This window comes from Muscardinus avellanarius, assembly GCF_963383645.1.
Source record: "Muscardinus avellanarius genome assembly, chromosome: 6".
Taxonomy (NCBI): domain Eukaryota; kingdom Metazoa; phylum Chordata; class Mammalia; order Rodentia; family Gliridae; genus Muscardinus; species Muscardinus avellanarius.
In genome coordinates, this window is record NC_137791.1 from 129,791,027 (window position 1) to 129,935,205 (window position 144,179).

The following is a 144,179-nucleotide window of genomic DNA, read 5'->3' on the forward strand; positions in this document are numbered from 1 at the left end:
CTGTACTCCTGTTTATTTTAGCACTGTTTCCAATAGTTAAGAAATGGACAGAAGTTAAATATCCATAAATTAATGGATGGATTAAGAAAATGTAGCACATATATACATTAAAATACTATACTGTCATAAAAATAATAAAATCCTATTACTTTCAAATTACATGAATGGAATTGGATATAAATTATGTTAAGTGAAGTAAACCAGGCACAGAAAGACAACTATGACATAAACTCATCTATATTTGGGATATAAAATATTAGTCCCATTTCTATGGAAGTAAAATAGTGTTTACCAGAAGCTTAGGATACTGCAGGAGGGTGAAAAGAAAATGATCACTAGTTAATTTTATTATTTCTCTTAATGTTCAACATACTATGTCATTTTCTTATCCTGACTGAACTCAAACTGACTGAAATCCAAATTGATTCACATATTAAAAATTTTTTTTTTGGTGGTACTGGGGTTCCTGGAAACCCTTGTACCTCAGGCTACACTCCCAGGCCTATTTTATACTTTTTTATTTTTGGAAACAGGGTCTCTTAAGCCAGTGCAGCTGGCTTCGAACCTGCGCAGTCCTCCTGTCTCCGCCTCCCAAGCGCGGGGATTACAAGCGTGTGCCACTACGCCCGGCCTCACATATTCAAAAATTTTTAAAAATCACAACAGAGAGAGTAGATTGAAAAGACTTAGATATCAGTATATACTATACGGTTTCAGTTAAAAGAATATAGTACTTATGCATGTGGAAGATAAAAAATGAGCAAAAATAGAAAGAAGAAAAAATTCAAAACAGATCTCTATATGTGAAAATTTGGTAAATAACAGAAGAGTTATGCTATGCTAATGGGAAATAAAATTAGTGTTGAAGAGGTAGGGTTTGAAAAAAAGTATATTCATAAACATTCCTATTGTAGATGTAAGCAATATATTAAAATCAACTCCAAATTCTTCTTGTGAACATTCACATTTTAAAATTTCTAAAGAATGGTATCAGTGTCTATGATTTAGGGCATGAGGTAAGTAAATATTTCTTAAAGCTACAAAGGCATGAATTATCTTCTTATCTTGCTGTTAAGAACCCTTTGTATTGTAATTTCTCTCTGATAAGATCAGCATGAGATATTGCCATTTATTTATCAACACACCACTTCCCTAACACTACCTGTTTTCAGACTTTCAGTCTAATTTTATTCAATCTCTTGTCTTATCAACTGAATTTTATGTTTATATTATAAATGAAGATTAATATATAACATAACAATGCTCACTGGACAAGACATAAGACAAATATGAGGTCTTTAACTACTTAATATACTCCTCTTATACACTAAGTATGTAGTGATGTAACCACAGGCTAGATCTGTAGATCCATTAAAAACATTAGGAAATGAACTTGAGTCAAACTCCACTTCTGTCTGGCCTTTGGAAGATCCCAATCTGAGAAACACCAGGATACTCACAGAATTTATGATTACCAGTATCATCTAAACTCTGTATTCAATGGTCATAAAATCTGAATAGTACTCCAAACAGTTTTGTTGGCTATTAAAGGGGCTCTTGTGATATTATCAGAAGAGTACATATATTTGTGATGACATTACCTTTCCATCCACTGACTCTCTATTGATTAATTTCAGTCTTGAAACTGGATGGCAGTGTGTAATGTTTAATTGCTTTGATGCATGTTAGCTTTTGTCATTCTTTATTAACTTCCACTAGTCAAAGTTATTCTCACAGAATTGTAATAGTCATGCCAATCCAGGTTGTATGAGCCCTGAGCCATTCCTGTTTTTTTTTTTTTTTTTTGTGTTCCTGGAAGCCCGTCTACTGCCGGGCTACACTCCCAGATGTATTTTATATTTTTATTTGGAAACAGGGTCTCTTAAGCCAGCACGACTGGCTTTGAACCTGCGCGATCCTCCTGTCTCCACCTCCCAAGCGTGGGGATTACAAGCATGTGCCACCATGCCTGGCCTCTGAGCCATTCCTTTGACCTTAGCAGAAATAGGAAAATGTCAGGTCGGAGGATAAAAAGAGTGTTGTACTCTCATGACATAGCTTGCTTTCGGGGTGTACTTACATGAATCATTTTTCATAAGATCTTCAGTAAAGCAAAGTGTCAAATGACTAAAAGCTATGAAAAGAATAAAGAGATATCCACCTTCTAATAAGGTGGATGTGAACTCAGTAATAATTGAGAATCTTATTTATGGTCAAAGTTATGAGAATAATAATGTTTTTTCTCCAACATATGTTTTTGTGTATGTACTATATAAATGCCCATAGGGCATATTGAAAACACAATAATAGATAATGTGGGTGTCAACCCTGTTCCAAGCTATAACAGATATGAGTTTATAATTACCAAGACACTTCCAGATATTGTTGTAGTGAGGAATCACCTTGACAAGAGTAGATATTAACATTCAAGACCATACATAACATGATTTTTTTAGAAAAGTAGCCAGTAGTCTAGTGACAAGTGGCTTACATTGGATTTCTTCCATCCCTGAGGTGGCTGTAATTTGCATTACTAAAAATAGTTACCTATTTGGGATAAGGATTTACTCCCTACAACGTTCTATTTACACTATTATTTTGTGGACTTTACATAACATAAAGTTATGGTCATCAACTTGGTATTTGCCTTTGAACTCCCAGAACAGATTAATAAATTCAGTGGCATATACATAAACACTTATTTCTTACCTATTAACTACTGATAATTGTGCACAGATTAATCATTTTTCTTATAAATGTTCTTCATGTTACTTTTAGTGGAAATTCTGTCTCTTTCTCTCTTATTCTCTTTTTCTCCTAAGGATATGTCCTAAAACCTTAGCATAAGTGAAGAACTTGATGATCTCTATCTCATGAATTAAGTAACTGTTATCAGTGATCATGTCCAATTTTCTGCCAAGAGTTGTACAAGATTTTTTATTTAGGCAGTCATGATCCAAACCAACTCTTAAAGTGATAGAAAACAGTAAAATGAAAAAAAAATTAGTTATGTTGATATGACATTAAACTGTATTTTGTGGATTCATTGAGGCAAGCTGAAATAAGCATATACTTAGAACTTCTGGGAGAAAATAGAGGATGAACAAAATGAAAGAATGGAACAAGGGAAAGGGATTTATCTAAGAGAAGGAAATGTCACAGCCACGATGGTGCTGTCCATGGTCCTGACAAAGTATTACCCTTTAGAAACTAGAATCTTCGACCCACTTTCTCCCAGAATTTTCTCAACAAATAAATGGAGAAATTGTAAAAAAAAAAAAAAAGTCAGTATAGTCCATTGAGAATATGGAAAACACCTATAATTTTGCTTAAATAGACAATTATTTGAGCACCATTACTAAGAAATACAAGGTTGACAAAAAATCTGTGTATAGCATGGCTAAAATATGAAAATAAGTACAGAATAAGAAATATATGAGCTAAAGAAATAAAATTTGTAAGGTGTTAACATGAACCAACTTAACAGTATGATGAGTCTGAAGTTACATTATTAAAGCTTTTCATTTTGAATTTTTCATTCTATTCATTGAAAGGCTGTGTTTTTCTTTCTTGTTGAAGTATAAGTTGAATCATGACTCTTATTTTCAAATATTTGTCACTAATTTTATATTAGTTTGATGGTTTCATCATACTCTTGACTACTATAATTTGTTTTAAATCTGTGGCTTATTATATTTAAAGAGTGTGTAGGAAGCCCTGCCTTTTCTTCCTCTACCCTCTCCCTCGTGGTATGGGAGACTGTTAGCAGTCAACGGTCTCTTCTCCTGTGCTTCCAGAAACTGTTATTATTAATCATCAGCAAGAAAGATAAAATTCATCGTCAACTCATCTTTCTGCTTAAAGTACTTCCTGTTAAATCTTTCCACATACCTTTCTTATTGGATATAGAGTCTATTGTTTATAATGAATAGAAAAACAGTCTCAATTTGAGAAAAATCTATACTTTCATCCTCATTAGTCCTTACTCTGATAAAAAGTAATCTAGTTTATTCATTGTTTCAAAAATACATCATGTCTTGCTGGGCGGTGGCTATGCTTGGAATCCCCGCGCTTGGGAGGTGGAGACAGGAGGATCATGCAGGTTTGAAGCCAGTCGCGCTGGCTTAAGAGACCCTGTTTCCAAATAAAAATATAAAAATTAGGTGTCTAGGAGTGTAGCCCAGAGATAGAAGGGTTTCCAAGAACCCCAGTACCACCATCAAAAAAAAAAATGTCTTTAATGAGTCCAGGTTTCCTGATAGTGTTTTCTGCCTAGAATGTCTTAGTTAAAACTCTGGTCATTTTCAAATACCCAGTCAGAAATATCACAAGACATAGCAGGCACAATCACTCTTTCCTTAATAATGCTACTGCTATACATTTCTGAGATAATCTGGAGAATAAAAGCATATAATTGTACAATGCTGTTAATTAAGAGAAAGCATGAACAATTGGATTGAAATGAGTGAAATTTCATGACAGTATTTTTTACTCAACACATATTTACTAAAATCTTTTTGAGACAAGATACTTTTCTAAGTGCTGGGACAATGAATATAGCTGCCTACATATAGCCAAATATCTAGTTATCAATGGTGGAAAAATAAATAAATATTAGGAGAGAAAAATATACTCTGAATATAATAAAACAGAGGAATAGGCTAGAAAGTTTCCAAGGTTGAGGAATACTTTGATAAGGTGATTGGGAATGCCTTTTAAGAGGAGTATTTTTATTCTCTCTCTCTCTTTCTCTTCAGTGTGTGTGTGTGTGTGTGTGTGTGTGTGTGTGTGTGTGTGTACCTAAGAACCTGAAGAATATAAAGGAGTCAGTGATATAAAGATGATGATAAGAAAAATATAAGAGGAGATTAAGAAAAAGGATTGAGATAACTATTTTATCTAGGATAAAAATGAATATTAATTAAAACCTTAATATCTTCCAGCCACTTGATTAAAATAAAACAGTTTTATGAACTGGGTACTACAATTCTGTGAATGAGGGAGAAAATGCATTTTCAAAGACTGCATTCCAACATGAGTCAAATAGCGCATTAGGGTGGCTTCAAAGGCTACTTTGATCTCAAGATGCCCACAGTGGCCAGAAAAAAAGGGGAAATGTCTCCAGTCTTCTAAATGTTTCACATTAGTAGCTAATATCTTTATAACCAATTACTTACAAGTGATGTTGGCAGAATATATAAGGATTAGGGAAGTATTCAAGTTATAAAAGAAATTATTATACATTATTTATACTTGTATATACATGTACTATCAAAAGTGTTTCTGGGTACATATTATATGAAAAAAGACTTTGATTTCATGTAGATAAAAATGTAATTAAATAGAAAAAAGTCATTAAATAAAAGGTTAGATTAAAGAGTTTATAGTACTAGATACAATAAAATAAAAAATTTAAATCAAACACAAACTTAGAAAGGGTTATTACATATCAAATTATAAAGTCAAGTCAGAAAAGATCAGAACATGTCTGTATATGCCTAGATATTTATATACATGTGAATGTACTTACCAAAAAATTTTCTGTCTTAAACTGTCTGCAAATAATTGGTGCTGGACAAACAACCTTAGCAAAGAACTTAGGAATTCTGCTTCAGTTGGATGATTTATTAAAGTTTTACTTCATTAGAGAATTAAAAAATAAAAAGGATTAGCATACAATGGGATTTTACTTGGCCATAAGGAAGAACAAAATTATGTACTTTTTAGTAAAATGGATGAAACTGGAGGACATTGTAGTAAGTGAGATCAGCCAGACTCAGACAATCTGAGTTTTCAGTCATGTACTAAAGCTAGAGAGAAAATAAAAAAGAAATGGTACTTTCATGAAAATGAGGACATAGAGAGTAGTGATACAGTGACAAAGGATTTGGTAAAAGAAAAGAGAGGAGGCCTGTTAAAGAAAACAAACTGAGTAATATTATGTTTGAATATGAATGTAACAGTTCAATTTCACTAGCATGTGTGTGGAGAATGAAAGGAACAAGATACTTGAGGGAAATACTCCAAGAGATGTGTGTAAATATGAAAGTATTATTTTAATGTCTCTTTAAAAAGTTTGTTTTCTATCTCTTGTTATGAGAAATAACACATATCAGAAAATTTAAAATAGAAAGTTAAACTGATCATACATAAGTTTATTTGATGGATCAAGCAAGAAAAAGCTATAAGAAGGGATATTAGGCCTTAATGTGAAAATAAGTTGCATATTACCAGATCTTACTAAAAAGGAAATGTGCTGCTACTTTAGGTTATTGGGGTCCTGTTGATAGAAGAGTCTATGTTCCCAACTTTCAGACTGAGCAGTATGTAAGAAAATTCATGCACTTTCTCATGTATGGTTAGATTGGATAAGCTCCATGGCACTCTATCTCCTGATGGTCCTGATCCTTCATTTTCTCATCAAGATACATTCCATTATAGCCAAGTAGCATGCCTTTGTTAGAGAATTTCCATTTGGAACAGTAGTCAGCGGATTAAGGTGAACAGGATGGCATAATGTAATCAGTGTATACTAGAGCATGACTCTTCTAACAGTAACCCTTTAGACAACACAGACAAAGCCTATGTCTGATGATGTGAAATGGGAAATAAGATACAGTTAATGATTTCTACACATTATGAAAATTTTTTCTGGTTTAAAAAAATCAGAGTACAATCAATTAGTTTCTTCAGTTCTTTAGGGTAGAGATTATCAATGAAAGTAGAAATTCTGTTAATGCAGACACAGTCTTGTATGGTCTGTAGTGTTCTTGGTTTATTTATTCAGGGTAGCAGCATTTTATTCACTTGTCAGGACAATCTATCTGAATTAGATATCAGCTCTGAAAAAAAAATAAAAACAAGTAGGTCATACACACACGATGCCTCATTGTCACCTTAAATGGAAATGAGATATCCCACATATAGAATAAAATACATACTACCCACTTATTAGTTAATATAAAGTTGTATAAACATGTACAGACATATAAGTATATGCAATAAAACTACCCAGACAGATGCATATATTCTACAGTGTATCTGATACTTCCAATTGTGCTATGCTATTGTGTTGTGACAATAAACCAACATCAGTGAAAACAAGTAGAAAGAACATTTGTGGGTCACCTTCATGATTAATGCATAAAGAAGCCGGGCTTGGTGGCACACACTTGTAATCCCAGTATTGGGAGATTGAGACAGGAGGACTTCAGGTTCCTGCCCAGTCTCAGCTACTTAATCAGGCCCTCCTCAACTTAATAAGACCGTTTTAAAATAAAGAAAAAACAAGAAAAAAATAGGGGTAGGGGTGTACTTTAAACATAGAATGCCCCTGAGTTCAATAACCACACCACACACAAAAAAGAAAGAAAGAAAAGACAAAAGAAACTTCAAGAAGTGTCTGTGACTCATCTGGCTTAATTGACTGAGTTAAAATGTCAATAATAAATAATGTTTGAGTGTGTTAATGAAATTTGTGTCATTTTGTTAGTCAAATTTCCCTTACTGTGATAAAATATTTGAGCTAAACCACTTAAAAGGAGGAAAATTTTAATTTGGCTCATGGTTTTAGTGCCTGGTCACTGGCTCTGTGTTCTGGGGATCTGTAGTGAAGCATGGCAGGAAGGGTGTGGTGGACCAGAGCTGAGCACCTCATGGTGGCCCAAAAGCAGAAAGTGAGAGACAGACTATACCATTTGAGGGCATACCCTTAATTACTTCTTCCAAATAGGCTCTAAATTCTAAAATTTCCACCACCCCAACACATCTCATTAATTTATGAATCCATAAATGGATTAATTCATTCTTGGGATTAAATTCTTCATGGTCCAAACCCTATACCACATAACCTTTGGGAGAGTATTCAAGATACAAACTCTAGGAGTTACTATTAGAAGTACCTAAGCTAATCAACTTTTAAAAAAGTCTATTTGCCTCATAGGTTTGGGAGGTTTCATTCCATCATATGTGACCCTGCTTACTTTGGGGCCCATAGTGAGGGAACATATCATAGAAGTAGACTATAGCAAAGAAATAAAAATAAAAATAAAAACTCTTTTCAATTCTAGCCAATGAAAAGGAGAGAAAAAAAAGAAGAGAATCAGGTTCTTCAATCCTTCTCAAGGGTGTGTTCCCAAAGACCTAAGACCTCCTACTAGGTCCCATCTCTTAAGGGTCCCATCACCTCCCAGTAACAGTAACACCAAACTGAGGACAGAGCTTTTCATACATGGGCCTTTTGGGAACACTTTAGATCCAGTGTATAGAATTAAGAAAAGAAAAGAGAAGCTACTCTTTAGCTGTGAGTATTGCTACTTTAGAGTTCAAAAAGCATTCTTGAAGTGAATGCACTAGAAAGACTGATATTAAAAGGGATTAAGGAAAAGAATACCAACACTTGTATTGAGTGTGTGTGTGTCATTACCACTCTTGTATCAGTCAGGAGACTAAGATGGGTTATAAGAGTCAGAGATTCCAGAATCTCAATGTTTTCTAAATACATGTATATTACTCATGTCCCTTGTTCAATATAAGTCAGCCCTGGAAGGGGTAGAGGCTTTTCTCACTGATCCACTGAGAAACTTGGGCTAATAAAGCAGCTACCTTCTCAAACACTGCCTATCAACATACTAGTTGAATGACAACTGGAAAGTCTCACATTAGTAAATAAATGCTAATCCCTTGTCAACTAACAATCTCTTGACCAGAAATATTCATATAGCCACACCTACCTTCAGAGGCACTGGCAATCTATTCAACCCTCTGCCTCCCCCTCCAAAAAAAGGTTCAGAAATATCTAGAAAACAGAACTAGAGATACCACAATTTCCATGCTTCCCTTTTATAAGCACTCCATTTTCACCTATGAATAAAACTTCCCTTTAATTTGTGTTGCAGCTTTTGCATGGCAAGCACTGTCTCCCCACATGAAAAGAAGTGGCTTTTCTTTGTTAACATGTATATTTAGCAACAGAATAGAAGATGGCTCTTCTAGGACAGTCATCTTTATTTCCTATTCTAGCCAGAGTCCAATCTAATTATCAATGATATTAGCAAAACCCCAGAGCAAAAGACCAAAGCTTTCATAATCGTATCAAGCTAATCCCTTGATTTTCACTCTGCCCCCCATCAATCCTCACAATGCCATGCGTTTAGGAAGAAAAGAGAAATCTAGTCTTTATTCCTAAGAGCTGACACTGCAGTACTCCCTCAGCCCCAGAAATAATCTCCTCTTCTGATGAATGTCTTTCTCTGGGGCTAGCCATTTGATATAGGAGGATAACCCAGGTTTGAGAGTTAAAAGGGTCTGAATCTCATTCCTGTCTGTGTCACTTACTAGCTATGGAATGTTGAGAAAAATGGCTTACATCTCTATGTCTTCATTTCCTCTGTGTAAAAGCAGAATACTAAAAATACTTCTGCAGTACAATTTCATATTGTTCCTTCCCTAACTTTCCTCCAACCCCCACAATCCTGCAACTCTGCTCTCATTACAATTTTAGCTTTATGATAGTAATATGAGGTATATATGTATACATGAGTTCGCATTACCAAAAAATAAGGTCTGCTTACTACTTAGCACTTGGCAATCCTGTATCAGTTGCCTTATCAAATGGCAAATCATTTTACACAGAAAGAAACTGGGACTCCCAAATAGGTTCATAATTCCTGCTCCTTCCTACCTCATAAAGTGGCTGAGCTGATGCTGTTTTGCAATATAAACCATATGCAAAAAGTAATGCAGTGTTTTTGTATAAATAATAACCCTCTTGCAAGTAGAATCTGCTTTGTTTTATCTTTTCACCCTCACTGTATCTAAACCAAGGCCTCGTAATGACAGAAGCTAAAGAAGTGCTAGTTACCAGCCAGGCATGGTGGCACATGCCTGTAATCCAAGCACCTGGGAGGTTGAAACAGAAGGATTGCTGGTTTGAGGACAGCTTTGAAGCATCGGCAACATAGCGAGACTTTCAGCAACCTAGCAAAATGCTAGTTCAATATTTTTTTTAAAAATGGATGGGGATATATCTTGGAGGTAGAATGTTCCTGGGTTCAATCCTCAGTTGCACAAAAATAAATCAATAAACAAAGAGGACTGGGGTTGTAGCTTGGAAGTAGAATGTCCCTGGGTTCAATCCCCAGTAACACACACACAGTGCTTGCTATCACCTATTGTTTTCACACCTTTGGCAAAAAGATTCATGAGATGTGGTGGTGTATGACAATGCTTTAACCATCTGACCATTTTCAGGGATTATAGTGAGCAAACATCACTACTGACAATAGCAGTTTGTACTCACGCACATAACTGTCCTCAAATTCAGGTTTTTGTTTCTAAATGTCAGATTTCTTGAAAAACTTGAGCCCAATTTAAGATTTAGAAGAGTAATTAAAATCATATATATAAGATTTTTTTGTACAGCTTCTGGTACAACTGGATCACAGCAAAGGCAGGGCTCATCTGTTATGTAGTTATTTCATAATTATCTAATATACATAAATGAACTAATATTGACACTAAAACAAGGCATTCGTTCAAAGCATCATAGTCCTATAATGTATTGAAATTGGTGAAGATATCTTTCCTTCCTGACTTAGAATATCTATAGTCTTATATTTTCTATATGAGTTGATAGTCTATATATTCCCATCAGCTCGGTGAAGAAGAAAGAAAGAACATTATAATACATATTAAAGAAGCTACTAACAGAACCACTTAGCTTATATCAACCCCCGAAACCTCAACCAGAAGAGTGAAAGCTTCATTTTGTGGGCATCCACAGAGCACAGGAATTACTTGTGCAAATCTACTCCATAGAAAGCCATTTCATATTAATTTGTCAGGTCCTTCTACAGCCTTTATCACCTATGCTCATCTTTGGAATTTCAACCAGTTCAGTGACTCCTCTTCCTTTTGAAGGAGAGAAATAGAACTGTTATAGATATGTCTGGTCATGTTTCTGCCTGGGAGAAGGCATTACACTGAAATTATCTACTCCAAACACAGATCATAGCATTCCAGGCTGATTACCAGTGATGAGGTTTATTTTCCATTGGCCATTGTTTCTTTGATCATTGCTTTCTTGGGTGTCAACAAAAAAGCACAGATAATGAGTTAAGAATTATACTGGAAAACAATATGTGTTAGGTCATGAGAACCAAAGAGTAAGTGACCTCACCTTTTCAGATCCTAGGAATCTGTGAAAATTTCCAGGGAGCATCCTCTCCATTTGAATCCAGGTGCGAGGACATCGACTACAACCCCACGATTTGAGTAGTATAGTGATTCTATGATCAGTGGGTGCCACTGTCAACCTATTTTTCCCATCACCACTTGAAGAAATCACCTGATCTCTGTTAGTATTAAGGTAGAGCCTTGCTAAGAGCAATGGTTTTTCTGGTTTATTTGTTATGAACTCCTCCCAAACTTTGCCCTGTTCCTGAATTATAATAATGCAAATTAGCTTCTTTGTCATATAATACATTATTAAGTATATAACTTTATCCTTACCCCAGCCATATGAAGCAGTAGAGCAGTAGGTATCTCTTTCTTATTGGAAATAATAGCAGCAAAATATGCTGTGTACGGTGCACATAAAAGAAAAATAATTAAGTGTCATGTGGCACATGAGGAATGGGTGACATGAGCAGATTTTCTGATGAGGATGCTAAACCTGAACATCACTATAATTCAAGTTCTAATTATCTCTACATCAGTCCTCCGCAGGAACTAGTTTCAAAAAGTATGAGGAGTTTCATCCAGGTCCTATAGAATAAGTCATTTACCCTAAATTTCTGCTTTGTGGTCCATTCTCTGCATATTTGAATCTAGAATATCCCCATTTCTCTTGTTTCCAATCAACAACAGTGTAAGTCAGAATTCTTAGCCAAAAATATCATGTTTCATAAAATTATTCCTATTCTTGCTTCATAATTACACCATTTCTGAAAAATCAAAATTCAAAATAATAGTAAAACAGTATATTAATAAAAGTCATATGTAATATGAGTCACTAATAATATACATCTCCTTACTATATAAGCTTTCATCCTGACTGTACCAAGGTCTTATTGATTAAATGTTTAGTGATTGTCAGGTGTTATACCTCTTGCCTTGAGATGCTCGATTTAAGAAATGCAAAATAAAGTAATTGTAAAGGAGCTGAAAATTTTACAAATGATTTTATTAAATTAATGAGAGCATTTGTGGAGGGAAAGGGCCCTATTCCAAAATATAAAACCACTGATGGATATGAAAGTGGTAAAAGTATGCCAGTTAACAATTGAACAAGAGGCAAACTACAGAGATAACCATAAAATATTTCAAGGGAGAATGATTTGACTACCCAAAGATTAAAAAAGTACCTTGAAAAAAATGAAAACACTAATTTTTAAACAGTACTTCTTCAAGGTCATGGTATGAAAGTCACTTGGGATGAAAACGAACTTTTATCTTCATTTCATATGCATATTATATAAACTATTCACCCTATTCTGAATAAACAAAATCTATTTGATCTAGTCAAATAATTCTAATAATTATTCTAGTAATTATTAAAATTCTAATATTTTTCTGGTAATGAGATCATGGTTGCATTTGTAACTTATTTTAAGTAGAAAATAAGATGAACTTATTTACAGAATTCTTAATTTATCTTGCATTTTCTCAAACTTTTATTTCACTCTCCACACTTTGCTTTTGAGTGTGCGAATTTTAAGTGACCTTTTTTTCAGTATGAATCATCATGAAATAATAAGGCCCTCCTCTCCAGCTCCCCTGAAGATGTGTCCAGACCTCTTTTGCATATTTCTACTTCTATAAATATCTGACCTTTACATTATATCCCCTCATGGACTCTGCATTATCACCTTTCTACCCAGGCAAACAATGACCTGACAAATAATCCCAGACTTTTGCTATCAATGCTTCTCTCAGCATCTGAACCCCAACACCAGAGACTAGCCCATCTTTCCTATAGATATAACATATTTACGTATATTGGATGTAAATGTAGATTTATGAACATACAATGTTTCCAAGAGCAAAATATCCAAGTAATTGCTAATTTTACCATTTAAAAATGCATGCCTGTGGATATGTTAAAATGTTGCAGAAAATGCATTCAGTGAATATAATCAAAATGGCCTTAATTTTAATTTTCCTAAATCCTGGGCTCTAACAAAACCAAATGACTGGAGTAACTATAATGTGAAAAGTTTCAAGAATTGGCTTTAAAAAAGCGTGCTGTGGCAGAGAGATCTTGCTCTGCTATGCTCTCTTGCATAACAAACAACCAGAACATTCATCAAATTAAAATCATGTTCAAGTGAAATCCTATTTGCATGACAAACAGCAGAGCATCAGTCAGAACACACACACTTATTAAGGACTTGGTGAAAATTTTGCAAAGAGAAATAGAAGCAGAAGGAAACACGTTCCAAATTTAGGGTAAAAAAAGGGAATGTCAAAGACACAGGACTTCTGAATAAAAAGTGCCTTATCTACAAGTTTCAGCAAAATGTATTTAAAACAGGATGCTTTTGGTTTTGTTGATCTTTGTAAAATGAGAACAAAGTCCAAACTAAAAGTAAGAGAGTAAGAAAAGAGGGAGGGGAAAAGGAAGGGGGGGGGAGTTCTTCAATAAAAGAGAAATGAAAGAAGAAAGAAAGAAAGAAAGAAAGAAAGAAAGAAAGAAAGAAAGAAAGAAAGAAAGAAAGAAAGAGGAGGAATGAAGGAAGGAAGGAAGAAAGGAAGGAAGGAAGAAATTGTTGGGGGATACCATTTCTCCCCAGAAAAACAAATGCAGGTACAGGTCTAAGGAAGATAATCATCCAGCCAGCAGCCAGAAGCTAAAGGGATTGGCAGGCTGTAGGAAGCAGGTGTGCTTGGCTGTAAAACCAGCATAGCAGGCCAGACCCTGGCATCCTCCCAGAAGTGAGGGCACAATGCAGACATATGGGGATGATGATAAAGAGAAGCAAGCTGATGGGGAGATGGTGGCCAGAATCAGCATCCTAAAGGGAGCCCAGTTACCTCACACATCCTGGAGTTGAAAGGAACAAGAAGGGGCTCCATCTCTCTCCTACCAGGAGCTACAAGAAAGGTGCTCTACAGTTGCTTTAGATGGCTCAACTTTAGTTCTAGAGTCTGTTATCATAGAAAAAAATATGTGTTCTGGATTCAAGCAGTTATAGTTCCATTCTTATCATCTCTGTGATCGTTTTGCTTCTTTTTGAGCCTCAATGTCCTCCTCTCAAAGTAGAGACAGGAGTAGAGTTTTATGAGGATACTATATGTGAGTGTGCTGGGTACATAGAATGTGTTGAATAAATTGTGACCCACTCCCCTTATCTTGACTATCAACAAGACCTATCTTTCATTCCCCATCCAGATGGAATCATAGCTGTTAAATTGTGTCCCTTTATTTTATAAAAAAGATCTCTGATGTTTTTTCTCATTCTCTTCAATTATAAAATTGCATGGTAATTGGGAGGCAGTCTGAAGTGAAGAATTATACAGAAAGGGCCTCAAAATGGTAATCAAGAAAGTGAGACATTATCCTCTCTTCTTGCCTGAGTTCTGGCACAACAGGATGATTCTATCTCTGTATTTCAGTAACCTCAACTGTCCTACTAAGAATTATCTAGAAAAGTAGAACCAGTAGGGTATATATGTGTAAGATAAAGAATTGGTTCACTCAATAATGAAAGCTTATTATCTCAAGATCTATAGTTGGCAATGTGGAAACCCATGAGAAAAAGTCTAAGTTTCCATCCTAATATTTGGCAGCCTTGAAACACAGTAAAAGCCAATGCTTCCACTCAAATCCATCAGAAAAAAAGTGGCCCAAGTCACAGCTTATGGCAAACAGACAAGACAAGTTGTCTTACCCTAAGAAAGATCAAGTATTTCCTTTATTCAGGCTTTCAACTGATTGGACAAGTTGGTGCAGCCACATGATGGAGGACTATCTACTTTACACAGTCCACTGATTCACATGTTGATCCCATTTAGAAACCCTCTCATAGATACATGGAGAATAATATTTGAACAAACATCTGGGTGGCCCATGGCTTAAGTAAACTAATAATCATATCAACCAGGACCACACAGAAAGAAAAAAGAGGGTTGGAGTGAGAAGATCTCAGAAACATAGGATGTAATATGAAAATATTTTATTATTTATTGTCTTCTGGAAAGCAAGGCAAAACATCTAGATTCTATAGCATACTTAATAATTACAGAGGAACACAGTGTCCTACCACATTGTGAACAAAACTGAATCTTAGCCTTCTAAGAAGATCGCGATCCTTAATGATGAGCAGAATTATCTATCATTACTATATAAGTGTGTGTGTGAGCCAGTCATTGTCTACTTTTCCTTGTAACTCTAAATGCTGAGCTACATTTTCTGTATTAGGTGAAGAATCAGAGACACAGAGGGGTTAAGTAACAGGCCCTGAGTCAATAGCTATTTAGTGGTGATGCTTAAAATTTTCCTGCCACCAAGGCTTCTGCATCCTGGATGTTCTGGCTTGCTTCCCTGCCACAAGTGCTATGGCCTGCTGCTATGACATTTCCCAGCACATAGCAGGAACTCAGGAAACATTTGTTGAATTAATGTTTGACAGCCATAAAACGTTTATTCTCCTGCTTCTGTTTTCACTAGCACTCTAACCAGAAAACCTGGACAAAGATATCCACCTTTGTTTTGTTTCTGAGTTTATTCCATCCCAGAGAAAGAAGATCCTTTTCTTCAGTCCCATCAGCTGATGAGGGTGGTATATTTCTTCTCCTATATAATTCTGAAAATCCATACAACTCCCAACTTTTAGTGCTTCAAATCTATCGCCCTGTAGAATATTACAAACACCATCCATTCTTCCTCTTCCCTTTCTCTCTCTCTCTCTCTCTTTCTCTCTCTCTCTCTCTCTCTCTCTCTCTCTCTCTCTCTCATTATTCCATTATGTAAAATTCTCATAATGGGCAAATAACACAAGCAACAGATAGTGTTTTTGTAATGGCCTGGGGCTGGAGGGGCATGTGGAGTGAGTGTATGTGAACAAGAAGGCTCTTTGCAGGGAGATGGAATATTCTAAAATTAAATTGCACTGATGGATGCATAACTGAAAACTTACTGAAGACCATTGGATTGGGCTGTTGAAATAGAGGGAAATTCATACCTCAATGTCTTAGCTAGTTCCAGCAGCTAGAACCAATCACCATAGACAAGGTAAATTTATTTATCACAGGTACCTGAGTTCTGGAAGAGACCTCTTTTGGTTGCAGGCTGCTGACTTCCTGCTTGTGTTCATATGGCAGAAAGAGAGCCACAGTTCTTTCTCAGTCTTCTTATTGTTTTCTTTCTTTTTACTTTTAGGTTTCTTTTTCTTTTTGTTTCAAAATTATTTTATGTTAAGATTATTTGTTCATGTGTTTGGGGTACACATAATGGGATTCATTGATATAAATTTTACATGCACATAAGATAATTCAGTCAATTTTATTCTCCAATACCTCCCCATTACCTCTACTCCTCTTGTTATCTGATTCCCTTCCTCTACTGGATTGATTTCTGTTTTCATAAGTTTTTCCACCTTCTTTCCTTTTGCCTTTCTTGCTTCCCCATATAAGAGAAAACATATAGTTATTGACTTTCTGAGTCTGGCTTATTTAGCATAACAATTATATATAAAAATTATGGTATTTTCCAGGAGGGATGGCACACTTGTAACCCCAGCATTCGGGAGGCTGAACCTGGAGAACTGTGTTTGTGAAAAGCCACTGCTACTTATGGAGGCCCTTCCCAAATCAGTAAGACCCTTTTTCAAAAATAAAATAAATAAAAAATTAAAAAAATACACTTGAGAGTGTTGGTCAGAGGTAGAATGTCCCTTGGTTCCATCTCTAGTACAGCAAAAAATTAATAAATGTGGCATACACACACACACACACACACACACACACACACACACACACACTTTTATTCAGCCATAAAAAGAATACAATTATGTCTCTGCTTCTCTTTCACAAAGAGGAATGAATACCACACACTGTGAAGTACTTGCATATATAATAGCCATTATAACAGTTGACATCTAGGCTTGAATTTGCATCTGGTCCTAGTGTGATTTTGTTGTGTTTATGAGTTTGAGCAAAACAATCAAACTTTTCCATTTTTCTTGATCTGTAAATTTTATAGAATTATATCTATGAAGTTTTATATGCAATGTACATTTAGTATATTAATTCATGCAAAGGACTTAGTATAATGTTGGCATATAGAAGGTGAGGATAAAGGATGATGTATTAAATATTATTGTTACCCTATATTAACTTCCACAGTAATTCTACGAGAGATTTTTTTCTTCCCTAGATCAAAATTTCCAGCACTTGCATTATTCTAAATACTATGTGACTTACATACAGTTGTGTCCTCTTTTTGGAATGCTTGGCCGTGCCCAGGATCTCCTTTGCTAGTTGAGTTGGTTATGGTTCCTCTTATACACTAACTCAACCAAACACTCAACCCTGTACTCCCCCCCTCTGCCCTGCACACAATCTGCCAGCCTCAGGAACTGCTCTCTCCATATTTACATAGAGATATGTCACACTTTTTTTTTTTTACAAAGTTCCCTTTCATCTGAATTAACAGCTTAATTGTCCCAGTTTACCACTTTCCATGTGACTTCAATAGGCAGAAGCCAGAACACTTGGAAATCGCCTCCAGGCCTCACTGTGTGAGGCTCCCCTGCAAACTTCAGCCAAGGCAGGTTTTCTTAACAACCTTCAGTTGCTCAGAGAATGCATAATTTGTTTCCCACCTATCTCCACTAATCCTACTTCCCTATAATAAATATTAACTCAACTTATCTGGTAAAATAAGCCCAAATTAAGTTTTTTATCAAATGAACTCAGAGGCAGAATGAAAGGTAGAGAATCTAAACAGGAGAAAATTATCTTTCTTAGGCAATCAGGTCTCTTCCTTTGCCATTAGTTCCATTTAATCCACTTAAAAACAAATAACAATAACCAAAACACTTTCTATATGTAGGGCATAACAATGCTACAGAGAAAAAACAGTGGTTTTGAGCTAGAAGATCTGATAGCAAAAGAACTGGATTCAAAATCCATCTTTCTCTTTCTTTCTTTTTTTAAAATGCAGTACTGGGGTTTAAACACAGGGCCATGCATGTGCTGGGAAAGCGCTCCACCACTGAACTGCACCCCCAGGCTTCCATCTTTACTCTTGACCAACTGTGAACATCAGGAAACTCATTCCAAGGCTCAGCTGAGGTGGGATATTAACATCGTTATCAGAACCCCTCAACATTCATGCCATTCCAACCCTTACCTGACACTTAAAACTTGCATTAAAGGTTCCCTAGGTTTGTCCTCCAGGAATAAGACAATAAGCATCTTTTAAAAAATTAGAGAAATAATTTTTGAAACCTGTATGCCTGCATGGATCGTGGGAATAGCTGGTTAATATCTCTACCTCAATTCAAGGAAGAAGTTATGAGATTTATTGCCTGAGCAAATAGGCCCCATAGATCATGAAGACATCTTTCACAATCCAGTTCCATTTCCCCCACTTCAGTTGTTGTACTAAAGTGCACACTTGCTTGCTGCTAGCCCAGGACATTGGAGGAGTAATCCTAGGAATGTCACTTGTACCTTAAATTAAGAGGTGGGTGTTCCCAAAGGACCATTTCTGTAACCTCATTTTTTGTTTGAAATGTGGAATGCTATAGTTCTTGGAAGTCTCTGTCCTTCTGGATTAGGCCAAATGGATTATCATTGTAGTAGAAATGTTATGTCCAACAACAAAACTTGACCTATGATCAAGCATCAGCAGTTGAGGAGAGAACCAAGCTTGCACACATGACACATGGAAGATAATTCCAGTTTTGTTCTACTAAACCATTACTGCAAAGGCAATTTAAAATAATTTTATGGGACATGGGTGTGAAGAAGTTCCTGTGTTGGATTTTATCTTAATAAATGACACTACATAGATAATGGATCCTCTTGGATAACTCCTAAAAAATGCCAGAGATCATCACCATTATTAAGCCCTGCAATAGGTGCTAAAAGGATACAAATGTGAAAGTCCCATGACCCCTTCCCCACTCTCCGTGAAGGTGAACCCAGAGAGAACTGGTAATAGGCTCTCTAGCAAGAAAAGTTCACTGAGAGTTTTGTAAGAAGAATGATAATAGACGAAAGTCGCAAATATTTAGAAAAATACCTCTGCTATTAAAAGAAAATCAAAACCAAATAGGGATATTATGGGGAAGAAGCTACAAATGCCTTAGAAATCTTCAAGGAAAATCACTTTGTTTTTCTTTACCCTCTGCAGGGACCTAACACTGCACTCTCAGGAAGCATCATTAAACCTGTATGGGCCTAATGAGGTAACTCCACATCATCCAGTTATTAAACAAACAAAGAGGTCTGCTCTGATTTCCCAGAGAGCTTGCCAACCCACACAACTTCTTCCCAAGCTCAAAAGAAAGATTTAAGAATTCCAACTTCTTGCACTAACTTGTATTCCAAGGTTTAATTGACAGAGTTGGGGACAGAAGAGATAGGAAGTGGAGTATACTAACAATTAATTTCTCTCATTAGCATCTACCCACTAATGATACTGTATTTCATAAAGACAGTAGCATCATACTTCATTGTTCTAAACACTTTGAGGATAAAATTGTACAAAATAAAAAAAAGACCAGCAAAAAAAAAACCCACAATACCACATAGGAGGCTATCAGATTGTAAGATTTTTATCCCCCTTTTGTCATTCACTGTTAATTTTTAAATATATTTTAATATCATGATGACATGCTATTTTTAAAATTCACTCCCCCAAATTTCTAGAAGTAAGCAGATAATATGTGTGTGTGGACAATTCAACTTTTAATTGATAATACCAGTATATGCAGAAGGTTTGCTCCCAGCATCTCTCTCTAATGATCCAGAAACAAAAGAAGTCAAGGGCACGTGAAGGTGTTATCCAAGACTGATCTCCTGAAGTTGGGAATTTCTTATAATGCTTTACTTGTGCAATGTAACTTCTGTCAAATTAAGCATGAAAACTTCTAGATACAATGCATGCAGCTATACCTCATGTCTTTCCCCCTCACCTGCTTTGTTTTAAGAAGATAAGAACTATTTCCTCTATGGCCCTCACCAGGACTTCAGGTTTCTAACTGGGCTGGAAGGCTCTCTGCCTGCACACACTGAGACTCTAAGTGCCCTGATCACGTAGAAATCTATTGTGGCTTCTCATTGAAATGCACAAAACCAAAGACTACTGCAAATAATTCAGCAAAAACTCTTCAATTTTAATTCTACATGCATAAGTCATGCATTGAGGCCACTTTTTCCCAATTATTTTTTGGTTCTAGACATCTTTGGTGGAACATACCTATCCTACAAGTATCTGTCCTACAAGTCTCCAGCTGGCTTTCTGCTATTGGACTGGTTCATTCTTGAACATTCTAGGGGATGAGGAATGGAAGACCATAAAGAAAAAAATAACCCTGAGGCAAGCAGGCCATTGAAAAGTCCATACTAGTTGAAGGCTTTAATTTTGTCCAAATGCTTGATCAAGGTGTATGTGGGGAGAAAGGGACATTCCACAAAAAATGGCTCAGAGAAGACTGAGATCACACTGTTATGCTGAAGTCAGCTCACTCCTGCAAGCAGGAGCAAATTGAATGAACTTCTCTCCCATCCCTGCTCAAGGGTTTCTTGATGGTAACTTGAAATTGGCTGTGTGAAATCATTTACACCATGAGAATAAACTATCACTACAAATCAGAGTGTTTTGTATTGTCCCAGAGTGTCTACTATTAAACTTTTATGCCTAAAGGCCTAAGGAAGGTCAGTCATTTAAAGAGCTATCCAGCTGGAAAAGGCCTTAAATGAAAGGCCTCTTGTTTCTTGTTTTTCTCAACAAGCGCCACCAGGACAGGAAGATCCATCTTGTGCCTGCTTTACTTTCAGGGCATTGAAAAACCTCCAACTAATTCAAGCCAGTTACCTCCTGTTTTGCTTTGTGTGGTGCAAGTCTTCAAAGTAGTAAGAGTGCTTTATTTAGTCACATAGCTTCTTAGACCTTTGTTGCATTGTTACCAGGCCTGTATAGTTTTGGAATTATTTTGCAACATCTCAGCCTAAATTTTCTTTTTCTACTTGATTCCTCTCAGCTTCTAACTTACACCCCTTCCAAAAACAACCCCCCAAAGTGTCTTTTGTCCCCTGCCTCCACTTACCCAGCTATCCTCACCCCTTGCTCCCCACAGTGAACTGAAAGTGCTCTAGCTCCAGTCTGTGATGTCTACCTCTGCCCCAGTCCATGCTGTTCTGTCTTCTTTCTCTTCTTAGGAAGTCATGTCCTGAAAATCCCTTCCTGGACCAAGATAGCTAATGTGTCTACTGCTAACATTTCTGATAGATATTTTCTGTCTTTTCAGTTGGATTTTTTTCTATCCTTAGTTCCTAAATATGGGGTTTCTAAAACAAAACAAAACAAAACAAAACAAATAACTGGGCTAGTTATCTGCCACTGGGACTACACAGCCCTTGAAGATTCTTTCATAGCCATTGACACTTTTATTTTGCAAGTATGATATTTCTTATAGTATGATATAGTTGCCTAAAGGGTGAGGAGCGGTTCTTACTGAATTCTGGATTCTTTATAGATCTGTTTCAAGTAAGAGGTCTTATAGGGACAGTGAATCCTACAGCTGATCCCTCTAATGTCCTGAGTCATTTTAGAAGACATGGAGCAGTGATTCTCAAATGGGGGTGACTCAGAAGATATATCACCAAATTTAAGGAGTGTTTTTTATTCTTCTCACTAATATTAATTTATTTAATCATGCTAGTGGCTTCTAGTAGTTAGACTTGTGTTCTGCTAAATATCCCACAATGCTCAGAACAGTCCCTGTAGTAAAGAATGATCTAGCCCAATGCCAACATGATGAAGTTGAGAAATCCAGGCTTCAAATGACTGTCTTAGTTCAGATTCAGATTCCCATAGCAGTTCAGTATGTCATGAGTACTTACAGAGACACTTTCTTCAGAGGCATAAAAACAGAATTGCTTTTTGTCAAACCCTTTAGTCTCATTTGTTTAATCACCCGATAACTTCATGTCATAAAGACTCCTGAACTTGAGGATAGAGAAATTCCCCATAAGATCTTGGTTTTGACTGTCAGTTCTACGTCTACAGCAGAGCCCCTCACTTCATCTTTACACATATTTCTAATATGCAATAAACAAATCATAGCATCAGGACTATCTATGTGTGGCTGTCAGTAATATACATCTTTAGTGCACATCAACTATATCCTGTGATTACTCACACTTGATCATAATTAATTTAGGCACAGTATAAATTAGTTATTAAAACTGAAAGGACTAAGACTCTCAAGATAGGTGTGCTGATGTCTGCTGGAGTGACTTGGGTTCTTTGTTATGTCGCATCCAATTTTCTGATCTGTAAAATGAGAATACTAATAACAAACACCTCATGAAGTTCTGAAAACTAAATGAACCAGGCAGGTAAAATGTTTAGCAAAATGCCCAGCAACTAGTAGTCAGTTGGCAGATCTGAGGTGTGGTTTAGTAAACCAACTTTAGATTCTTTGTAATCAGAAAGAGAATGGAAGCCAGAAAATTCTTTTTATGTTTGGGAATTAGGACATATCAGCATAACTAATAACTCACTTTCTATATGTATTCTATCAATGTTTTATGAATTGAATTAAATAGACTAATTTCATTAGAGTATACATTTGTTCCATCCTTTGTAAAGGAGCAATAATCAAAAAAAAACAATACAGTGCTAGAAAGCAACAACCATGGGTCTATAAAACAGTGAGGAAAAGAGAAAGGAGAATACAGTTCATAAAACCAAGAGGAGGTCTTACTCCAAGGCAAATCCTAGACATCAGCCCTTTCTACATTCGCTGTAGGTGTCCAATCCATCTTCTAATCTGAGGATTCCCCACCACATCCCAGTATCAGCATTCCAGGTTTTTAAAGACTGAGAAAACTGAACTACATAAAATCTGAGTGAAATACTCAAGGTCACATGGAAGTCAAGCCGAAAATAGAACTGATGTCTGCTGGCTTCCGATTCGGCTCTGACCCTTCCCACCTTTTGAGAAGCAGTCTGGTGAGCAGTGGTTAATGGCTTTGATATTCTTGAGCCATTAATTTTTTTTCCCTGAGTAATACATTTGGCAAACTTGCTTATTTTCCAGAGTGAGAGATATTTCTGCAAATAGAATCTCAGGATAATGTTGATTGTCAATCTAAAGAAATAGTCAGTCTTAAAGCAATAGAGGGACTTTTAACCCAGAAATATGGGTTTTCACACTGTAATCAAAGAGGAATGCTTTGTACCAAAATCACGAATCTTGAAAAATAGAAAGATTGAATGAAAAATGTTGAATATCAGGGAGAGTTTTACAAATCTTGAAAAAAAATATGAGTTTAGAATAAGAGAAAGCTGTTAGTAATGAGCTTGAATTTTTGCCAAGAAATGCAATTCACTTTGGCATCATGCCCTGACCTCACAATCCTGGGCATTGGCTTCCATCTCATGCTACAGCCAACTCATTTCCTCCAGCCCAATCGATGGCTTTCTAATAGCTGAGCATCCTGCTCCAAATCACTTGCAAACCACTAAGATACACTTTCACTGTTTATTTTCTGACTTGAAACACAGAAGAGCAAGGTCAGTTGATTCTTTCAATGATTGCTATTAAAATAAAAACTTTCACTGCAGTCTTCTGAACTTTTGAAAACCAATGTCCAATAGTATAGCCACTTCAGCAAATTCAGTTGCTCATTATTTCACAGTTTTCCATAACTTTATCATCTATATCTATGTGCAAATTTATTCATAAGTAATTATTTAATTGGTATATATTTTTACATCTACCAATGATGGTATTTTGTGCTACAAATGCACTTAATGAACACCTAAAAAGAAAATGCATAAAGATAGTAAATTATTTTTGAATTAAGAGCTTACTCCTCATCACAACACACTCATAATCAGAATAACTATGTATTGATCATATAATGGTAAAGAAAAACTTTACTGTCTAGGAGCTGTGGAAGTCAAGATGAAATGAGTTTGCAAGTTAGGCAGAGAAAATAGTCTTGATATAATATGGTAGTGTGCATAAAATAATGAAATGAAGCATAGTTACAATATAGAAATTTTAGTGGGAAATTTTTGTGAGCAATAATCTACTATCCAAATTCTCCTTGACACACCATATTATTCTAAGATGCTAAACCATCACCACCACTATCATCATCACCATCATCATCATCATCATTATCAACATCATCCTGACCATCATTACCTGCGAATGACTTCAAGTCAAAGAAGAGTATCCATCAACCAGTCAGAAAGTGGAAGCACAAATATTATTAACAGTTATTGCTATAAGGAACCAATGCTCTTTTGTGTCTACTTGAGAGAACTTTATATCAGGCCAAATTTGTTTACTTTCTCAAGACTCGAAATTCTGTAAGATATGTGGCAGAGGATTTGAATATTCCACGCTCAGATTGGCTTAGTATCCTGGACCCTGTTTAAAAGCAATGAATCAGCCAACATGGACTAAAGGGTAGATTAAAACTTGCTGACCAACTATTCGAATAAAAGTTGAAAGGTATGGGGCCAGGTGTAGTGGTGTATGCTTGTAATCCCCGCACTTGGGAAGCAGAGACAGGAGGATTGCGCAGGTTTGAAGCCAGAACCCCAGAGAGAGAAGGTTTCTATCCCCAGTACCACCAAAAAAAAAAAAAAAAAAAATTAAAAAGTATGTGTGCTATGACCAGCTTGTCTATCTTCAGTCTATGTTATCATTAACTTAAATGCCCTTTTACATTAAAAGTTCTATTTTCAGATTTGGGGCCCATTTTAAAAATCAATTTTTTTCCCTAAACTTCAAATTCTGTTTCAGCTGTTAATTGCTTATTGCTAAGGAACCATTATAGAATAATTATCATTAAAAACAGCCTCTGAAATTAGATATCTGATGAAAAAGAATTGTTCTTTCTCTCTCTTTTAAAGGCAGATGTTTGAACATTTTCTAGTTAGAAAAGCCTGTTTGTATTCAGGAAACTTTTCCTTTTATCTTTTATTTCTTGGGAAATATAACAACAAACCAATTTTTTTAAATAATGGAGAAAATAGAAGAGAAGGCTCTATGATTGATAAGTTCTTCAAGTCAGATAGTATCCCTAGACTTTTATTTTTTCCTGGGGGGAGATGAAACCCATAGGCATTCTACCTTTCAGCTACACCCCCAGCCTTTTAAGAAAATTTTTATTGTGAAACAGTCTCACAAAGTTGCTAAAAGTCTGGCTAAATTGCTGAGGCTGGCCTCAAACCTGTAATATTCCTGTCTCAGTAATCTCAGTATTGAGATCACAGGCATGAGCCATTGTGCCCACTTTCCTAGACTCTTAAAGGCCATAAAATAGGAAGTTATATTTAAACTTAGAAATATTCTAAAAATTCCTTTGTCTTTTACCTTTTTGAAAATAGAAGTATAATTTAAATATAGACTTTTCTGTGTAGACTTACAAACTTTATCAAATGTATATATTAATGCCACCATCATCCTTGTGCCAAATTATATTATAGAACATTTTCAACATCCCAGGAAAAAGTTCCCTGTTAGTGCCATTTTCTAATCAATTCTTACCACCTAGAGAAAACTCCTTCTCTGATATATGTCACCGTAATTGTTATTCCTTTTCTGGAACTTCATATAAATGCAATCATACAATATATAATCAGTTATTCTGGCTTTTTTTTCACAAACATAAGGTTTTTAATATTCTCCCTAGTTACATTTATCAGTAGTATGTGAATTTTTCCTGCTAAGTAATATTCCACTGAATTCAGAATATATCTGACTTTTGTGTCATTAACCTCTTAGTGAACATTAAATTATTTGTTTTTAGATATTATGAATAAAGCTTTTAAGAATGTTCTTTAACATATCTCTTTGTGGGAATGTGTTTTTACTTCAATTTTAAAATATTAGCCATAAATAGGTGCCAACTTCACTGACTTCCTTTAGAAAATGTTTAAGTGGCTTATGTCCCTATAAACTTTCTATAATTTAAAAATTTTTAAATAAAATCATGCATATAGTGCCTCTTCTCTACCAAACATCATAGCTTAACCTAGCCTATTTAGAAATATGCTTACATCTATATTAGTCAAAGAAGTCAGGCAAAATTATCTGATACAAGACATGTTTGATACTAAGGTGATTGACAGTCCATATAACTCATAAACACAGCATATTGTTTTGTTCTTCCCCTATGATCTGCAGCTTCAAGGAGTGTCCAGGCATTGAGGCTACTGAACAGCATATTCCTAGCCTGGGAAAAGATACAATTCAAAATTCAATGTAAGCCAGGCGTGGTGGCGCACGCTTGTAATCCCCGTGCTTGGGAGGCTGAGACAGGAGGATCACATGGGTTCGAAGCCAGCCTCGGCTACTTAGTGAGGCTTTCAGCAACTTAGTGAGACCCTGTTTCCAAATAAAATATATTTTTAAAAAAGGTCTGGGAGTATAGCCCAGAGGTAGAAAGCCTCTGGGTTCCACCCCCAATACCACCAAAAAAAAAAAAAAAAAAAAATTCAATGTAAGGATTTTAAAGGATGCATATCACATCCACACCAGCCTGAAGTTGAAAATGTTTAAGTCAAAGCACGGGAAGCTGGAGATGTTCTCTAAATAAGGGCAAAACTCTTCTTCCTTCCCATTCCTTTTTTTAAATATTAGGATCATCTTTTAATATTTCAGTACTCTGTAGCAGGTGAGAGCCACAGTAGCAATGTCATTGGCTAAATTAAAAGGTGACTTGAAATTTTCAGATCCCCCAGTTGGTATCCTAGCCAGTGGCTCTGAGATCCATGGATTACCACTTTGCATATGTTTTCCAGTCATAATAAAAAAGAATCCAGTCTGGGCCAGGCATGGTAGCAGATGGCTATAATTTTGGTACTTGGGAGGCTAAGACAGGAGGATTTCAGAATAAAGGCCAGCCGCAGCAAATTAAACTCAATATCAAAATTTTTCTTTCAAAGGCTGAGGGTATATCTTAGAGGTAGATTTCCCCTGGTTTCAAATTCAGTACCCAAAAATAAAAATAATACATATTTCAGCATTCCACCCTTTGAAAGAAATTTGTATGCCTGCCTCCATTTTTTGAGCTATAGGAAGACATTCTTAATATGGCCATATTTAGATTTTCCTCAGTGGTGCTTTGAGATCCTTACTGAGATGTTTGTCATCACATACACCAAGGCCTTTCTAAAGCTTAAGAGACTCTGGGACAGTAGAGAATGTGGTATTAGAGGACTGTGATCTGGGCATAGGAGCACTAGAGCATCTTTCTAAACCCATGGGGCTGTGTGTGTGAAATTCCTGGTGTACCTAGTTATGCCTGATTCTCCTACACATTTCCTTTGCTGCTAGAGGTGCCAGGCCTCTAGATGATTTAGTTCCAAGTGTTGCTGCTTCTCTTTTCCTCTGTTCTTTTTTTTTTTTTTTTTCCCTGAGATGAGCTGATGACCACAGGACACAATTTAGATACCCTTAACTGCTTATCTCCTGGATATGTTTGGTTGTTAATTTTGGCCCCAATTTTAGTCACTTTCTAAGTTTTCTTTGGCAAGTAGGCATGGCATGCTGCTATGGTTTAAGTGCCCACCAAATCAAACCTCATATTGTACTTCAAGCCCCAGCTTGAGGTGTTAAAAGGTGGAGACGAAGCAGGGCGTGGTGGCACATGCTTGTAATCCCAGTGCTTGGGAGGCGGAGACAGGAGGATTGCTCAGGTTTGAAGCCAGCCGAGCTAGTTTAAGAGACCTGTTTCCAAATAAAAATATATAAAATAGGTCTGGGAGTGTAGCCCGGAGGTAGAAGGGCTTCCAGGAACCCCAATACCACCAAAAAAAAAAAAGTGGAGACAATTAAGAAATGATTAAGTCATGAGGCCTCTGCCAATGTGAATAGATTCATCTACTAGTGGGTTGATGTACTATCTGAGGAGTAGGTTTGTATAAAAGGCTCTTTGATTCCATCTCCTGTTTGCATCATTTTTTCTACATGATTTCTGGCACTTCCTCAGGACTCTGCAGAGAAAAAAAAATGTCCCTTGCGAAATGTAGCCTTTCACCTTAATGTTCCTGGGCTCCGGAACTGTGAACTGAGTAAAAACATGTATTCTTTGTCAATTACCCAGCCCCTGGTATTAGGTTACTAATAACAGCAAAAGGACTAAGGCAGATAACTGTGCCCATTTACAGATGGCAAAAATAAAACAAATTATGTGCTTTGTCACATCAAGCTATAAAATATGCAACTTTGAACATTGCTAGCTTTCCCCCAGTCTAGGTAGAAACTACACAGTATCTCTGCTGTGATAGAAATCACTAAATTAGTCCTCAATTTTTAAGCAGAAGACAAATGGGTAGCCTATTAATAACAACAGAAGTACCCCTTTCAAAATGCCTTCAGTGTAGAAAGCTGGTTCCTTAGGTGGGGATTAGTAAATGTGAACAGGGAGGGACCAAGAGATCTCCTGGAAGGAAAAGAATCTACTTATGGCCTCCTTTCTCTATTAGGTGCAAATATCTGAAAGCATATCTAATGAGTTAGAATTCTTGGTTAGTTGGTATAGGCAGAAGAAGGACTAAGGAGAAAAATTGATCTTATCACAAAGTAAAGCAAAGGAACTTCAGCCATGTATCTGAAAAACAAGACAAATATAATTTTGTTTGTTCCAGAAGCACGTTAAGTGGGTCAAATCAGGTATAATTACTTGATTGTAAATCAGTCTTTCCTGTCAATAGAATATAAGCACCTTGAGAAAAAGGATTAGGGCTTACTATTTGTAATAGTCTCCAAAGCTTACATAGAACCTCAGTCATGATAAGAAATTCAATGTCTTCCTATCACTTCAAAGAGGGTGTGGCACAGAACCATATGCATTAAAAATTGCAGAAAGATTGAGTAGAGACACCCAATCTCCATCACTATCTAATTGTTGTTACTTTCTCAAGAAATAGGCATAACTAGTTGGTTCACCCTGATCACATACCAATTAAATCACTGTTCAGATGTAAGTTTTAATATCTTCAGCAGAAGAAAAAAAATGATAGGAATAAAAACATGTCTCATTTGCATAGTATGTTAGATCATACAGACATTCTCATAGGCAGATCCCGTTTAAATGTTCATGTTTTGCAGAATTAGAGAGGTTTAAATGCTTGCTTAAATTAAGCAACTTTGAGGTCATTTAGCTATAAATTAAACCTAGAATGTACAATTTTAAATCAATTCACTTTGAGTGAATCATAGTAGTTTGGATCAGGCTACTCCCAAGAGCAAGACCACATTTTGCTGATAATAAAATGTCCTAGACAAATACACAGTATTCTAATCATGTTGTTTTAGGAGGAGTTCAAATAATCTCTAAAAAGGTGTCTTCGTTATTTGAAATTGTCTTTGATCTATCTTTACATATATTAAATACAGCTATTGACACATTAGAAAACCCAGAGTGGTTCTAAATAATGATTTTCATTTTCCAAGTTGTACCTTGATATTTTGTCTTCCAGAATAAAATAACTCTTTTGAAAGCAAGGGAAAATTGATTTCTTAAATCTGACCCAGAAGTCAGATTGGTGTGCTTTACCGTATGAGTCTAACTGAACGTTTTCTTAGCAAGATCTCCTGTTACCATGAGCAGGTAGATTTTACACAATTTATTCATTAAAGCATTGGAGGAAAACTGGCCAGACCACACAGCTGGCATAGAAAACAATGTAAATGCTTTTGTGTTCAGCAAACAATTGAAAAGAAAAAATATTTCTTACCAGGACAACATAAAATAGGAAAGGACAAACACTTGTGCTTCTCAAATTCAGTCTGAATTACTTATTATCTGCTACAGATTGGAGTATGCTAATAATATGGTAAGCAGCAGCAACATTCTGACACCTCCTTGAGAGATATTTTATAAATATAAATGATATTACATATGGGTCATTATAAGGATTGGGTTGTGAACATGTGTGGCCATCATGATACTATTCTAAGTTATGTGTTGGGGAGAAAATAAATCTTAACTCTTTTCAACAAGCTATTAAGAAAGATTATGGGCTTAAAACCTAAAGATCCAGCTTTACTTTGTAGCTGTATCATCTTGCAAAAATTACGTAAACTCTATTAAGTAGGTTAATATTTTCTTTATAGGGTATGATAAGGATTAAAGAAGCTAATAAAAGCAAAATATCTAGTGCAAGACCTGATCTACAGGACAAAGACTCACAGATTACTGATCCATACTGGGAACATATATTCATAAATGTGACTTTTCTTATTTAAACATGGTTAAAAGCTAGGTCTGTAATGTCTAGTAGCCTGTTATCACAGCTGTTTCAACAATGAACTTGAAATGATTCAATATTAATATACCACTCATTCATTTGTTCATTTAATTTCAGAGTCATTAAAATGTAGTTATGGCCAACTATATTCAAGCCACTGTACTAGACCCTGAAAATATTTTAGTTAACAAGGTAGGTAAAATATCTTTCACAGGTTATAATTGATATATTCTATCAACTACTCTTTGTGGATTAGAAAAGAGATATCGTAAAGTATCTTAGTGTTCTCACTGCTGTTACCCAAAGACTAACCATATAACTTAGTGGAAGCAAGACTTACTTGCTCATGGTTTCCTTGGAGATTTGGGGTTTTGGTACTTGTGAGGCTGGGGACTGTGAGTCTCAGGGCACGGTGGAGGTGGGAGGCAGAGAGAGGGAGAGCATAAACCTTCTCTTTTATATCAAAGAGAGCGGGTAAGGAAGAGGAATCATATGTAATCCCCAAGGCCACAGCTCCAAGGAATTGCCTGCTCCTGCAACCAAGGCCAAAACCCAGATAAATCCAGTACAGTGAATGTATTCATTGCTGAGATTACAGCAAAGCCCCAGCTGTCAACATTGCTACCTTGTTTCCATGAGGGCATGGGGAGGACACCAAATCTAAACCATTAAATACAGAGAGAGCATTGGCTTCTGATTAAAGAATACTGGTTTTATCTTCCATTATGAATAACAATGGACTTTCTGGAAAAGGTTATTAAAGTATCTCCTCCTTTGTCTGGAGCGCCTTCTGTGTCTCAATTTCTTCCTAACTTCCACATTTGCAGGAAAATATACAACCTTCACTTTTTGTGACTGACTAATCCCTCTTAGCTTAAATTATCCTGTTCCATCTAGTTCTCTACAAATGACATACTTTTGTTCTTTTTTATGGCTGAGTAGAATTCCATTGTGTGTATATGTCATAGTTTTGTAATCCAGTTGTTGATGGATATTTTGGTAGGTTCTACAGTTTTTGTTAATTATGACTTATGCAGTTATGAACATAATATGCATGCATTACTATAGTAACTTTGGGGGGTAGCTGCCCTGGAGTCTTATAACTCATTTATTTGGTAGGTGAATTACCATTCTTCTGAGGACCCTCCAAAATGTTTTCCAAAGTGGTCATGCTATTTTGCAATTCGACTGACAATGTATGAGTTCCCACTTCTCCACATTCTTAATGGCAATATTATTGTTTGTGTTTTTACTGATTGTCATTATAATTGGGGTTAGGTGAAATCTCAGGGTAGTTTGGATTTGCATCTCTTTGATTGCTAAAGATTTTGACTATTTGTATTTATTCTGATTTTAGGGGAAATTCTTGAAGTTTATCCCCATTCAATATGATGTTGGCTTTGGGTTTATTGTATGTTGCCTTAATGATGCTAAAATGCATTTCTTCTATTCCAGTTTTCTGCAGTGTTTTTTAAATGAATGGGTGTTAGATTTTGTCGAATGCTTTTTCATCATCTATTGATATGATCACGTGGCTTCTGTTCTCAGTTCTATTTATGTGGTGAATAACGTGTATTGACTTGCATATGTTGAACAAGCCTTGCTTTTCTGGGATGAAACCAACTTGGTCATAGTGTACAATTATCTTGATATGGATTTGAATGCATATAGCTAGTATTTCATTTAGAATTTTGCATTCATGTCCATCAAGGATATTGGTCTGTGATTTTCCTTTCTTGAGCTATCTTTTATATGGTTTTGGTATTAATGTGATACTGGCCTTATAGAAAGAGTTTGGGATAATTTCATCTCTTTTGATTTCCTATAACAAGTTGTAAAATATTGGGATTAGTTCTTCTCTGAACATTTTGTAGAATTTAGCTGGAAACCCATCTGGGCCTGGGCTTTTTTTTTGATGGCATAATTTTTTTTTTTTTGGTGGTACTGGGGTTCCTGGAAGCCCTTCTACCTCTGGGCTACACTCCCAGACCTAGTTTTACATTTTTATTTGGAAACAGAGTCTCCTAAACCAGCGCGCAACTGGCTTCGAACCTGCGCGATCCTCCTGTCTCTGCCTCCCAAGCACGGGGATTACAAGTGTGAGCGACCACGCCCGGCTGATGGCATAATTTTTATTGCTGTTTGTATTTATTTGCTTGCTATTGGTTAACTTAGGCTTTTTTATGTCCTCTTGGTTCAATTTTGGTAGGTTATATGTGCTTAGAAATCTATCAATTTCTGCCATGTTTTCCATTCTATTGGAGTATAAATTTTCAAAATAGCTTCTTTTTTTTTTTTGGTGGTACTGGGGTTCGTGGAAGCCCTTCTACCTCCGGCTACATTCCCAGACCCATTTTTACATTTTTTTAAATTTGGAAACAGGGTCTCCTAAGCCAGCGCGCACGGCTGGCTTCGAACCTGCCCGATCCTCCTGTCTCTGCCTCCCAAGCGTGGGGATTACAAGCGTGCGCCACCATGCCCGGCTTCAAAATAGTTTCTGATAATCTTTTAAATTTTCCACTGTCTGTGGTGATGTCTCCTTTTTAATTTCTGATTTTAATGATTTGAGATCTTTTCTTTCATTTGGTTAGCTTGGCCAGGGGTTGTCAATCTTATTAATCTTTTGAAAGAACCAACATTTTTTTTATTCTTTGAATTTTTTTGTTCTCTAATTTATTTCTGGTTTGATTTTAATTATTTCCTGCCTTCTGCTGGTTTCAGGATTAGACTGTTGTTGTTTTTCTAGGTCCTTGAGATATATTATTAGGTTGTTTACTTGGTGATTCTCTGTTCTTATGTGGGCACTCAATGTTATAAACTTTCCTCTTACACCACTTTCAAAGTGGCCCATAGATTTGAGTATGTTGTGTCTCTATTTTCATTTAATTCCAGCAATTTCTTTATTTCTCCCTCTATTTTTTTATCTTACCCACTCCACATTCAATAGTGTATCATTCAATCTCCATGTATTTAAATAGTTTCTTTTGGTTTTCCTGTTGTTAATTTCTACTTTCATTCCATTGTGGTCTGAAAAGATGCAGAAAATTATATTACATTTTTTGAATTTGCTTGTGCTAGCTTTGTGGCCCAGTATGTGATCTATTTTGAAGAACGTTTTATGGGCTGTTGAGAAAAATGTGTATTCTGCTGTTCCTGGATGAAATATTCTGCATATTTCTATTACATCCATTTGGCTTATAGTTTTATTTAGTTCTGAAAAGTCTTTAATAAATTTTGCCTTGAAGATCAATCTAGTGGCAAGAATGATATGTTGAAGTTTCCCAATATTATTGTATTAGGGTTTTTATGAAATTTGATGTCCTGATGAGTTTAACAAATGTGGGTGCACCTACATTTGGGGAATAAACATTTACTATCATTATATCTTCTTGATAAATTATTCCTTTTAATAAAAGAAAATGCCCTGCTTTGTCTCTTCTGATGTGTTTAGCTTAAAGTCTTTTTGTTTTGTTTGATATCTGCATTGCTACCCTGGCTCATTTTTGGTCTCCATTGGAATGATATAGCTTTTTTATCCTTTCATTTTCAGCATCTGAATGTCTTTGGCTGTAAGGTGAGTTTCTTGCAAGTAGCATATATTTGGATTATTTTTTAAATCCACACTGCCAGTCTGTGTCTTTTAATTGGTGAGTTAAGTACTTTGATGTTTAGGGTTATTATTTAAATATGAATTTTGTTTCCTACCATTTTGTGTTTTATCTTCCATTTGATATAATGTTATTTATTTTTTGCTTAGTTGGCCCACTGATCAAATTCTTCTCTTCTTTGGTTCTGAAATTTACTTTTTTTCTTCTTTATGGTTGATTTCTTTAAGTATTTTCCCTATTGTATGCTTTGTATTCATGAATTTTTTGATATTATGCTTATATCTTGAAACACTTTTGTTTCCCCATCAATTTTGAATAATAACCTTACTGGATACAGCAATTTTGGTTGGAAGCTGCTGTTTTCCAAGGTCTGGATTACATTATACCTGGCATTCATGGTATAAAGTCTGGGATGATTTTTATTGTTTTGCCCCTGTATATCACTTATTCTTTTGTTCTCACTGCTTTTAAGATTCTTTCCTTAGCCTCTATGATGGTCATTTTGATTCATGAATGATGTGGGGAAAGGCTGGGCATGGTGGCGCACACTTGTACTCCCCGCGCTTGGGAGGCTGAGACAGGAGGATTGCACAGGTTCGAAGCCAGCCGCATGCGCTGGCTTAGGAGATCCTGTTTCCAAATAAAAATGTAAAAATGGGTCTGGGAGTGTAGCCCTGAGGTAGAAGGGCTTCCAGGAACCCCAGTACCACCAAAAAAAAAAAAAAAAAGATGTGGAGAGGTCCTTCTTTGTTCTTATCTTAATGGTGTTCTGTATGTCTCCTGTATGTGTATGTCCAAGTCTCTTTCCATATTTGGAAAATTCTCTGAAATTACTTCTCTGAAGATATTATGAATACACTTGGTCTGTACCTCTATCTCTTCTTCAGTGCCTGTTATCTGCAAGTTAGGATATTTCATTTTGACCCATAGTTGTTGGATATTTAGGTTTTGCTGCTCTAATGTCTTCTGTGTGTTGTTGGCTTTGCTTTCAGTTTTGAATGAACTGTATTTTAACAGTGATATTCTGTTTCCATTTCATCTAATCTTCCAGAATTTCTTTCTTTTGTTCTCTTCATTTTATTTATTGACTGTTTCATTTCATTTCAGGCCTCTTTCTGAGTCTTTCTTAATGTCTCCATTTCTTCCTTCATATTCTGTACACTTACTTTGAGGCATTTTATCATATTGAAGATCAGGATTCAGAATTCTCCTTCTTGCATTTCTTGTAGGTCAGTATTTGTTATTTTCCTTATTTTCGCACTATTCTAGTTCTCATATTTTTAGGGTTCTCAGGTTTGTTTTTCTGATGTCTTGACAACTTCTTTTTGTGTGTGATGCTGTGGATAATCAGTCTTATCCAAACTTAGCAGTAAGGATTTAGAGTTTCAGCTGGAATGATCTTTAAAACTTATTTATAAAATTAAGTAGAAAACAAATGTCATTCTTTGCTGAGATTCTTCAAGCTGGAGATACTGGTTATTGCTTGAATGCAGGAACAAAGAATTTCTTAAATAAAAAAATTAGCAGCTTTAAAAACCTAGTTTTCTTTAGAAACTGCTGAGATTATTGCCAATACACAATAAAAATCTGATATAAAAGCATCTTAAAACTAGCTCTTTTAATGTGTGAAGAAAAAAGTTTTATAAAAATTAAAATAGGCAAAGAATTTTATGAATAAATGTATTTATCTTTCAGTCACCATTTATTAATACATGCACTTGACAAAGCCTGAGTAAGCATCTCCTTTTGACTGGCTGAGGGTACTGAGTACCCCAAAATAAGGGAGACCAACAAAGCTTAAATTGCAGTAAATGTTTCAAGAGCCAAAAAAATTTGGGAAATATAGTTGTTTCTCTGATATTGAAGGAGGGCTATGGTGAGTATAGGAAGAGTCTTTACCCAACTTTTCCTCTGACTCAAATGGAAAAGATCTTAATATAGTGTGAATGAAGGTCCAGCCTCAGGCTAATTACTTCTCAGAGTACCTCATCTTTATCAAAACCAGGCAGAAAACTTCTCAACCATACAGGCTTGGACACTATGGTTCAGAGAGCTCAAGTAACTAAATGGAATCAAAAGGAAGTGGAGACAGAAAGATTGAAGGAATAGCAAGTGGTTTCTGGCTTCAGCCCTTCATTCTCATTATCAACTTGAATTAAAATGAATGAATGAATGAATGCCTAGGAAGGGGTGATTCCTGCTTTAAAGAATAATCTCGGTATTTAGCAGGGTCAGAGAGGAGGATCACAGGTTTGAGACCAGCTTCAGCAACTAGCAAGAATCTCAGCAACCTAGTAAGACCTTGTTTCCAAAACAAAAAAGGACTGAAGGTGTAGCTAAGAAGTAGAATACCAGCAGGCTTAATTTATATTACAGAGAGAGAGACATACATACAGACAGACAGACAGACAGACTGTTTGTCCTTTACAGCTGAATAGAGGCTTACACAGAACCACAGAGAATGAGGAATTAGAGAAAAATAACCTTTTCCTCCCATTCTCATGGAGGGTCCAGCAGTGTAGAAGACCTAGGTTACAGTCCCTGTGTAATTTCTCATGACTATCTCTGCGACCTTGGTTGAATCATCAGTATCTTGGATTTTAAAGCCTCATTTGTAAAATACAAATAATATAGTTGTGAGACATAAAACCAGCATATTGAGAGCAATTATCTGGGGAATGATTGGCACTGAGCTAACATTATCTTCCTTCGTACATCTTGACCTAAGTTTGGAGCAGGACCATTAAAAACATTGACTTTGGTTCCTTAGTCTTCTAAGCCAAAACAGCAGGAATGAGTGCAAGTGCGGAGAAGTGGTCCAGGGAATAGGATCCAGGTGGACAGGATTCATGCCATCAATGTTTTTGAACAAAGCCGCTGATGTCATGATTGACTTTTTCTGCCATTCTCTGAAGGTGCCTAAAAGTCAAACTGAACTGAATCGAATAAGGTTTCACCTAGAAGGAGCAGATGTTCTCGATGGCTTTTCAAAACCCCTTCTAACCCTCATGTACGACAATAGAATCAACTTTAAACTAGCCAGCCTTTCATTTTTCACCCCAGTGCTTTCTTTTGTAAAGTCAGAGACTGCAACCAATTGCTTACCTTCCATCCTCTCTTAGTGGGTTTATTTATAGAATAATCACATGACAGCCAGAAATACCTTTAGACCAGGAGGGACCCAGCCATCTGTTCCTCTGATAAAAGGCTTCTAGCGATTTCTCTGGGATTCTGATACTTAACAAAATGTTGCTGCAGCATCTTCCAATCTGTGTATTTATAAGAGGGAGAATGTGTGTACGTTACATATTTGGACTTGTTTCTTTCAGCAGGAGAAATATAGCCTCTGCCATATGTTTGCTATACATATAATTACCTTTCTGATCCATACATTCAATTTTCAGTATTTCACCATCCTGGGGGCATCAGGTCAGAATCTTCCCCTTGAGTCCAGGTATGTGTAAACCCATCAGTCTGGAACGGAACACCTTGGTAGGATGGTCATTAATCAGATAATTACTGACTTTCAAATTGGTTCTTGAAATAAACATCAACAGTCTTGTGCTTTGTCTTGGAGATTGAAAAGAAGGCTACATTTCTCATGTTGGCTCTGAGTCCCTGCTCCCCTTTCCCCAATCCCTCCTGCTCCTCATGAGTAAATAAAGGGGTAATGAGAGTAGAAAACCAGCCTCATTTACTGAGTTTACCTTAAGTGCTGAAGATGTTATGAACATTGTCTTATTTTACTCTTCACAACAAAGCAGATGATGAAATGCTTGTTTTCTCTATTTTACAAATGAGGAACAGAGTCTTTGGAGTTATGACAGAGCTGCCTCTTGAGCTCTTCTCTGTCTTTCCAATTGTTCGACACTTTCATCCTTCATTGATTCAACCTATATTTACTAAAAGCCTCCAACCACCATGCATTGGCTTAGAGTTTGGGTGTATAGCTGTCCACAAAAGAGTTTGAGTCCCTTCTCTCACAATACTATTATTTCTAGTAGAAGGAGATAGGCAGTAAACAAATGAGGTGAAAGCAGGTAATAGTGATGGCTGCACTCCAGGACCATCACTTCAACTTCAGAAAGAGACAAGCTAAGAACAGAATAAGACAAGCATTGGCAACTGACACCTGTGAGAAAAGGCAGTCCAGGAGAGGAGCTGCCCAGTGCTGGGAGGGGGAGCCTCACACCCTTCCAGGCTTGGGTGCAAGACTGATGTGACCACTCAAGATGAGGGAGAAGAGCTCAGTATACAAAGAAGTTCCAGAGGCAGGCAGGATCCGGTTATGAAGGCACTGGTAGACCAGTAGGAAGCCTGAATTTTATTAAAGGGTTTTTTGTGACCACTGGTGGAGATGAAGGATGTTTTATTTTTATTTTTATTTATTTTTATTTTTTATTGGTGCATTATATTCATACATCATATTGGGGTAAAAAACTTCTGTGTACATATGTACACATCACTGATTTAACCCTACCCAATTCCCACCCCATCCCCTCCCCATCCCTCTTTACCTTGCTTGGCTTAGTGGTTGACTGATGTTTTAAAATGGAGATTTTTCTAGTCTGATTGGAATTTTTAAGAATTTTCAATGGATTCCCATGAGAGTAAATGTGAATACCAGCGACAGCAACCACAGGCCAGGAGAGGGAGGACTACTCTTGCATGAGGAAAAACAAAGCACACTTCTTATTTGAGATCTACCTAGAAAGAGGATAAGATTTAATGAGGCAAAGACAAGACAATAAGTACTTCAGCTAGTAAAAACAGTAATTGCAAATGTATAGAAAGCTCTAAGTACAGGACATTTTAGGGAAACAATGAATGTTTATTGTGGTGGTTCTTAAAATGTGGTGAGCAAACCTTAAGACCCTGAGCAGGAACATCTCCCCTTTACACAGTGCCACATGGTGTAACTGAAAAAGATGTGCCCATTCCCCTGGAGACCACGCACCATAATACAGAAAGGAATTATAGAAATTATGATCCATAAATCTTGTTCCTGGTCTCACTCTGAGCCTCGTGGAGGACAGTGTGCAGAAATGTCTGCTCATCCTCACCAGCCCCCACCCTTCCCCATCTCAGAGCCTATCTGGGCTTTTCTTTGGTCCAGTGGGCTCCATGTTAAAAATGTCTAATAAAACCAATACTCAAACGATGATCCAGACCCACTCTTGGTCCCAAGATCCATGCCAAGAATTTCATCCTTGATGGCTCCATTCCAGATGTTCGTCTGGAACTTGCTTCTCAGTGTGGCTCAGGGAACATTAGCAGCTGCCTGACCTGAGGGCATGTTAGAAACACAGAATCTTAGTCCCCATTTTAAAACAATAATATAAGCATTTGCATTTTAATGAGATTACTTGGTATGTTGTATGCACATTTCAGTCTGAGAAAAACTGGTCTAGATAAACCTGTCAATTTTAAGTCATGCATGAGAAAGTAATAATAGGCCCGAGCTGTGGGGACACAGGAAGCGTGATGTCCTGAGAGGCTCAGGTGGACACTGACTATTTCTATTCCCACCTCCAGCTGTGTCTGACAGGAAAATGTGGGCTGATATATTTTCACACAGCCCAGCTTCTCCTTTTCCTGTGTTCATCTGGGAAGAGGGTTCTTTAAATGAATACAAACACAAATTTAAGAGGTTGTACAAATACATAAAAGAATTTTCCTGAAGGAAAATATCTAGGATTGCTTTCTGATTATTAAAAGAAAACAAAAACTTAATGTATACTGAAAGGCCAGCGTAGATTTATAAAGACAAAAACGAAATCACTCTGAGTCCATAAGAAATGTCTAATGAGTTATCTCTTCCTGTGGAATCTCAGTCACTTGTGCACTATTTTTTTTTTCTCAAAACACTACTATCATCTAACACACTCTAAGATTTCCTAATTTTAATATTAGGGTCTGGATGTCATGAGTATGATCTTAGGTTGAGATGGACTCAGTCTGAGGTGTTGAATCAGAGGGAAGAAAATAAAAAAAGACTCAAACATTCAATTACCACTCATTATATGTGAAACGTGTCTTTGAACCTCTTACAAGTTTTTTTTATTATTATTTCAATGCTGGATGGCATGTCACTCTGTCTTAAATCTTTGCAAGAAAAAAATTCAATTAGCATCATAGGGCTGGTAATTCTACACTATATTCTGCAACAAGGGGAATGACAGAGAAAGAGCAATTTAGGCTGATAGCTACATCAACCGCAGTACAGTTGATTAAAAATTTAACAGTTTTTCTGATGAATGTCCTAGCTTAGATTTGGAAAACACTGACGGATTTAATTTTCCACTGACTAAATAATCATTTTATAAGCCATGTATAATTCATGTAATGGCAATGTTATGGGCTTGTTAAAAATGACTGCTACTAAACAGTTAACACTCTCTAGCAAGCAGAGGCTTGTAAAGGATCATTATTGAAATTAGTTGGTACCAGTTGCCTGAGAATGGGGTTTTTTCTTCTGAATCTTTAAAGTGAAATGAGTTCAGCCTTTCAGCAAAGTAACCGCCCAGGACCCAACCCCTGCCAAAAAGAACCCACAGAAATGTGTGCTGAGGGAAGAATAGAAGTCATTTTATTCTAAACCTGCTTATCAGCTGAGTGACATTGAACAAAATGGAAACCATAGTTGAGCAAATAAGGTAACCTAACAGGGGGAGAAGAGAGAAATTCCCTAATGTACTAACATATATTCGCAAACACATCAAAGTCAATCACTAGGCCAAACATGAGAAGAAGGGAGGGGGCGGGAATGAGATGGGAAGTGGGAAGGGCTAAATGAGTGATGTGTGCATGCATGCCTCCACCATCTTATACCCCATTAAGATGTATGACTACAATAAACCAATAAAAAAATTTTAGAAAAGATGTTCATTTGTTTTGAGTTAAGATGCTTTATCTAGAAAGCAGAAACAGAGATGTCCATTAAATAGGGCTGTTGGAGAAGTTAGAAAAGTGATAAAGTGATGCTTCTATGTTCACCTGGTCTGGGTGCACTCACCAATGGGCTGAGGCGTGGTCCACCAGGACCTTCCTTCATTTTCTGTCCCACTGACCCTTTCTCGGTAAAACACATACAGATGAGCACATGTACAGCTGTTGCAAATATACTGTATCAGCATTCTCTTTATTTGACCATTCTGTTTGAGCCTGGGCTATTTTCTTTGTTATACTTACCATCTTTCAACATACTATAGAACTTAATATTACTTATTATGAAGAGTCGTACCTCACATAACAATGCTTCCACATAACAACACTTAAGATTATAGAAGAGTTATCTGGATGTGGTGGCACATGCTTGCAATCTCATTGCTTGGAAGGTTGAGACAGGAGGAACACAAGACCAGCTTCGGCAACTTAGTGAGACTCTCAACAACTTAGTGAGACCCTCTTTCAAAACAGAAAATATAATAGGACTGGGAGTGTAGATAGAAGGTAGAATTATCCTGGGTTCAATCCCCAGTAACACACATACACATACACACACACACACACACATTCACACACACGATCATAATGGAGCTGAAAAATTCCTATCACATAGTGATGTCATAGCTGTCCTAAGGTCATAGTGCTGTGAATTACTCCTGTGTCTGCGGTGATACTGGTGTAAACAAAACCACTGAACTGCCAGTTTTATAAAAATAGAGTACATGCAATAATATACAATTATTCAATACTTGAAACTGATAGTAAATGGCTGATCCTAGCTTTTATATTTACTAACTAGAGTGCATTTCTACTTATAAAAACTAGTTTACTCTATGACACAATGCCGCACTGCACTGGCAGCAGTCTCATGCATCTTGGCTTTACTACCCATCTCTGTCACAGCAGGAGGCCACGTGAAGTGATTGGCCCACACTTTCTGAGGTTGTGTAAGTGCATGCCAGCAAGCTCACACTGTAACAAAATCACCTGTCGGTGCATTTCTCAAAACAACCCCCCACTGTCAAGCAGCGAAGGACTGTAATTGCTGTAGATCATTATTCTTTGTAAGTCATATAATTTTATTGCTCTGTCTTCACCCATAAGAATACAGGTTGCAGGAAGGCAGATATTCCTGCTGCCTTTAGTTCTTGCTGTTCTCCATTCATTACCTAAGTGCTCAAAATATGCTTGTTTGATGAATGTGTGAATGTTTCAAACATTCTAGTAATTTCCTTTCCCTACTCTAAAAGTGGTCATTACATTCACTAGATGGAGCTATAGAAAATGCAATCTCTTGAGATTCATTCCCAGATATTCTAAAGCCTGGGTAGTACCTTAGAATCAGCATTTTATGCACATGGGCAAGATCTACAGTCTTAGAAGCATAACTACTTTGACCATGAGTTGTTGTCTTTCTGCATCCACGGGGCATTTTTAAATATTTTAAATATTTTTAATTATTATTGGTGCATCATGAATTTCATCATAATGAAGTTCAGAGTCATAGAGACATACATGCACACAACACGTGGTGGGCTTCCCTTCAGCTCCACCCCACTCCCTCCCCTTTTTCACACATGTTACTGAGACTGGCATTGAAAAATTTGTATATATACATATTGTCAACTAAAGTGTTTTCTTCATTATGACTCTCTCTCCACACCTGCCTTCCTTCCCTAGACCAACTCCATCACTCCAAAAGGTTTCTCTTCCTTTGTCTGGAGTCCCTTTTGTAACTAATTTTTTTCTTTGCTTTCACATATGATGGAAAACATATAACTCTTCATTTTTGTGATTGACTGACCTCACTTAGCATAATATTTTTAGTTCCACCCATTTTTATCCAAATGGCGTAATTTTGATCTTCATGACTGAGTAAAGTTTCATTGTAAATCTCATAATTTTATCATCTGTTTATCGGTTGATGGACACTTAAGCTGTTTCCACATTTTGATTACTCTGAATTGTGCTGCTATAAATGTAGATAGGCACAGAATATTATAATAATTATTGTAATATTTTGGATTTAATCACTTTGGAAAGATAGCAGTGATAGAACCTTTTATAGTACTTTTTCAACAATACCTGTACTTGGAGGTATGTGTAAATTTGGAGTCTTTTTGACTGACTCTTTTGATCAATATATGGTCAAGCTTTAATTTCTCAATGAAGATTCTACATCATCACTACCCAGAACTTTGAGCAGAGAAAACCATGTCTTCTCTTTCTCTATCAATAAATATGGAAACAGCCTAAAAGGAAAAAAATTAGATTTAGACTCTTTTATCAATAGTACATCTTGAATCCCTTGAAATCTACTCTTTTTTATCTTCTTCATGAGTTTGGTGTCAGAACTTGGTTGTATTTCCTTGGTCAAATTGCACAACTCTCAGAAATTTTGCTTCATCTATAAAAAGTTCCCATTTCTTATTTCCAGTATTGTCAGAATGATCAAAATATTTTAAATGATCTAGTATATATTAAAGAAATAGAAACTGTAATGTAAAAACCAATCATATTAATAGAGAGGTTCCTTCCTACCTGGAGAACAATGGATCATTTCTTCCATGAATACTGTTCATACGTCAGACAGAACATTAGGAAACAGACATAGAGGCCATGCAGGTATCCATCTGTAGAGAGTTCCCAGGGCTCCTGTGCAAAGATTCTCAGCCAGTGGTCTGAAATGATGCCTTTAATCTTCATGTTCACTCATCACCAGCCCTGGCCAATGCTAAAGCCTAGGCTTTAGTACCTAAATTCTCTTTTCTTTGGTGGGGAGGGGGTGGTACTGGAGTTCCTGGAAACACTTCTTCCTCCAGGCTACACTCCCAGACCCATTTTATATTTTTTATTTGGAAACAGGGTCTCTTAAGCCAGAGAGGTTGGCTTCAAACCAGCTCGATCCTCCTGTTTCCGCCTCCCAAACATGGGAATTACAAGCGTGTGCCACCACGCCCAGCCTGTAGTACCTAAATTCTAGTGAAGATTTTATTAAGCCTGGAGTTAATGAGATTTTCCTCTTTTACAGAAGAGGAGCCAAGCACAAAGACAGGGTGACATATGCTACAAGGACATAGCACATTGAGAACAGAATGGCAACAATGTCATGCCACACGGGGGTTTCGTGCAAGGGTAAATTCACCTTTGAGTTTGACTGAAGCTTAAAGCAGTTGGATATTCTTGGAGATAATGTCATGAAAAAGAAAATGGCCTTACAAAATAGGACTCCAAACTAAGGAGAGAAGAATCTCTTGCTTCACAAACAAAGAAATTCAAATGGTCAATAAATTTATGAAAACATGCTCAACATCATTAGCAATCAGAAAGATGTAAACCAAAACACCCTGAGATTTCACCTAACTCCAACTAGAATGGCAATCATTCAAAACACAAACAACAATAAATGCTGGAGAGGATGTGGAGAAGTGGGAACTCTAAAACATTGTTGGGTGGATTGCAAATTAGTGCAACCACTTTGGAAAATAGTATGGAGAATCCTCAGAAGAATGGGAATGAACTTACCATATGATCCAACAATACCACTTCTGGGTATCTACCCCCAAAAATGGAAACCAACTACCAAATTAATGCATGCATATCTATGTTCATAACTGCACCATTCATGATTGCTAAACTATGGAACCAGTCAAGATGTTCATCAACAGATGAATGCATTATAAAACCATGACTTTTATAAAAACCATGACATTATAAAAATGGATTATAACCATTACATTATAAAAACAATGTGCTTTTACTCAACTATAAAGAAGAATAAAATTACATCATTTACAGAAAAATGGGTGGAACTGAAAAAAATTATGCTAAGTAAGATTAGTCAAAAAAAGTAAGAAATTGGATGTTCTCTCTTATATGTGGAAGCAAGGGATAAAAAGGGCCATAGGAGGAACTCTAGACAAAGGAGGAGAAACCATAGATGTGCAAATAAGAAGGCCTAACTGGGGGTGATAGGAGGGTGGGAGAGAAAAATTCTCTAATGTACATGATGTACATTCACAAACATATCAATGTTGATCACTAAGCTAAACATGAGAAGGAGAGGGGGAGGGAAAATGGGTGGGAATTGGTGAAGGGCTAAATGAGTGATGTGTTACATGTATGCCTCTTTCATCTTGTACCCAATGAAGATGTATGACTATAATGCACCAATTGTTTATATATATATAATTAAAAATAAAAAAAATCTGTTTCAGTTTGTAAAAAGTGAGAGGCCTACAGAATCTTGGCTGTGAATAAAGCACTAGATAGCACAAAAGGAAGCATCTGAGGGCACAGTAGCCTATCTACCCTGGTGAACTAAAGGCAAATAACTGGGAACAAGGAAACTATGTGAATCCTGCCTGGGAAATTGTAGGGCTGGTTTTGTGTTAACATTGTTAAATATAGCAATTACTATGCCAGTAAGACTTTTAAAAATTCCATGTTTACCTTAAGTTTAAGACTTCTCTTTCCTACCCAGAAAATGATTTAGGTTCTAATTTAGTTAGACTCATAAAACTGATATGACTTAATGATTTGAGTTTGTGCTAATGACCAGCTGGCTTAGGAAACCCCTACTTTTCTTATACTCTCTAACGAATAAAGGAAAGGTACTCAAACAATCTATGGCATGTCAGATAATAAAGTCCAATTGCCCAATTTGAAGTTTCATCTGTCACGACATCTTAGGAAAACATACTATATGATTTCTCTATTTTGCTTTTGTTTTTCTGTGCTTCCTTTCTCCTTTCTTCTTTACTTCAGTGTGTGTGGATTTTTTTGTGTGTGTGTGTGTGTGTGTGTGTGTGTGTGTGTGTGTGTGTGTTTCCTGGGCACTATGTCAAAGCTTTGGATACAGAGATGAATAAAATATGAGGTTCAAGGAGTTTTCAGTGAAGTGGAGGAAACAGATATTTTCAAAGATTCACAATACAATTAGGGTAAGTCCTGAGATGAAGGAGGAAGTGAGTCCCTCTTCCTTTAGCACTCAAGAAAGGCTTCCCAGAAGAGAGACCTTCCAGACAGGTACTCTAAAATGAACAAAGGATCCACGGGGTGGGGGCGGGGGGGGGATGACATCTTGCACAGTTGCAGTAATATACCCAGGGCAAGAAGCTGCTTCATGTCACGGAGCCGAGTGTGAATACTTGATGGAACTTTTCTCCTTTTTCACATTTAAGGAGCTGTACAAAGTAGCTGGCACTATTCCAGGCACCAAAAGATAAATTCAGTGTTGATCCCTGTCCTGGAGTTCATACTTGAGATAGAGAGACAGACTAACTCAGGGATGCACATACACTGCAGGATAAACAGTGCAATTCTAGGAGGCTAAATAAGTTGCCATGGGAACACAAGGACAGCAAGGGACTATCTAGACCTGGAGAAGAAAGAAAGAGCTTTGCAGAAAATGGCCCATGGGCTATAAGGAGTAGGAAGAGAAGGTGTAAATGTTAACATGTGCTTAAGGTATATGGGGCATCACAGATTGACCAGGACCAGCATTGGCCTCATAAAAGAATGTTCAGAAGACATTAAGAACTTCAAGATAGAGGCAGCAGGGCATCGCGTTATGCAAAAGCCTTTCTAAGTGTGGGGACTTGTGTGACTGCAGAGGCAGTACATCATGAAGTCATCCTGCCCATGGAAAGATGCACATGAAGTTTACTACTTCTGTTTTCATCTGCTTTGTTCAAACCCACATGAAGGTCATCCAAGTGTGGCTATGGGCTTATTATTTTTCTGCATAATAAAATTCTGATGTTGGAAAATCTTCAACCAAACAACTCTTTATTACTACCCAAACCAGCAGCACAGGAAACTTTATTGAAACTCACTGTAACAAACAACAGAAAAGCACAAACGGAAGAGCAATGAGAGAAAGAATATTTCACACACACACACACACACACACACACACACACACACACACACACACTTAAAAAATCAACCTGGCTAATGCCTGTCAAACAGAGCAAAGGAGTCCTAAAATTCCAGAATTGACTGAGAATAATTGAAAAACACTTTAGACTTTTTTTTTAAACCACTACATCCCCTACCCCTCAAAAGAGCTTTAAAGTACAGTGCTTAAAAAACAGAAATACGATGAAAAATTGTCTAGGAATTAGAAACATAAAACCTTTTATGTTTTAGAAATAAAGGCTATAAAAACAAAATATTTATATTTAACTGTTCCAGTGGATGGTAATGAGATATTTTTAGGAGAGAAAAAGCTTATATGGCATATGCACACTGCCTTGTTTAGATCAGGTTCATTTATAATGTAATGACTATCCAACTGCAGGTTTTATGGTTAAACAAAATTTCATATTATTTATGTGCATGTTCTCTTTATTGCTCTGCAGAATGTCTGCTTCATAGCATAAAATATGGACTGAGCTCTTGTCTACCTAAGATTCAGAAAAACCAGTCCAGTTTTTAAGGAATCAAGTATACAAATACAAGTAAATTGGTTAAGCAAAGTATTCATGGGGGTCTCTGAGAGTTTCCAGCATACCTGGAAGGTGTTCAGTAACTAATCACAGGACCTCTGTCCAGGCCCCATTTTCCCCTTGTTCTGTATAGTGCTCTACATTCATGGCCCACATTTTTCTTAAGATGTCTGCAGGTGGAATACACATAGACCTACTCAAACTTCAAGCAATTTTTTGGAAATAAGGAATCAGCCCGTGCCTTCTATTCCATTGTTCTTAGAATACTAAGTAGGATGTGGCAAGGTAATAGTTTTGTTATCATAGGAGTGATTAATAATCATCATTTACCTGTACCTGAAACAGGCTTTTGTGTTTCATATGGCTTACACATTTTGTTGACTGTTTTGAGAGTTAGATCCTAGTATTAGCCTGTTTGCTAAGGTCATTTCAGGAGAATTGTGTAACCAGGATGAAAACTGAGCCTGTTAAAACTATAGAAGGTATATAATTAGCCACTAGGCTAGGACTTCCCAAACCTTAATCAGTTTTGTATCACTACTAAAACTGATAATCATTATTTATTGAATCTTAAAATTACATTTTTATTAAATTAGTTGATGCAAACTATGTAAAAAAAGAATTTAGTTGCCATGACAATAGTTGAAGTTTTTAATATGAAACAGTTAAAAATTTTAAATGTTTAGTGAAAAAGGTTTTATAAAATTTGTGTATGTCAGAACAGAATACTATACCATTTTTATTAAAGGACTTCAACATTAATATTTATATCTTATATTTGAGTGCGTATTTAAACTTGAAGACATAGGGAGGGTACCAAGAGCCATGTGCATGTATTTCATTGTCAAAATGATTTCCATTATGATGTGAGATTATAATTCACCAATAAAAGACACAAAAACTAAAAAAAAACTTGAAAAAATATTTATTCCAGGGATATCTTCACTAAATAATTAAAGTAAATATTAACTTACTAAAGTTCAAATTATCCATTCATGTAATCCTAAGATCATCTTGAACATCATCTAGATTCATTTGACAATTATTGAGTCTTTGCAAATGTGTCAGGCATGGCATATAACAAGGTTATTAGGAAGACAGTAACCTCTGAAGGTCTGAGCGACAAAGAAGAAAAGATTCTGCCAACATCTTATGAGAAGCCTGATGGCTATTGGTTGACCACAGCTGGGTCACAATGCAGACAAATGTATACTGAGAAGGGCCACATCCCAGTCTGTGTTATGGCTGGTTGTGAGCTTTCAAGACAGGGCACCAGACAGAAAAGACAGGACTCAGTCTTACTGTAAATAGCACACTACTGTAAAAAAAAAAAAAAAAAAAAAAAAAAAGTAGAGCATAACCATAGAGCTCTTTGCCAAGCTCAGTGGAAGAGCATAGGGGTCAGGACAAATCCCTCAGGTAACCCTTCTGGTATCTGGATGGGTAGAAGGGAACAGGATGAAGTTCGACCTCAACACCCTCAAAAAAGTCCTAAAGAAACAAATATGGCAATCCTAAGGTCTCAGAAAGAAACAAATAAAATCCATTCTCCATTTTTCTGTCACTCTTGTTGGCTCCTGCCTAGCTTGGCCTTCTCCCTCCTAATCATCCATGAGAAAGAAACACTATGGGAAAAAAGCACAGAGATGAACTTTATTTGCTACTCAGGTGTTTCCTACAGGAAAGGAAGCTCCTATGGGCAGGAACTTTGGTCTGTTGTGTCTCAATGCCTGGTAAAATCTGTGGCATAAAGTATATGCCCAATAATTATGGTTTGAATTAAAAATAAATTAGAACAGGTTCCTTCCTTCCCTCAGTACAGTAATTTGAAGAGGCACAAGGGATCTGAGTAGGAGATTTATTCACATATTTTATAGTCTTAACGTTATGCCCAAAATTCTGACTTTTACACCCTGAGAGGACATCGGTGCCCTAAAACTGTGAAATTTAATTTAGTTTTCTGTTGTTGAAAGTTATTATACCTTCACAGAATGCCTCAATCTCAAAGTCCCACTCTCATAAAAAGTAACTGAAATATACTGGAGGGTCACTGTTCTAACAAATGATACATATTATATAACTATCACCAAGTTTAAAACAACCCATGATGCAAGGACTATATTATCTAAATTTTACCAAAAAAAAAAATGAGGCACAGAAATTTTTGAAAATCCACAGTGATTGATAGAAACAAAGTTAAACTCTTATGGCCTCTGCCATAGTCATTGTTTCACTCTTTTCTGATGATCGCAAAGGTGAACCCACCATGAAATCACAAAGTTGCCATAGCCGATCTTCAGTTTCTCATTCTGTCTTCTTGGTGGTTTTGTCCATTCCAGAAATTAATATTCTTCACCTTCCTCAGGATTTTCCAAGGAACAGTATGTGTTGGTTAATTCTTTGTGTCAACTTGACTCAGCCACAAGTGCCTAGATGTAATATCCATAAAATCCAAGTATGTCTGTGAGAACATTTCAGATGAGATGAACATTAGGATCTGTTGACTTGCTAAGACAGATCACTTTCTGCAGTGTGCGTAGACATCATCTATTATGGTTTGAAGTGTTTTCCCAAAGGAATGTGTGTTAAAGGCTTGGTCCCTGTGTAGAATGTTCATAGGTGGAGAATTGGGGAAGTTATTGGATCATGAGAGATTTGACTTCATAGAATAATCTATAAGGGGGATTAATAACTGAATGGACTACTGGAAGATTGTAGAAAGTATAGGAGGTAGAAAGTATTAGGAGGGAGTGAGTCATTGTGTGAGTCAGTGTGGCAGCAGGGAAACAGAGAGACAGGAAGGGTCTGGGGACAACCTCTGAATTCATGGGTCAAAATAAATCTATTCTCCTTGTTTAAGTTTCTCTTTTCAAACTAATGAATGTGAACAAACACATTATCCAATCCACTGAAGGTCTAAAGAAAATAAAAGGGACAATAATAAAATATTCTTTCGCTGACTGTCTTTTTATTTATTTAATTATGCATTTATTTATTTATGTATTTATTTACTTATTTATTTTTGGTGGCACTGGGTTTCCTGGAAACCCTTCTACCTCCAGGCTACACTCTCAGTACCTATTTTTTATACTTTTTTATGTGGAAATAGAGAGAGAGAGAGATACAAAATCACACACACACACACACACACACACATACACACACACACACACACACACATCTCATTAGTTCTATTTCCCTTGAGAATCTTGACTAATATACAGCCCAAACAATGAATATTTTCAAATAGAGTTATCCCTTTTAGCAAACATACATTTCTCTCAGTCATAATTTCCAAGTTAATTGTCAGGTATCAGTTGATGAGGAGGAAGAAAGCGAATCACTCTTTGAGATAAAAATGTCTTTTTTCCTCTTCTACAACCTCATTTGAATGGTAGGCATTCAAGTCCTAAGAACTGCATCATTAGCATAGGAGAAACTCTAGATGAAGGAGAAACCATAGATGAGCAAATAAGGTGATTAACTGAGGGGGATGACAGGGGAGGAAAAGAGTATTTCCTAATGTACATTCAGAAACATATCAAAGTCAATCACTAAGCCAAACATGAGAAGGTTGGAAAGGGGAGCAAATGGGGAGGAAAGAGAGGAAGGGCTAAATAAGTGTTGTGTGCATGTATGCCTCCAACATCTTGTTTCCCATTAAGATGTTTGACTACAATTCACCCATAAAAATTTTTTTAAAATATATAGAGAGAAACAGTATGGGTGGAACAGACTGGAACCAAATCCATGTCCACCAAATCTCATCTTGTCCATTTCCTCTTGTGTTCCTCCATAACCATTTCTTACTTTCAACTTGAAGCTTAGTTCATACCAGGTTCATACTGTGGCTTGGCTGCCATTCTAATGGGTCTGATCTCTTCTCCTTATATTTGTCTAGTTTAATCATTTGGCTTGAGGAGCTTTCCAGGTGCTGATACATAAAGATCCATACCTAGTTACCTTCACAAATCAAACACTTTTCCAAGAGTATGACTTATTACTTGAGATCTTGCCTCTTGCCTTTTTTCTCTCTTAGCTTCATGAATCTATCCACTGAGGAATATCTAGTGAAAGTTTACTGTTTTTTTTTTTACTTCACATTCTGTATAATCAAAAATAGCAATGATCCAAAGAAAAGGTCATTGAGATTGAAATCAATAGAATTAAATTTTAAAAATAATATGAATTCTCATTAAGGCTATTATATAAATTACATGTTGGAATAATTATCTTGAAATTATCAAGTAACATAAAATTACTAAACTTAATTTCATATTTCTACTTTTTCAAATGTGACAAGAAAATTTAAAATTATGTGGCTTCTGTTATATTTATATTATATTTTACTTGGACTGTGTAATTGCTCACTTAATATTTTAACATTTTTATCTTCTCTTGTCTTTTTCTTATAGTGTATGATTAGAAATAAATACATAAATTTTTAGCTACAAAAAAGGAATTAAATTATATCTCTACCATTTTGCCCTGGGTACCTGAAATTCAGTCATATCATCAATGTAAATGATAATAAAACCTGACTCACTACTGTTTTAAGGATTTGTGAAGATAATGCACATGGGAGAATGCACTGATTGTTATAAGCTATAAAAATGTCATATGTGTTTTTATTATTTTCAGCTTCATCCTGTGCTTACATTTTCTAAACACAATTTGAACCTAATGAAAAGATGGATTCAAACTGATGCATGTTTCTTGGCTACCTACTTGTATGCTAAACACCATGCTTTGTGCTGAGTACAGGGTACAAGTAGTACACCTGGAGCTCACAGTTGTTTGGCACTGCAAAGATGGTAAATAAGCCCAATTAAGATCTAGAACATACTAAATTATGCCTAACGATCAATGTAGATCATTCATCATTTGAAAAAAAAAAGCCAGGCACGAGTTTATCCAAATAAAAATCATTTTAATTCATGCGTTTCATTTTTAAAGAAAAATGCTTCCCCGCCTCCTGTCTGGTGTATCTTCACAAACTAGATCTTGTTTGCAAGGCGCCCTCTATAGGGATGTTGACATTATTGCCTGCATCTTCTCAGGAGCCATTAAGGCTTGCAATAAATAATAAATTATTTCCAGATGTATATTGCTGAACCTCAGAGATTTTAGTATTCAAAGCAAACTATTTTAAAAAGAAACTATTTATTAAAAGAAAATTTATTTTAATTAAAATTTTGAGATGCTTAATTAATTTTCTTGAGTTGCATTTATACTTTCTGTATGAATTCTGAAGCAAATTTTAAAATGTTACTGTTATATTCTCTGGTACTTTTATCAACTTGCAGCTATTTTCTTTTCTTTTCTTTTCTTTTTGCTGTGGGTCTGGGGATGGAAACTGGGGGCATTTGATCTCTGAGCTACACCCCGTGCCCTAGTTTTTATTCTTTAATTTGAAACAGGATCTCACTAGATTGCAGAGGGCCTCACTAAGTAGCTGAGGCTGTCTGTGAACCGTGATCCTCCGGTCTCAGCCTCCCAAACTCTGGGATTACAAGCCACCATGTGGCTCTAACTTGAAGCTATTTTCACTTCTTGATTAATTAAGCCTTTCTTTTACCTTTGTGCTATTGAGGAAAAATATATTTTCAATGACTTTGAAGTCTTTGAGAGACGATTATGTGTTGGAAGTTTGGTCATGTTCTTTTTTTCTTTTTTTCTTTTTTTATATTTTAGATTTAATTTTTTTATTGGTGTATTGTATTTATACATCATAATGGGGTAAAAAAAAAAAAGCTTGTGTAGCATAAATGCACACATCACCCAGCCAGCCCCCACCCAGTCCCCTCCTCACTCCCTCCCCATCCCTCCCTCCCATGCTTGGTTTGGTGGTTGACTTCGATATGAATAAGTACATCATGTGCTTTAAGGCATTTCCCTCTCCCCACCTCCCATCCCCACAGTTAGGTTGCCTTATTTCCTCTCTATAGGATCTCCTTTTTCACCTGGAGTTCCTCCTATGACCCCATTCACTCTAGCTTTCACATATTAGGGAAAGCATCTGATTCCTTACTTTTTGTGACTGACTAATCTCACTTAGCATAATGTCCTCAAGACATTTCCCAGAAAATACCTTGAGGCTCCTTGAAGAGGGCATAGGTCCAACACTGCAACACATAGGCACAGATAAAAACTTTCTCAATAAGACCCCAAAGGCACAACAAACCAAAAGGCGAATCAATGCATGGGATTGCATGAAACTGAAGAGCTTCTGTTCAGCAAAGGAAACTCTCAAGAACCTCAATCGAGAGCCAACAGATGGGAGAAGATTTTTGCTCATGTTCTTTATTGACCTTATACATAAAGTTTCAATTTGGAAAAAAAATTAAAAACTTCAATTAATTGTTTAGAGTCTAGAAAATAATGATAACTTTTTAATATCCCATAAATTCTAGTGCTCCTGTTGATCTGTTCATAAAAATGCAAATTTTTTGCAAAAGGAAGTAGTTTTTAGTTCTTCTCTCTCTCTAATGTATTGTTCATAAAACTCATCTGGCAGTTAATCCTGGACCACACTTTAATGGTTTTATCTTATGTTCTTGTGTACCTTTTTTAAAAATGAGTGTAAGAATCAAACTTAGTTGTACTTTTTTGAAGTCAAACATTTTATACATGGTAGAAAGACAATGAATAGCTGGTAATTGAGTAGGCATAATTCTAAGTTCCTAAGTTCTTAAGTGTCAGAAAAAAGAAAAGGGTTTTGGCAATTTTTATATGCACAGGATGAATTTCCAGTGATGACCATAGATTTTCTCTCATCTTGATAGTCTTGAGACTACTTAGCAATTATAGCTACATTGGGATAATGAATGTTTGAACTCTAAATGATGGATAGACTTGATATCTTTGTCAGTTTTGTTATAACATTAAAATGTCATTTGTCCCAGAGAGGGCGAAATTATTTGACACACATGGACAGAAATGCAAAGCTAGAAAGAGAAAAAAAAAGCAATTGATGAAATAAGGTAGGGGAATAAAAAGAGGCTTGCCTTTATGCTAGCCACATTGAAGAAGTCAGATCTTTGATTGGTTTAATCTCGTTTTGTTTGTTTCCTAGTGAGTTTTCTCTTTCTTCTCTTTCTCTGTTTCTTTCCATATGTCTCTCATAGAAGAACTATCAATTTGTAGTCCTTGGTTTCCAAAAGAAGAGAATTATACAAACAAAATATGTTTATCTATTTTCTAACTTTTTTTGCTTTCTGAACATATTAGTGTTTTTCAGAAAAATAGAACATTCTTCAGAGTTCTTCAAGGAAACATATATCATGCACTCTGAAAGATTAGATGATAGATAGATAGGTAGATAGATAGATAGATGATAGATAGATAAGAGTAGATTTATTTTTAAAATTATACTGCAACATTGTGGATGCTTAGAAGTCCCTAAGATCTTGTCTGCAAGATGGAGAGTCAGCAATGTCCATATGGAATTTCAGCTGAAAGTTCTGAAGTTTCAAGAATTTCAGGGATGCTTGGGTCTGAGGCACAGAGGATGGATACCTCGTTTTAAGAGAGACAGAATAAAGTGCTTTTCTTTGCTTTTTGTTCTATTCTATTCAGGTGTCCCAAGGATTGGATGATGCACATTGGAAGGGTCATTTGCTCTACTCCTTCTATTGATTCAACTGCTAATCTCCTCCAGAAACACCTAACCACATGCACACACCCAGAAATAAAGTCTTACTAGCTATCTGGGCATCTCTTAGCACAGCCAAATTGATGCATAACACTAGCCACCACATCACAATAGGATAAATGATAATCCTATGATAAATAGGCTAAATATCAGGATAAATGATAAATAGGATAAATATCAGGTCAATCCATTCCAGAAGGAGCCTGTGGTTGCCTATCTAGGATAATGGCTAGTGGACAATTCTGAGTAATTCTCAGGAAAAAAAATATATATATATATATATATATATATATATATATATATATATATGGAGAGAGAGAGAGAATTCTCTATCTCTCTCTATATACATATATATAAAGAGAAATTATATATATATATGTAGAGAGAGAGAGAGAAATATATATATATATATATATATATATATATATATATATATATATATGAGAGAGAGAGAGAGAGAGAGAGAGAGAGAGAGAGAGAGAGAGAGACTCCATTTAGCTACAAACTTATAGTCATATTCTATTCCAGATTTTCTCTTTTTTTCCAGGTTAGGCAGTGGGAGTATTATTTATGGTCACCTAGGATTCCCGTAATTTTCTTTCTCATCCTTTTGATTTGAGGTCAGCTTCTAAATGATGTATTTTATAATAGGATAGAATGCTAGTAAATAGAGAAACAGAAGAAAAGAACAAAATAGGAAAAACACTGAAAGCCAGCTTCTTATCTATCCACTCATATTTATTCATTATTGAGACTCCATTGTGCCAGGCTCTGTACCTGAATGAACTGTATAATAATCAACAAAATAATTTCATGGACTTCACAGAACAAATGCATTTCATATTATGTGCCCCTGTATTTTTCTTTGGAGGTAGAAGGTGGCGTACACACTGATCTTTGTAATAGTCAAAGGAAATCATGGGCAATTACATGATATATAGGATTCTTTTTTCCCCTCCTTTTTTGCCTTCCCTATGAATTGCTTCCTATGCTAGGTTTCTGGGAGATACTACTGTTCACCAGGAGGGAAAGGAACTTTCCCCTTTGTTATGGTACCTAACTACTAGAGGCAGTGATTTGTCCAGGGGTATATATTTAACTCAGGCTAAGTCAATGAGAGCTCTTGCCTAGTACTTATAGCATTTTCACCCAAGAAGTCCAAATATTTCTCACAACTGATTGACACTCAAGAATTGACAGAAGCCATGATTCTGGGACAGCAGCAAAGACAGAAGGGAGCTGTGAGAAAAAAAAATTCTGCCCTGTCCTAGTGGTGCTCAACGCTTTGCCTGCAGCTTGATAGTTGAACAGCCATGTTAAGTACATCTTCATCTTCCAATGAGACACCAAGTTTTAAAATAGTTTATCTGTAGTCCTGCAGTCACAGAGAGGCACAACTGCTTATTTACGAACCCTGTGCTCTTGGGTTTCACATGCCATTTTTTTTTTGTGTGTGTGTGTGTGTGGTACTGGGGTTCCTAGAAGCCCTTCTCCCTCCGGGCTACACTCCCAGACCTTTTTTTTATTTATTTGGAAAAAGGGTCTCTTAAGCCAGAGAGGCTGACTACGAACTTGCCTATGCGATCCTCCTGTCTCCACCTCCCAAGCACGGGGATTACAAGCGTGCACCACCATGCCCGGCACATGCCATTTTTTAACGTATTGATAAGTCTTGTGTTTCTCTCTCATGTTAAAGCAATCTTAAATTTGTTTTTAAATCTGTGAAAGCTCTGACATAATGAACAAAACCCCAAAACACATACTATATCCATATATAGATTTCTTCTTAATCATTAGAATTATGTCATTTGCTCTACTAGTTTTCATTTTTTTTCTTTGTCTTGTGTTAATTTAGAAAAGTGATTTCAATTTATTTATTCCATAGTTATCCACCTTATATCATCTCAAAAAGATACCCACTGAAGTAAAGTGTTTATTTAACTTTTCAGAAAACATTGGGGGATTAGAATTTCATCTCCCTGTGTCTGATTTCTGATTTATCACTAAAACTGATTCTAAATGATCATGCTTTGCCCCAGGAATTTCAGCATTCAAAGTCATACATAATTTTTGTTGTGTCATTTTGAACTTCACTGGGGGAAAAACTTCACAATTCAGAAAGAAAAGAAGAAACATGCTTAGATGAGATAAGATGTTATAGTTCACCTTGCTGGGGCCCATTGAAGTAGGAGAAACATTTCAGATAAAAGAGTAACCTAGGGCTTTTTTCACTCTGGGATGTCACACTTCCATGGCAACAATTGGCTACATTTTGTGGTGACTGTTTAAGCTTCTGGCAATGATCTCATGCCTCAGAGTGAGACATGGAGTGGTTTTTGCTTTGAGCTTTCTAAGGTTATTAGAGAATCAAGCAAATTTTCTTTTTTTTTTAATATGTTATGGTAAAGACAACTGAAACTACACTATAGAATAGAAATGCTCCTCAGATTAGAAACAAATTAAGAAACAAACAAAAAGATTAAGTGCTAAGAAGGGACTGGTGAGGCCAAGAATACAATTCTCTTATAGCATTTAAATACTTCATGAGTTCCCAATAGTTGAAAATGAAATGTCATGTAGCATCAGTCCCAATAGAAGTTCATCTAAAGTGATGGTCAAAAGTACTGGTAGGTCAACAAAATCATAGGACTTGGACACAAGTTTACATTCTTTTCCCCAGCAGATCTCTCCATCTAAAATCATTATGAAATGTTGATCCTTAACAACAGAAAACATTAGGCTATTGGTTATTTACACAAATGTCTCCTGCGGCAGTAATACAAAAATAGTCTAAATAAACTCAATTTTATTCTTAGAAGAGTTTCATACTTATGTCTAATATTGGTCACTGACCAATTTTAATCAGTCCAAAAAGGATATAGTTTTGAAGGGTAGTATATTTTGTGAAGAACCAGCTCCATGGTAATATTGAAGTAGTTCAAGGTCTTCATGTGAGTCATCTCATCTGAATGAGTCTAACTTCTGAATTATTATTAAAGCTGATTCTGAGTAACCACTCTTTGCCCTCACTAGGCTGTAGCATTTGAAGCTGGAAATATTTCTTGTGTCATTTAAACAAAGCCCCAATAGACCCAATATTCCATAATGCATTCACATACTCCCAAATCGTTAGATATCTTTAGGACTTCTACCTACCTCCCCAATTTTTGTGCTGTGCTCTCTCTTGGCAGCTGTCTTTTGCTTGTGGTCTAATCAGGTCTGCAGGATGCTCAGCCTCAAAGATGGGGCAGATGCTAAATGGCTGAGGCACATCCAGAGATTTGGAGTCTAAGGCAGACACAAAAACATAAGGCATGATTCATGTCCATCAAACCCACGAACTGATTCTGAAATTAGGTTTTCTTTTCCAACAAATTGTTCTACAATTCTTTGACAGCTGTGAATTCATTGACTTCGAGGTAGTTTAGCAGTGGGATTTAGGGGGACTCTCAAGTTACCATCTGCTCAACCCACATGTCCAGTTTTCTCCAAAGTGCCTGTATTTCCTTAAACAAGTCAGTAAGTTAAAGTATATATATTTATTTTTTTACCACATTAACTTTGGGGAATCCATATCTCTACCATGGAAGTCTAATAGTGTAGTTGAGATTTTTAAGATTTGTACTATTCAGTCATCTGATTTACCCAAGTCCTTAAACTAGAAAAGCAATCAATAAAATTATTCTACTTTTTACTCCTATATTATCCATCTATATTAAGTAAACAAGGTGTGTTTCAACTTTTTTCAAAATAAATAATCCAGGAACACTGGGGAGAAAAAGGGGCAACATGGCAGTTGCCGTGGTGACAGTGGTGACTGCGGCCACTGAATAGGACATGCATTCCTCTGAGAAGCCCTGGAAACCAGATTTTGGTTTAATATCGGATTGGGACAACTTAAAGAGACATTTCCAGCTGTGACTTCCTATCTAGAATACAGGAGAGAGAGTGGATAATGGCGGAATTAGAAGCAAGATGACAACAAGGTGCCCGCATACAAGAAAAGTGATTTTTGGAAGAACCTCCCAGAAGAGATTGGAGAAAAGACTGCTTTAGCTGTGCATGGTGGGGAACTCTTAACATCATACCTTGTAAGAAAAATTATCCAGGCATGTTGGAAGGAGCCCAGCAGTGCCAGGCAGGAAGCCCAGCCATGCATCCTGAGAAACTCAGTGCGTGTGGCTGCCGTGCTCCTCTATGCTGCACTGGGGGCCATGGTACACTCAGAACAGCAGACCCTGCTCTACACAGTGAGGCTGTGGGCCTCCTCTCTTGAAGAGGAGATAAAATCCATTGCTGCCGAGTCCTCAATCTCACCACCTCTTCAAAAGACAGGTACTGTCTTCTTTTATTAAAAAAAAATATTGAAGAGGGGCCAAGATGGTGGCAGCGGTGGCCAGTATTCAGAAGATGCAGACAAATCCTATCCAATCCAAATTTAACTTTTGAAGAAATCTCCACGCAGAGTGACTGCTCCTGTTGCACATGCTTAGGAATTCTTGACAACATATCAGATAAGGAAGGTGCTCAGGGGAGAACCAAGAGGACAGCAGCTGTGGCAGGGGCAGTGGTGGCCAGTATTTGGGAGAGGCAGATATCTGATTCAATCCACCTTCAACTTTTGAAGAAATCTCCCCAAAGGTAGACTGCTACTGCTATGCATGCTCGGGAATTCTGGACAATATACTGTGTGGGAAAAGTTGTTTGGGAGAGAATGGAGACAGCAGCAGCAGCAAGTATTTTGGAGAGGCAGAGATCTGATCCAATCCACCTTGATCTTTTGAAAAAAATTAGTCCAAAGGTAGAATGCTTCTGCTGTGCATGCTCAGGAATTTGGGACAACATGCTGTGTGGGAAAGGTGCTTGGAAGAGAACTAGGATGGCCAAGCAGTGGCATCAGTGGCCAGTATTTGGGAGAGGCAGAGATCCAGTCCAATCCAACTTGAACTTTTGAAGAAATATCCCCAAAGTTAGACTGCTACTGCCACACATGCTTGGGAATTCTGGAAACCATGCTGTGTGGGAAAGGTGTTCAGGAGTGAACTGATATGGTGATTGTGGCAACAGCATCAGCCATGACCAGTGTTTGGAGGGGCAGAGAGATCCAGTCCAATCCACCTTGAATTTTTGAGAAAATCTCCCCAAAAGTATACTGCTCCTGCCACACATGCTCGGGAATTCTGGACAAAATGCTAAGTGGTAAAAGTGATTGAGGCATATCAGAGGTAGCCCCACATAGCTGTGTTGGGCCACCACACTGCATGTTCTGGGAGACATCAGACATTGACCCTCATAGCCACCAGTCTCTTCTGTGTAGCACTGGAGGCCTGGGTGCTCGTAGAGCAGCAGAGCCTGCTCTCTTTAGTGAAGCTGTGGACCTTTACCTTTAGGGGGGGAGACAAAATTTATTGCCACTAGGTATTCGGGCTCCCAGCTTTAGTAAAAGACATGTACTGCTTTCTCATATTTTAAAAAAATGGAAGAAAAAAAGGAACATCTGTAGATGACCTGCTCACAGTGACAGAGACCAGAACCCGCTGCACATTGAGGCTGGTGCTGGGGCCTGTGAGGCCAGGATAGGAGCCTGCTGGACCACAAGGCCAGTGCCTGGGCCAGCAAGGCCGGGATAGGAGACTGCTGTGTGGTGAGGCCAGTGCCGGGTCTGCGAGGCCAGGATCGAAGCCTGCCATGAGGTGAGGCAGGTGCTGGGGCCTCCAAGGCTGGAATTGGAGCCTGCTGTGAGGCAAGACCAGTGATGGTGCCTTTGAGGCCAGGATCAGAGCCTTCCATGTGGCAAGGCTGGTGCTAGAGCCTCCAAGGCCGGAATCGGAGCTTGCCATGTGGCAAGGTTGGTGTGGGGGCCAGCAAGGTCGTGATAAGAGCCTGTGCTGGGGTCTGCGAGGCTGGGATCAGAGCCTGCCATGAGGCAAGGCTGCTGCGAGGGCCAGCAAGGTCAGGATCCGAGTCTGCTGTGTGGTGAGGCTGATGCCAGGGCCAGCAAGGCGGGGATAGGAGCCTGCCATGCAGCAAGGCTGGTGCCAGGGCCAGCGAAGCCAGGATCAAAGCCTTCCATGAGGCAAGGCTATTGCCAGGGAATTCGAGGCTGGGATCGAAGCCTGCCAGGCAGTGAGGCTGGTGCTAGGGCCAGTGAAGCCAGGATTGGAGCCTGCCATGCTGTGAGGCCGGAGCTGGGGCCTCTGAGGCCCAGATCAAAGCCTGCCTTGAGGAGAGACTGGTGCCACGACCTCCGAGGCCAGGATAGGATAATGCTGGGTGGCGAGGCCAGTGCCAAGGCCTACAAGGCCAGTATCAAAGACTGCCATGCAGTGAGGCCGGATTCGGGGCCAGCGAGGTCGGGATTAGAGCCTGCCAAGTGGTGAGGCCGGTACTGGGGCCAGCGAAGCCAGAATCGAAGACTGCCATGGGACGTGGCTGGTGCAGGGGCATTTGAGAGTGGGATCGAAGCCTGCAATGTGGCATCCACAGGAAAATATCACAGAAAATAAAAAAATCAGATGCTTTTCCTAATATGCAAAAACTAGGAAGATATGGACAATAGGAGGAAATCCAGTTGAAGAAAGGGCGCTATGGAGGAGCAGTTAAGGTGACCTATCTAAGGGGATGGGAGGGAAGAAGGTGGAATATCTTTAAAGCACATGATGTACTTAAACAAATATGTCAAAGTCAATCACTAAATCAAGAATAGGATTGAGAGACAGGGAGGGAGTAGGATGGGGACTGGATAAAGGCTAATTGGATGATGTGTGCTTATATATCCTCACAAGTTTATATTCCATTGAGATGTCTGACTACAATGCACCAATAAAAATATATTAAAAATAAATAAATAAATAATCCAAAACATTGCAGAAAATTCATAGCCTTACTTCTTCCACTACCACCTGCAACACAGCAGCTCTTACAAGTCAAGCCAGAGCTCTAACTCATCTTACCTTTGGCATAATAGCAGTGTACTCTTGTGACTCATATTTTTTTTTTCTTTTTGCTACTGTTTCCCCTATAATAATTGAATTCAGATTTTAGTTCAGACCAGAATTCCCTAATTCTTTATGGGAAAATTCACATAGTTTAGATCATCAGGTTTTGTAGCATCTTTAAGGTAAATATATTTTGTTTCACGTTGACTATTCCTCCAAGGTTGGCCAGATAAGTACATAGGAATAGTTTGTGCGCTAACTCATTAGTGCTGCTACAACAGAATGCCTGAGATAGAGTAATTTATAAACAGATTTTTTGTTTCAGTCTTGGTGGTTTGTAAATCCAAGATAAAGGTACCAGCATCTGGTGTCCAGTGACTGCCTTCTTTCTACATCCTGACGTAGTAGAAGATGAAAGGCAAACAGGAATGAACTTTATGTCCTCACATGGCAGAAAAGAGAGAAAAAAATTACTCTAGTAAGTCATTTTTTATTGTTAAACACCTCTTATTAAGCCCTGTCTCCAAGCATTGCATTTCTAATGCATGAAATGGAGGGGACACATTCAGACGAGCAGCTGGGTGTTGGTACTGGGGCTCCTGAGGATGCTTTTGGCTCCTGGTACATGAAACTTCAAGACCTGCTACTTAATGAGTTATTGGAGAAAACCCACAAGGTAAGGGCCATTCACAAATGGCTTTCTCCAGGGCTCCTTTTTGTTTCTCTGGCTTCTCTTCCTTATCCACATTTGCTACTCTGATTTTTCAATCTCTCTTGGCAAGTATTAGTTCTTCCTACTTGTGCCCTAGATTTAGGGTAAATACTTTATTTTTACAATAATTCATTTGGAATTGTGTTCATTCCTTATTCAATGAAGATCTTCACATAAAGATTTTTTATATCTTAATAAGAAATTGAAGCGATAAAATAAGTATAAAATCTAATAAAAAAGAAAACAAATAAAATAAAATCAATGCCAATATATCTTGGTGGAATATTTGTTTGTTTGTTTGTTAAAAGTGGTTTGCTGCAATTGATTTTACACCTGCACTACCTGAAGTATATTTTATTTTTAAGTATTAAATTACATTGAATAGATGCAATAGTACATGGCTGATACCTATGACATGCCTGTTTATAGCAGTACAATCTCATTTAAAGAAGCTTCCAAAGTGACTGCCAAAGCTTTCCCTTTTTGTCTGATATTGTACATCTCAGGGATATAAAGAAGAAAAACTTTAGCCAGCCATGGTGGCACACGCTTATAATCCCCGCTCTTGGGAAGTGGAAACAGGAGGATCACGCAAGTTCAAAGCCAGCCTGGCTGGCTTAAAAGACCCTGTTTCCAAATTTAAAAAAATATAAAATAGGTGGGTGTGTAGCCTGGAGTACCACCAAAAAAAAAAAAAAAAAAAAAAAAAAAAGAAAGAAAGAAATAAGGAAAACTTTAAAGAAATCTAATATAGGGCAACTCTGTCTATTGGCACAAAATATAGAAAATGATGCAAGGAAGCAATCCAATCTGCCAATTCTGATCATTATACAAACACAACATATAACATTGATATAATTTTCTTGAGAAACGTGACTCCTCCTCCTATGATGAAGAGAACTCAAATGGAGTAAATGTGCTTTCAAGGAGACCATGCATCATCTGAATTTGAGTATATTAATCCCAGATAATTTGCCTGATGAAGTTTTTTTATTCTTTATCTATTTTCTTTGCAGAGGGTTACTACAGCATATGACTTAGCCGCCAAGTGATTTAAATCGAGTAATGATTGAATTGAAACAATAGCATATGAGAACTATTTACTAAAGGTTCATATATAAAGTCTTGGTCCCCAGGATGGCAGCTTTGGGAAATACTGTGGACCTTTAAAAAGTAGAGGGTAAGGCAGGGTGTGGTGGTGCACACTTGTAATCCCAGCATTCAGGAGGCAGAGACCAGAGGATTGCAGATCGTGGACAGCCTCAGCTACTTGGTGAGGCCTTTTCCAACTCAGTGAGACCATGTTTCAAAAATAAAGAGATTAAAAAACAGAGCTGAGGGTATAGCTTGGATGTACAATGCCCCTGGGTTACATCCCCGGTACCTCAAAAATAAAAATAGAGGGTAGTGTGAAGTTTTGTGGTATTTGGAAATATACACCTAACAGAGTATGAAGAGCTAGTCTCTCAGTCTCCTCTTGTTTCCTGGCTTGAGATATGAGCACTCCTTTGAGACTTGCTCCTACCATGATACAGCACCCTCACAGAAAGTCAAAAACAATGAAGCCACCCGATCGTGGACTTGAACCTCCAGAAGGATGAGCCAAACTAAAACTCTCTTTACTACACAGGCAGCCTGTCTCAGGTATCCCATTACTGCGATGAAAGGCTAACTAATGCCGATATATAAATTATAGATGAATATGTACATAAAAATCTGGTTTCTACAAATATTTTTAAAGGCATATACTAAATGCCTGGCACATAGGTACTCAATAAAATCTCATAACTGATTGACTCAGTATTATAGCTCTCTGTTCTTCCAAGATACCTGGTAATTTCTGTACCGAATAAGACACCAAATTTGGCTGGCTGTTAACTGTTGGTTGTTAATCAATCATATAGCTGATTGTGTTGTACAAAGACAGAGTGACATGATCTAGTGTCAACGAGGACAGGATCTCCTCAAAGTTTACTTCCAACAAGAGGTGAGAAGGCAGGAATTGGAATTACCAAAGGAAAGAGGAGACTCTCTCCTTCCCATGGAAGGCAGGTTAATGAAGTGAGACAAGTATGGAAATTAGAAGGCATGCATTACACGCTCAAGCCAGCTACCCGCTTTCTCTAAGTGCCAGACAGTTTCCTTAACTCTTCTGTTTCTCATTTCCCTCATCAGGAAACTGGGAAATTGGTTCTCAGTGGCTTATCATGAGGATTTAGTCAAAGAATGAACTTATGCGTTAGACTTTAAGGCGCTGTACAAATACGAGACAATATTCATTTGGGACGCCAGAGGGAGAGCCCATTTTGCAAAGACTAAAAGAGAAAAGGTGAGGAAGCTTCCATAGATGATTAATGTCTAGAGACTTGTGACTTTTGGAAACCATATGGCTCTGCTGAGCAAACCTTTAAATGCTTTGTTTTCATTTTTATATGAAGTAAAATACAATATCAAACCTTGGGAGCAAAAAGAATATATCAATATATCTAAACTCTTTTAAAATCATGCCTATAATTCCAAATATTATTTTACTAAGTAATCAAAGAAGTGCTTTCTTGCCAGGAAAACAAAGCAGCCACATTGCAGACTGTTTCTGGAAACTGAGATGCTGTGTAAGACACTGGCACATTACAAAACATGAGCTTGCCTCTCCCTCAGTGTATAGCATTATTGCATATTTATGCCTGTGGCTCCTGGGTGCTTCTGAGGTAGGAGATATGCTTATTTACGGTTTGGGCCAGTTTCATTGCCACTCACCTGTGCTGAGCTTAATCTGGCAGCCTCCTTCTGAGACTGGCAAAACATTTCTTTGAGCCAGAAGGAGCCTGGGGATTCTGCATAAATCCAAAGACTCTACACTAGGCATTGGCAGAAAGAACATATTGAGCTCTGAGGCCTTTCTAAAGCTTGAAGGATCAAAAACACAAGGCTAATATCACAGGTGCCTTGCATCACAGAAGACAGCCACCAAATTACACATGCTAATCAGAGAGCCGGAAGGTTGGCAAAATTCAAGCAGTAATTTCTCTTCTACTGATCTCCACTCGACTTTTCTTGGGAACCAACGGGGAGATATTGGATCTGACTATTAATGAATCAGGGCACACTTTATTGGTCCTAAAGCACATTTGTCATAGCAATTTACATGAGTTAGCACCATGTTTCCAAAGCTCGCCACAGAATCTAGGAAGCATTCATTTTAATGAGCTAACATATCCAGAACAGCTTATACTTTTATAGTATTTATTGCATATTGTCATAAACACTATTAAGTTAAGTTATGAAACCATTTTCAGACTGGAAAAAAGTTAGTGTTCATCATTAAAGCAAGAATTTTCAGAGGCACCCACTTGGGCAATTCACATTCTGCTAGATATAGAAAAACTGGCGGTATTCTGTGTCTCAGTCTAGCTAAAAAGAAATCCAGAGGTCTGCATGTTGGCCAATATCCTAAAAAATATGGTGGAAGTACGGACTATAGTAGGTAGAGCCCAGGTTCTTTTCAGGGGGCAGAACATAAGAGAAAAACTAAAACCAATTTTAAATAAACTTTGAATAACCAAGTTAACCTTTGTGAAAAAGAAGCAGAATATAAATTATAAGCAAACTTAGAAATATTGTACCAGATTTAAAAGCCCTGGGGAGCATCTTGGAGCAGATGCAATGCAACGCTAGGTGTGTTTCACAGTAGATCATGCTTTTAGCTGTGTGGCAAGGAGCCCTGTCCACTTGGAGTTACAGTCTTGTAAATATCATTACTAATACCCCAGCTCTTAATGCATGTGTTCACATGCAATTGGAATCACTGGTTTAGAATACCTCAAGTAATGTCATGTCATCTCTCAAGGACTTTCTAAAATGCTGATAGATGCTCTCTGACACATTTTCACTATTCTCACATATCCACAACTCCTTCCTTTAGAAGCTGCCTTCCTGAGAGCTAATGTTGCCTGGCAATTGAAGACCATGGGCACTGGGTTCACGTATAAGCTATATGTCCTTGGGAAGCAGACTTCTTTTTTTTTTCCCCAACTATCATCCTGAAACAATAGCAACTATATTAAGGTCAGTGTGAGGATTAATATGCCCCTTTTCTCATTAGTCATGAAAATCACCCATCCTCCCAAATTTTCTAAGTGTTCGAGGTCTGTTGTCCTAGAGAATGGCTAGGACTAGAGGATAGCTTATTGGTGGAAAGAAATTGCAGAGTATCTAGAGTAACAAGAGACTAGAAAAATATCTGGTGAAATTGAGACATTTATTTAGTGAGGAGGGAAGGCTTAGACATCTTACAGATACCAGAGATAAACAGAATGAAGACCAGGTCCAATGTCAAAGGAGAAGAGGGGAAAAAATGGAAATGCAGTTTTCTGAGTATTAAAATTTAAATTTAAAGTGTCCCCTAGACCTCATGGAGGCAAGATAATGTGATAAAATAAAATTTAATTGAGGAAAAGTCAGTGGTGTCATGTGAAGTAAGTAAATTAGATACAAAAAGGGGATTGCTATAAGCCTACTGACTTTGACTACTAAGTCGTTTCTAAATTCCAAGGCTCCTAGTGCTGTCTTTGTGGACTGAGATGATATTGGAGTTCATTTGAAACTGAGTATCAAGATGTCCATCAACAGATGAATGGATTACAAAACTATGGGATATGTACACAATAGAATTCTACCCCACCATAAAGAAGAACAAAATTATGTTATTTACAGGGAAATGGATGGAACTGGAGAATATTATGCTAAGTGATATTAATCAGTCACAAAAAGTAAAATACCAGATGTTCTCTCTAATATGTGGAAGCTAGGGAGAAAAATGGTCATAGGAGGAACTTTAGATGAGGAAGTAGAAACCATAGATGAGCAATAAGGCGACCTAACTGAGGAGGATGGGAGGGGAAAGGGAAACATTCTAATTTACATGAAGTACATTAACAAACATATCAATCACTAAGACAAACATGAGAAGGAGGGAAGGAGCAGGGAATGGGAAGGAAATTGGGGGAGGGCTAAATGAGTGATGTGTTTATATATGCCTCTACCATCCTGTACTCCATTGAGATGTATGACTACAATGCACCAAAAAAAAATTTAAAGGAACTGAACATGGTATGTCATCAGCTATTTCTGAAATCCTAAATTAAAGGGAAGGGAAATTAGGATTAATAGATGGCATGGCTCATTGGGTTAAGAACGTGTGGAAACTGAGCTTTGATTCACATTCCATTGCATCCCTTTTGAGAAGTATCATAGTTTTCCATGGTCGTAAAGAGCTCAAGTTATGCCTGGCTTCAAGCATTTTGTCCTTTGTTTGTTTGGAAAAGCAAACATGTATTAGATTTAAACAAGTGAGACTTTTAAGATCAAGTCTAAAATATGAAGATGAAGATGCATTGACCTCATCATCTTCTCAAAGTCTTGGGTTATATCTTTAAGTGCTTTCTGTAAATAACTACAGATCATGTAAATCATAGCATATTTATCTCTGTTTCCTCATCATGGACTAATCTGGTACCTTTTCTGTTTCTGACTGGAAAACAGAGGTCAGTACTGTTGGGATGGAAATCCCATCTCAGAGCTCCACTAGGGCTCTTCAGAGTAATTCCTAATCTCTTCAGAAATATCAATTCCTGAGCTGTGGAGAACAAGTTGTCAAAATGCATCTTCAGTCTTGCAGTTGAATTGATAAAGAGCATCTTCAAGACTTTATGTTAAAATAAAAAAAAAATACTTGAGTATGATTACATACTGAAGAGGGCAAGGCAAAGAGGAAGAGACTGATGGGGAGTGTAAGACTGTCAAGGCTGGAAGGAAGGGTTCAAAAACACCTATCTCAGATCCTGTCCTACATTTAAAAAGTCATTTTCAAGAAAATTGAATTTGAGTTTGGGGTTTGGAGGGGTTGATAACTCCAAAGCTTTTTTTTTTTTTTTTTTTTTTTTTTGGTGGTGGTACTGGGGTTCCTGGAAGCCCTTCTACCTCCGGGATACACTCACAGACCTATTTTTTTTCTCTTTTTACCTTTTTATGTGGAAACAGGGTCTCTTAAGTCAGCAAGGCTGGTTCCAAACCAGCACGATCCTCCGGTCTCTGCCTCCCAAGCGCGGGGATTACAAGCATGCGCCACCACGCCCAGCAACTCCAAAGCTCTTAAAAAAGGCCTATGTTACTTATGATGCTTAATACTTCAATGAACAATGTCCCAAGAAGACAGGTAGAAGTCAGGCATATTCAGATGTAGTAAATGATAATGTAAAATTTTAAGCATAATTATCTAAAATGACCCTAAAATCTCACTCTGGTTTGCCCAGGAAGGTGGGACAACTAAAATGAAAAACTGGGAAGTGTATATTACCTTCTCTAACTTGAAGGAACAGCATCCAAGTCAAGCATCCTTCCCCTTGTATCCTTGGACAATTTCTGTAAACCAGTGCTCTTCAGTGGATGATCATGGTCTATGGGCCAGCATCACTTGGGAGCACAAGAGGCATGCAAATTCACAGACTGCACTTCAGACCACTGAATTAGTATCCTGGGGATGGGCATCAGTAATCTGTGTTCTAAGAAGCACTATGGTCCATGCTCATTTTTGAGAATTACTGAGGTAACACCTGCTACCTCAAATCCTGATACAGTGGCTAGAACTTTGAGTGTTTAAAAGGTAGTAATAAGAACTTTATAGAATCAAAGGGGAAAATTCTGAATGATACCTACATAGTTTTTCTAGTAGATACTGTTCTGGAACCATTTCAAATCAATTTCCAAATTTATGTATGAAAAGCAAAGGTTGATGGTTTTTAGAAAATGTAGCATACTTTTAATCTTTCACAAGAGTATTCACAAGATTATTGCAGGGCCAGTACTCTAAAGATTGTATTAATGCAGTTTTATCTTATAATTTGCTTCATTAATATAAAGCTTAGTCACTCACTAAGATAGACCTAGGTTGGCTCTGTCTTTGACTCACTGAGTGACTGACAATATATATATATATATATATATATATATATATATATATATATATATATAATCTGAGCATCACTTTGCTCAGATCATATATACTAATCCCTTAAATAACTAAGTACTGACACCTTAACCAGATTGGAATAAAAAGAGAAATATATATTTTATTTTGCACAATGTTGAAATATCATAAACACCCAAAAAATCTTACAAAAGGTAACTACTATATGTGTTTTGTTGTGACTTTTATGGTTTTGCTACCTGCTCTAGATGTGATGAAACTATAAAGGGCTGACAATTCTTGGTGAAAGGAGAGACCAGAGCTTTGGTAGGAGGTGCTGCCTAGAGACGAGAACCACAGAAAATGTCAGGGATCTTGAATGAATCTTAAAGAATGAGTAAGAGTGAAAAGAGGCATTAATAAAGGTGGTTCAGAGCTGAGAACACCATGTGACTAAGGTCATCAGGCTGAAGGAAGTCTGCCTTTTAGGGAATGTGCACACAGTAGAAAAGGAAACTTCATAAAGTAAGGAAGGAGATGAAGTAGAGACTGAGCCAAAGTTTTGTTATGATGATACTACTTGGCCTGAGAAATTGAAGAGTTCTCAAAGAAATGAGGGAAGGTTGGGGAAATAGAAGGCCGATTAGGGTAGGATGTGGAGGGCAATGTACCACACTAAACCTCACTATAATGTATAATTGCAATGTATTAAAAATGTATAATTGCAATGTATTAAAAAAACAATTTTTTAAAAAAATATCAAGGTAACGGAATGAGAATCTATTGAAATGGAAAAATCTGTAATCCAGGAATTTTTCTGGAGCTTATTATCTAAATCTGAAAACCAATGATGAGTAAAGAAAGCTATGGGAGAAAGTGGGGGATTAATTTATAATATTTTATAGAAAAATAAAGATTTCTGATAGAAACCTGAAATCTCATGATCTCAAAATGGAATCTTAACCTATGACAAGTGAGCAGCAATGTGCTGGGGAAAGTGGGATTTGATTCCAGGATTTGAGAATCACAGGAGAGCAAACTCCATGAGCTGAGCATTGTTGGAGCACCCTGAAGGCTGAAAGTACTAAACGCTGGAGAAGATGGAGACTTCGGTAGAGGAAGATCTTGAAAAACCTACTCTAGACCCCAAATCTAGAGTCCTGGATCTAGATCCAACTCTTGCCTTGAAGAGTGATGATGTTGGTCAAGCCACTATCACTTTTGGCCTCTGTTCCTTCTTTATGTAAATGATGAGATTAGAATTGAAAAAATATGGAAATGATCTGGAACTGTTCTCCCAGAATAGAGATTATGCCTGCAACCTGGAGGTTGGGAAATGGTAAGATAAATAATGTGCATTATTATAAAAATGCTTTTTTATTTTTTTAACCTTATAACAGGTAATACAAAACACTATCCTATTAAAATAATCATGGATGTAATTCAGCATAGAATGCAAATATGCATGCATTTTAAAGATACAATATAATACTCCAAAGACATATTTGGCTTGCAAATTGTGATAGGCAGACTTCTACATGGACCATCAATGATCCACTCCTCCTGGTATTTATGTGCCTTACCTTAAGTATATGTTAATTCCCATGTCTTTCCTGTAAAGAATAGAACACGGCAAAAGTGATGGCAATCTGAGATGAGGTTACAAGACGCTAAGAATATTTCTTTCTCTTTCTTCTCAATTCTTCTGATGAAGCCAATTGTCATGTTGTCAGCTGTCCTACTGAGATGGTAATCTGAAAAGGAAAACTCAGCAAGGAAATAAAGCTCTCAACATACTCAGAAGGAAGGAACCCTGACAATATTTAGAAGAGTAATCTTGAAAGTATATCCTTCTACATTCAAGTCTTGAGCTGACTAATTGCAATTCAGGTAATCTTGAAAGTATATCCTTCTACATTCAAGTCTTGAGCTGACTAATTGCAACTCAGGCTTATCCTTTGATGGAAAAAGATTAGTTTACCCCAGCTAAGCTTTACCTGGTTTCTAGTCTTCTGGACTCTGAGATAGTAGCTTCAATGAGACTGGAGTCTCGTTGAAGCTATGAGATATATGTATTAATGGGGTCACTTGTTATATGGTATAACTAATACACAAGGGATCATTTTGGACTGTGGCCCGAAATACCCACCAAAGTAGTTTCTCTCTCATCTCTGCATTTAGAAGCAGTTGGTAGAAATGTCTATGAGACACCCTTAAGAAAAGTCACATTTTCTGTGTGTGTGGAGAGGGCATTGGGGTAGTATTCAATTGAATGTTTATGATTACACTAATTACTAATATTATATAACATGTAATTATAGTCATTATCCTTACTGAATCTACAAAATATTTTTGAGAAATTTGCTACTTAGTTTAAAATGTCTAAATGCAAAGGTTTTGTTTTGTTTCCTGTTTGTGTTCAGTGACTCCTAAAGGACACTATCAAACATCTTTGGACAATGATCACAAAATGTTGAATTGGAAACATTTCCCAAAGCCTCAAGACATATTTCAACACTCACCTCCAGACACCATTGCTGCATGGCTGCCCAAGATAAGACCAGCCCTATTTTATAATTCAACTTCACTCCGGGGCAGAGAGAGTGAAGCGGAGCATCATAAACCCAGCCAATGGAATGTGTTAGAAAAGCCCTTGTTCTTTCACCCTAAGGACAAGCTGTAGTGGAATGATATGGGAAATGCCGATAGACAGTCCCTGCTTTCAGAGAGTAGTGAATTCTTGGAAAAGCCAATATAGCCCTCTCACTGATTATAATTGTCATCAATGCCCAGAGGACTGGGGATGGAACTACCATTGTGTTTGTCACTGCTGTTTTTGTTGGGCTGTGGTTTTTGTTGCTATTCTTTTAATGGCCTTCTGCATATGGCATGTTGTCATTTAATCAGTTTGGGAATATCTTAACAGTGAGGAACCCAGTGTTCCTTCCTTGTGTCTATATTTATCAGGATGTAGATTATGCTGCAGTAACAAGCAATCCCCAAATCTCAATAGGCTAAAACAAGGAAGGTGTATTTCTTGTTCTCATTAAATGTTCATTATGCATCAGCAGAAAATGATTCTGAGTTGTTCTCACTCTGGGTCTCAGGCTGGCCGAGATTTTCATTCTAATTGTTGCAGATTATGGTGATAAAGTGAAAGGCAGCATCACAGTCCTGAACTGGATCTTAGGTGTTTTCCCAGATGTGATAGCCAGACATTTTACCATGCCTAATTGCAGGATGAGAGAGAAGTGCGATGTTACAATAGGCCCAGAAGGAACTGTAGTATTTTGAGGAGTTTAAGTGTGTACCAGGAACATAACTTTAAGTTAAATTATACTACAGATGCATTAACAGGAAGTATACACATTCATGCATCAACATTAAACCTGAAAATTTTATAACAAGGCTAATTGGCTTTCAATGTTCTGTTCTCTAGGCAAACAAGATTCTTCCTAGTTTCAAGCCTACTTAGAGGAGAGAATACAGGCAGAGTAGTCTTCTCTTTACTTCAGATATTTTATCAGTCTCATTTTCTATCTCCATGGGATTCTGCTTCATCAAGTTCCCTCTCTTTTCTGTATCTCCAGATGTAGCCTTTGTCTAACATTTCCTACCTCCCAAGCACAACCTTTTTTCTTCCCATCTCTTCACAGCCAAAAATCTTGAGAGTAATCGGGGCAAACTCTCTTCATTCTCTCTCCTCCCATTCATTATATTTTTATGTTTTACCCATAATCAAAGGGGAGATCATTAGACAAGGCAGATGGTCATTGAAGTCATCTAACAAAAAAAAATAACAAATGTCAACTATATGTAGGAGCTACTATACTCCACTTATGTAGAATCTCTAAGCCATTTGCCATTTGCTAGTGCACTCCAAATGAAACAAAGAAAGCAAAAAGCAAGCAAACAAGAAAGCAAACAGGAGGAAAGGAAGGAAGGAAGGAAGAAGGAAGGAAGAAGGAAGGAAGGAAGGAAGGAAGGAAGGAAGGAAGGAAGGAAGGAAGGAAGGATCAAAGCTCCCAGATCATCTCCTTTAATGCTACCTCTACCCCTACAGGTCCTGGCCTATTGTATATCTTGACAATTGAAAATTTTAGCACCTCCCACCTTTCTTGCTCTTGGTATGGTATAACACTTTGCACAAAAGCTCTGGCACTTGATGGATTTGGTTCAGATGGTCATACTTTTTCATGCTACCTAAAGTCACTTAACCTCACTTAGCTCAACCTCTTTCTCTGTAAAGACAATAATAATAAATGCCTCATAGTGTTTTCATAGGGTTAGTTAAGATCGTTGCATAGTACACACTGAGGCACATACAGAGTCTTCAACAAATATGATTATTATCCTTATCACTTTCACCTACTCCTTTATACCATCAACATCTTGCCAGATCAACTCTTTTATTTTATCTCCTTTCCCCAGAAGCAGCCATAAGCCTATTACATTTGCCAAAGTGCTGACAGCAGCAATAGTAAAAGCACCCTTAGCTAACATACTTTCCCAAGTAGTGATAAGATTCATCAGAGTTCCCTCCCCATCAACCCTTGACTGGACCTAGACCAAAGGAAAGAAAGTAGAAAGTTTAAACTAAAGAGGCTGAGTAGGTCTTCTCTCTGTAGGTTGGATACAGTTATACAGACAGAGAAGGCCTCAAGAGAGGTTAAATATTTCAAAAGAAAATCACAGGTGGTTTATTAGAAATGGCATTTCCATTAACCATCAGTGTGACCTTGAGCAGGTTATACTTCACCACTGCAAGCCTCCATGGTTTCTCTGCAAAGGGAGGAGTCTAGCCCATGATATCTGACTTTCCACACTGACATTCTCACATTTGTGGTCTGACAGCAGCACTACAAATAGCCAAAGCCATTTATTCAAGGACAGAAGACATGATGTAGAGATGGCTGAATGAGATTTATCTCACTGATGCTGCCAGCCTTGTACTGCCAAGAAAGGAAAATGGCACTTCCACAAGACAAGGCTGAAAACCATAAGACAGAGAGGTGGTCAAAATGGAAACTTGCTAAAATCAATGCTCTGCAAGTCTATTCCATCTCACCCTACAAATAACTTTTGTGTTTATCAATCTGGACTTCACAAACAATGTCATGGGTGAGTAAAGTATTATTGTCCATTTTTATGAAGGAGACCTAAGTTGAAGTTCTTGCCCAAAGTGAGAAGCAATGCTAAAACCTAAGTAAAGTTAAAGATATTTCAGATCTACAGAGTTAGATTTGTGCTTGATGTTTCTCTGAGTTGACCTTGGAACTTAATCATTAACAAATTCTTCACTTTGAGTTTAGGCTTTCCTGATCTTTTTGTAAAAGTGGAATGATGATGATAATAATAGTGATGATGATATTATATCCAAATATTGGGAGGCAGTTGTAAGTCTCACATCAGATCAAGTATGAGAGTCCACTTCACAGAGTATAAAATGGTGGGATTAGTTTTGTTGAGCTGTATGTCACCTGGACCTTCATTCTACTCTTTCTTCCAACCATGTTCACTCAGGGATGGACAAAATAATCATAGTCCAGCAGGTTCCCATTCCTAAAGCTTTGAATCTTCTTCACATATCCCACTCTTTGGGTCATGCCTCTTGCTCAGTATACCTGTTGCCCTATTCCACCACAAACCTATGCCTCTATCTTACAAGTTATCATAAATCACAGGTTCACCAAATATCCAGATGGTGATGACACCCTCCTAAGTCAGATGTTGTTTCCTGCTATGATCTCAGACCTGGCTGGCCACAAGTCCATTTGGGCAATATGTTACCATCTACTTTGCCCTAGGCAGGTCACACATGGCAGAAAAAAACACAGACTTGGAAGGATTCTACTAAAGTCCTAGCTCTACCACTAATTAACTGGGTCCCCTCAGGAAAGTCACTGAATTCACCAGGAAACAGGTTTGTTTTTAATTTTAAAAGTTAAGGAAACTTTTTCTGTCTTTCAAACCCACATATTTCTGGATACCAGTAGAGAAGTTGCATTTTATCAATCATGTATTGCTAGAAATATAACCTTTGCTCTTTTTTAAAGTTTTTTTTTATTGGTGCATTGTAGTTATATATCTTAATGGAGTACAAGATGGTATAGATATACATGCACATATCACTCATTTAGCCCTTCCCTACTTCCCACCCTGTTCCTTTTCCCTCACTCCTTTTCATGTTTGGTTTAGTGATTAACTTTGATATGCTTATGAATGTACATCATGTACATTAGGGAATTAGCTATTTAAATGTTGTGATTTTGTTCAAATTTTTACTGAAATCTTATCTGAAATCTCCCATCTGAAAGTAATCTCTGATTTGATTAACTTTCATTGTACATTTTGTGTGTGTGTGTGTGTGTGTGTGTGTGTGTGTGTGTGTCTGTGTGTGGTACTGGGGTTCCTGGAAGCCCTTCTGCCTCTGGGCTACACTCCCAGACCTATTTTATATTGTTTATTTATTTGGAAATAGGGTCTCTTAAGCCAGTGCGACTGACTATGAACCTGCGCGATCCTCCTGTCTCTGCCTCCCAAGCATGGGGATTACAAGCGTGCACCACCACGCCCGGCTTCATTGTACATTTTTAAGTCAGAAGAAATTTCTTTCAAATACCTACTGAAAGTCTTGTGATGTATTAAATTTCTTCATATTGCAACTCCATTTTATTCTTATATAAACTCTATGAAAAAGATGGTATTCCCCCTTCCCAGAAGATGAATAACTCTCTTGGGTTCCTGGCCTGGGTTTCAGCACATAAACAGGACCCATGAGTAATTGAGAGGAGAGATCATCTCCAGGAAACTGGTGGTAGAGGGAGAGAGCTGCCGATGTGCACAGGGAGAGATGTCCCAGAGACAGATGTGCTCAGGTCTGCACCAAAGAGCTCCCAACTGTGCCTGGATATTCCTGAATCATTCCTGGGGAGGAAATTGAGTCTGAATGTGTGAATATGTTCAGATGGAAAAAATTAATACACTTAAATAAAGAAATGACAATGAATCTCTGAAATTAAGAGTTTTTTAAAAATAAGCTGAAGAAGAGGGGGAGATAGAAAAATATTAAGTACAATTAAGGGAGCTGGGACAATATAATGATAATATACTTTTGCACAATGCAGAAGAAGAATTTCAAATAGGAGGTAATGTTCAACAAGGCTTACAGTGTTTAATTTTGGGGAAGCAAGAATTGAAAAGCTTTGAGTGAATTTGGCAGTTAGTTCTTTATTAACCACAGGGAGGCCATTTCCAGAAGATCATACTGGCTGTGGGAAAGGGACACATCATTGTAGATTTAGGGATGACTGAGAAGTGAGGATCACCAGGGAGAACAAGAGCTGACAACTCAGTGCAAAAGTAAAAGCAGATCAGTGATAAGTGGGAGATGACAAAGACTCCAGGGAGAATTCAGGGCATGTGGAACTATTGATTAACAGAAATCTAGCAGTTGTTTATGAGCAACAGTGATTCGTTCATCAGGCCTAGGGTTCTATACCAACTGTATAGCTCAGAGATGCCTGGAGAAATGTGATCCTCTCAGGCCTCCACAGCTGATGAGAAGCACAGAAAAACTGGAGCACACTCATCAATGTGATAAGCACAAGAAATACAATGTTCCCCACTATACACACATATAAGAGACACAGCATACATAAAATATATATATAACACACATCTCCCGCAACAAAACACACACATAAAATCCATACAAACACATACAAGACACCAGCAACATTCATATACAACATAATACTAAAACACAAATACCATACACACATCAAATGTACAAAAACACACACAACACATATAAAACACTGAAGACCGCAAATAACAATGCAACACACAGGTTTATATAAATGTTGCATGAGTGTACGTACACACCACATAAGACCCCCACACATATACACAAACCGCATGCATAAAACACCCATATGACAAACACAAATACACATAAAGTGGCATTGCCTAGCAACCAGAGGCTATACACACCATGATCCCAGTGAGTAGGATATAAGGAAGGGAAGGGGAAAATATGCACTAATCCTTGCAGCTCTGCAAGGTCAAGTGTTTAACCGAAGAGAGAAGAAAAGGGAAGACAGCTAAGGAATAAGGGCAGTAAAGGGAGAAGCAGTGGACTCCACTTTCCTCAGGTGAAAGTTAAAGTGTTCCTCTGGGAGCAGAAGCCATAATACTCAGAGCATACCCCTGGATGTTCAGCCCAAGTCAGTGAGCTGCATTTAGGCTCTTGTTCTCTTTTTTTTTTTTTTTTTTTTTTGACCACAGTGAATGAGAGTTGCCTCTTTGAAATTCTCACACATCTCACATCTATCTCAATCGCTGCTGGAAATGCTGAGGGTGCAGAAAGGCCATTATACATTACATGTAGTAACTCCAGACTCTCATTTCTGTTGATAAAAAAAAGAGAGGCTTGAGAGAAAATGTCAGGCCAAATCTGAGACTAGAGTGAGGTTTTCTGCCCTTGGTGAGCAACTTCAGGTCACGCTAAGGCAATCCCACTATGACTTGTCTTGAAGAGTACTTTTGGTTTTTCTGACAGAGGAAAAATCCAGCCAAATGTGAATATTCACTCCTTTTCTCTTCTTGCCTCTAGTAAAAAGGGATGGATGGGGAAGAAAATACCCCGTGCATAATTTTTTTTTATCTTCCTTTTACTGCTAAAGCAAAATATTCTGGTAAATATTTCCAGGCTCTCAGCAATGATTTGCTGGCCCCATTTCTTCCTGCTTTCCTTTCTTTTTTTTTTTTTTTTAACTCAGGTCTCCTGACAGCAGCAAGTTGCACGCTGGGCTGTCATAGAAAGTTCTGAAGTTGTGCAAAAGGAACTGGCACAAAGGAAAGAAAGTTTTTCTCTTACCCTGCTTAAATTAGTCTTGGTCTCCAGCAGGGATATCCATTTCTTCTCACTTTCCTTGTCAGCTTCTGTTTGATTAATTTTTTTTTCTTCTGCAGATGTTCTAATTTGAGCTCAGTCTATGCACCCCAGAAGTCCCCAGAATGCCAAGAAAGATTTCTGCCAACAAACCCTCTGATAATGTTCCTCCTGCGATGTTTTGTCATTCTATGGGTGTCCGGAGAATGTGTCTAGTCAAACATGCTTGTTTTTTTCTCTGAGTTTCTACCCAGTCACAACCCAATAATGCGTGAGGATACGATGTCCCAACTGGCATGAAAATGACCTCAGCTGTCAACTGCTGACTGGCTCAATGACCATTTCAAGTTTTGCCTTGAGCATAAAGAACTATCCCAAAGTGATTTAGCCTTTGCAAACAATGCCTACAGCAATGTTCCTTCAATCTGTCTGTGACTGTCCCAATTTATGCCTATTGTCCAGATGGAGTATTTATTTATTTATTTATTTGGTGGTACTGGGGTTCCTGGAAGCCCTTCTACCTCCAGGCTACACTCCCAGACTATATATATATAATTTTTTTTGAAACAGGTCTCTTAAGCCAGCATAGCTTCAAACCTGTGCGATCTTCCTGTCTCCGCCTCCCAAGCATGGGAATTACAAGCGTGCGCCACCACGCCTGGCTTAGATGGTGTTATTAATAGAGCCCAATTTACTCCTCAAGAGTGTCTCCGTTTGTGCCATAAGTTCTGTGTCAGCAAGGATAAACTACAGTCTGCAGACACAAAAATACCGAAGGCAGGGCCCTGCCCAGGCAAAGCTCATTTGCTTGAAAGACAAAGGACAATGATGATATGGACAAAAGATAAAGGCACACAGAGGCACATGGCTATATTGCATTGTGTATATGTCCGCTCTCCAGTATACTGCCTGGAGCATAGAGATATGTGACAAGTTTGTTGCTGCAATTTTTTGTTTTAATCAATCACAGTGTTTCACAGATGAAATATTACCAATAATAATCCCTCCTCACTTGTTTCTGTCACAGCATCTTCCTGTCTTTATCCCTCCCTTGCTTCCACAATTCAGGTCTCCTGTGTCACGACCCTAAGGCTCCAACCTGCAGAGCCCCAGGAAAGAAGACACAAATGCCGAGTCTGTTGATGATGCTTCTTCTTTAATGCTTTTCCTCTTTAATGCTTCTTCCTCATTGCGCACAGCAGGCAAATATATATCAGTCTCATAACCCCTCCCTCGTCACTCCACCAACCCCAAGCTTCCCACAGCTAGGGCATGCACATTTCTAACCCTCTCATAGGCGGGCTGGTGGTAGCACGAGGCGCTGCATCACTGATCATCCATAGGGCGCCTGATATGACACACTGCACATGCTCAAGGAGACATCAATCTTGTGAGTCTTATGACTTGGCAGCAATCCAAGGCGCCATCTTGAGTCAACGCTGGCAACAAGCCTAGATGCCATCTTGGTCCAGCCGAGTGGGCCCTGACATCTCCCCCTTTTTGTTTTATTAAAAATAAGGCTCGGGATCATGCCTGTCTTAGGTTGTCGACCCTCAAGGATCATTCTTACCCATCTTTGGGAGAACAATAGCATGATTGTTTCCCTGTCTTAGGTTGATATGATCCCGGGGACGATCATACCCGTCTTTGACTACCGATCCAGCATATTGAGCCATACGTGAGGAGATGAGTCAGCTTCAAGGGCAGTCAGAGCTTGCACCAGCATGTACTGTTGTTGTACAGTTTGTTGTTGAATACGCCTGATATATCCAGCCAGGACACAGCATACTACCACCAGCAAAAAATGCCCAGAATGCCACACCACCCCAATCTCTTAAGAAGCCCACTGTCCCCTGTATCAGGTCCATCCATTGTTGTACTGAGGCAATCTCCACGCGGGTAGATTTGATCGCGACAATGGACGCTCGAAGTTCTGTCATAGTCTGTTCAAATTTATGGCTCCAATTTCCCAGAAGCATTCTGCCTATCTGTCGGGATAGATTGCCTGCACGGGAAAAATTCTGATTCTGCACAGAGGTTATGCATAATCCAGACAATTTTTGAATACATGGTACCATGGCCATCTGTCCCAAGATGTCGACCTGTTCTTGTAATAGGTCCCCTCTTTGATTTACCATCATTATGCCTGTTTTAAGCTGCCCATTTATTCGAGCTTGTTATGCTATGGCAGTAGCTGTACTTTAGGATATCGTATTTACAGCAGCAGCCATATTAATTGATGTTGCTAAGGCCACAGCAGCAGTTGCTGCTGCAGCCACGGAGGCCATAATTATTAACAGTGTTAAGAAAATTTTTGATGGTGGCTGCTTTCACTTTCACTCCTCCCTTAAAAAGAATCTTACAGAGAGCCTCTTTGACTTTCATAACCTTAGACCCCGTGATAAGTCTTGCTTCGTCGCAATCCGCGAGCTTTCTACTTCATCGCTAAATCCTGCGAACCTACACAGCGCTGTCCCTTCGTCGCTTAACCTTAGACCCCATGATAAGTCTTGCTTTGTAGCAATCCACGAACCTTATGCTTCGTCGCTATCTGCAAACCTTATGCTTTGTCGCTAAATCCTGCGAACCTACACAGCGCTGTCCCTACATCGCTTAACTGTGAACCTTTTCCATGGCGTTCCCCGGCGTTCCCTGGCATTCCCCGTATGGGCCACCACTTGTCCCATCCCTGCGGCATTCCCGGGTTTCGGCTCCACTATGTTGCGACCCTAAGGCTCCAACCTGCAGAGCCCCAGGAAAGAAGACACAAACACCGAGTCTGTTGTTGATGCTTCTTCTTTAATTCTTCTCCTCTTTAATGCTTCTTCCTTATTGTGCACAGCAGGCAAATATATATCAGTCTCATAACCCCTACCTCATCACTCCACCAACCCCAAGCTTCCCACAGCTAGAGCATGCACATTTCTAACCCTCTCATAGGCGGGCTGGTGGTAGCACGAGGCGCTGCATCACTGATCATCCATAGGGTGCCTGATATGACACACTGCACATGCTCAAGGAGACATCAATCTTGTGAGTCTTATGACTTGGCAGCAATCCAAGGCGCCATCTTGAGTCAGCGCTGGCAACAAGCCTAGATGCTATCTTGGTCCAGCCGAGTGGGCCCCAACACTCCTGGACCCATAACCTCTGTGAGATAGTCACAGGGGTAGGCAACAATCAGAATAAAAATATGCATTCCCTCCACAACCCTGAGACAAAGCCAGTGGCCCTGACACCACCCCCTCCTCACACGTTCTCTTCCTTTCACTACTAGGTCACAGGTCACGGATGCTCACAGAGACAATGCTGAAATGGGTCTCATTGGTTTTACTTTTATAGAAATGTTTATTTATTTATTTTAAAATTTTTATTGGTGCATTGTACATACATCTAAATGGGGTACAAGATTCTGGAGACCTATATACACACATCATCCAATTAGCCCTTACCAAATTCCCACCCCATTCCCTCTCTCTCCCTCCTTCTCATGTTTGAATTAGTGACTGGTATTAATATATTTGTTAAAGCACATCATGTGCATTAGAGAATTTCCCTCTTCCCCCCTCCATCCCCTCGGTTAGGTCGCCTTATTTGCTCATCTACAGTACTTCCTTCTTTGTCTAGAGTTCTTCCTATGACCCATTTTCTCCCTAGCTTCTGAATATTAAGGAGAGCATTTAATTTTTTTATTTTTTGTGAATAACTTATCTCACTTAGCATAATGTCCTCCAGTTCCATCCATTTCCCTGTAAATGAATTAATTATGTCTTTATTTATGGCTGAGTAAAATTCCATTGTGTAAATATCCCATAGTTTTGTAATCCATTCATCTGTTAATGGACATCTTGGCTGGTCCCACAGTTTGGCAATGGTGAATTGTGCAGCTATGAACATAGATACACATGCATTTGTTTGGTAGTTTGGTTTCAAGTGGTATTGCTGGATCAAATGGTACGTTCATTCCCATTCTTCTGAGGATCCTCCATACTGTTTTCCAGAGTGGCTGTACTAATTTGCAATCCCACCAACAATGTATTAGAGTTTCCACTTCTCCACATCCTCATCAGTATATGTTGTTGTTTTTCTGTCTTGAATGATTGCCATTCTAGTTGGTGTTAGGTGAAATCTCAGGGTAGTTTTGATTTTCATCTCTTTGATTGCTAATGATTGTGAGCATTTTTTCATGCATTTATTGGCCATTTGAATTTCTTCTTTGATGAAGTGTCTATTTAGTTCACTTACCTACTTTTTGATTTGGTTATATGTTTTCTTAAAATACCTAGGAATAATAAACTTAACCAAGGTGGTAAAAAACCTCTACAAAGAAAATTATAAAACATTGAAAAAAGAAACCAAAAAGACCTTAGAAGATGGAAAGATCTTCCATGTTCATGGATAGGGAGAATAAATATCATCAAAATAACCATACTCCCAAAAATGATCTACAGATTCAACACAATCCCGATTAAATTACAAAGTCATTCATCACAGACATAGAAAAATTAATTCTTAACTTCATTTGGAACACCAAAAATCCAGAATAGCCAAAGTAGTTCTCAGCAACAAAACCATGCATAAGGAATCACAGTATCTTACCTTAATGTAAGATATGACTACAAAGCCATAGTAACAAAAATACCATGGTACTGGCACAAAAACAAATACATAGATCAATTGAGCAAAATAGAAGATTCAGAAACAAATTTTCACACTTACAACCAATTGATTTCTTTTTTACAAAAGGGCTAAAAACATATACTGGAAAAAAGATAGCTAGCAAATGGTATTGGCAAAACTGGTTAGCCATATGCAGAAAAATGGAAAGAAATCTCACTTTCTCACCCTGCAAAAGAGTTAATTCAAGATGGATCAAATACTTGGAAATTAGACCAGAGACCTTGAGGCTCCTTGAAGAGGGCATATGTCCAACACTGCTACACATAGGCAGAGATAAAAGCTTTTTCAACAAGACCCGCAAAGTACAAGAAACTAAAAGGCTAATCAATATGTGGGATTGCTTTAAACTGAGGAGTTTCTGTACAGCAAAAAAATAAAAAATAAATAAATAAAAAGAAAGAAAGAAAGAAAAAAAACTTTGAAGAGCCTCAACTGAGAACCAACAGAATGGGAGAAGAGTTTTGCCAACTACTACTCTGATAGAGGACTAATATCTAGAATATACAGAGAACTCAAGAAATTCATTGGTTTTCTGCTGCAGCCCCAAATACCAACTGATGGCCTAGTACTGCAGCTTGCTTTTACTGTTTCTATTCTAGCTGTCTTGGCTACTGGTAATAACGAGTCAGTTCAGAGATTTGACCTGATGGTTCCTATTACCTCAGGGAAGGCATGATCAGCTACCAATGTCATTGACTGTGGCCTTGTTCTCCCTTGGCCACTCATAGGCATTTCCTGAGCAGAGGACAGGCTCTCCACCACCACCCAACAAAACTTTTCTTCTTCTCCTTCTTCTTCTTCTTCTTCTTCTTCTTCTTCTTCTTCTTCTTCTTCTTCTTCTTCTTCTTCATCTTCTTCTTCTTCTTCTTCTCTTCTTTCCTCCTCCTCCTCCTCCTCCTCCTCCTCCTCCTCCTCCTCCTCCTTATTTTTCTTTTTTTTGTGATACTGGGGATTGAACCCAAGGGCAGTCTACCTCAGGGCTACAACCTCAGCATTTTTAAAAAAATTGTTTATTTTGAAAAAAGGTCTCACTAAATTGTAGATGGCCTTACCCTAAGCATCTGAGGCTGGCCATGAATCTATGATCCTCTGTCTCAGCCTCCAAAGTACTGGGATTACAAGCATGTACCACCACACTTGGCTAACAAAACTCTTCTTATTCACTGCAAAGGATCTGCAAAGGATGACTTCACTCATTCCTCCAAAATTTCTCATCTCAACCACACAACTCTCACAAATGCTCATTCAAGACAGGAAGTTCCATCTGACCAGAAACATAGCCTCCATCTATAAATGTTAGCTATCTCTGGGCTTATTAGCTATGTTTAATTTTTATCAATGTTTTAATTTAAATGTCATCCCAAATTTAAGAGAGTAGGAAAGATCAGAAGAAAGGTCACAGTAAGAGAAGCCTGTTATAACGCACTGAGTTGTGTAAGCTTTTCTTCATTTCTTTACTCTGAAATGTTATGTATTTTTGACAGTTTGGGAGTTTTAGCAACTTTGAATCTTAAAGTTTATGGGTTGAAAAATGTGAGACACAGATTTTCCAAGTGGCAAAAATATAAAAACAAACGATAAACTAAAAATCTAAAAGAACAGCTGCAATTCTGTGAGATATGAGCAAGAGCTGAGATAAGGAAGGGGACTTCTAGAGCACAGAGAAAGGTATCTGCATGAAGCACAGAAAGAAGAAAGAACAGGGGACATGAATTGTCTCATAATAATCTCCTAAGACTTGGTGTTTCCTGAAATTGTAAATTCCTCTAGAGGAAGAACAATATTTTCTTTATCTGTCCTGTTTTCCCATGATTTTCTATGTGTTTAGAACATAGAGCACTCCCAACAATTGTTGATCAATGTTTGATTAATTTATTGATAGATTTATTAAAACAAGTGAGTATATTAAATGGTCTAGAAAGGTCTTGGAGCAGCAGATGATTGTCCCTGACTCTTAAAGAAAATCTTGGTGTAATCTTGAATAACCATTTCTTCACAATTTCTTAAACTGTAATATAAGTATGACCAGATAATCACTAAGCTACATAATGAATTTATAACTTTAGGAACCTATAATTATTTCTTTTGGACCACAACTAGGAATAAAGAAGAGAAATTCTAGGGCTTTCTTTGGTGAGTTGTATACAGAAGTCATTTTAAAGAGTGATCTTAATAAAATGGGTCATAGGAGGAATTCTAAGAAGATACTATAGATGAGCAAATGAGGTGATCTAAGTGAGGGGATGGGAGAGAGAAAGAGGGAAATTCTCTAATGTACAAGATGTACAGTAACAAACATATCAAAATCAATCACTAAGCCAAACATGAGAAGAAGGGAGAGGAAGGAAATGGGGCAGGAATTGGATAAGGGCTAATTGGGTGATGTGTGCATATATGCATTTACCATCTTGTACCCAATTAAGATGTATGACTACAATGCACCAATACAAAATAAAAGAGTCATCTTGAACCTCAGTTTCTCTATTTATAACTCAAAGACATTAGGAGAGATTGTTGTTTTTATTCTGTCTGCCTCTTAAATGCAAGACATATCTGAATTAAAGTGCTGAGACTTTGTCTTCAAAGATCAAACCAAATGACACTGAATCAGGCCTTATATAAGAAGAGGAATAGACCTTACTCACATATAATTCACCAGCCCATTGATTAGAAACCAGTATTTTCAGTGGGTTCACTTTTATCTCAGCCATAAAATCTCAATCCTGTCTCAAACATGATATTTTCCCTTTCAATATAAGAGACAATTTATTTTATTGTTACTTGAAACTAAAGAAATCCAATAAACTGGCTTGGAGCCAATGAAGACCATAATGACAAAAAGATTGATCTTTTTATAATGCATTGAATTGCTACTCTCAAATTGGAGAACTGAAATACAGAAGATATTCATTTATGCCACCAACTGGTATTCATCTCTGTAATAAAATGTAATACTCCTTTGTATTTCTTAAGTACCTGTCATCACTAGAAATACAAAGTAAAAGGGCTTCACAATTAATTCTCAGGCATGGTCAAATATTAGTGATATATCCCACCAACGTAAAGTAACTGTATTTGAGTATGAGGGAGAATATCAGCTCTCTAGTATAGTGAGAAAAATAAAAGTGGTGTATCCATGATTCATTGATATAAATTGAGTAAGTAGATACTATTGAATAGGAAGAGAAAAAATATTTTAAATAATGGGAGTTGACCAAGAACTGGGACTGGCAAAAGATGATTACCTCAGAAGTCATGTACTAAACTTATTACATGCCATTCTCCCAAATTTTTATGGCACACTATGAGAGACATCTTATTATTCCATCACACAGATGAAAAGACAGAGGCTCAAAAAATTAAATTCTTTTCTTTGGGCCATGTGATGTTATCTAATTGAGTCAATATTTGAAATAAAGCAGGGTGTGGTGGTATATGCTTGTAATCCCAGTGATTGGGAGGCTGAGACAGGAGGATCAGGGTTCACAGCCAGCCTCAGATACTTAGTGAGACCCTTTACAACTCAGTGAGACCCTGTTTCAAAATACAGAATAAAAAATGGGCTGGGATATAGCTCAGAGGTAGAATGCCCCTGAGTTCCATCCCCAGTACTGCAAAAAAAAAAAAAAAAAGGTTTGAAATAGTCTGACTAATTCATTATATCACACAGTTCATCTTCATGAAGTAGTTATTGGTCATCACCTTATGTACTCAGATAAAAATCAATAAACAACAACAATAACAGTAAAGTTACTGTGTTCTTAAAGAACATTTTTGGAGCATGGACTGGCAACAAATGCCTATAATTCCAGTACTTGGGAGAGTAAGACAGGAGGATTGCGGTTCAAGGACAGTCTGTGCAGCATAGTGAGACTCTCAGAAACTTAGCAAGACTGTTTTAAAACAAAAAATAGACAAAGGCTGGGGGTATGTCTTGGAGGTAGAATACCCCTGGTTAAATCTTTAGCAGCACACACACACACACACACACACACACACACACACACACACACACAGAGTTTTGGGTAATGTTGTCCTTTAATTATATGAGGTCTTCAGGAACACAACACTTTCAAGTACTCTCCACTAACCCAATTAGAGAGGAGTGATACCTGAAAATTGTCACAGGGTTTTATGAATTCTTTGGATGGGAAAGCCTGTCATGGAGTATTGCCGAGAGAAATAAGAATACAGTATAAGGTCAAAGAGCTCTAAAAAGTCACAGCTGCTACTTCCCCATAGCTCCTCAGACTCACTGAGATTTCATGATACATAAACTCCTCCTAACCACCTAACTTTTCAGCGTTTACCACAGTGGTCATTTTTTTTCCCTTGAATCCTTATGGTAGGATAAGACTCACCATAGCCCCAAAACTCTACTCACTAAATCTTAATGGATGGAGTGCTCAACCATTCCATCTTTGTACAATGCTAACTCACAGAAAATTGTCCCATATATTCAGCTATTATTTTTATCTGTTGATGGACATCTTGGTTGGTTCCATAATTTGGCTATGGTGAATTGTGCAGCTATGAACATAGATACACATGCATTAGTTTGGTAGTTTGGTTTCCTTTCTTTTGGGTAAATACCCAGAAGTGGTGTTACTGGATCGAATGCTAAATTTGCTCCCATCCTTCTGAATATTCTTTATACTGTTTTCCAAAGTGTTTGCACTAATTTGCAATTCCACCAACAATGTTTTAGAGTTCCCACTTCCCCACATTCTCACCAGCATTTGTTGTTATTTGTGTTTTGAATGGTTGCCATTCTAGTTGGGGTAAGGTGAAATCTCAGGGCATTTTTTATTTGGATCTCTCTGATTGCCAATGATGTTGAGCATATTTTCATGCATTCATTGGCCATTTGGATTTCTTCTTGCATGAAGTGTCTATTTAGTTGGCTTGCCCAATTTTTGATTGAGCTATTTGTTTTTTTTAGTGTTGCGTTTTTTAGTTCTCTGTATATTCTAGATATTAGTCCTCAATTGGAAAAGTAGGTGGCAAAAAATCTTCTCCTATTTTGTTGGGTCTCGATTGAGTCTTGACTGTTTCCTTTGCTGCACAGAAGCTCTTCAGTTTCATGCAATCCCATGTTTTTATTCAGCTTTTAGTTTTTTTGTGCCTTTGGAGTCTTGTTGAGAAAGTTTTTATCTGTGCCTATGTGTTGCAGTGTTGGACCTATGTCCTCTTCAAGGAGCCTCAAGGTCTCTGGTCTAATTTCCAAGTCTTTCATCCATTTTGAATAGACTCTTGTGCAGGTGAGAAAGTGGGATTAATTTCCAATTTTCTGCATAAGGTTAAACAGTTTTGCCAGTGCCATTTGTTGAACAGGCTACCTTTTTTTCTGGTGTATGTTTTTGGTCCCTTTGTCAAAAATCAATTTTATATCTTCTATCATTTGGTTCTCTTTTTTATTTTGCATGAAAGAGAATAAATTGATATGACTTTTAGAAGTATTTCAGGAATATAAAAACTGTCTTATGTGTGTGATGGTGGAGAGATTGAAGGTATCACACAAAAATAAAAATTCATTCTCTATTTTTTATTCTCACTTATCTATAAGCACTTGGACATATGTAGATTATTTTCTCTTTCTAATCTCTATAACCAAAGTTGTAAACTAGTGGATTAGATATGAATTTTTAAAGCTGTTCTACTCTTGAATTCTGGTTGAGCCACTGATTTTGGGATAAACAGTTCTACTATACCCTACTGCTGCTATTCAAGATTTTTCTTATTGGGAAGAGGAATTAAGTCCTAGAAATATTTTGTCTACCTAATACATATATTTGTCCATAAGCCCCTTCAACCTTGCTCTCAATGTCTGATCTCAAGGATCTAGGGCAGTGTAAACTCCCTCCTCTTATTTTCCTGCAGCTGTGTAGTATTTCAACTATGTTGAAACCAAAATACACATCACCACCATGTATACCTCCATCATTAGCCTGGGCTTGATATTTTACTGACTTTAAATACTTTCCAGTATGATGTGGTGGCTTACACTTGGAATCCCAGTACTTGGGAATCTGAGACAGGAGGATATCAGGTTTGCAACCTCAGCTCCATTGTGAGGTACTCTGCAACTTTGTGAGACCATGGTTCAGAAAAAAAAAGAATAAAAAATAGGGCTGGGGGAGTAGCTTGGAAGTAGACTGTCTAGGGTTTAATCCCCAGTACTGCAAAAAAAAAGAAAGAAAAAAATACATTTTTCTATCAGAGTCCCCTTTATTTTTTACAGCTTTACTGATGTATATTTGGTAAAAAAATATATAAAAATCTCACAGCTAACATTATTCACAATGCTGAAAAACTGGATTATTCTAAGATCAAGAACAAGAAAACAATACCTGATTTCATTGCTTCTACTTGACATAATACTAGAAGTTCTAACCAGAACAATTAGGCAAGAAAGAAAAATAAAAGACATCCAAATTGGAAAGAAGGAAGCAAAATTATCTCTTTTTCTGATGACATGAGATGGTATAAACAAGATCCTAAGGATTTTACAAAAGAAAAAAATGTTAAAATAAATGAATCCAGTAAATTTACATAATACAAAATGAACATATGTGTTATATATCTACACACTAACAATAATATATGAGAAAAGAAAATTTAATTAAACAATCCCGTTCATAGTATCAAACACAATAAAATCATCAGGTGTAAACTTAATATGTATGACACACTGAAAACTGCAAATCATAAAATAAATTTTAAAAGGCACAAACAAATGAAAATATTGCCTTCGTTCATAGATTATAAACATGTTGTTAAAAATGTCCATTCTCAGCCAGGTGTGGTGACCACGCTTGTAATCCCCTCGTGTGAGAAGGTGGAGGCAGGAGGATCACGTAGATTCAAAGCCAGCTGCTCTGGCTTAAGAGACCCTGTTTCCAAATTTTAAAAAGTACAAAATAGTTCTAGGAGTTTAGCCCGGAGGTAGAAGGGTTTCCAGGAAGCCCAGTACCACCAAAACAAACAAACAAACCAAAAAAGTCAATTCTAAAAGCCAGGCATGTTGGTGCATGCTTGTAATCTCAGCATTCGGGAGACTGAGACTGGTGGATTGTGGTTTGCGGACAGCCTCAGCTACTTAGTAAGGACCTCCCCAATTTAGTGAAACCCTGTCACAAAATAAAGAATAAAAAAAAGGGCAGGGGGTGTAGGTTGAAATTTGAATGCCCTTGGGTTCCATCCCCAGATCCAGAAAAAAAAAAAAAAGTCCATTCTACCAGAAGCAATCCAGAGATTTAATGGTATCCCTATCAGAATCCATTTTAATAAACAGTGCCTTTAATAAGCTTCACATATTGAAAACAACTTTCATTAAAATGCCTTTTGGCAAAAATATTAACTATTGCTTGTTTTGACCGGTGGTCCATGTCACTGCACTTTGGAAATTCTAATCTACAACAATTGCAACTATAAACTGAAATCGCTGTTACATGCATGCACTATTTTTATATTGATTCTGTATAACATCTGATTTCTGTTTGACTTTTTAATATTTCTGTGGTTTGTAAACTCTCACTGACTCCTTTACTCAGTCAAGGGACTGAGGACCACATATGGAGAGCTTAATTCAAAGCCCATCATGCCCCACTCTTAGCTCTAAACTTATGCTTGTGTTCTGAAGGTTTTCAGCTTAAACTACTAAGATAAATTACAGGTAGGTTTGCAAGAGGGTGAAAAGGGTATCATAGGAAGCAATTGTTTATCTTTGATTAAGTTAGAGAAGAACAAAGTAGTCATCCTGAGTTCTAGCTTTGGCTATGAAAAGTGACAAATAACTCTTTCATGCCCAATTAGGCCAATATGTTATTTTCTCTTTTTTTCCATAAATTCTGAAAGCTAATTCTAATTCCAGATATGTGAAAGTTGAGGAGTCTACATTTGGAGAATGACACTGGTTTTCTCCTTACCTATTCAGCCAGACAGCTTCAGAAGCCTAACTGTCTTTGTTCAAGGTCCTTTATGACTCTGTAAGGGCCAGTACAGCTTCTCCAAAGCCCAGCTAGGGGTTAAATGACCCAGAGGATATAGCTTCTTATAATTACAGACTTCTTATCCTTCCCATTTTATGACTTCTGGAATGTTCTAAATTTTCCCTCACAAAAATGCCCAAGATGAACCAATAAGTTATCTAACATTTTGACTGAGATTGAGAAGCTAAAATTACATTTCGGGCTTGGCCAAATATTGCTCTCTTTTGGGTGTTACTCCATATCCTTACTTCTTCTGATTATACATTTCCCTTCCCTGTCAAATGCACACTTGGGACAAGATAAGACAATAATAATACCTTACCTGTTAGGTGATAAGAATTAGCTCACAGAGTAGAATGATGTCTCAAGACAGGCCAATTGCCATAAAGAAATTATTTCCTCTAGGTGTAAGGATATGGGATATAAGCACATATACTTTTAGAATTGAGTATTTTAGTCTTATAGGGAAAGCCAGTTTGCCAGAGGAAATACTGAAACCAAAAAGACAGAAAAGAAAAGATGAATTAGGAGAAAGTCCTCATTCCAGCCTTCAGCACCCATAAGCCTACCATCTCCACTATAGAAGTCAATAAATTAGCCTATTTGTTTCAACTGTGTTGAGCTCAGATTCTCAATCTTGCTGGTAAAAAGAGTCATGAATAGAATTCTTCTCAAGAAAAAAATTGTTCTTGATACAAAGCAAAAGGAAAACATGTGGATACAGGTAGCTCTCCATTTTTAACACCATCTTTAATCAACTTAATTCTGGAAGGAGGAAGGACTGTCAAAATCTATGTCTCTCAATTGAAAAGTGTTCAGTGGTCTGTGCTTCACTGTTTTGCATTTTTATCATTATCCCAGCTTCATCAAGTCACTCTACTTTTAGGGGCTACATTTTTATCAGCAGAAATAATTAAAAGTATCTGCCTATATTAATTGTGTATTTATCTTTTCCATGTTTTGGCACTTTGACATGGACCTTGAGCACTCCAGAGGGACTGGCTTCCACCAGACAGTCAACAGACTGCTTAAAAGCATTTCTTTTAATTGAAAAACTGCCAATATGGAGTCCACATACCCAAACCAACATCTCTGGGCCACCATTCCCCTATTCTTTTAGACCAGGTAATAGACAACTAAAGGTATTCCTGATGCCTCAGAATCTGCTAAAATCATCCCAACTATCTAATCCTAACTCATTTATTTTTTCTTTTCGGTTCCTTCTCTAGGAAATCATGGTACAGATTCTTGCTTATGTTTTGCTTTTGTTTTATTTGCCTCTTCATAGACCCTGGGTCTTTCTTATGTGGCCTCCTATGGTATACTATAGCCCCTGTTTAGGAGAACTGTGAATAACAAACTTTTTTCAGTGGCAATCATTTTCTAGTCTGTTGGACTTTCCATATCTAAATAATAATGAACAAATTTACATTTTATTTATGTATACTTTTACTGGTTCTTTGTAGTGTCACATCATAATGTATTTCAGAGTGATAAAAAATCTATACTTAAAACACTGCTTCTCAAGGTTGAATGTGATGAAAATACCTTGTTTGGTTGTAGGCATGGTAGTCTTGCTCATTTAGCTATCAATAAGTATTAAAGAATATTCACTACTGACCATTGTTATTCAAAAAGATTTAGGGAGCATTATACTTTCAACAGTGCAATGTCAATTTCAACAGTGGTTAATATCCAAACACTTTTCTTACAAACCTGCAGAGTAGATTCCATAGTAAGTGGAAACCATTAGATTTCATCCATTCCCTCAGACTATGAATATATAAAAAGCATCTACTTTGTGCTAGAGCAATGAACAAAACAGATATTTTCATTGTCCCCAAGGAACTTGATTTTATAGATGAAAGTTGTTGAACATGTATACGAGTACACTTGTCCACATATGGCAAGTACTAAATAAATATTGTAAATATGACTAGAAATAACCTTTCAAACTGCCTCTAGGGATAAATATTTTAACATTATTTCTTATATTCTACTTTCCTGTTCATCCTATATTCTCACAGTATTTAGATAATAATGTTACTTGAATTCGAGTTTTATAAAAAATTAATAATACATATAGATCGACTTACACATAGACAAATAAATATAAGGAGATTCATTATGGGACTTGGCTCACATGGTCATGGAAGTTAAGATGTCCCACAACATACTTTGTGCAACCTAGAAACCCAGAAAAACTGGTGATGGCATTTAATTAAGAGAAGTAGGTTTAGGAGGGTGAAGAAAAAATGGTATAAGTATCAGAGTTTGAAGGCCAAATGATCAGGACTTCCATATCCAAAGGCAAAAGAAGGTAGATATTCCAGCTCAAGAAGAGAGTGAATTCCCTATTTCCTAACTTTTTTGTTCTACTTGGGCTTTCAAAGGCTAAGATTATTCCAACTCACATTGATGAGGTGAATCTTCTTCACTCCGATTACTGATTCAAATGCTCATCTCTTCATCAAATATTTTCACAGACACACTGGAAAATAATGTTTTATCAGCTATCTGGGCACCTCTAAGTCCATTCAAGTGGACATAGAAAATTAGCTGCTACAATACTCATTAAAATACCAATGACATTCTTCATAGACCTAGAAAAATCAGTCATGAATTTTACTAGGCCTGATCTATTAGTAGATACCCATGGTATCTGTACAGTCAGGACAGGGATCTGGAGAGGAAATCTGTTGTGTTTTCCCTACACTGTCTCTTTCACCTGCTGGATGAGTGTTGAGGTTACTGGCTAAGAGTAGGATAGAAATAAAATTTCAGTCACTACAAGTGAAGCTAATCAGTGGCCAAGAACAGCCATGAATTAGAGTTCTCCAGATAAACAGAACCAATAGTATAGATTGTTGAAAGATAGACAAAAATGTATAAAATGTTGTATAAAATATAATGTATATATAAATATAATTTATATGATACAATGGTTGTATACTTATAATATATACTTTTTTTGTGGTACTGGGGATAGAACCCAGAGGCTTTCTACCTCCGGGCTATACTTCCAGACCTATTTTGTTCTTTATTTGAAAACAGGGTCTAAGTTGCTGAGAGCCTCACTAAGTAGCTGAGGCTGGCTTCGAACCTGTGTGATCCTCCTGTCTCAGCCTCCCAAGCACTGTGATTACAATCGTGCACCACTACGCCTGGCCTATACTTGTTTTTTATAAGACATTAGCTCACATAATTGTAGAGGCTAAGAAATCTCATGATCTTTCTTCTACAAATTGCAGATCCAAGAAAACAAATGGTGTATATGGAAGACCCAAATGCCAGAGATCTATTGATGTTGATTTTAACCTCTCAGTCTGAAGGCCTGAGAGATTGGAACATTAAGAAGATCAATATCCCAGCTCATTTTGTTAGATAAAAAGTAAATTCTACTTTCTTCTACCTTTTTTTTGTCATGTAAGCCTCAAAGGCTTAGATCATTCTAACCTACATTGGGAAGGGATATCTACTTTACTCAATCTACCAATTCAGGTGCTAATTTTACCTCAAAGCACACATACATACACAGAAATAATGTTTTACCATGTATATGGGCATCCTATTGTCCAGTCAAGCAACATTAGATTGATCTATGAGTAAAAATTTGCTGGGTGTGGTGGCGCACGCTTGTAATCCCCATGCTTGGGAGGTGGAGACAGGAGGATCACGCTGGTTAGAAGCCAGCCACGCTGGCTTAAAAGACCCTGTTTCCAAATAAAAATATAAAATGGGTCTGGGAGTGTAGCCCGCAGGTAGAAGGGGTTCCAGGAACTCCAGTACCACAAAAATAAATAAATAAATAAATAAATAAACAAACAAACAAACAAACAAACAGTGTTTAGACACTACAGTTTTGTTGTTGTTGTTCTTGTTCTTGTCATAGCAGCTAATGTTTATTAGGTAATCTATGTTGAATGTTAACTGGATTTTAAATTTTAGCAAAATCAGCTTAAAATTCAACATAGATTATGAACATTTTAAGGTCAAAGTCTATGCTTTTTTTTTTCTATAACAACTCTATCATTCAACTTTCATTCCTTTAGATGAAGGAACTGATACTGACCTGAAAAGGAAATATATTCAGTAATCTAGAAATGCTCCAAGAAATTCCCAGAAGCAAATGTTGAAATCATAGCAGAAAAATGCTAAGACAAAGGAACAGAGAAGCCCCTAACTCACACAGTAACCCAAATCATCACATGTCCTTTCTTGTGAAGATAATCCTACTCTTGCCAACATTATTCACTCTACTACAATAAAAACACCACCTGTTATCAACGGCTTACCATGTAGAAGTCACTGATTTGGGTTGTACATACATGTTTTTAGTAACTATAACCACATTATAAGATTTAGGTGTGGGACTTGTATTAGTTTGCTAGGGTTCCTTAACAAAATACTAAAGACTGGCATTAAAAACGGAAGTGTATTTTCTCACAGTTTGAAGTCCAAGGGCAAAGCAACAGCAGGGTTGGTGTGGTGACCTCTTTCCAGGAGGTTAAGGACTGAGGAATGGAGAGTGAGCAAAAAAGAAAGTAAAGGACATGGGGACCTGAGCCTTGGAAACACAACAGGTATTTATTATGTAGGCCTGCAGCATATTTATTGCATACAGAAATACCAAGAACTCTTTAACCCATGTCAGCAATTCAGATCAAGCATCCACAGCTTGTTTTCATAAAATCATCCCTGTCACCACAAAATCTTCTCATTGCCACAAACTTCTCAAAGCAAGGGTGGAGGTCCTTCTGGGAGAGTAAAGGCTAGGGGATTATTAGGCAGCATATGTACAGAAGTTAAGGACATGACCAGTTGTAGACAAAGCCATGAGGAAGTGAAACAAGACAGACACACTAAATATAGCTGGAGTAACAAGACCTAAGATCAACTCCTGAGAAGAGCTTGCTGCTTTTTTACCCACCAAAGGGCTTAGAGAGTGACCTCAGACTCTCATGACTGGCCTGTCAGCACTCTGTCCTCTAACAGGTTGATTCCTTTGAGATCTCTCTTCTTGGCCTACAGTTGGCCATCTTCTTCCTGTGTCTTCACAAGGTCTTTCTTTTGTGGACATCTGTATTCTAATCTCCTCTCGGAACAAAACCAGTCAGAGTTAGTTAGGTCCTACTGAATGATCTCATTTTTTAACTTAATATCTTCTTTTATAGTTCTATGCCCAAATATAGTCACATCCTGAGGTACTGGGGGTTAGGGTTGCTACAGATAAATTCCAGCAGGACACTATTCAGCCCACCTGAATCTAAGAAAGAAACAGGTTAGAATTAAAGTATACATCACACCTTAGCTTTGATTTAAAAGACCCTGCTAGCCAGGAGTGATGGTGCATGCTTGTAATCGCAGCATTCAGGAGGCTGAAACAGGAGAATCACAGTTAACAGACAGCCTCAGCTACTTAGTAATGCCCTTTGCAACTCAATGAGACCCTGTTTAAAAATAAAGAATAAAAAATAGGACTGGGGGTGTAGCTAGGAAGTAGAATACTCCTAGGTTCCATCCCCAGTAGTGCAAAATTAATTAATTAATTAATTAATTAGAAATAAAAACTCCCTGCTCTTTAACCTGACTGCACATTGCTCTGGGCAACAGGGATTTCCAATAATGAATTTCATCTTAAGTCTTTGGCACTCTATATTTCTGCGAGCAACTCCCAGGGCTACTCCATTCCTGCTGTCCATAAACCTGGCAGACCCTCCTGCTCTAGCCTAATTTCCTGAATGGTTCTGCAGTTGAGGATTATTAGGATATACCTTTTCTCTAGTTATAGTCTCCTTCTAGAAAAAATACTAGGCCCTCCAGAAATCAGCCAATATAGCTAGCAGTCTTAGAAATACCCTCCCCTAAAGAACAGGCTTGAGTTAAGTAACTTACACAAAAGGTCTTAGAGCTACAGTTTGCTTTTCTCAATCGTTTCAGAGTTGTGTGCTTGATTCTCTTTGCAGTTCTTTTTTCTATTGTCCTGGGGAAGCAATAGGTTATTTAGGCTTCCCTTAGCCTCTTCTCAAGATGGCCTGACACTGCTACAACCACACACGCCCATCATCCCTTTCTTCTCCAGTCTGTGGCCTTTACCCTTCTTAGAACGTTTAGTTCCCAGGATTTCCTGATGCCCTGTCTATGGCTTTTTCCCTTCCAATCGACTCTCTTCTCAGGTTGTGGGGAATAATCCCCTAGAAACTCAAATTGTTCTATGCCATCCTTGAGAGTGTGCGTTTCACCTTGTTACATGAGGTGTGACATGGTATTTCCTTGACGTGGCCTCACTCAGTTCCTCCACCACTTTCTTCAATCGCTGCCTTCCCATAGCGTGAAACTTACTAGAGTCACTGCCCTTACTTTCTGGTTCTCATTTCTAGGTCAGCTATTATCTCACACCTCAATCTCTGTCTATGACACCTTCATCTTTCTTTCCATCATCCTTCAGATTCAGGGTGACATCATTTCTTTTCCTTAATATTGGTGCATTGTAACCTCACATTACAATGATGTTCAGAGGGACAGGGACACACATGCACACAGTGTGCTGCGCCCATGTTGCTTACGCTCCCTCTGACTGCTTATTCCCTGACACCACTTCCCTGACTGTATTTCTTGTGTTGTTATCATAGCAATCACTCTATCACACTGTATTTTCCTGCTGCATATACATTGTCCCCACAAGACCTGTTTTGATTAGTCATTATTAAAATGCTAGCTCAGATTTGAGCCCCTTAAACAGTGTAGAACCTCAGTCAATGCTGAACTGAGGTAATAAGTACTAAACCCTCACCCACAGGTTCTTTTTCCCCAAACATAGGAGATTTTAGGTTAACACTGATCACAACCTTTTTAGTAGCTTTCAAACTAAGATACACAACTTGGCAATTGTCCTGAACTCTTCTCCATTTGCCATAGTATTTGGCTCAGGACACAAATGCAAATAAAATCTTAATAACAACTCAAGGTACTTCATCATTTATCAAGGTAAGTATGTAAAGTAAGCTCAAATGATGTCTCTGGGTTTTTTCAAATGTGGAATTCTGCTGAAAAGATGGAGGAGGACATTAAACTATCTGGCTGCGTTTGACATCCATTGAAGGTTAATGTTCATTAACTACCTATATTTGACCTCCACTGACAGTTAATGTTCAGTTAATGTTCTAGAGAAACCCACAGCTCAGTCTGCCTTCACCAGATATCATTCTTACCTCCTTGTCCTTGTCATGTCTTTACCCAAGAAGCAAAGTAAAAACTGATCAACTACGTGCAGCATAAACAGAAATTTGGATCCCCTCCTATGAAATAAAAAGTGAGTCCCTCTTTTGGGAAGAAATTTCTTGTTAAAATCTACCTCAGCCAAAGGTATCCAAATAATGACAATTTTAAGAAAAAGGCATCTCTTTTTCAGCCAGTCTAATCTAATTGTCCTGGGTGCTGATACTCTAGCTTTCCTTCGCTTCCCTGGAAAGCCTACTTCCTTATACAATAAACGTGGACTTTGAAACTAAGAAAATCATGCTGCGTCTCAAGCACCCTTTGAAAATGAGAACTGGTTCTTTGGAAGCACTAAAATCCCCAAACACCTGTGGCAGAGGTGTCCCCCTGGAATTTCCATAAAAGCTTCTGAAATTCAGTGGTATCCTGGGCTTGGAAAGGGGAGTCCTAATTACCTTAGTTCAGTTCCTGCTGCTCACAAGGGCACTAGCTTTCTTATCCGCAAGAAGTCTTCACTAAAATTTCAGCCTTAAAGCCAGGAGACAGGACTAACTTCAGATTCCAGCTAAGACATCAATGTGAAGTGTATGTGGCCTTGGGAACAACAGCTTCTCTGAGAAGGACTTCACTTTCTATGCCTCTAAATAATAAGGTTTAGTCCAGTCCACATTTTACTCTTGGAAGATAGAAGGAAGCTGTTACATTACAGACCCTTTTAAAAATCTGAAGAAAACTTTAGACTCAATAAAAATCTGCATTTTACACACAATATCCCTGGGAAACATATTTCCTAGAGCTCAACCATCAATACCAGAGCTACTGCTGGAATCCAGGTACAGAAGCTCTGGGATACATTCCCATCTGGCAGTAAAATTCTATGACTCTGAGAAGGAAAAATGCAAAATCAGGCAATAAAATCATCATCAAACCCTGGGGAAGTCTGCAATGCAATTCTGTTTTTCAAAAGATTTTGACTTTGGAGGAGGGTAATTGGCCCTAATTTGCATTCAATTTACAAGTGTGTTTCATAGTGTAGATTCTGAGTGATGCAGCCCATAAAAGTCTCCCTCATGCCCACCTGTCCATTTCTGTAATACTGTCCCCATTGCCTTTAATGGCTCCTGGGACCAAGCACAGTCCACACTCAGCAGCGTGGCAGTCAAGGCTCTTTTCAACCTGGCTTCAACCTAATTCTCCAAGCCTGGGCTCCCCCCTAACTTGAGAAAGCTGCCTTCCAGGAGTATGCATTTAGTCAGCTACCTAACTCTCCTCAGCCTCAGTGTCTATCTACAGAACAGAGCTGTCTCCAGGGCTGCTGATAAATGTGGCAATGTGTGCAGAGGGTTGTCCAGTGCATGGCCTAGAGGATGCTGCTCTACCACCACCCACTGCCATCTGCAATGCCCTCTGGACCTAAGTGGCTTTGTTTCTGGACAGCAGCAAGACTATAACCAGACAGGAATTTTAATGCCACACACTTCTATACAGAATACTGGCTCAGCTTTACCTATAACTTGAACTGTATTTTGGGCAATTCTCTCTCTCTCTCTCTCCCCCCCCTCCCTCCCTCCCTCCCTTCCTCCCTCCCTTCCCCTCTCTCTACCCTAATTTTTCAATGTCTAAAACTGAAGGCCAAGTAATTTCTCCACAAAGTTTCTTTTTCTTCTAAAGATCAAAAAAGCTACTGTGTGTGAAAAGACTGGGCTTGTGAGAACAAATGTTCATCTGTGTTTACTATACCATGACAGCACTTAAAATTACTTATTCCTCCTCACAGCTATGTCCGAAGGGCACTCTATCCCTGTTTGTCAGAAGAGAAAATAAAAGCACATACAAGTAAAATAATCAGCTTGAGATAAAGAAAGTGGAGTCTTCAAAATTCAAAACCAAGGAGGGAAGAGGCTCCAGATATCGGACACCCTTTTGCACAAAGACTTTGTTTAAAATAAATGCTCATCAAGCCGGGTGTGGTGGCGCACGCTTGTAATCCCCATTCTTGGGAGGTGGTGACAGGAGGATCATGCAGGTTCGAAGCCAGCGGCACTGGCTTAAGAGACCCTGTTTCCAAATAAAAAAGTATAAAAATAGGTCTGGGAGTGTAGCCCGGAGGTAGAAGGGTTTCCAGGAACCCCAGTACTACCAAAAAAATTACTTATCATCTAGACCTATTTTGCAGTGCGAACACTGAGTTTCAGTCATTCTACAAGGGACTTGGACAGTGGAGGACCCAAAACTGGTACCCAATGCCTTTCGCATGTACACTGCTCTCTTGAACACCAGAGGAAAAGATGTCTTAGTCAGTAACCCTGCCCACAGTAGGCCAGAGTGACTAAGATCTGGTCCCTTGACTTCTACTTCTGTTCTTTCTGGAATGGATGTCTTTTATTTTAGCAGCTTCCCCTCCTCCCCAACTCCAGAGCTGGCTGAGGAGGAGGGAGTCTGCAGGTGAGTGCACAGATGTGACTGTTTTAGATTTATGAGATGCTGGATCAAGTCCCTAAAGAAGCAGATTAATCACAAGAAGTTATTTTCCTTTTAATTAAAAAATATTATCAGCAGTGGCTCTGGTCCTGCTGATTCTCAGAGCAGACAATAAGGGTGAGCAAAGCAAGTGAGCGATATTAATTTTCTCCAACTAATTTAAAGATAATATCCCTCACATGAGCCAACAGCTCACAAGGCTGTTTGTATGCTGGGTTGTCCTTTGCCCCGGGGCTCTGTCTGAATTTCCTCTTTCTTCTTGTTGACTTTGAAGGCATTGTCATGAAAGAAGACGTGTGGAATACAGGGTACTGATGCCACTAGATTGGATCTTCCTTTTTAGGGAATATAATCAATCGACTGGGAGCTGGCTGAAGGGACATGCTTTTCACATAAGAGCTGAGAGACCACATATTTCACCATAAAGGTTTTGAGTTTCCAGACTCAGCTCTGACCCTTGTGACCACGGTTCCATGGACTGAATAATGCTGAGCCCCTCACCCCCAGTCTCTCAGAAGGTGGCTATATTTGAGGATAAGATGTTTAAAGAGGCAACTATGTCTGAAAATAAGACTGTTAGGGTGGACTCTAATCTAATATAACTTGTGTGCTTAGAATAAGAGTACATTAGGATGCAGATAAACGCATAGGGGAAGGCCACGTGAGAACACTGGAGAAGAAGGCCATCCCCAAGCCACAGAGATAAGCCTTAGGTGAAAACTTGCTGACCTCTTGATTGTGTGTGTGTGTGTGTGTGTGTGTGCTTGAGGTTGAACCTAGGGGCATTCTACCTCCAAGATGTACTCCCAGCTCTATTTTATTTTTTATTTGGGAACAGGGACTCAATAGGTTAATGAGTGCCCCATTAAGTTACTAGTACTTGGTTAGCCTCTCAAGCACTGGGATTATAGATGTGTGCCACCAAAACAGGTATGACCCCTTGATCTTGAACTCAGGGGCTATAATAAAATAAATCATTGTTGTTTGAACCATATAGTCCATGAAAGTTTTATTATAGAAGTTCTAGTAAACAAATACATGAGCAGACCTATCTCATTACTAGTCTTCAAGTTCATGAGATATGCAGGCTAAGAGTATTGACCTCCACAGACTTTTATGATTCTGTTTTTTTTGGGGCTACCTGAGTTGCTATGTAGCTTGTGGGTATCATCCCCTGACATCCAACCCAGACTAGCAAGGAGATGAAAACCCTGAATATTTTCCAGACTTCAGTGCAGGCACAAGTTCATGAAGGAGCAGCCATTGTATTCCCTTGTATTCCCCAGAAAGACCCAGAGGCCCACCTATGTTCAAGATAACACCTCACAGAAGATGTTCCACACTTTCACACTGCTTCTCTCCCCATCTGTTCTGGCTGCTCAGGCTTATTAAGTATTATTTCTTTGGACTTCATGGGCTAAAACATTTATAACATCATAATGACATTTCTTGGTGTCTTTGAAGCGATAGTTTTCATTAGTGCCAAAAATAGTCATTTTTCTATAACCTGTTCCTTTGCACCATGACATTGTTCCTTCTCCCATCAACACTTAGAGTCTGTTTCTCAACTTTTTGAATCTGGGCTGTCTTTATGGCTTACTGTACCCAGTAGAATGCAAGAGAAGTGATAGTGTTAATTCTAAGCCTATGCCTCAACGAGTGTGCACAGTTCTTTTTTTCTTAGACATGTTTCATTTATAAAAACAAGTATGAAGACCATTTTGCTGATGAATAAGAGACCACATAAAGGAAAGTCAAGATCCCCTCATCAAGATTGTTGTAGACCCACCTACTGCTAGTGGACCCCAAACAAATGAGAGACCAATCAAGATTAGCCAAATGTCCTACCTAACTAAAGTTGACCACTGACTCAGGAGTGAACAGATCCGAGACTATAAAGACAATCAGAAGATCCCAGCCTGAATAGCTAACCTATAGAACTGAGTCAAAGAAACTGTTGTATTTAAGCCACCACATTTTGATGTGACTTTTTTTCACAGCACAAATTGACTGCTGAGCCATTGACTTTCTGTGCCTCTTCTGCCAGAAAGTCAACACCTTGTATGCAGGAGGCATGGTATGGTCACTTACGTACACACAGTATACTTGACATGTGAAGAAAATTTACTCAATGAATGATGAAATTGTTTGTCTCATATTATTAAGCTATGCGTAAATAGTTTGAGGAAGATATTTTCGAAAGTGAATACTACAGAATTTCCCATCACACATATTGCTCTTCAGTGTGGCTTCACCAAAATTCTATTAAAATCAGTCTATGCAAAGTTCATTTCTCAAACACTTTGAATTTGAATGAAGCCTGTGATTGCTTTTAACAATAAAATGCATCCAAAGTAACCCTGTGTCATGCTTGAGAATAATCTTTACCTGACCTTGTGTTACTTCTTGAAAACCAAATACAATGGAGGAAGAAAGAAGATAATAACATGCTTTTCTTTTATTGGTGCATTGCAGTCATACACCTTCATTGAGTACAAGATGGTAGAGGCATACATGCACAGATCACTCATTTAGCCCTTCCCCAACCCCCACCTGATTTCCTCTCCCCTCCCTCTTTGTAATGTTTGGCTAAGTGATTGACTTTGATATGTTTGTGAATGTGTGTCATGTACATTAGGGAATTTTCCTCTTTCTCCCTCCCAGTTAGGTCACTTTATTTGCTCATCAATTGTCTAATAAGGCCAAGTCATGTACAGAAGTCCTAAAGGGGAGGGAGGGAGGGAGGGAGGGAGGGAGAGAGAGAGAGAGAGAGAGAGAGAGAGAGAGAGAGAGAGAGAGAGAGAGAGAGAGAGAGAACAAGACATCAGGAGACATGATGGGAGGAAGATGCTATTTTGGAAACAAATTCTCCATCTTAACTATTCTACCTGTTGCCATATTAACCAGCTATGATTCTTCTAATCTAGTTCTTTTCAACTTGACCTACAAAATTGTAACAAAATAAATGGCTACTTTAAGCTACTATATTTTGTGGTTGATATTTGTGCAGCAATAAATAAGCTGAATGTTGGATAGCATGTTGTAGTGGGAAACTTTGCCCTAGAGCTGCTAAATATGGATTTATATTCCTGACTTGTTTCCTGACAACAATGTGCTGAAGGGAAACTCACTTAAATGTTCTGATTTTAGTGTTCTCATCTATATGATGGGAAATGCATATAATCATTCAATAAACTCCACTGAGAGCTTGGAGGCAACGTGGTCTCAGTCTCTGCCTTCAGGGAATTTGTAATTGGTTTAAGAAAATAAGGCAAAAAGACCATAAATTCATAGAGAAGGACTATCAGTTATCCCACTATGTAAGTACAGTAAGTCCTGGAATACATGGGAGAGGGACAAGAATATTGGATTCACTCCTGGGGCTGGAAGGGGAAGTGATGGATGAAGTAGAATTTAGAGAGAGACTAGCAATAGAAAGAGCTAACCAAGAGAAAGGGGATATTTAAGAATATAAAGCAGTATGTGTAAGAGAGTTCAGAGAAAACATGGGGCCTTAGGGAAGAAATAGTTGACTGGATTGGGAGTCACTGTGAGTGTACAGGTTGTATAGATCCACGTCTAGTCTGTGATAATAGTCTAGGTGACCCTAAAATGAACTTCTCAGAAACAAATTGTGTGATCATCTCTAACTTTTTGGAAGGATACAACTTGATAAATGTTCCACTAAAAAAAGTTATTTAAGGCATTCCTGGAAGACCAAAAAAAATCATATTCTAGAAAAGATGGTTCTACAATTCAGCAAAATATTGGGGGAAGCAGTGAAGAATACGTGTAATCAAAAAATAGAAAATTTTATAATTTTGTTTAAAGTAGAAAATGTGTATCTCAGAGAGTCCTAAAAAGGTGTCTGTCTGAGCTGGGAAGTGTAACTCCCTGGATAACTGTGAAGGGGAATAAACACTGCTTGATGCACTTTCAAACTCTGCAAATGACATCACCTTCTGGATTATATCCACTTAATAAATGGACAGAGGATAGCGATAGTTGAATGTGGAGTTAGGAGGATACAGTCAGAAGCCCCAAACACAAGATTTGGGAATGATGATGAAACCAAAGGAGGAAGCAGAATACTCCATAAAACTGTAGAGTATGGAGCTCCAGGAGAGCAGATTTCCTCCAGTAATGGAAGAATCCAAGAAAGTCCTCTTCTCCTCTACATGAAGGCCTTGGTTAGGTTGGTAAATGAAATTACTAGCATGACCTTCAACAGAGTGATACTGGGAACATTTTCTGAGCTCCTGCCTTGGGTGACCTATTAATCTTTCAGGAGGAAAAAATATTGGAAAAGGAACTATACAAGTAAATGACCTCAACTAAATCAGAAGTCATTGTGGGCACATGACTGTGCTTCTGACACAATACCTTCTAGACCTCATTTTGGACTTTAGAAATCTGAGATCTCATTTTCCAAATAGCCCTGAGTCTACATCCAGGGCCCAAACAGACTTCTGGCTCCAGTGTGTCCTAATAAAAGTTACTTAGGAAAGCTAAAAGTTCTTCAAACATAATGTTGTGTTAATGACAAATTCTCTGAAATCCTATCATCTACTTTGGCATGAGAAATTTTAAAAAATACAATACAGGATCTTTCTATACCCCTGATCTTCATATACCCCAAATCTCTTGACTGATCCCAGAATATCAATAGATGTCCCTAAGTATTAAATAAGAGAATTTGCTAAGTTCCAAAGAATGAATTCATAGAGAAAAGGAACTTTTTAAAGCTACCTTTTCAAGACTGGGTGAGGAGTGAGCTCAGAGCAAATATTTTCAAAGAACATTATACACAGAAACACACACATAAAAAATTGACCTATCACAAAGGAGCAACAATTATATCACCCTTCCAATGTTCAAGTCACTATCAGAGGATTAAAACAGGGAACAATGCATTAGGTCATCTCTAAAAGTAGCTCACTTGTAATAGCCAGGTTCCCTCAAAGATTTAGGAAGGCTTAAATAGAGTTAGAGAAAAATGACTGAAATAGGATTGTCCCAGTAAAAACTAGCACCTCAGCAAAGAAGAAAGACTGATTTTGAATAACAAGTCCACAGAGAAGGAGAATTCATCAAAAGATGAGAAATGGGGAGATGAGAGGTAGACTTGATGTCTCAAAAGAAACAATTATAGGCTAGCCCTTTAGTACAATTACCCAACAACTCACTAAGGTAGAGGATACAGCCCCCATTTAATAGTGTAGGAAGCTCAAATCTAGACTGATATCACATATCTAATAATAAGCAAGATTGGGCTTTTAACCCAAATAAACAATATAAGAGCTGGACAAGAATATCTCACCTAGAAAAAGAAAAAAAATTCTAGGTGCAAGCATTTGACAATGAGATGTCTGTAACAGATACATTCCTAAAACTGAGAAGAATGATTCAAAGTTCATTCCTTGAAGACATTAGCCATTATCATCATCTCAATCTTTTTCTTGAATTCTATCATTATTCACCAAATAAAAATCTGAGCATGATTTGGATTCCCAAGTAGACTAACCAAGGGGGAAAAGACCTGGATGTTCAGTGAAACTGAACATAGTGGGCACAACGGAACATGATTCCCAATGGTTGATGCCCTTGCCTTTCCCCTCGCTTCTGGTTCAAGTGGAATCTGTCACTTGCTTATAATAATGGACCAAGGCAAGATGATGGGTTACATTCTCGTGATTAAGTTTGTTATAGAAGACTCCACCTTAGTTGGAACTGCCTGTCAACTGACTGTGGAGAGGGCCATGTATAGAGAACTTCAGATCTCTTAGGAGCTGAGGGAAACCTCCAAATCGTGATCAGTAAAATCTCAGGCCACAGCCAGACAGTTTCAGGGACACACATCCTGCCAGCTACCCAAGTGAGCTTGGAAGCAGATGCATCTCCACAAAATCTCCAGATGAAAACAGCCTGGGCTCATATCATGATTGCAGCCTGATGAGACTAGGAGACAGAGGACCCCACTCGACTGTGCTCAGACTCTTGATCCACAGCAACTCTGAGATAATAACTCTGTGCTGTTTCAAGCTGCTAAATATTTAGTAATGTTTGATTACTAAATGATACATGATACAACAAATATCTTGATATTCAGGACTGCATGTCACAGCAAAAAATAGAAAAGATATGCTTTTAGTTTGCTCATTACAACCTAGTATAGTGTGTGTGTGTGTGTGTGTGTGTGTGTGTATGTGTTTACATGCATATGTATGTGTTTAGAAGCTTTGCACTCAACCACAGACTAAATTAAGGCTTTGTACTGAGTGGTGGGAGCACTAGGCATTTGTGAATCAAGATGCTTAAATTGGGAAGCATCTAGATTTATGAATCTTCATTTGTCCTACTCTACTTTCTTGACTTCTATCCCTTATACTCTTGGCTTCTCTAAAAATTAAGCCTTTTTTAGTCTATGGTTGTATTGATATCTTATAAATACATCCATATGCCTTCAAACACACACACACACACACACACACACACACACACACACACACTACTCTTATTACATGAAATTAGGGCAATGATTAACAGTCTAAATTGGGGTTGAATTATCTTTTTGTTTTATGACTTGTGAACAATTATTTACACTATACACCTCAGTCTTCATATCTATAAAATGAGAATAATAGTAGTACTTTCAGGCCTGGCCACATTGAACTCTAAATGAGCTTTATTGTGTCGAAGGTCGAGCTAAATATTAAAAGTGTTGGTTGACTATGAATCCAGGACTGAATCCATCTTACATTGTTATAAGTGGTGAACACTTGTAATTCCAGTATGTGGGAGGCTGAGACAGGAGGATTACAGGTTTTCAGGCAGCCTCCATTACGTAGTGAGTCCCTCTGCAACTTAGTGAGATACTGTTTCAAAGCAAAAAATAAAAAATAAAGCTGAGGGTATAGCTCAGAGGTAGAATATCCCTGGGTTCAACCCCTAGTTTTATGAGAGAGAGGGAGAGAGGGAGAGGGAGAGGGAGAGGGAGAGGGAGAGAGACAGAGAGAGAGAGAGAGAGAGAGAGAGAGAGAGAGAGAGAGAGAGAAGGAAGGAAAAAAGAAAGAAAGAAAGAAAGAAAGAAAGAAAGAAAGAAAGAAAGAAAGAAAGAAAGGAAGGAAGGAAATGCCTTGGTCTGGATACTTTATTTATTTTTTTTATTTTTTATTGGTGGATTGTAATCATACATTGCCGGGCGTGTAATCATACAATGCCGGGTGTATGTATAATCATACAATGTATGTGTAATCATACAATGTATGTGTAATCATACAATGCCGGGCGTGATGGCGCACGCTTGTAATCCCCGCGCTTGGGAGGCGGAGACAGGAGATGGCGCAGGTTCGAAGCCAGCCGCACTGGCCTAAGAGACCCTGTTTCAAAAATATAAAATAGGTCTGGGAGTGTAGCCCGGAGGTAGAAGGGCTTCCAGGAACCCCAGTACCACCAAAAAAAAAAAAAAAAACGGGAGAAGAAGCCAATGATCTTCCTCATTTTACATAAAAAACAATGAGCCCTTGGACTGCATAGTCCTACACATACAACCACACACCTATCACCATTAAGATCTGTTTTCTAATTGTCTTCTATGTACTAGCTAACAGCACATAAAAACAATAATAATACAAGAGAAAAGCAACTCTGTCTCCTGTGCATAATGGATGGTGATAAATCATGAACAAATCATTCATCAGAAGAAAAACAAGTGAGTGGTCATGTACTTCAGTAAATAAATCACTTGGAAACTGAAACAAGAAACATCTGCAGGGAACCAAGCAAGCCTACTAAGGTAGGTAAGTCACACCGTTAGTCTGAATTAGATTCCCACTGATTTTAAAGTCCATCTCCTGACTGACAACCTCAAACTCACATGTTACTATATCATTTGATCTTGTCTTACTGAAATCAAAGCCCTAAACAATCCATTTCTGTGAAAGTAGTAGGAAACTGTAATACATATGAAAAAGCTTTCTGATCATCAGTGAGGGAACTGATGTTCCCAAATCCTCTAAACCAAAGAAATACTTGCAGACCAAATACACAGTTTTAATGATAAAAATCTCTCATTCTAAAGGAAGGGTTTAAGAAATTGCCTATTAAAGAAAGTTATAATATCTTAGAGCTGAAAGGAACCTTAGACATTAATGAGCTCAACATCAGCACATTAAGTGATTTATTTTTATCCCAAAATCATAAACCAAGTGGGATTCAAAACAGGAAGTAGGATCCCAGTCATATCCTCTAGGGGGCAAGATTCGAACTGATAAGTTTTCCTTTTTTTTTTTTTTTTTTTTTTTTTGCTACTGGGGATTTAAACTCAGGGGCATTCTAACTTTAAGCTATATTCTAAGCCCTATTTTATTTGGAAAGGGGGTCCTGCTAGGTTACTGAGGACCTAGCTATATTGCATACATTATCCTCAAACCTCTGATTCTCCTGTCTCAGCCTCTCAAGTACTAGGATTAAAGGAGTACTCCACCATGCCTGGCTCTATTAAGTCTTTCTAATCCCAACAAATCTTATTTTTAATATTTTTCATTGTAATAACCCCCATTTTCAAAATGAGAATGGTGTCCTATGCTCAGACCATGACTTATGACATGCTTTCAATAAATTGTGTCCAGTATTAAATTTATCAGAAAAATGAGTAAGAGAAACATTGAATTAAGTTTGTTATTCGTTTGTTTAGTTCTGTGGAAATCAGTCCTAAAATTTAGTCAAGCATTTCCTGATAAAAATGGAGTTAAATTAAAACCTAACCTGCATGTTGCCTATTGCAGAAAATGCTTCATTAATTTCAAATTCACCACATTTCCTAAAAGGATTGTAGCTGAGGTTGACTCCAAGATGCAGTGCTCAGACTCACCGCTAGGATGAAACTCACTGCCCCTTGATCTTTTCTATACTGTTTGCTTCAACTTTTAAGCCAAAGTTGCCCTTTGCTTTTCTTGGGGCTGCCCCCCAGGTAGTGATTGAGTGAGACTGTGATTATTTTTTGTGTTTTGTTGTTTGTTTTCCATGGTACTAGAGATTGAACCCAGGAGCAACCTACCACTGAGCTTTATGCCCAGCTCTTTTTATTTTTTATTTGAGACAAGGTCTTACTAATTTGCGTAGGTTGTACTTGAGCTTTCAGTCCTCCTGCTTCAGCCTCCCAAGTAACTGGGTTAATAAACATGAGTCACTGCATCAGGTAGTGGGGTTCTTTTAATAGGCCATCTTTGCTCTGGAAACCACCACTGAGCTGGCAGAGACTTTGTCTATCAGCCAACTTTTCTTGTTCAGTTTCACTGTCTTCTCTCTTCATTTCATACAACTTATTCCCCAATAAGCCCTGAACACTCAATACTCCAATCCAGTGCCATCTTCTCAAAGGGCCAGCCTGCAACAACTAGCACCAGGAGAAACCTGAGACAGCAGGTTTACAAGATGAAATTTGATTCAGAACCACTCATTGCTTTGTTAGTAAATGGTCCCCCTTCTCTGGAATACAAGGTACAAGGGCAGAAGGTTGTGTCCAATTGCTAACTCAGTGAGCTGAAGGTGTCTGCTGGTAAAGGTGTATACACTGGTGCACTCCAAGGATTCAGAGACACAGCATGTATTTGGGAGGTGATGTTTATGAATATAAGGGGATGGATGGATATCACTACTTTGTATTGATGACTTATAGACAATAAAAAAGCTGAGATCCATTAACAAGAATGCACATGCAGCTCTTTGGTCGTTTGTTAAGAAGCTTTCATCTCATGGAATGCATAAGTGGAGAACTTGAAGATTAGGTGTAGGATTTAGCAGTCACAGACTTATTGTAAAAGAATACTGAGTGTTCAACCCAGGAAGATATGACATAAGGTTAGGGATCTATTTGGGTACCTGAAATAGGAACATCTGGGCAGATGTTTCCAAAGACTGTTTTTTGGGCTTCTCAAACCTTCTTAATCTACACAAGTAACCACTCCTTTCATTATAGTTCAGAACTCTGTTTCCAAGACACACAGAGATCTCTCACCACAAGACAAAAAGTGCCCCTTCCAGTCATTGCCATCTCCTTTTCTGGACATCATGTCCTTAAACAGAGCCAGATAAGAAAGCAGAAGGACTATAACCCCAAGTAGCTACAAGACCAGCCAATATCAATAAGCAGAGCTTGGAAAATATCTATGAGACTGTACTCTAAGATTGTGTGATCACTTATTCATGAGAGAGCCTAGAATAAGCACCATTCGCTAAGACTGTCTACTCTCTAACTCCATCATCTCAGTGCCTGCTAAAGACCTCAACCCAACACTCCCGAATATCTATGAAAGGATCTAAAAGTCCCCTTTCAATAATATTTACAAATATGTCACCAAATGTAACTTCTACTTCTGCCATAGATGAATCAATTTCACTCTTTTATAAAATATCCATTCATTCCTGAGCCTGACCCAGTTATTTCATATGCTTTGCACTTCTTTGAAGGTTGGAAATAATCTATGTCACTCAGAGGGAGCCAAAATGCTAGCATTTATAGCAGTCACAGTTATAAATAAATACACATGTACACATGTTCTCATAAACATGAAAATGCTACAGAATAAGAACATTTAACCAATGATTTTTATCATGAAATAAAATAAATAAATTGGAGGTGTCCTTACTCCAAATAGACAAGTATTTCGTGAAAATTTGATTTGAATTAATATCTCCACTATTAACTGTGAAATAAAAAAGTCTGTGATCAAAAAGTTCACAGGCCAAGAGGAATAGATATGCTAACTTATGATTTGAGTTTACTGAAGAACTAATTTTGGGTTGGGAACTATTCTGAGGAAATTCCACATCCTTTACACCCACACCTCTTGGAAGGGGTCTTCATATTTTACTTATGTCTATATAAATGGAAGAGTTAAGAGAATCTGAATGCAAAATCTGAGATAAATTTTGTTATCAAGCCTAAGTAGTTACCCAGATTTTGTCATTCTCATTTGTCAAATATTTTCGCTGTCACTAATTCACACTTGTTTTATTCCAGTAAGTTTGCCAGGATATAACCCTAGTCAGCAGAAGATATCAATATCTCAGATTATTACAACCAATGGTGGAAATAATCAAAGTTCAAGTTTCTGACTGAGTGATTTATTTGTATATCTGTCATCTATCTATCTATCTATCTATCTATCTATCTATCTATCTATCTACCTATCTATCCATCCATCTACAATCTATCTATACTTGGTCTAGCATGGGAGAATTGGAAACAGAAAGATTAAAGAGTATTTTGCATGACAAATTATATGGCCCATTGAATCAGCAATGTTATGCCGTTTCAGGGACTACAAGTATGTCCTTAAGACCCCAGACAGCAAACCTCCACCTAAGCTCACAAGTTCTGCCGGAGTCTAGTCCCTTTTGTTTTTTCCTTGCCTCTATGGTGAGCCATGTGAGCTCTGTGGGTTCCAACCTGCACATGCCTGTGATCTCCAGGAGTTGAAGGGGGATTGTTATTAGACTTGTTCTAAGAAATGCAAAGTGAAGCCCCTTTAGCAACAACCATCCTTTTGGGAGAGAGTCAAATAAATATTTTCCTAGCTTTTTCCTTTCTAAACTTTGTAAATGAAACACAGTTGCCTGGGGCAGGCATATTACATTACTGGTATATTCTCCACTGGCTGTAACTTTTCAAAAGGAGGAACGGAGAGGAGAGGAGGGGTGGGAGAGTGGAGAAAGGAGAAGGGTACGAGATGACGTTACTCCAGCTATGCCCAAGGGCACTCTTACCTTGCAGTGGAAGTTTTAATGACACAATCCAGAAGGATCCGCTGTGGCTTTAGAAACAGGAAAGGGCTAGCAGGGCCCTGAAGGGAATTGTCCACTCATTAGGTATGTGGGTTTTATTATTCCTATTAAGCCTGTGCCACATTTTCGAAGATGCTCCTTTGTAAAACAATATTTTAAATAATACTGTGAGGAATGTTGTAATTATTCAACTCTCAGAGAATAAATAAGCATTCTGTTAGTTTCCCATTCCAGTGGAATTCCCAGGAAAATTTCCCAAATACATGAACACTTCTTAAACTTCCAAGAAAATTTTTCATCACAAGGGAAAAAGAAAGCAATGACACAATTGTCTTCTGAAAGGGTACTTCAACATTGTAACATAAAAGCATATCTCTCTTCCAGTGTGTGAGCTGAAATAGAACTGAAGAAAGCATTTTGCACAATGAATGTTGCAAAAGGGGGAATGTTATCAGACAGTAATTTATTCTGTTTTCTTATAAGCCAAATGAAAAGTAGATTATAACCAGAGGAGCTTAGCCTCAGATTGGCTCTCACTGTGAGATTTATGAAAATCATTTTTTATCTTTCTAACAAGAGGAAAAAGTAAATTATTTTCCAATAGCTGCATGGCTAATGGGCAGACACAGCCATCTGAATCAGTTTATTTGTAGGTTTTAGAGATGCCAGAAAGAATTGCTCTAATTCTATGTTTTGTTCATTCATACTGTCTTGGTAGCCTTCAGTAAAGATTAAAGATAAAATATCCCTGACCTTCTCAAAAGCTTGGATATAGAAAAAAAGAAATATAAGCAAATCTGTTCAGCATTTTTTATATGGAGATGGTAAAATGTAGTCAAAGAAATAACACAGACTTCCTCAAAATTTATACACTTACCATGTATTAGTCACTAGTATAGGTGATCTTGCACTATGAAAACAAAGCAATGCTCTGTAAATGAAGGCAAGCAAAAGTTCCTCATTCAGAGTTTCCTACAGCAGGGGACAGAACCACCGTCACTTTCTTCTTGGCAGATAGTCAAAGGCAGGCAGAGGAATAAGAAAGTTCATGGTGGAAAACAGGAACCTTCCCATGCTCTGGTTGGAGGGTGTTGGCCTGGGAAGCTGAAGGTGTGTTTGCTTAAAATGGGAGATACTATGACATGGGTCAAGGGCATCATATCTGGTAAACTCTGTTCTAAAATTGGAAGCAAGGATAAAAAATAGGGACATTTTCAATTATAGATCAAGTCTTGGTCATTTGGGTCAGATTGTTAAAGAAGCTACTGTTTGGCTTCCTGAATTGTCACTGTCGAGAGCAATCTGACTTCCAACAGGCAAGCCAAATGAACCTGTAGCAGGCTGGCTTCTAGGCTGGTTTTTGTAGATAAGAAAGAGCCTTCCTGGGTAGGTTGGTGCCACAGTTTTCTCCCACGTGCTCTGGCCACTCAATGTCCACTTGAATATTCAAACTACATGTCTCTCCTCATTTCATCTTCACCTCTGCTTTGTGAATTAGTAATTGTCTGCTGATTTTATGAAAAAGGAAATGGAAACTCAGAAGATGCCACAATCTTGCTAAAATGATTCATCTGACAAGCTCTGGAGTCACAGATTCATCTCAGGTATACCATGCCATCACTCTTTGGGGAATCGAAGCCCTGTGGATGGGACCAATGTTTTAGATCTTGCACTATTAAGAAACAGAAGCTTCCACACTAAAAAGAGTATTTTGGAGAATATTCCAGCAGGCATCTCAGGGAGCCAACAGCTCTATGTTCCATAGCCAGATATGTTTCATAACCAGATATGTTCCATATCTAAAGGATATGGAGCTGGCCTCCTCTCGACTGAGTTTGTGCCTGATGTCCATATGTCACTGTTTCCCTAAATTCATCAGTTTAATACAACAAACATCACCTGAAGACTGAAGTGCCAAGGGATATCAAAATAAACCCAGTCACAGTTGAACGTTATGATTATTCCACATTTTAATGGGCTGGAGAAAGAGTTAGTTATATAATGACAACCAGCTAAGTGTGTTGTAAGAGAGACAAGGTCATTTATTGCAGGACCTTATAAGCAAGGCACGTCCATCACCCCAGAGTGAGCTTGATGTCAGGGCTCAGTAAAATTTGACCTCAGGAACAGAGCATCCAGATGAAAGAAGCATGTGCTTCTGTCTTGCCTCATCTTTCCTTGGAGATGCTTACCACCCTCTCCCAAGGGTAAGCTATTTCTTACAAACTTTACCATCTTGCTTTGCTAATGTCTATTTTCAGAACTAGGCTGACACTTTTACATGTTCTGATATTGTTTGAAACAGCTGGTGATTGGCAGGGTTTGGAGCAGAACTTCAGAGTCCCAATCCATCTTTTTCCATACTTTATGGTTTCCATTACACAGAAGGCTTGAATTTAAACCTGTGGTGGCAAACAAAATAGTATTTTCTTTGAAGGCAGCAGGATATTCAGTACATACAACTTGCTGGATGGCCTCTGAGGTAAGGGAAAACCCGAAATCAATATTTATCAGGGCTCCTGTAACAAAACATCAAAGCCTGGGTGTCTTAAACAACAAAAATATATTTCTTTGCAGATCTGGAGGCTGGAAGTCCAAGATCAGGGTGTGGGCAGGGTTGGTTTATGCTGTGACCTCACTCCTTGGTTTATGGATGGTGATCTGTTTATGTCTTCATGTGGCCCTCCTTCGGTATGTATGCCCTGATCCTTCTACTTACAAAAAAAAAAAAAAAAAAAAAGTCAAATGAATGAACGTCTATTCCAATGACTTGATTTTTGCTTTTTACTATCCAAGATGGACCTCTCTATACATCGTCCCATACTCTAAAATATGGGAGCAGGCATCAGAACCTCAAAAATGAGTTTTAGGGTAATACAATTCACCTATAACACAACAGTGAGGGTTGAGTACAAAGTGGAGTTCCCAGAAGCTCCATTCCTGCATCTCAGTGGTGAGATCTTCCTGGCCAACTCTACCTCCTCTTGTCCAGCCCAGTTCTAGTAGACCGGGAGCTGAAACAGACAAATCTGGGAGTTTGCTTTGACCCACCAGGCCAGCCTTGACTCTTCTGGAGGCTTGTTGAAGTCTCAGTACAAATATGTCAAGGAAGTAAAAATGGAAAGCAATTTGAGAAGTTAAGGGAACTCCAATAAATCTCCAATTCTAAGCAATCTGACAACCATCTCCACACCATGAAGAGAGTTGGGATCTAACAATAAGCTTGAAAATAGAAAAGACTCTCTTCTATGGTCTAAGACTCAACTAACATGGGTAAGAGGGCAGAACCCATCCTTCTTTCAAAGATACCACTGCTTGGCTCTTTGACTCCTGACCACCTCTACTTGCCCAAGGAGCATCCACATTCTCCTCTGTCCTCACCTCTGCCTCCCAGTCCCCAAATCAGCTGGAGCCTGGCTGTTCCCGCACTGCCAGCAGGACAATCAGTCTCTTTCATGATTTTGGAGGAAATCATCCTTATCAACTCCTCAAGATCCAAGCTCTGCCAGGAACTTTCTCTGTGTGAAATGTATAGATCAAAACTCCAAGGAGTTTGACATTTATATTTTAATAGATCTTTTTCCTTCATAAAACACCCACAGGCTGAGACCAAAGTGGAAATGTGTTTGCTTTTAATTGAAGAGTGTGCTCCATCAGCTGTGAGGTTGTGAATCCTCCCTCTCCTCTGAAGCAGAGCATTTGTATCAAACAGGGCTAGGAATGGAAACAGGAACAAACGGTCTGAAATGCTAGGAGATAAGAAACATTCTTTTAAAACTCTTCAATAACAGAAATTGGGAGAGAATTCAATTCACAGAAGATTTAGGGAATAGGGCAACTATAAACCCTTTCATAATTGTTTCTTGCCATGAAAAGTCCTGTTTGAAGACAGGTTGCTTTTTGTTCTGAAAGGTAAATATTGCCAAGTCTCTGGCAGCAGCTTTCCACAACAAACATTTGCTGCTTGCCTCCTTGATTCTGTGTGGCTTTTGCTTCAGGTTGCTTAGGAGCCGGTGCATCCAAAGAAATTCTCCATGTGGCACAAACACTCTGGATAGACGGAAGGGGAAACCTCTTCCTCCCTGAGTCCAGGTGGCCTCATGCCCCAAGATCACCCAAAGATTTAGCTTCAATCATTTCTAAGCAACCTGTTCACAGTTTACTCTGTGTTCTCATTTGGAATTAGTTACAAATAGTCAGAATCCAGCTTTCTGGAATAAGAGGATTATAAGCATTCTTCTGAGGTCTCAGAGTTCAATTACTAACTTCTCTGCATAATAACAAGTGCCATTTCTTCACCAGCAATATTTTCATTGTGATGAGCAAGGTTAGGCTGCTTGCTCAGCTGTCTACTCTGGAGAGAAGTTTACAGCCCCCAAACAGCCTATAGGTAAACTCACAGTCTCAGAAGCTCATTTTAAAGAACTGCATGTAAAGGAGTTAAGTGTATACAAGACAACTCCTCTACCCTGCACCTCCCTCCCAGGTTCTGATTTCTTCCCTTCTTCCCATGTTTCTTCCTCTTTATTTCTGATTTCTTCCCCTTTCTTCCAATGTTTCTTCCTCTCTCTGTTGATACTCAGTAATAAATTAGGGCATCTTTGTCAGAGATTAGTGAGCAAATATCTACTGTTTCTCAAGTTTTCATATACTACCCCACCTTGAATTTAGACAAACTAATTATTTACCTAAAACAAAACTGTCCTGGGTGGATAGAAGTCAACAGGCATGCAAGGTGTGCTGATTTGGCAACAAATGAACTTTATGGCTTCTACTGATCAAACTTTGGATATAATATATGGAAAACAAAGTCTCTTTCCCTCATGGCCCCATGGACCACTGTCCCACAGTGCCCTGCCACACACAGCTGTCTTCTCTCTGCTGTGGTTGGTTTCTTCTTCTTACATCTTTATATTTCTTCTCTTTCCTTCCATTTACCACCTCTACCCTACCCTGCCCACTTGGTCCTCACTATTTGTACCAGCAGATAGCTAACCCAGCAAAATAGATTATGCATATAACTGTATTGTTTTTATTTTACAGATAAGAAAACCAACACTTAAAGAATGTGAGCAATTTATATGCATTCACATCCATGAGTTGTTGAAATTAATTTAGTTATTGTAATTCCAAAGCATATGATCTGTTCGATATTTGGAACTGAGGGTGAAATAATATCTTGCTATTCTAAGCCCTGAAGAAAATGAGGAAGAGTTATTTTTAGGACTAGTATCACCTTTTTCCCTCGCAACCACAGCTGTATCATTTTGTGTATAGGAAATATCTATGTGTGGGTATTGGAGAGACACATTTATGAATTCAGATTTGGATTCTACCTCTGACTAATAAAGAAATTTGGGGCAATATTTTATTAAATCTAAGACTTGTTTCCTTAGCATAAAAGGAGAATGGGTAGTAATAAACCTCCCTTGAAATGAAGGAGTAAATACTAAGCTAGAATTAAAGTTGAGCAAATTACTTTGCTCTTGTAGTGCCACAATTAGAGAAAAAAAAATAGCCCATTTGGGAAAAAAAAAACTCTAAAGCACAGAAAGAAAGTTTTATTCTATCCTTTACATTTCTCTTAACTCCATACCAGCCTAGCTTGAATTAGGGCACCTTTAAGATTTCCTTCTAGGTTTAAAATTTTAACAAAACATCTCCAACCCTTTCTTATTCTCTTCCTTTTCCTAGTGATGTGCCTTTGCTCACAGATGAGTTTCGGCAAGGATTTGATCCAGGCTGATAGGCTGCTGTTATTTATTTATTTATTTATTTATTTATTTATTTATTTATTTATTTATTTTGGTGGTACTGGGGTTCCTGGCAGCGCTTCTACCTCCAGGCTATACTCCCAGACCTATTTTATATTTTTGAAACAGGGTCTCTTAAGCCAGTGGGGCTGGCTTTGAACCAGCGTGATCCTCCTGTCTACGCCTCCCAAGCGCGGAGATGATAGGCTGCTGTTTTAATCCAAGCATCCTTCTGTGAGCGACAACTGTGCTGACTCTAGATGAGTCTAAGTGACATCAGAGGTACTTCCCTCTCCTCCGCACCTCTATCTTCAAGGCTAAGATTTTTAGCATCAGCCAGAGGCCAAGTAATGATAGATATGAGCAGCAAACACCGTAAATGAATTGTCTCAAACAACTTATTCCTTGGCAGCCAGGCAAGCCACCTAGCAATTCATCTGCCTTAAAGCTTGGAGTGTTCCCAAAAGAATTGGCAGTATCCTTACTGGCTTGCGTATTCTGCCTAGTTTATAAAGAAAAATTAAGAGCATTCTGCCCACCGTTTCTTTTTTTCTTCTTCTTTCTTCTCTCTTCCCATTAAAAAAGAAGTACTTTTAATCCTAGAAATCAATTAAGGTATAGACAGAAAGCCTGATAGTTAAGAAATAGAGAGATTTTGAAGTTAAAAACAGGGTCTGTGTCTGATCCGTTTTTAAATATTGATGCCAAAGTCACCCCAAGGTTATTTGAGGTTAATAGCAATGATAGAGCTGCTAAGCTCTCCCCAGCTTGGAGATTAATTCTCCTCCTTTGCAAAGAACTCCACTATTCAGTCAGGGCTCCGCTCTGCTGAGCTTGTTTTCTCTTTTTTCATTTAATCTAATTTGATGAACCAAATCCTTTGCACCAAATCACCTCCATCACCCACCTCTCAAAAGCCACAGAAAAGAAAACTAACCACACTTGAAGAATGTATCTAATTGACCAGAAGCAAATGCATTTCTAATTAAAGATTATGAATATGGGTCACCCTTTAGAACAAGCAAACACAAGTCAAGCATCATTCTTCTTCATTTGTTCCAGGTCATTCTACTCCCCTGACTGGCTGTAGAACTTTAATGGATCACCTTGATAAAAATTCATTTTTCCATCCATCTGTTACATTGCCCTTTTAATGTCAATTTTTCCTAATGCATCTTGATTTTGTCCCAGCCTCAGCTGCAAACACACCACGTTTTATTAGAATAAAGTCTTGTGTCTACTAGCCTCTAAATAAAAGAAGTGGCTGCAAGACCATTCTCTCTCCTACATTTTTGAAGTTTCAGCTATGTTAGCATAATGCTTTTATTCAATACCATTTCCAAAGGCAGAGGCCCTTCTGAATTAAGTTTTGATTTGGTACCAGAACAAATCAGATAAGCAGTTTATGCACATAAGGTAAAGGGTTCTCAAAGCAGCAAATGTCAAAGACAGTAGAGAAGAAAATATTTCATTAGGGAAACAACTCAAAATATCACACTAATCAAGCGGAAAAACACAAGAGGCAAAAATCACCTCATTCTGATAAAGTCATTTGACAAAGCTAGGGCATTGAAAGTTGCTGGTTTGTTTTCATTTGTGGTACTGGGGATTGAAGGCAGGGACATTCTAGCTCTGAGATATACCCCTAGCCCTGTTTTACTTTTGAAGCAAGGTATCACTAAGTTGTGGAGGGCTTTGTTAAGTTGCTGAGGCTGGCCTTGAATGAAATTCTTTTAAAATAGAAAACGTGCACAGACTGCTGTGTGAAAGCAGTATCCAGGAAAATGAATAGAACATAGTGATTCCCCAGTATACTGGGGAATATTAGCCTTTGGGAGAAAACTTTACTAGTTTTTACTCACTCTAGGTAATTATAGATCTAAAAGTCCCATTTTTAATTGCTTCATAGAATATAGTCTCAACTTCTTCCCATGGTTTACAAAGTCTATGAAATATGGGACCTCAGCTTCCTTCCTACACTGCCTACCTTTCCTAGCGTGTTACTTCATTGACTTTGACTCTAGTTATTCTCTCAGCCTGGAAATCTTCCTCCAGCCCCACCCAGACTGTGCATGGCTTCCTTCTCACCCTTCAATTCTCTTTCCACCCACCTGACCATTCTATGCCAAGTACCTGTCTCCATCCACTTGGTTCATAGTAATTCTTCTCATTGGGCTTAATACTATTTCTAATATATTCTTGTTTATTTGCTTACTCATCCCCATGTTCCACACAAACACACATATTACGCAGTCTTCTAAAGCAGAAAATATATCATAAATGCCTAGCACATAATAGAATCTTGGCAAATATTTGCTGAGTAAATAGGTTAATTCCTTATAAGCAAAACAAAGTGAAGAAATGACTAGGTATGGCACAACCCCAAACAGGTGGAAAGGCAAACCCTTTGGTATTGCTATTCATGCTGGTGTGAACAAAAAGGAGAAACTATAGATGGGCAAATAAGGCAACTACCTGAGGGTATGGGAGAGAGAAGAAGAAACTCCCTAATGTACATGATGTACATTCAAAAGCACACCAAAGTCAACCACTAAACCAATAATGAGAAGGAGGGAGGGAAGAGAAAATGAGGTGGGAATTGGAAAGGGCTAAATAAGTGATGTGTGTATGTATGTTTCTACCATTATGTGCCCCATTAAGATGTATGACTACAATCCACCAATAAAATTGTTTTTTAAAAAAGGAACACAGAAACATGTCTCCCTTTCTGGTATCCAAAATTTCCCACTTCCATTTCACACCTTTTCTTTTATGAGGCTAATATCCATCTCTTTATCTGCATGTGTTATTTTATATTATTATTGTGTTTAAATTTACATAAATGATCTTATTTTATACATACATATCAAGGTCCTTGCTTCTAGCAACTGTGTGATATTCCACAGAACCCATTCACACTATCTGCATTCCCTTCCCTTTGCTGGGAAATTCCCTGCTACCATTAAAAAACACAAATAAATGAAACAGACAAAAACACTGTGACAGATATTTTTATTTATGTCTCATTATGAATCTAAGTGGAGATTTCACTAGGATATTTATTCAATAATTGAATTTGGGGGTCAGAGAATGCCCACATGCTTAACCTGACTAAATTCTACTAGTAATTGTACCTGAGTTTCCACATGCCATATAATGTCAAGTCCAGAAGACTTGACATTATCACAGTTTTCTAATTTTTGTTAATTTGATATAAATTTGTAGACATTTGTTATCTATATTTTTAAATATTTTGCTTATTCATAAGCTTGAGAAGCTCATTATATGCTACATATTTAAATATAAGCTTACAAATATAAATATTATATCACTTATTTTTTTAGTTCTAATCTTTTCCTATTCTTGTTTCTCTTAGGCTTATGAGCAAATCATCTACAAAGATTGAAATTCATCTCTTCTTTTACAATACCAGTATCAATTAAATTTTTATTTTTGAGAGATCTATTTTTCTTGGAAGCTTTAATTTTTTAAGTTATTTTATTAAATATTACTATAATATATTTATGAATTTTTATAGTATTCAGGATAGAGTAACTATGGCAGGGAAACCCTTAAATATCATTAGCTTAATGTAATAAAGGTTTATTTCAATGCACAAATTTCAATGGAGTTTCATCTGTGTCTCTTCTTGACACATGATTCAGCCATTCAGGTTTTCTCCTTCCTGAAAAGTTCTCTTCCCAAAATGTGGCCTCCTCCATTTCAATGGCAAGAAAAGATATATGATGGGCTGCATGGGACATTTCAAATAGCAAAGTCTAAAAGGGGCTTACATCAATTCTACACTTAAAAACTTGTAACTTGAGACTTATTGAATGTTGAATTCCACTGTGCCAAATGAGACACTCTTAAACCATCCAGTTACAGTATTCAGATCAAAATCCAGTGTCTCCAAGGTGAGGCTCAATAGCCTCTTTCAGGTCCACACATTAATCTTCTTGCTCCCGTGACCTATAGATCATTGTACAGATAATCCTTTTAACACTCAGATGTGAGTAGAAAAGGGTAGTGAAACTGCAACACTCGATCTTATTTTTATAATAAAAAAAGAAAAAAGTCACTGTATAGTCACTGGTCCATAACAATTTTGAAATCCAACTGTATAGATTAGGAAAGCCCCTACAGTTATGGTTGTGACTTCTCTGTTACATGCTGACTGTAAACTCTGCTTTCTAGATAAAGACATAAAATTGGGCTGGAGGCATAGCTTGGAGTTAGAATGCCTCTAGGTTCAATCTCTAAAACCAAACCAAACAAAACAAAACAGAGGTATGCAGGTTTTAGTTTACATTATAGTTGCCATACAGTTCTTGCAGTAGAAACGAAACAAATTAATCTCCCTCAGTGAGAGAACAGAAATGTTATTTTTGTTCATGTAAACAGAGGCTCTTTAGCTCTTGTCTTAGAGACCACCAGTCTTCTCTCTTGTAGTTCTGCCACATGAACAAATTGTATCAACAAATGGTCCTGTTGTCTACTTCATTTTATTTATTTATTTATTTATTTTTGGCACTGGGGATTGAACCAAGGGGCATTCTAACTTCGAGCTACACTCCTAACCCTATTTTTATTCTTTATTTTTAAACAGGGTCTCATTAAGTTGTAGAAGGCCTCACTAAATAGCTGAAGCTGGCTGTGAACCTGCCATTCTCCTATCTCAGCCTCCCAAGTACTAGAATTACAAATATGCACCTCCACACCTAGCTAACTTCATTTCTGACAACCTACATATATTTTATCTCTGAATCATTCCTTATCATCAAGCCACACAGAGAACTTCTGATTAGTACAGGCTCTAGAGGACAGTGTCTTTAATTTGACCCAAGTTGATCCAGGAGGCCTTTGACATAGATATCCCATTATAGGATTCTGTTTAGGATAATTCTATCTATTGTAAAAATATTCTCTCTAGTCCCTCCCTCTTCCTATACTTTCTTCCTAATCTCTTAATTCTCTGAAACATACTATTTCTCACAACTATCCCATCCCTCCTTTAACATATTTTATTAGGCTGAATGTGTCTCAGGTTCTTACCTACCACAGATCTTCTGTTTCCTCATAAAAAAGTCTAAATGGCCACATCAGCTATTTTTCTTGTTTTACTTCTTTATACTTTCCATTTCTTTCTTTTTTTAATTTTTTATTGGTGCACTGTAGTCATACATCTTAATGGAATACACGATGGTAGAGGCATACATGCACACATCACTCAATTAGCCCTTACCTAATTCCCATCTCATTCCCTCACCCCTCCCATCTTCTCATGTTCGGCTTAGTGATTGACTTTGATATGTCTGTGAATGTACATTAGTAAATTTTCCCCTTTTCTTCTACCATTCCCCTTGGTTAGGTCACCTTATTTGCTCATTTATAGTATCTCCTTCATCTAGAGTTCCGCCTATGACACATTTCCTCCCTAGCTTCCACGTGTTAGGGAGAGCATCTGGTTTCTTATTTTTTCTGACTTACTAATCTCACTTAGCATAATGTTCTTCAGTTCCATTTCCCTATAAATGACATATTTGTGTTTTGTTACAGCTGAGTAAAATTCCATTGTATACATATCCCATAGTTTTTAACCTATTAATCTCTTGACGGACATCTTGGCTGGTTCCATAGTTTGCCAATGGTGAATTGTGCAGTTATGAACATAGATACACGTGCATATGTTAGATAGTAAGGTTTCCATTCTTTTGGGTAGATACTCAGATATGGCATTGCAGGATTGTGCAGTTATGAACATAGATACACGTGCATATGTTAGATAGTAAGGTTTCCATTCTTTTGGGTAGATACTCAGATATGGCATTGCAGGATTATATAATAAGTTCATTCATTCTTCTGAGGATCCTCTGTATTGTTTTCCAAAATGGTTACACTAATTTGCAATCTCACCAACAATGGAGTGGAGTTCCCACTTCTCCACGTTCTCACCAGCATCTGTTGTTGTTTGTGTTTTGAATGATTGCCATTCTAGTTGAGTTAGGTAAAATCTCAGGGTAGTTTTGATTTGCATCTCTCTGATTGTTAATGATATTAAGCAATTTTTCATGCACTTTTGGCCATTCAATTTTTTTTCTTTTGTGAGGTTTCTAATTAGTTCACTTGCCCATTTTTTTATTGAGTCTGTTTCTATCATAGCTATAGGACAAAAAATTTTCTGAGAAGACTATAAGCCAAGTTAATATACTTATTATAATCATATTATTTTATCATATTCACATTGACTAAAAATGAATACTTCTTATGAACCCCTTTTTGTTCAAATTATTACATAGTATTTATGCTTTATAGTGGAAATTTAAGAAAGAATAAGATACAACATGAAAGAACTCTAAATCTAGAAAGGATATATCCATACACAGTCAATGATTTCTAAATGAATTGTGCAGCTATGAACATAGATACGCATGCATTAGTTTGGTAGTTTGCTCTCTTTTCTTTTGGGTAGATACCCAGAAGTGGTATTGCTAGATCACATGGTAAGTTCATTCCCATTCTTCTGAGGATTCTTCATACTGTTTTCCAAAATGGTTGCACTAATTTGCAGTCCCACCAACAATGTTTTAGAGTTCCCAGTTCTCCACATCCTCACCAGCATTTGTTGTTCGCATTTTGAATGATTGCCATTCTAGTTGGAGTTAGGTGGAATTTCAGGGTAGTTTTGATTTGCATCTCTCTGATTGCCAATGATGTTGAGCATTTTTGCATTCATTTTATTGGCCATTTGAATTTCTTTTGTGAAGTGTCTATTTAGTTCACTTGCCCATTTTTTGACTAAATTATTTTTTTTAGTGTTAGGTTTCTTTAGTTTCCTGTATATTCTAGATATTAGTCCTTTATCTGAGGAGTAGGTGGTAGAAATCGTCTCCCATTCTGTTGGCTCTCGATTGAGGTTCTTCACAGATTCATTTGCTGAACAGAAGTTCTTCAGTTTCATGCAATCCCACATATTGATTCACCTTTTAGATTCTTGTGCCTTTGGGTGTGAATGTGTAAGATTTACCCATCATAAAGTTAGGCATTTGCATGTTTCTATAACTGATTGTCAGATTTCTTTATTCATTCATTCCACAAACATTTGTTAAATCTTCAGTATGTCAAGGGAAACCAACGTAAATAAAAGAACAAGCATTGTGAACTTCTCAAGAACAGACTCTGAGATAAGATTTCAGGACTTATAGTACTTAAGAAAAGGCTCCAAAGACAACTCAAGAAAGATGTGGAGAACATAGAGGGGAAAACAGAATAAAAGTCAAATGATAGTGATTCTACACAAAGGCCCACAGAAAATAGCCACATCCTGAATCTACAGATCTCTAAAATGAAACAATGGAACTGTAATTAGGATGATCTGTGATCAATGCAGGAAGCAGCTGCTAATTATTTCTTTCTTTCTTTACTTGGTAGAGCCTTCTCGCAAAACTTTATGTGCTCCGAGTCACAGTTGATCCTATATATTAAGAACTACCTACACGGCTACTTTAAAAGTTGCTGTGACAAATGAAGTTTTCTAAACTTTCACTGGAATCAGGGCCTTGATTTTTGTTTTGTAGTTTTATCAATATAAAATTCAACTTGCAGATTATAACTAAAATAAATCCTTATAGATTGTACCAGTTATGGGACTTCTTTTAACTTGGTCAAGAGTTTCTTAACATCAGTGTATAATGCATAACTAAAGATGAAATGCTTTTTTCACATGTTTAATATGAACATCACAACCTTGTTCATTTCTCTACTAATTGACTATATTCCAAATGAAACCAGACAGGATTAAATGACTTTCCCTCAAATAGCTCCTGTTTTAATTGTAGATCTTCAGACTTGAAAATTGTCTCATCCTCAAAAGACATAAAATTATATTGCATTTACTCATCATGTCCCTTAGAACACATTAAATTAGAGTCCTTCACACTCTAAAAAATCTGTGAGTGAGAAATTTAAACTTAATATTTGTTACAATTAAGATTTAATATATTTTAGGAATATAGTATTTCTTCACAGGGCAATTTCCTGTGGATCCAAACAAGAATTATTTGTGTGTTTATCTTTTCTTTTCAGAAGGTATTTGGGCAACTCATAAGCAATCTTAAGACATAATAAGACTACAAACATTTTAGGTAGGAATCAAGAAAGCTGTGAAGGTTAAGGACCAAGCAAAGCATATTAAAACTCCAGAAAACATTGGAAAGGAACCTGAAAAACTACTGGGATTAAAAGAGAAGCAAAATATATTCTCTGAGGCATGTTAGAATACAGGTGGTCCCTGACAGGATGGTTAGACTAATGATTTTACAACTGAGGATGGGATAAAAGCAGTATATATTTAGTAGAAACTACGCTTCAAAGTTTGAAGTTGGAGCTATTCTCTGGCTAGCAATATGTGATGAGATTCTTGCAATTCATAGCAACATCCAGTCAGATGCACAGTCATGAAGAGGAACAACTTTTTCTACAATGTGCTGTAGGGCTAAACTATGATTTGGGGTAGATGAGGTATACCAAACTCATTCTTGAAATATGATATTTTCACCTTTTGATGAGTTTATCTGGCTATTCTTATGAACACCTAGGATTCTTATGATCTGGGGAAAGTAGTACCTGCTACAAATGCAATAAAAGTAAAAATAAGTGACTATACAGTATAATAGAATACCAATTTCTGATTTTACAATTTTCATCACACAAGCATAATATAGTTTCCATGCACTTGGAAGAAAATCACATTTTATTAGAGTTAATATAGGGCATGGACTAGCAGATGACCCTAATGCACTGCTTATTTTACAAAGACATGAAAATTTTAAATAGTGGATATGTGCCATTCTTTTGGATTCCTGAGGTGGCACAAACTTCCCTGAAGAAAGCTATATGGAGTCAAAGGACCATAAAGGGTTGCTTTGAAACAAAGATCAACATGTGTATTTTAGCATGGGTACGTGGACTCTGGCATAGGTTTCTAAGGCCCAAGAATAAGTCAGAGTTAGTGAATTGATTGTTCAAAGATACATGCATAAGTATTCACTTTTTTTCCCCAGATAATGCAAGTTTTATTGAGACAATGTACCAACAGGCCATGGAAACAAGGGTTTTGATGCTAGATTCAGTAACATAAATTGAAAATCAAAATTAAAAAGACACTAACCTGTTAAGAAAAGACATTCTATGTATTTTTAAGAATATAAGTCATTCAATACTGTTAATTTTATAGCACAACATAAAAGAGACTATGATACCCCTCCAAGTAATTTTAAGAGCTTACACAGAAAATATCAGAACTATCCACTTTTTAATGAATAAACTTTATTTCACAAAAAATATGGAGCTTTTTTTTCCTGGATTGGACAACTTGACATTTAAGTACCTACTATGGTCCAATCAGAAATTTAGCTAAATCCATACTTACTCAGGGCAAAAGCAAACACTTTTAACATATTAGTACATTATCCACAGCATATCTAAATTGAAGCTATTCAACTTACTGAAAATAAGATTAACGGTTTAGAAAATGTACAAGCAGGTACTCCCATAAAGTAATTAATTTATTAAGGGAATTACGGTTTATAAGCAATTTAAAGTGACCCTCCTAGAATTCCACACTAATTTATAATCTCACCTTCAGGTTATGAGAATATCTAACTTGTTAGTACATGGAGAATATCAGTCTTGTTAGCACACGGAGCATAATTGTGCGATAACTTCTTAAAAAAAGAATTTCCACTTCCAGGAACTTTCCTTGTACATGAACATGAGACAAAATATACCAGCTAGAATGTATTCTTTATCAAGAAACCAGAAACTATTTTTTAATGTCTGTCCATTCTGCACAGGAGATTACAGTTTATTCTAACACCAGAGTTCTATACTTTCAGAGGGAAAAAAATCTACATGGGGGGATACGTAAATACTTCAAAGATACATACTAAATGTCAGACGACTAACACAAAGTACAAATATATGAAATGTATAATATATGTATGTATACTAACGTGTGTTTTGAAAAATGATTACAACAAATGATATTGGTACATGGCAAACCATATTCAAATGACCTACTCAAACATCTCAACACCAGAATCTGTACTCTTTCTACCATATGAAAGAGTCATTTGGCTTCATTTCCAAGTTATTCTCACTAGTTAATGGATTTTTGTTGATCTTGTTTGGTATTTTTTAATTGGTGTAGAAAAGAGTCACCTAAGGGGCAAACCCAAAGATCTTCATCTCACAAAGGTTTCATCCTAACCTCTGGAAGCCATGCTTTTCTGGCAAAGGGATTACTTGTTGCTACAACCACAGTTCATAATTGTCCACCACAACCTGGGCCAGAACAACTGTCCTCTAAGCATGCCTTCCTATTGGACAGACATTCTGGCTTTCCATATTAACAAAATGTCCTACATTTCCCAGTACACCTACCCCATTTTCTCAGGGTTATCACTCAGAAATACAGACAAATAGCCCCTCAAAATCCTGTCCTGATTATTCACAAACATTGGGCTTACATTCAGTAAACTAATATCTAAACTAAACTTTCACTCCTAATATCAAACAGCCATTTAATAGCATACTACTATGAACTCAGTAATTTACCATATGATGCATATATTTTTATAGAATTTGTTATTTACCCAAAGCACTAGATAAAGTAAAAGTCAGATAGGTTCTGAGCACCTCTAAATGAGCACAAGATACAGTCGATGGCTTACTTTACAGGACATGTTTTACCAAGGTAGTAATAATAATAATAAATTTAGAATCCTGCTTGTTTTAGTGAATTACCTGTCTGAGAACCAAGGGAAACAGAACTGACTGAAGAATTAACAAACACACTTAGAACACTTAGACGAATCTGGAAAAAACCTTTATAAACTAAGATTCAGTTAATGATAGACATCAAGGAGTAACTTCAGTGTAATGCTGAAGTCCTTTTTCATATTCATCATGGACTTTTTCCTAAACATGAAGCTACAGTCTATTTAATCTAAGGGAAATGTTTAATCCTTTTGTAAATTTCAACAATTATCACTTTTACTTTGACTGAGGGTGAAATATATTTGTTTGTTGGGAGGATGAAGTTAGGATTATATATAGTCAAAGAGAATTCTGTATTTACAATTGATCATTATATTTCTTACTTCAACAACTTTATGTATGCCATGATGTTCAGTCAATATTTATATAATATTATAAAATGTTCAGCCAATATATTCAGGTCATCATAACAAACAGAATATTTCTTCAATGTTTTTACTTTAATTGAATTTATAGTGGCATTCATAATAATGTCAGATAATTCATATTTAAAAGAAACTCCCAAAGCTTTATCCTAATTTTATTTATCAAGGGATAAGGCTAACTCGTGTTTGTTTTTTTATTTTTTTACTTGAAAGATAACATGATCTCCCTTAACTGTTTACAAAGACCTTTTTCATCTAATGGGATTAAATTTAACAACTACGTATTTTTGTTGTTGTTATATACACCAAAAATATTAAAATTTAAAATGTCAAAATAAATTTACAACTAAATTAAACTGATCTAAACAGGAAGCCATGTTTCATACCTTTTGCATATGGGAATATAATTAGTCACTGTGGGTAAAGCCTTCAGTCAATGATACCACTCTGGCTTTCATAGCAGATGGTTGAATATAAAAAATATTTTCGGTAAATCTCACAATCATTAACAGCATTTCAGAGAAGTAAGAATATAATGCCTAATTTTTCATCTAACATGCATTTCTTTTTGCTTCCAATGCAAGTTTATTGCAGAAGAAGGAAAAGAAGAAAAGCAGAACGAAGAGGAATGAAAAGGTTTATGGAAGGAGGTGGAGAAGGAAGAAATAAAAAAAAAGAAGAGGAGGAGGAGGAGTGGTGACAAAGAGAAAAAGAAGAGCTACTCTCATGATGTCTTCTGTTGAGTACTGTCCAGTCACTGCAGCCATGGCATCTCAGGAACATTAGCTCTGGTTTCCTGTGCACCACTGAAACTAGTGACCCAAGTGGCCGGCAGGAGAGAGGCAGCAGCAAACACTTCCACCACCTCCAGTGAAGAGCAGAATAAATTAGCTGTCCCGACCAGCACTTGACATCCAAGCTCTTCTTTTCACCATCAAAGGCACTTCATGGTCTCCTGGGAAGAAAGGGCTGTTTTGTGATTGAAAGGACCAGAAGAAGTTTACCCTGTTTGTCATTTATATTAAAATGCATAATAAGAAAAGATTTCTGTGCACAACATATACTATCAGATACCATGGTAGAAAATGCAATGTTTTACATAAGCCAGTATGATTATCTGGAGGTTCACAAAGTGAACCTGATAAACTGATGTGGGATCCCTCTTTGAGCCTCTCAAACTTTGTGCATGACCCAGTGGTTCTTTCATGGAAGTTGCTAGCCAAATGGAATGATGGAATTGCCTTCTAAAAATGCAGCTAATTTGCCAGCTTAGAGATGATACTCTGAAAATACATGGTATATGCCTTCAATCAAGAGGACATGGTGTCATATATCCCATTAAGCAGAATAAGAATGTAAAAAGTGGCCACACCATAATTTCTACTGATCCAGTTGGAAATCTCTCTCTCCCATTCATTCTCTCATTCATATTTTCTCTCTCTCTCCTCTCTCCTCTCTCCCCTCTCCCCTCTCCCCTCTCCCCTCTCCCCTCTCCCCTCTCCCCTCTCCCCTCTCCCCTCTCCCCTCTCCCCTCTCCCCTCTCTCTTCTCTTCTCTTCTCTTCTCTTCTCTTCTCTTCTCTTCTCTTCTCTCTCTCTCTCTCTCTCTCCTCTCTCCTCTCTCCTCTCTCCTCTCTCCTCTCTCCCCTCTCCCCTCTCCCCTCTCCCCTCTCCCCTCTCCCCTCTCCCCTCTCCCCTCTCCCCTCTCCCCTCTCCCCTCTCCCCTCTCCCCTCTCCCCTCTCCCCTTCTCTTCTCTTCTCTTCTCTTCTCTTCTCTTCTCTTCTCTTCTCTTCTCTTCTCTTCTCTCTCTCTCTCTCTCTCTCTCTCTCTCTCTCTCTCTCTCTCTCTCTCTCCTTGACCTGGGACAGCCATTTTCCATTTTCTCCTACACTGGGAGAAAGGAGTGCCTGCCTGGTTCTAGGAACTAAAGATTTAGACTGAACTACACTGCCAGCTTCCTGTTCTCCAGTTTACAGCTAGCATATCCTGGGACTTTACTGCCAGTTTTGAGCCAGTTTTCACAATAAAGCAACCATGTTTAAAGGTTCATAGCAGAGGCAAAGAAGACATGAATAATCATGGACTAATAATACCATATATCACAGAAAGTTAAAATGAAAAAAATCATTTTGATTTCCTTGGATTGGAGAAGATTTTCCTCAAGATTTTACTTTGGGCTTTTAATTACTTTCTATTATCATTAATAGTTGTCTTACTAGAAGCATTAATTTCTCATTTATCTTATTATAACACCAGGACAATAGCAGATAAAGCTGCCCAGGCTCAACATTAACAGTGTAGCAAGAGATTAGAATGCTGTAAAGATTATTGGAGTTTTTAATATAAATTTGCTTTCAAGACAAATTGAATTTCATTGCCTGAAATGAATTTTTATGTTTTTGCAGAGAAGGGTAAAAAGGATATTGGCCATTACAAAGTACATGACAATGGTATAATTGAAAGAAATCAAACAGACTTTTATACATAGGATTTAGTGTTATCTTTGCATGAGATTTGAGAGGTTTGTGCCAAGGTCCAAACACATGATTCATCACTGCAGAATACAAGCAACAATATTAAGATTATTACATTTCAATGTAGAGATAAAGAGGGTAATTCTCCTCATCATGGTTATTTTTCAGATTCAAAAAAATGCTAAGACTGCCTAGAAGTGAAAGGAATTAAGTTGTCTCTCAAGTGGGTTTGCCCTAGAATCCAAATATGTCCAACAATACTGATCATTACCAATAGTGAACACAGTTTCATTAAAAGTATAGCAGACTAATCAAGATGTGTATTATAGAAAATAGGAAGTATCATTTCACTCTGCAGACTGGATAAGCCCTGCCATACTGAGAAAGTCCTCTCTGGGATGATCCTGCCATAGGCTGCTTGGAAGCTTATTAGGATGAATCAGACCCCAGCAGCCTGACCAGTGTTGGCTTAGAGGTGATGTGTGGTGAGTAGTGTAGGGAGAGCAATAATAGAAAACATCTTCCAAGTTTTAAGCTTGAACTCATAAATAGATAGCAGTGCCATTAGCTGAAATAAAGGTGTCTAAGGTATCTAGAAGAAAAAAGAGCTATAAATAAATCATAAATTTACCTTCCTACCTCTTTTTCTATTAAGATCTAGAAGCTTTGCTTTTTTTGTCAGGTTTTGATGATGAGCCATTTGAAAGAGAAATACAGCCAGCCCTCTGTACCTGAGGGTTTCACAATCTCAGATTTAGCCAGCTGAAGATTGAAAATAATTTTTGTAAAAATTTATGTCTGGACTGACCATGTACAGACTTCTTTACATCATTATTCCCTCAATAATACAAAATAAGAATTATGTACATAGAATTTATTCTCTATTAGGCATTACACATAGTCTAGAGATAATTAAATATATGGGAGGATATTCAGGGATTAAGTGCAAATTCAATGCCATTTTATATAAGGATTTTAGGCATCTGTAAATTTCAGTATTCACAGGAGGTCCTGGAACCACCCCCCATTGATACTAGGAGTGACTGCACTATTCTTTACTTCTGGAATTTTGTTGCTGAGACTTTCCACCTGAAACATCATAGACAGAAATGCTATATTTTGCTCTCTCCTTTTTCTTCTTTCACTAGTGTCTATCAGACTAGTTTTATATTTTTTAAGCATGTTTTTCTTTCAAGGAACTTGGACTGATGTTGTTGTGTCACTGAACTTCAACTAACTCCTCAAGCTGAAGTGTTTATGTGAATTTGAGACATGGTATTTCAAAGGCCAAACTTTTTGATGGAAAACAAAGACTTTCTTTTTGTATAGGAGAACTTATATCAAGAGAGGCCAAATGTCTATCATCAGAAATAGCCTTATATGTGGCCCAGAAAATATAATATAATTAGAAGAGAAATGCAACGTCTGGCTCTCTGATTCCAAACATTACTTCTATCATCTGCCCTTTTCTCACTTCAGTTTCATGTCTTTAGATCTGTAATGCTGAATGCCAGGGAATGTGATTTTCTTTCCCTGGATCTTTGGATCATCTTTTCAGACTATTGTCCAAAAAACTGAATGTACTTACTATTGAGCACCAGTTTTGCCAGAAAATGGGATTTGAACTTTACTTCTTTTCATCCTATGAAATTGGGCAGGAAGTAAGAAGCAAGTAAGGGTGGCAGTGAAACTGGTCTTGAGAGGCTTCACCCTTCCAGGGAATTGGCAGTCCTCCACATACTTCTAAGTATTGAAAGCTCTTCAGGAAAAATAAAAAGAGGGAGGGAAGCAAATAGCAACATGCTAAGAAAACAAGAGGAAGCAAATATGGTTCGCATCGTCTTCTCATACACATTCATCCATTTAAACCTGACAACGCCTTTGAAACAAATGTAAGAGGTGGGAGATCAGAAAGACTAAATTCACATGCTGCCTCTGTCCACTTTTTCCCTCAATCTTGAACTCTTTCTTTCTTCATTCCAATAATTCAAATAATGTTAGGTCCACTTATGAAGGTATCATTACCAGTCTCACCAAATGTACAGGGAAGGGGCGAGGGGAGTGTGGAGAGAAATTCATCAAGTGACATGTGCCTGTGTTTTTGTTTCATTTTGAGTCTTACTAGAATTAATAATTACAGTGTGTCAATAAAATTATAAAAATACTAAAAAAAATCTAGAGGTCTTTTTAAGGGCTGAAGTTATAAGAATTCAAAACTAATGTTTCAAGTAAATTTGGTATCATGGTTCTATTCCCAAAATAAAGAAAACAAAGAAAACCATCCACTTAACAGTGAGGTTGGCAGGATTCAGGGCCAGATTTCTCAAAATCTAAAGATCTTGCTTTTACTACTGACCTAAGAAGACAGATGAATAAGTAATAGACCCTAGTCTTAAAGGCTTTAGAGAGTATCAAAATGCAATTATTTTCTGAAGAGAAGGTAAGTTCACCATGAGTTGGATATATATATAACTTTTTCTTAGTGCTGTGTTAGAATTTTCGAAGAAACAGAAGCAATAGGAGGTGTGTGTGTGTGTATGTATGTATGTAAAAGAGAGAAAATTATAAGAATATAGAAAGAGATTGGTTTACAGGATTATGAAGACTGGTGAGGTCATATTTGTAGTATGGGTTCATAACTTAGGGAGTTATGGTGCAGTTCTAGATTTGATACTAGCAGGTGAAAATCAGGAGCGCTAATGGTGCAAACTCCAAAGGCCATGGCTGGAGAATCCTATTTTACTCATGTCATGGAGGCTAGATTCTTTTTTCAGTTCAGACCTTAAAATGATTGCATGAGTCCACCCTCATTTTGGAAGGCATCTGCTTTATTAAAATCTTCCAATTTAGATGTTAATCTCATTTTTGAAGTATCTCCAGAAAGTTTGACCAATAACTTGGACACCTTGTGTTCCAGTCAGGTTGATATATAAAATTAACTATCATAGAGATTACAATAAAAATAACTAAGGGAAAGTTTCCACAGGTTGGGAGAAAGGTAAAACCAGTGTGTAGGGAAGGCAAATACCAGTTATAAGACAAGTGTGTGCATCTTTTCACCTTGTTGCTATTCTCAGGTAGTTGTAAGGGCAAAGAAAAGCTGACTAACACAGCTATGTGAAGCCTTGAAAGTTTCTGATCATCAGTTTATTGGTACAGACATTTAATAAATTATCTGAAACTAATGAGTTAAAAGAACAATATTGCCAGGCGTGGTGGCATATGCTTGTAATCCCCACGCTTGGGAGGCAGAGACAGGAGGATCACGCAGAGTTGGAAGCCAGCCACACTGGCTTAAGAGACCCTGTTTCCAAATAAAAAGATATGAAAATAGATCTGGGAGTGTATCTCAGAGGTAGAAGGGTTTCCAGGAACCCCAGTACCACCAAAATAAATAAATAAAAATAAATATAAAAAATAAAAGAACAATATTTATTATCTCCCAGTTTTTTGGGTCAGGAATCCAAGTGTGTATTGATTAGATTCCCCAGCTCAGGTCTCAAACAAGCTTCACTCAATGGGATGGCAGGGCAGCCTTCAGCTCAAATCTTGATGGAGAAAGGCTCTCCTTCTAAGCTCATTCACCTCGATGTTCACAGGACTCAGTTTCTGTGGGCTGTGAACTGAGGGAGGGGGTCTCAATTCCTTGTTAGATGTTATTCAAAGGCTACCATTGGTTTCTTACCATAAGTCTCATAACTCAGCTGGCTTTCTCAGAGCAAGAAGGCAGGAGAAGCCACGCATCATGGCTCTCAGTACTTGGAAGGTTGAAATAGGAGGATCACAGGTTCACGGCCAGCCTCCGCTACTTAGTGAGACCTCCCCACAACTTAGTGAGACCCTGTTTTAAAGTAAAAAGTAAAAAATAGAGCTGGGGGTATAGCCCGGGGGTATAATACCCCTGGGTTCCATCCTCAGTATTCTACCCCCCCAAAAAAAGAAGAAAGTTGGAGAGTCACAGTAGCAGGGAAGTCATAGCCATTACCAATTGCCTTTTGTTAGAAACAAGTCATTAGATTAGCCCACACTCCAGGGCAAGCGATTGCTCAGGACATGAGTACTCTTAGGAAGGGATTATCCAAGATCATCATATAAATCTGCCTACCACAGTTCACAGTCTATGACAGGGGAGCAAGCAAGCTCCCAGACCTCATCATGTAGAAGAGGGTCCAGTATGACCTCGCTAGGATCTATAGTAATGCCATGTCCTTTCTCTCTCTAGTGTTCCTGCTTTTGTTCTCCCACTTCTTTTGAGTCCTTCCAATAAAGATATTGAGCGATAAAATATCTAAATATTTGGGATCTCTAATCAGAAATGCATTTCCTGTTTCATGGATCATATATATAATGTTTTTTTTTTACATAATGGGTTGGTTTTTTGTTGTTGTTGTTTGTTTGTTTGTTTGGTGAACTGGGGTTCCTAGAAGCCCTTCTGCCTCCGGGCTACACTCCCAGACCTATTTTTATATCTTTTTATTTGGAAAAAAGGTCTCTTAAGCCAGCGCAGCTGGCTTCGAACCAGTGTGATCTTCCTGTCTCCGGCTCCCAAGCGTGGGGTTTACAAGCATGCACCACCACGCCCAGCAATGGGTTGTTTAAACATAAATTCTGAGTTTTTCCTAATTGCATTCCTTTGTAATTGTCATAGAATTCAGAAATTCCCGGTAATAAAAGAAATAAAAGAAATGTTCCAAATTTAAGATACTTAAGGACCTATTTCAGAGATATACAGGGATATAGATATATAATTTAGATATGCAAAGATGTAGTATCTAGCTAGACAGACATGGCATGGACATAGATTCAGACTGATGATGTTGGTGGTAAAGAGTCAATTAGAACTCATAATACATGGAGCTTTAAACAAAATCATTTTTCTTGTTTCTTGGTTTTCAAAAAATTGGAGAGTTGAATATGTGAAATGACCTCAATAAAATGTAATTCAAGAACAAATATGACCTCAAGTTACTCTTTAAAATTTAGTAAAATATAAAACAAAATTAATGTGAATCATAAGCCCAAAGATTTAGAACTTATCAACTGCCCTGCAAATAAATTTGGAGTTTATTTGGATGATAATAAATTATCATTGAAGAACTTTAGTCTTCTGAAACTAATGCAAAAGAATGGAGGCTGATGAGAGGGACTGCAAGAACAGGTCGATTAGGAAGCTTTGCTTTTGGTTAGGACCAGAAGAAAGGAGCATTCACACTATATTCAAGGTACTATAGAAGCTTTGTATATACTAATTCATTTAACCTTATAATGTATGTTCTGTTTCTATATAGTCTTCATTTTACAGATAAGAAAATAAAACACAAAAGTGTTAAGTAGCTCATTCAAGTAACAAGGCTAAATGTGGTTGGTTAGGTCTAAATTCCAATGCAGACTTCCCTAACTCTAGAAACTACAATAATAATCAGCAAGTCACCTTCTGTTCTAGTACTGATGATGAAAATTAAATAAAACTTAAAAATAGATTAAGAAGGAGAAAGAAAGAAAGACGATCTTGGATGAGTCCCATGTTTCTTGGTTTGCTGTCTCAGAGAATTATAGTGGCATTAGCTGAAACAAACTGTAGGAACAACAAAACAACAAAGATGCTACTAGAGAAAGGAGAATGAAAAAAATGAGGTTAGTAAGAAACCCAGGGAGTGATGTATGAAAGGATGTTTAATATGTAAAGCTAGAGATCTGGACAAACCCCATGTAGACCCCACACAGGTTAGTATGGCAAAATTTGACTAGTTACTTATCCACCCTGATCTTGCCTCTGGACACACTCTAAACTGTGTTCTCAATCCTCCTGTGCATGAAGATGTGTTCAAAGGGCTAAGTTATAGCCAATGAAATGTGTATAGAAATGAAAGATATTACTTCAGAGATTATGCATATAAAACATTCCTCATTTATTCTTTCACATACACTAGAGGAACTTTATTGAATATTTTTTTAAATCATTGCAGCAAACCACAGCTCTCAGTCAGCCACATGATCATGAGGGTAAATAAGGAACACTCTCCAGCACACTCTCTGTTGCTAAGATACGATATTTGGTGGGTTGGATATATTAATTGCATTTTTAACTTTTGATATTTGACTGATGATAAACCAACCCAACTTTTAGTGGATTTATCTGAATATAACCTCATCATAAGTTCAGAATCATCTATGTGGGGTTGGGTTCAAAGCACTGAAAAGGCATCATGTGCAAAAGACTGGAGGGTTTCCCTGACAAGACCATCCAGGAACAATACCTTAAAGAATTCACAGTCTCAGTCTGGCCTTAATATCCACAAGCTCAGTGTCTTGATTTGTTAGCTTCCAGGACTGGGATCACATTTTCCAAGCTTATGAAGCAGTCTATCAATCTGATGATACCATATATTAATTTAAAATGAGAAATACAACCATCAAATAGAGCACATTCATGTAGGCTGACCAGCACTTTGTCTCCCTATAGACTTGCAATGCAGGAAGCTAAATCATACTCAAAAGATTGTTTGGTTAGCATCAACTTAGAACAAAAGGATTAATTTGTAAAAGTTGAAAATAGTATGGCATCAATCTAATGGAGCCTATTAGGCTCTGGATTCTGACAGAACTCATTTGGAATTTTAGCTCTGACATATACTAGTTGTGTCGAGTGGGGAAGTCATCTTATATAGTTGATGGCAAAAATAAATGTATTTAGAAAGCTTGCTATGAGAATAGAAATAGTTTTATATAAACATTCAGTAAAGCCTGATGAAAAGTTTTGATGAATATATATTGTCCATAAAAATGGTGACGTTAGTATAATTATTACCCAGTTCCTAAAGGATTATATTTTAGAGTCATATTATCTTCAACCCAAGTCCAGACTACATTTATGTCTTCTAAACATTCCTCCTTTATATGAAGAACACATCTCTCTTTAGTTAAGCTGAGAATCTGAGCCAAAGTCAAGATAAGGCTTGCATAAGATACTTTGTAGCCATCAAGAATGACACAAATGTATATATTTTTATTCCAGAATAACATAATTTGTCCAGTAAAAAACCAACTATTACTTCTTACTATAATATTCTATGTTCTCTATTTCTTCCCAAATTAATCAAAACCAATTCTATAATCAAACTTATTGGGGGGGGATATAAGGTATATATTGGCATATCAAAACAAGAGTTGATCATGTGTATTTTAAGCAACTCTGTATATTAATGCAATGCCTAGTCAAAATTGTTTACAGCCAGGCATTGTGGCTCACGCTTGTAATCCCCGCGATTGGGAGGCAGAGACAGGAGGATTGCGCGGGTTTGAAGCCAGCCTCGCTGGCTTAAGAGACCCTATTTCCAAAAAAAAAAAAAAAAAAATAGGCCTGGGAGTGTAGCCCAGCCTGGAGGTAGAAGGGCTCCCAGGAACCCCAGTACCACCAAAAGAAAAAAAAATATTAAAAAAAACATAAAAAATTGTTTACTATCATTTTAATTAAAAACTATTCAAATGAAACATTGAATAAGCATATTGAATGATGTGTTGAATAATAATTTTGTGATACATAGATTTTATCCACCTGAACATAATTTCTCCTTATTACAATTCTATAACTTCTATCTATTGATTCCTCAATTTTATTAATGATAAAACTTGAGAGAAGATTTGTGAAAATGGCCCACAAGCACACAACAAGTAACAACAGATGTTTATAATGAATCCTGTGTTAGTCAGCTTTCATCACTGTGATAAAATACCTGAGAAATCAGCTTTCAGGGAAAAAAGGTTTTTCTTGGCTTACAGTTCCAAAAGATTCAGCCCATGGCTGCTTCACCCTGTTGCTGTGGGACTGTTGCAATGTAGAACACCATGACAGAAAAACAATCATGATGGGGAGCAAAACTGTTCACTTAGTAATGATCAGGAAGCAAAGGGCAGGAGAGAAGAAGGATCGGGGGGAAAATAAGCAGTGACATTCCCCCAGCAACCTACTTCTTCCCTCTAGGCCCCACCTCCTAACGTTTTCACCACCTTCTAATAAGATGAATCCATAAATGGATCGATCCATTCATGATCCACAATCTCCCCAAATACCCACCACTGAATAGTACTACATTGGGAAACAAACTTTCAAGACATGTATTTTGGGAGACCTTTAAGCTTCAACCCATGACACCCTCAGCCTTTATGCTTGGTGGTTTTACAAAAAGAAATATATCAAGCCAAAAAGTGTCAGGATATTGGCACCCACATAGTGAGCTTAAGACTGTCTCCATCAGTCTTCCTAATCTTCTTCAGACCAATCTTATTTCTGGAATGAATAGCCATTAGTTTGAAGTTGGGAAAAGAGAGAAGGGAACAATGAAACAAGGAATAGGAGATAAGATTCTTGAGAAGGCAAGGGTAAAAGAAAATTCCCCTTTTCTTTCCAGTCATCTTATTACTCACCTGATGTCAGATGGAAACAGTTCCTAAATGTCACAGGCTTAGTAAAAAGATAAATAAAGTAAAGGTTAAAGTGTGCAGACCTGGGTACTGTCATGAATAGGTGAAGTAATTTTCCAGTTGAAACAACCCAAACAATTTTTATTCAGTTGTTCACAAAATAGTTGATCAAGCTCTGGATAGCAGAGAATAGAGAGAAAAAAAGACTTTATAGACTAAATCTAGCAACCCTGGTGAGATTAGGCAGTGGAAATGTTTGTACAGAGTACAGGTAGAAGAAGAAAAGAGAGATAATTGTGATTTAGATATGAAGAAATGAATCAAAACTCCTTATGGGAGTGTGACATCTGTAAATGATCCAAAAATAAACTTAGGATTTTACCAAAAGCTACAGCTTTTCACTCCAAGCAGAAAGCCAATGTTAAAAACTGAAAAATCAAAGGGAAATGCTAGCTGCAAACCAATAGAGGGAAGTTGAGGCACAAGCCCCAGTTGCCCCACCCTGAGTGACTTTATCTTTCTAAAATGTATCTTCCTCATTAGTAAAACAAGGATGATTATCCCTGTTCTGTAAGACTCTTGTAAAAATTAAAAGAGGAATGCCCACTAAATTATAGTGATTACTATGACTGAATATTTCTCACAGAATATATACCAAGGCATGCATCCTAGCTGAGCATCATAACACATCCAGGGATATATGAACTGGTATGCGGAATGCTGTAACACCTGTCAGACAGCTAATCTCAAGATTTGCAGGTGAAAATTTCAGGAAGGTGCAGAAAGTCAACAAGGTGTTTTCTGGAGACTTTCACTCTCTCAGCAGACATCCTGGAGCCAGAACTGTAAATTACCTCCCTCCACTCCAGCCCTGAAAACCTTTTTGCGCAGGAGCCTGGAGACTGTTTTTCTCTCCCCAAACATATTTACCTCCTGGACATGGCAATAAGTTACTAATTCCATTTGGTGAGGGGCCAGCTCATGTAACCTTTCATGCAACAGAGGGCATTTACTGGAAGGGTGGTGCTTCCATGGGAGAAATGCACAGGCATGAAGCAGGAGGTGAGTTAACCATACTAACTATAAGACCTCCTGAGTTCTGAATTCCCCTTTAGAAATAGAAGTTCCAGCAACCTTAGCAGAATCATGTCTGGATCTTGCAATCATCCTGAATCTGTCTGCAATCTCTCTCTTTCCTACCATCCTATTAAAACCATTTTCAGGTCCTCATACATTTATAATATTTTCATATCTTCAAATGTCTGTGCCTAAAATCCCCTTGGCATGAAACACTTTCCCCTGCTCAATCCTTTGGCTAGCGAACTTTCATATTCTCTTCCAGAACTAGCAAAAACTTAATCTCCCCTTCAGGAAGTTTCTATGTATGCTTCCTTACCACTCAGATTCTGATGCCCCACCTGAGCTCTGTATTCACTCATCAAATATTTGGCGATTACCTATTCATTGACAAGCTCTGCTTGACTGTGGATGTTACTATCAAATAATATCACACTGTTCTACAATCATTTGCTGATTTTTCTTCCTCACTTGGATATGTGTTCCTTGATAGCAGGCCATTTGCCATTCATCTCAATTTCACCAATGTTTAAAGTGGTGCATTCAATATACTTTTACTAAGTAGATAAAGAAAAGGAGATAAAGAAGAATGCATAACAGCTATAGAGGGCAGAAGGAAAGAAAAAAGGAAGAAAAGAGAAGAACAAATGAAGAATAATGAATGTTTCCAAAAACTCCACTCCACTCCATCTCATCACCCATCATCATGGTGGAAGATCTAACTTCCCAACCTGTCTCTTCTTCTTGAGGTTATCTCCATCATGTTCACTGGTCCATTCCACCGGGACTTTCTGAAGGCTACAATTTTCTCTGGACCAGCACCTCTGTAGACACCTTTTGATAGGATGTTGTCAGTACAACTTATGTCTTAGACTTCTCCAGACATCTGAGTAATCCCTCTCTACTACTTGAAATCTCTCTGATGTCAGTAAAGTTATTTTACATCTTTGCTTCATTTTTCTTATCTATAAAAACAGTACTTGTTTTTTACTCACCTAGAAAAAGGAAAGGACATGAGGAATGTTTGAATTGCTCCAGGGACTTACACAATCAACAGCAATCTCTTGAAGTCATTATGAGGTCTCCTCAATTTCATTCACTTTTTAAAACCCAAGAAAGTTTTAAAAGTAAACATTGTAAAAATGTCTTCTGCTTCTTGCAATCACATACCTAGAATACTAATAAAATTAGGCCTGCACTTTTCCCAACTTATGACTCCCTTAGCTTTAATATTTCCTACTAAATGGATCTTTTAAGAGTCCTTGGGAAAAATACCAGCCTTAAATATGCCAAGAAAATAAATACATACCTACAGAAGCATAGGAAGAGTAAATTCAAATTAGTGAGAAAAATATCAACTTTATAATAAATTAATAGGCAACATACATTCAATTTCTGCAGGGAGACAGGCATTTGCCTGGCAGTGGAGTCTATGTATGGATTTGCATTACAAACTTGACTCCACCTTCCCTCATTCTCACACCTTTAGGAAATTACTCATTTTCTCACTTCGCCATAACGTGGTTGATCATAGTAAATGTTCAATAAATTGTAGCTTTCTATTTTCATAGAAATTAATCATTTCATAAAAATAAAAGGTTAAAATTTATTCTTTATTTTGAAACAGGGTCTCACTGAGCTGCAGAGGGCCTCACTAAGTAGCTGAGGCTGTAGCTTCCCAAATGCTGGGATTACAAGCATGCGCCACCATGCTTGACAAAAGGTGACAATTTATTGATAAAAATTTTCATAGAAATAATAAACTGCTCTCATATTCAAACTTCCCCTCATATTAAAGGATAATATTATGGACAATTTTATGTGCTGACTTTATGAATTACTGGATTCTCAGATGACTCTTAAAATATTATTTATATGAAGATGTTTTCAGAAGAAGCTAGCATTTGAATCAGAAAACTGAGTAAAATAGATTGTCATTAGCCAATTTGGGTGTGTATTATCCAGTCTTTATAGGACTCAGATGAAACTAAAAGGTGGAGGAAGGTTGAAATCTATCTCTCTATTCTTGAGTTGGGGCAGCCCTTTTCTATATCCTTCTGCCCTTGGACAACAGAATGCCTGGTTCCTGGACCTACAGACTTGGACTCAACTACACTACCATTTTTCTTTTCTCCATCTTACATATAGCATATATTAGGACTTTTCAGCCAATTAGAAGCTAATTCTCACAATAATTTTTAACCAATCTATTTATCTATCCTCTTTCTATGATTCTATTTTTTTTTTTGCAGAACTTTGAGTTACATGGAGGTAAAATAAAAGTGAGAAACAATGAATACCTGCTAAATTAACAAACTTTATTAAGGTGATAATACCCACTGGTAGTATAGATGGGAAACTGGCCATGTACTTTTCTGAGAACAGAGCAAATGGTTTCAACCTTTAAGTAAATACACAGTTTGAAATTCACATAAACAATTAAAATTATTTATAATCACTTACCC